The 142,424-nt window shown below is 39.0% G+C and overlaps 12 protein-coding genes, 2 long non-coding RNA genes and 1 pseudogene across 22 annotated transcripts; 4 read left to right on the top strand and 11 right to left on the bottom strand.

Annotated features, from left to right (window-relative positions):
* The first annotated feature begins 4,091 nt into the window (after positions 1-4,091).
* LOC144653095 (uncharacterized) lies at positions 4,092-14,851 on the top strand. Its single transcript, XR_013570666.1, has 9 exons — positions 4,092-4,662; positions 4,855-4,956; positions 8,384-8,467; positions 9,536-9,571; positions 9,748-9,838; positions 10,289-10,420; positions 10,776-10,833; positions 11,526-11,673; positions 12,914-14,851. It is a non-coding gene; the product is annotated as an uncharacterized LOC144653095 (long non-coding RNA).
* Positions 7,043-7,590, bottom strand: LOC144653105 (uncharacterized). 2 transcript variants are annotated; one of them, XR_013570675.1, is made up of 3 exons: positions 7,465-7,590; positions 7,267-7,368; positions 7,043-7,158 (listed from the first exon to the last, which is right to left on the bottom strand). It is a non-coding gene; the product is annotated as an uncharacterized LOC144653105 (long non-coding RNA). The 2 variants fall into 2 exon arrangements; XR_013570674.1 differs by having other exon boundaries at positions 7,267-7,349; positions 7,445-7,557.
* A 6,743-nt stretch (positions 14,852-21,594) lies between the features above and the next one.
* On the top strand, positions 21,595-34,522 carry LOC144653041 (uncharacterized). The gene is made up of 5 exons (XM_078512955.1): positions 21,595-21,849; positions 27,353-27,473; positions 28,938-29,085; positions 30,184-30,322; positions 32,439-34,522. Exons 1-5 carry the CDS (start codon positions 21,679-21,681, stop codon positions 32,532-32,534), a joined length of 675 nt encoding a protein of 224 aa, XP_078369081.1. The 5' UTR covers positions 21,595-21,678; the 3' UTR covers positions 32,535-34,522.
* A 7,367-nt stretch (positions 34,523-41,889) lies between these two features.
* LOC144653040 (uncharacterized) lies at positions 41,890-60,203 on the top strand. 5 transcript variants are annotated; one of them, XM_078512951.1, is made up of 7 exons: positions 41,890-41,934; positions 42,035-42,238; positions 49,666-50,543; positions 55,229-55,430; positions 56,618-56,812; positions 57,278-57,444; positions 57,919-60,203. In XM_078512951.1, exons 2-7 carry the CDS (start codon positions 42,232-42,234, stop codon positions 58,456-58,458), a joined length of 1,989 nt encoding a protein of 662 aa, XP_078369077.1. In that variant the 5' UTR covers positions 41,890-41,934; positions 42,035-42,231; the 3' UTR covers positions 58,459-60,203. The 5 variants fall into 5 exon arrangements, with proteins under 5 accessions (XP_078369077.1, XP_078369078.1, XP_078369079.1 ...); XM_078512952.1 differs by lacking the exon at positions 41,890-41,934 and having other exon boundaries at positions 42,011-42,238; XM_078512953.1 differs by lacking the exons at positions 41,890-41,934; positions 42,035-42,238 and adding an exon at positions 43,608-43,836.
* Positions 60,204-60,902: 699 nt separating this feature from the next.
* LOC144653023 (protein cereblon-like) lies at positions 60,903-71,582 on the bottom strand. Of its 3 annotated transcripts, none has more exons than XR_013570653.1 (13): positions 71,443-71,582; positions 70,053-70,132; positions 69,129-69,269; positions 68,799-68,860; positions 67,872-68,030; positions 67,296-67,473; positions 66,908-66,961; positions 65,820-65,904; positions 64,778-64,893; positions 64,459-64,520; positions 63,864-63,995; positions 62,139-63,131; positions 60,903-61,923 (listed from the first exon to the last, which is right to left on the bottom strand). XR_013570653.1 is itself a non-coding variant. In XM_078512929.1 (12 exons), the coding sequence occupies exons 1-12, from the start codon at positions 71,549-71,551 to the stop codon at positions 62,924-62,926; spliced, it is 1,386 nt and encodes a 461-aa protein (XP_078369055.1). In that variant the 5' UTR covers positions 71,552-71,582; the 3' UTR covers positions 60,903-62,923. The 3 variants fall into 3 exon arrangements, 1 of the variants encoding a protein (XP_078369055.1); XR_013570654.1 differs by having other exon boundaries at positions 60,903-61,851; XM_078512929.1 differs by having other exon boundaries at positions 60,903-63,131.
* On the top strand, positions 71,566-75,511 carry LOC144653034 (dnaJ homolog subfamily B member 9-like). The gene is made up of 3 exons (XM_078512944.1): positions 71,566-72,027; positions 73,340-73,729; positions 74,290-75,511. The coding sequence occupies exons 1-3, from the start codon at positions 71,811-71,813 to the stop codon at positions 74,358-74,360; spliced, it is 678 nt and encodes a 225-aa protein (XP_078369070.1). The 5' UTR covers positions 71,566-71,810; the 3' UTR covers positions 74,361-75,511.
* A 1,403-nt stretch (positions 75,512-76,914) lies between these two features.
* Positions 76,915-84,267, bottom strand: LOC144653015 (WD repeat-containing protein 82-like). 2 transcript variants are annotated; one of them, XM_078512910.1, is made up of 10 exons: positions 84,051-84,267; positions 83,826-83,923; positions 82,944-83,010; positions 82,346-82,445; positions 81,417-81,533; positions 80,638-80,793; positions 79,819-79,888; positions 78,620-78,762; positions 77,920-77,978; positions 76,915-77,888 (listed from the first exon to the last, which is right to left on the bottom strand). In XM_078512910.1, the coding sequence occupies exons 1-9, from the start codon at positions 84,209-84,211 to the stop codon at positions 77,925-77,927; spliced, it is 966 nt and encodes a 321-aa protein (XP_078369036.1). In that variant the 5' UTR covers positions 84,212-84,267; the 3' UTR covers positions 76,915-77,888; positions 77,920-77,924. The 2 variants fall into 2 exon arrangements, with proteins under 2 accessions (XP_078369036.1, XP_078369034.1); XM_078512908.1 differs by having other exon boundaries at positions 76,915-77,978.
* A 1,071-nt stretch (positions 84,268-85,338) lies between these two features.
* LOC144655035 (uncharacterized) lies at positions 85,339-86,037 on the bottom strand. The gene has a single exon (XM_078515255.1). The coding sequence runs from the start codon at positions 86,035-86,037 to the stop codon at positions 85,339-85,341; it is 699 nt and encodes a 232-aa protein (XP_078371381.1).
* LOC144655034 (uncharacterized) lies at positions 86,034-89,834 on the bottom strand. Its single transcript, XM_078515254.1, has 3 exons — positions 88,147-89,834; positions 87,632-88,058; positions 86,034-87,527 (listed from the first exon to the last, which is right to left on the bottom strand). Exons 1-3 carry the CDS (start codon positions 89,832-89,834, stop codon positions 86,034-86,036), a joined length of 3,609 nt encoding a protein of 1,202 aa, XP_078371380.1.
* Positions 89,834-90,466, bottom strand: LOC144655033 (uncharacterized). Its single transcript, XM_078515253.1, has one exon. It carries the CDS (start codon positions 90,464-90,466, stop codon positions 89,834-89,836), a length of 633 nt encoding a protein of 210 aa, XP_078371379.1.
* A 14,398-nt stretch (positions 90,467-104,864) lies between these two features.
* Positions 104,865-106,762, bottom strand: LOC144655167 (uncharacterized). Its single transcript, XM_078515375.1, has 2 exons — positions 105,214-106,762; positions 104,865-105,084 (listed from the first exon to the last, which is right to left on the bottom strand). The coding sequence occupies exon 1, from the start codon at positions 105,866-105,868 to the stop codon at positions 105,386-105,388; it is 483 nt and encodes a 160-aa protein (XP_078371501.1). The 5' UTR covers positions 105,869-106,762; the 3' UTR covers positions 104,865-105,084; positions 105,214-105,385.
* Positions 106,763-108,828: 2,066 nt separating this feature from the next.
* On the bottom strand, positions 108,829-112,488 carry LOC144655032 (uncharacterized; annotated as a pseudogene).
* Positions 112,489-123,322: 10,834 nt separating this feature from the next.
* On the bottom strand, positions 123,323-124,965 carry LOC144655031 (uncharacterized protein KIAA1958-like). The gene is made up of 2 exons (XM_078515251.1): positions 124,439-124,965; positions 123,323-123,958 (listed from the first exon to the last, which is right to left on the bottom strand). The coding sequence occupies exons 1-2, from the start codon at positions 124,963-124,965 to the stop codon at positions 123,919-123,921; spliced, it is 567 nt and encodes a 188-aa protein (XP_078371377.1). The 3' UTR covers positions 123,323-123,918.
* A 4,658-nt stretch (positions 124,966-129,623) lies between these two features.
* On the bottom strand, positions 129,624-132,624 carry LOC144655030 (zinc finger protein 862-like). The gene is made up of 2 exons (XM_078515250.1): positions 132,379-132,624; positions 129,624-130,304 (listed from the first exon to the last, which is right to left on the bottom strand). The coding sequence occupies exons 1-2, from the start codon at positions 132,622-132,624 to the stop codon at positions 129,624-129,626; spliced, it is 927 nt and encodes a 308-aa protein (XP_078371376.1).
* A 111-nt stretch (positions 132,625-132,735) lies between these two features.
* Positions 132,736-133,443, bottom strand: LOC144654519 (zinc finger protein 862-like). Its single transcript, XM_078514671.1, has one exon. It carries the CDS (start codon positions 133,441-133,443, stop codon positions 132,736-132,738), a length of 708 nt encoding a protein of 235 aa, XP_078370797.1.
* Between the last annotated feature and the right edge of the window lie 8,981 nt (positions 133,444-142,424).

Here is a 142,424-nt window from a genome sequence, read left to right as displayed (position 1 = left end):
AAACGGGCCCCTGGTCGGTGTCATTGTCAGTTCCGTCCTTGGGCAAGACTAACTTTACCCATGTGTATAAACGGACACCGGCGAATTATAAAAGCTAACGAATGCTGGGGGTAAATAACAAAGCTTGCCTCCATTTAGGACGGAGTGAAATTACTTTGAGTCACTTAAAATCAGCACCGGCTATTGGTAGCCATTGGGCCTAGAAGCGGGCTATGTTTTCTTTAGCAGCAAAAGCTTCCTTGAGATGTATGTATCTTTTCGCCTTAACTGAAATTTAATGATTAACACACCAAAGAGCGCATTGAGTAGAAAAGTACGTTGATTAATCGTCGCATTCGAAACTTGGGCTACAGAGTACTTGTGCGAACGATGCACATATATATGTTCTGATTGTAAACTATTCTTAGTGAGATTTTCTTTTCTAAGCTAAGGCGCTTGGCGTGTCTGTTATTTTCGTTGATTTCATAAATAAAAAATAAAGACAACGAAATAACGGTCAAACCTTTTAAGCTCCTTTTTCTCTTTTCTCTTTTCTTTGTAAGAACTCCAAGCAATACCCATTTTGAGCAGTTTAATAAGTTATTTTCTCTCTTTGCAAAAATACGTCTGAAGCAAACAAAGTTGCGACTGAAAAACTTTCTTTTATGACATAACAAAGGGAAAGATGCGCGTGCAAAAAACAGCCAATGAGATTTGTTTTAGTTGTGTCTGATGCAAGCGCGCGCGCTACAAGCGCAAAAAAATAACTTCTTGATTATTTAAGGTGGCTGAATACAGTTTTTACGTGGCTCAAAGGCGCGCGCTACGATTTTCTGCTTGACGTCATTATTGCTCGCGCGCGCTAAAATGGCGCTAGCAACTCTAAACAGAAACGAAAAAGAGTTCCATTTGTTTTACCGCGCTTTACCACATTTTTATACAAAAGAAAACTTCAAAATACTTTCAGATACGTCTTGAAACCTGGGACGGAAAACAATACGACAAAAAAGGTGGATAAACAGCCGACAGAGAAGTTTTAATTCTGTCTTTCATTATCGCTCGCGAAGCATGGCGTCATATTAGCGCGCGCTCGCACGCGCAATTTGATTCACTTCGGAGGACGTAAAAGCCAGATTTTGATCCAGATTTTCTCGAAAACCTACCGTACAACCTATTATGAAACTTTCACAATTAAATGTAAGGGGTGAACCACGTCCAAAGCCAAGATTTTGAAAAAATCTGTAAGACAGATTTTGAGCTATTTTAAAAATCGGCAAAATATCACATTTTCCTATTTTGCGAAAAATCTGTCTTACAGATTTTTATATTATTTTGCATGAACGATAAATCAAAGCCAATTTCTTATTTCTGAAATTTTGAGGTAGGGTCGTACGGGTAGATTTTGAGAAAAACGCCGTTTAAACTACTAGTGCCAGTCCCCTCTTAAGCACTCGGCCGTTCATTTAAGCTGTTTATTAGCATTTTTATTTTCTAAATATCGCATTAGATGGTTTTAGGATGTAACAAACAGTGATAAGAGAAAGACAAAACTTTTCTGGAGATTGTACAAGAGAGTTAAAGGTTGGACTGATTTGCCCTCTCAAAACTGTATTAAGCCACCTTAAAACACTCGATGTGGTGGGCTGCCTTAAAGTTTTTAAATGACTTATTGATCAGTTAATTATGAAAATGGTCAAACCGGCTATTCACCAACAGATTGCCTACTGAAAATAATGAATATATGATGTCATATATATGAACTGCGGATAAAGAATAAAATGAAGAGAAGATCCTCGCAGTTATGAACACACTCTTACCCAGCAAATCAACTTGAGAGCTCTGAATATACAAAAAGTTATAAGGCGCTTGCAGGCTACACCATTGTATTGCTTACTTAACTTTTTGTTTGGTAACGTTCGCGTTTCTTGTGTGCCTTTTGAAAGATCCCTGTTGTCCGCGTCCAAGATGTCATTCATGGCCGTTTATCAGTGCGCACAACGCTTTTTTATTTGCAAAAATATCAGTTATATGTGCAGCAAACCTGCCAGCATTATTTAAATGCAACGTAAAAATTTCCATATTAGACGGACTACCATATGAAAATTTTGTTTTGCATTCTGTGCAGTCATCCGGAAAAGTCGAAAAATTCTGTTCCATCGTTCCATTCGCCACTGGAATTTTCCGGATTTTTGGGCGAATGGAACTGGGTACGAAAATGTACCCAGCGCCCCCAGCGCGCCTTCTGAGCGCGGCAAATTTGGTTTTCTGCGCATTACGTCATATGTTTGACACTTGCTGTGTTGAAGCGAGCACGAGGACAAGCAGCTAAAATTCTGTTTGTGTTGTGGAACGATTCTGCCTTCTGTTCATCTCTATTTGCAAGTAAGTTCTCAAATTGTTTTGTTGTGTTGTTTTCTGTTCATTATCCTTTCGCTTTAAGCGGCTTAATACCTCCAGTTCACGACCTGCAAAATGTCGAGCGCGAACGAAGCGAGATGCTTGTAAAGCTAGCGTCATTCAATTCCGACCCTTTAGGTTTTCTTCGTCGAGTCGACTATTCTGTTGTTATATCTGCGGGAGTTCCAATTTTATTTAATTCTTTGCTATTTTAACGTGCAAAGCTCGTTTAGCTGTTACCTCGTGGCATATGCATAACGGTTAATAATTCCAGTACGGGTTTATACCATCTTACGAAGTACTAGTCGACGGAAGAAATTTCGAATTCTAAGTTTTAAAATTGCTAAAGGTCAGAGAAACTACTGTAACTATAAGATGATGTACTTTTTGTATTTACTTGGTCAGGAGAAGTTTATGTTCGTCAGGAAAAAGTTAGGAAATTTATAACTCACAACTGATACTTCGAGTAGAGAAACATCCTTTGCCGAGTCCAATTGCATTTTTTTGTACAATTTTTTTTGTGCTTCAACTAACACCTGATTACAGACAAGCAGCTATTTTAAAAAAAAGATGTAGTGTTTCATTTCTTAAGTTTGAGGAGTCGAGAGATGGGTTTGTAAAATTTTTGAGATGCTTGGTCGGGAATGAGTATTATTATAGAATTGCGAATGATTGAAGCTTTTTGCTTGTATGCAATTTCCTTTGCCCTTCACTTTGCTTTGAATTTGCTCGTAACCAGTAATTGTCAATTCTTGTTCTGTGTGAGAAAATTGTCATTTGACCGTTAACTGTCTGCAATTCCATCTCCTTTAATAGTGAATGAAATAGAGAGCTTCCTTTTATCCTTTGGCTCAAGATTCACACCAGACCACGAACGATGTTATTGTCGTTTAAGCCTTTTTCAAAGATTGGAACAGCTCATATATTTAGCAGGTGAGTGACGGGTAAAATTGAATTCAATTATGATCATGATATGTAAGTACAAGACAGCTAATCATCCACTTCTATCTATTAAATCAAGTGTCCAGATGATCATACAAGCTTTTGTTTGTTACCATTTTTTAAACTGTCATATGAGAATAACTGTAGTACAATATGTGTTGGCTATTTTGATTATTCCTGTTCTCCATGTACCATTTTCTCTGTGGCATGAGTGGATCCACTTTTTCTTTTCTGTTTACATGCGCTTCAATGAGACACATTTGGCTCTCTCAGTTCTGGTAAGTAAAAATGCATATGTTTATTATGGTTCAAACTTTTGTTTGATTTTGCTTTGCTTTGCCTTCTCAGGGATGTTTATACGTACTCATTATTTATAATACTCCAAGTGCATATTATTTTTCTATTGGCTATTTTTATATGATGCTTCTGGGTGTTTGTACATGATAATTTTAAATGCCAATGCTTTTTAGATTTTGGCTTTTTGTACATGATTTGCATTTGGCTCTCACAGTTCTAGTTAGTAAAAATGCATATGTTTATTATGGTTCAAACTTTTGTTTGATTTTGCTTTGCTTTGCCTTCTCCCGGGATGTTTATACGTACTCATTATTTATAATACTCCAAGTACATATTATTTTTCTATTGGCTATTTTTATATGATACTATTGGGTGTTTGTACATGATAATTTTAAATGCCAATGCTTTTTAGATTTTGGCTTTTTGTACATGATTTGCATTTGGCTCTCACAGTTCTAGTTAGTAAAAATGCATATGTTTATTATGGTTCAATCTTTTGTTTGATTTTACTTTGCTTTGCCTTATCCTGGGATGTTTTTACATACTCATTATTTGATACTCCAAGTACATATTATTTTTCTATTGGCTATTTTTATATGATACTATTGGGTGTTTGTACATGATAATTTTAAATGCCAATGCTTTTTTAGATTTTGGGTATTTGTACATGATTAATTTAAGACCAGACCACTAAGGATGCCTTTTTCAAAGCTTGAAACAGCTCGTAAGCAGGTGAGTGACGGGTTAAATTGAATTCAATTATGATCATGATATGTAAGTATAATACAGCTAATCATCCACTTCTATCTATTAAATCAAGTGTCCAGATGATCATACAAGCTTTTGTTTGTTACCATTTTTTTAAAACTGTCATTTGAGAATAACTGTAGTACATTTGTTGGCTATTTTGATTATTCCTGTTCTCTATGTTACCATTTTCTCTGTGAAATGAGTGGATCCACTTGGAGTAGATCCACTTTTTCTTTTCTGTTTACATGCGTTTCAATGAGACACATTTGGCTCTCAAGAATTACAAAGACAGTTCTGGTAAGTAAAAATGCATATGTTTATTATGGTTAAAACTTTTGTTTGATTTTACTTTGCTTCACCAAGGTCTCCTGGGATGTTTTTACATACTCATTATTTGATACTCCAGGTATATTATTTTTCTATTGGCTATTTTTGTATGATACTATTGGGTGTTTGTACATGATAATTTTAAGTGCCAATGCTTTTAAGATTTTGGGTATTTGTACATGATTAATTTAAGACCAGACCACTAAGGATGTTATCGCCATTTAAGCCTTTTTCAAAGTTTGGAACAGATCGGATATTTAGCAGGTGAGTGACAGGTAAAATTGAATTCAATTCACCAATCACTTTCTTCCCACGACAATAATGCACAACTTGTTAAGCATTTGCCATATGCTCACAAATGCCATTTTTATCCTGCTTCTTACGGCAACAACAAACATGTATTGCTTTGTGCTAGGAAATGAAGCAAGAGAGACTTTTTCAGGGCTGTTCATTCAAGGGGGCCAGGGGGGGGGGGGGGGGAAGGGCAGTTGCCCCTGCCAGGAAAACCCAAAAAACTCAGAAAACTGACAAAAAAATCTAAGAAAACTAACTAAAGGGTGTGTGGTGTTTGCCCCCACAGACAAAAAATCCTAGGTCTGGCCCTGTTTTCCAAAAGCCATTTGCTCGCAGATACTGGTAGTTATGTTTTTATATTTTTTGAAAGCCTACTTCTCCGCTCACCTCAAAAAGATGTTTTTATAATTTAGTGTATTTTTATAAATTAACTTAGGTGAATTTGCTAGTCTTTTTATTCTTTTTAATCCTTTTATTGATCTTCTGTTTTTATTATATACAAATTGTAAGTTTTTTAATATAGAAAACTTGTAAAGCGCTTTTGAAAAGTAAAATATTTTTCAAGGCTACATGTACTTTTTACAGCAATGATAAGAAATAGGTCTGCAATGCATTCATGTGAGCGTCACATGTTATTTTACTTATTAGGCTAATATTGAATTATAAAAAAATTAAGAAATTTAATTTCTAGGTTAAAATATTTCCTAATAAATGACAGAAGTGGTGTTAAAGTAACTCCAAACTCTCAATTCCAAGTGCATGCAATTTTACTATTGGGTATTTTTATGTGCATCCTTTTTTTACTGCTTTGATGTTTTTACTTAATAACGATGAGATCTATATCCAATTGCCATGCATGTTTTCCTGGTGTCCTTGTAAACCACTTTTATCAATTGTGATGCACTCGCCAGTGACGTACTTCTCGCAATAATTAACTTTTATGCAATCGCCATGTGTTGACACAATTATGACATGTTCATTTAACTTTCTTCTCACAGTAATAAACAGCTTTAGAAGCAAATACCATGGCCTGGCTCCTGACATTCTTTTTTAAGCTCCTTTTCAAAGCCATATTATGGAAGCAACTTTTACATTACACCCAAACTATATTGACTTCTCAAGAGTACTTGTTAATCCACGCGGCATTCATACTCATACTGGAAGTCAAGGGCTTGCACAAAATGAAAGGATAGACCTTCCTCGTTCTTTTGTCAAGAGTACTTGTCGATTCAACACGATTTGCACAACAAGATCCACTTTACTTGAACTCAAGGGCTAGCACAAAATGAAAATAGAAACCTTCCTCGTTCTTAAAACATTCCATCAAACGGAATCGATTTGATTGAATCGATTTCGACTGATTTGCACAGTCATGACCTGCATCACCTGAAGTCAACTGATCGATTCGAGACGATTTATCTGCCTTGATCTCTACCCGTCATACCGGAATTCAACTTGGCAAAAATGAGGGTTAAAAATGTTAATTCGATTCGATTCCAATATGATTCGAACTGATCAATTCGATTCGATTTTGTGTGCATTGATCTCTACCCGTCATACCGGAATTCAACTTGGCAAAAATGAGGGTTAAAAAGGTTAATTCGATTCGAACTGATCGATTCAATTCGATTTTGTCTGCATTGATCTCTACCCGTCATACCGGAATTCAACTTGGCAAAAATGAGGGTCAAAAATGTTAATTCGATTCGAACCAATCGATTCGATTCTGTCTGCATTGATCTCTTCCCGTCATACCGGAATTCAACTTGGCAAAAATGAGGGTTAAAAATGAAACGCTGTTAATTCGATTCAAACCGATCAATTCGAGACGATTTGTCTGCCTTGATCTCTACCCGTCATACTGGAATTTAACTTGACAAAAAGGAGGGTTAAAAAGGTTGTTAATTCAATTCGAACTGATCGATTCAATTCGATTTTGTCTGCATTGATCTCTACCCGTCATACCGGAATTCAACTTGGCAAAAAGGAGGGTTAAAAAGGTTGTTAATTCGATTCGAACTGATCGATTCGAGACCATTTGTCTGCCTTGATCCTCTACCTGTCATAGCGGAATTCAACTTGACAAAAAGGAGGGTTAAAAATGTTAATTCGATCGAACCGATCGATTTGATTCTGTCTGCATTGATCTCTACCCGTCATACCGGAATTCAACTTGGCAAAAATGAGGATTAAAAATGAAACGCTGTTAATTCGATTCAAACCGATCAATTTGAGACGATTTGTCTGCCTTGATCTCTACCTGTCATACTGGAATTCAACTTGACAAAAAGGAGGGTTAAAAAGGTTGTTAATTCGATTCGAACTGATCGATTCGATTCGATTTTGTCTGCCTTGATCTCTACCTGTCATACCGGAATGCAACTTGGCAAAAATGAGGGTTAAAAATGTTAATTCGATTCAAACCGATCAATTCGATTCTGTCTGCATTGATCTCTACCCGTCATACCGGAATTCAACTTGGCAAAAATGAGGGTTAAAAATTAAACGCTGTTAATTCGATTCAAACCGATCAATTCGAGACGATTTGTCTGCCTTGATCTCTACCCGTCATACTGGGATTCAACTTGACAAAAAGGAGGGTTAAAAAGGTTGTTAATTCGATTCGAACTGATCGATTCACTTCGATTTTGTCTGCCTTGATCTCTACCCGTCATTCCGGAATTCAACTTGACAAAAAGGAGGGTTAAAAAGGTTGTTAATTTGATTGGAACTGATCGATTTGATTCGATTTTGTCTGCCTTGATCTCTACCCGTCATACCGGAATTCAACTTGGCAAAAATGAGGGTTAAAAATGTTAATTTGATTCGAACCGATCGATTCGATTCGATTTTGTCTGCATTGATCTCTTCCCGTCATACCGGAATTCAACTTGGCAAAAATGAGGGTTAAAAATGTTAATTTGATTCGAACCGATCGATTCGATTCGATTTTGTCTGCATTGATCTCTACCCGTCATACCGGAATTCAACTTGGCAAAAATGAGGGTTAAAAATTAAACGCTGTTAATTCAATTCAAACCGATCAATTCAAGACGATTTGTCTGCCTTGATCTCTACCCGTCATACTGGAATTCAACTTGGCAAAAAGTAGGGTTAAAAAGGTTTGTTAATTCGATTCGAACTGATAGATTCGAGACGATTTGTCTGCCTTGATCTTTACCCGGCATACCGGAAGTCAACTTGGCAAAAAGGAGAGTTAAAACGTTGTTAATTCGATTCGAACCGATTATATTGATTTGAGTCAAAATCATCAGAAAATTTCATATCTCCTCGCAACCATGTATCGTCTATATCCTCTATGTATTCAAACTGTCTGTTTTTTATATGACACTCTTCTCCTTGCTGTACTGTTCTTTGTTCTCTTAATATTTTTCAGGTTTTTTTGCCTGGATCACCTGGATGGCAATCTATATATCCATCTGACTGGTGCTATTTCTGGATATATAATTATGTGTAAAAGGTAAGGTATAGCTATACTAGAATATAATTTTCTGGAATAAAATTTGTGACTTTTGTGAGGCTCTGTGATTGTTATAAAGACAACATCTTGCCAAAAATAAAGAGCAATTTTTTATTTGAAGAAGTTAATTGGGAATTTGAGTGAAGAGAAGTTTAAAAAGGTATTTTGAGAGTTAATTATAATTAATGTAGTAAACAAACAAGTTAGTAATCTCGTTCCCACATCTCGCGGGTTAGACGAAGCCGGAAGGCGAGATCTGGCCAAGTAAGAAAATTCAATTTTTTTTATTAGCTCTTTCAAAGCATGGCTGTCACAGCGCTTAAATTTGAACGTGCGATGCGGCCCCAAGGGAATTCAATGTCTGTATTTTATGCAAATTATAGATCATGCACGCAATCATAATATATTCTTGTTGGGACGTTTCGTTGTTTATAGTCGGCCTCAAAAGACAAGAAGATTTCGTTTTAGTTCTTTGTAGCATTAATTATAAAGCTATTTCAAACGAAAAACGATATTTAAAAACAGAGAATCTGCCGTAAGAATATGGTAAAAACTTGTGTATAAGCCGCACTTTTTTGCCAACATTTTGGGCTCAAAATCGTGGGTGCGGCTTATCTACGGCTTATTTATTTACGTTTACGTGACCGGATCAAATTTGCATAAAATCTAGACATGTCTCAAACTTTGCATGTAACCGCCGAATGAACAATTTTTTTAAATCAAACAAATATTTTTACCCGACCTAAGGCCTTCATGATTGCCTTTTACTTAGTAAAATACTCTGCTAGATATTATTCCAGGAAAGACGAGAATGGTAAAGCATTCGTTATTCATATAGTTCAGGATTGGTTATTTATTTGATTGCCATTTTCTTAGAATTGTCTAGGGCATGCGCAATTGACTCGCCTGCCACATTCCTGACAGGCAATTACTTGGTACAAATCGGATTTGAGCAGATCTCGCCTTCGGCTTTGCCCGCGAGATCTGGGAACGAGATTACAGAATAAGATTAAATCTTATTGTGAATGGTACTTTACCTTAATTTAGCATTCTTATTTTTTCTTTCAGAACCTTGAGAGTTGGAGGTGCGGCTTACATGTACATGTATGTACAAGTGCAGCTTATACACATGTCTTTACGGTTATTCAATTTTTTAATGGAACACAAATTAATAATCTGTAATTTTACAATTTAGTGAGCAATCTCTTTTCTAAAAATCCGTAAAATTATATTCCATAATCCTTGAACTCTAACAGGGCCTCTTTTGTGTCTGTTTACAGCTTGAATCATCATTGTAAATTGCACCTTAAAAGAAGAGAAGACCCTGGAAATGAGGAGGGTTTGTTGTATCAAAATGGCAACAATGAAAAAGTAAGTACCGGTATACAATATAATAATTGTACCACATTGAACACTGGCTCTAATTTGCAGTATATTATGCTTTTTGAAGTGTCATTGCGGTGGTTTTGTTTCGGTTTTGATACATGCCCAGTTTGTTAACCTACTTTTCTTGAAAATAACACCAAATTGATTTAGTCACCCTTCTAATAGTTTTGTAAACACAAAATTATTATGTTTTTTTTTTTACAAATCCAGCTGGTAAATGTGCCCAGTAGTTAACGCTTCAAAGACTGCATGTTGTGTGTCCTCCTTGCCATAAGACTAAAGCTTGTGTTATTTTGTTTTATGAATTTTGAAACAGTAGCAATGAATGCAGTCTAATTTTAATCGCCTGAAACAGTCACCTTCAGCAAAGGCACTGGTTCCTAATTATCACAGAGCTACAATAAACTTAAAAGTATATCTTTGATTACTTTTCAGACAAGAGAAGAAGTGTAAATCTATCAAGCATGTTCCTATTCCTGTCCACAAAGAAGGAGTTGACAAACATTCTAGTACTGCCGAGATGCAGATTGCTTGGACAATGCTTTCGAGCTGTAATAGCAGAAAGGTAACCTGAAATTTTGGCAGTTTTCTGTTTCACATTTTTCTTTGAGGAGAAGGGTTAGAGGGCTTAATTTTTACAGTAATTAGGTAAAGGGATTAGTGAACACATGATGCATAATCTCAACAAGACTGCATTGATCAAAACCCTTTCTTCTTTTTAATTTCCTGGAATAAAATTTCTGACTTTGTGTGGCCCTGTTAGGGGATCTGTCAATAATACATAATCCTCTAAGTAAATTTTGGAAATAATTCATATCCCAATTAAAAATAATAACCCTAAAAGTGATGACTGATAATAATCTGTATTGTAATTATGTACATAATAATCCGTGGTCTTTTGTAATAAAGACAACATCTTGGTCAAAAGAGCATCTCTTTCTGAAGAATTTGGGAATTTGAGTGAATAAAAGCTTCAAAAGGTATTTGAGAGTTAATTAATGAAGTAAATGCACAGCATAAGATTAAATCTTATTGTGCATAGCAACCAACTACTTTAACTTAGCATTCTTAATTTTTTTTTCAGAATCAACCTCGAAAGTTGGGGGTGCAGCTTATATACACAGTACAAGTCCTTACGGTAATTTTGTAATGGAACACAAAATAAATAATCCATAATTTTTACATTTAGTGAGCAGTCTCTTCTCTGAATACCCCTAATATTCTATAATCCTGAAACCCTAACAGGGCCTCTTTTGTGTCTGTTTACAGCAGTAAGCTTGAATCATCAGTGTGAATTGCACTTCAAAAGAAGAGAAGACAACATGTCCCCGATACATTCTCTTGCGTGTGTACATGTTTGAATTTTTGCCCTGTCTACATATATCCCCACTACACCCCCTGCTTCATGTCCCTTCAGTGTGAAGAACACATGATTTTGTCGCTGCTACATGTCGCTGTAACATGTCCCTGCGTGTTGTCCACATGTGTGCATGCAGAGACCTTTTAAGACCTTAAATAAGCTTGTGTTATTTTGTTTTATTAATTTTGAAACAGTAGAAATGAATGAAGTTTATAAATCACCTGAAACAGTCACCGTCAGCAAAGACATGCATGGGCTGCTAATTATCACAGAGCTACAAAAAGCTTAAGTACATATTTGATTACTTTTCAGACTTGAGAAGAAGTGTAAATCCATCTGGCATGCATTGATCCTATTCTTGTCCCACAAAGGAGGAGAGCTACAGTGTAGTTGGCAAAACTTTTAGTACTGTCGAGATGCAGATTGCTAGGACATGCTTTTAAACTGTAAGGGCAGAAAGGTAACCTGAAATTTTGGCGGAGTTTTTAATTTTTGCAGTATTGGGTAAAGGGATTAGTGAACACATGATGAAATAAAACTGCATTGATCAAAACCGTTGAAACATCCAAAGTTGTTTACAAAGGAGATTGTTCTTGTGGCATTGATTACATTGGTGAGCCTGTGAGAAACTTAGCCCATCACATTCTTTCACCTGACGTGTTCTTTCCTCAGCACAGACATTCCACAAGCGTAGGTTTGTTGAGAGGCTAATGATCCAACAGTTCTGCCCTAGCTTGAACAGCTTCATATTGCAAACCCAAAAAAATACAGAAGCCTGAAATTTTAGACACAAAAAAATACCTGGCATAAAATTTCCAACCCAAAAAAATACAAGACTTAAATACCTCAGTACTGTTTTTTTCAATTAAGCAGATTTTTTTAATGCACAATGCTAGAAAAAGTTCAAATGAATATTTTTCTGACCCACTGATTGCAACGAAAACCTGAATGAATTAGTTCACTCGGAGACAAACCCAAAAAAATACACATTAAGAGCTAAAAAAATATGATAGGTCTCTTGGCCCAAAAAAAATACCGAGCACATATATTTTCAACCAAAAAAATTTTTCAGACCCTTCCGTCATGTATACTTCGAGTACTCCCCCTGGGGGCGCAGTGGCCTAATGGTTAGCATGCCGGACTCCGGACATTACAGGGTCTTGGGTAGGTGTACAAATGGGTACCGGCGAAATAATGCTGGGGGTACCCTGTGATGGACTAGCATCCCATCCAGGGAACCAGGATAAGCTCCAGCAGCATGTGCCACTGGTTCAAGGCTGCCCTTTATTTCCGGGTGGGGCTTATAAGCAGAATAATAAAGGTTTTCAATGGAGCCATAGCAGCATTGCATGAACTCAATGAAATAAATTTCTGTTAAATGGGAGAGGGGGGCTTATATTACAATGTTGATCATAATACATAATTTTTTATTATCTGGATGTGCATAGTTAAGCTTTTAAAAACTTGTAACCAAATCAAATTCATTTCAATATTTGGGCCGGAGCGATATTAAGAGAGGAGGCTTATATTTTCTGTCTAGACAAAGATGAGCTTTTTTCTACTCTGGTCAGATAATGAGATACTTGTGTCAGAAATCCTAGTGACTTCATTCAAGTAGCGTCAGTACATTTCAACAGTAATTGTTCAAGCTATGGATCTTTTGCTTGCAAATCTTCAGTATTTTTCAACTTTCTTTGCAGGTTTTTTTCCACAGTGTTTAAGTTTAACAAAGTCCTCAGAGGAAGGGCAATGCATAACTCACCAACACTCAATGCAGCAAAGTACAATTTAACATCCAAACTGTATGTTACAAATGACTAACAGTAAAGATCATGAAAGGACATTGATGTAGTCAGTTGGATATGCTGTGTTTAAAGTCCAGACAAGTTTTCTTTTCTACTAACAAACGGTATTGAGAAGATCAAGCAATCAACTTCTGATTTCTCCTTACATTGTTGGTCCGCTGTCCATCAGTCAAGTGATGAGAACAAAGACAATCATCAACTGGAGGATACTGTCTTGATAAACCACCAAATTCTCAGAACAAACATTAAAAGAAATGTATGGGAATTAGTAAGGAGAATTGAAATGAAACGAAAGCATAACTAAACAGCATCTTGATTAGGAACGATCTCAATTGCATTTACTTTCAACACACATTTACATAATACAATGATGAACAAAACAAAACTAGGTTCATCTATGACCGCTTCAGTTGGTTGCCATAATAGATTTGAATCTGGGATGACTTTATGTAATCATGCTTGAAAAGTTAATCTTGCTACCAGCTTCCAAATGACAACAGCTATATTAAAAATAACCAACATAAACAGTAATATAAACTATACACTGATAACAAAATATCATTATTAAATACTTTAAGGAAAGATGAGCAATAAAATTATGTAACATTTCAATGACCACATGCCATACACATTTACATTTGAAAATGTTACAAATGACAATGTGCAGGGTTTAACGTTCATTGAAACATTATGTAGTTAAATTGCTTTTTTAATCTTAATGTATTTATATTAATTCTTTAGTTGTTATAAAATCTTTAGTTGTTATAAATAAATACTTTAAGATAAAGATGAGCAACAGAATTGCATAAAATTTCGATGACCCCATGCCGGCATGCACATTTACATTTGATATTTTACAAATGACAATGTGCAGGGTGTTCATTGAAACCTTATGTAGTTCAATCGCTCCTCTTAACCTTTATGTATTTATTTTAAATCTTTAGCTGTTAAAAATAATTAACTTAATTAACAATAAATATAATTTAAAAATAGAAATAAAAACTTGGAACCTGCTATCAAGGTATTTTTCATGCGTGGTTACATGAAATCATCCCACTTTCAACTCTTACATGGCAACCAATTGAAGAGGTCACAGATTTAACTTGCTTTGCAATTTCTTTTTACATATGTGAAAGTGTGTTAAATTTAAAAGTAAGTGTAGTTGTTCTCGATTGAGGTATTTGTCACTGAGATCTGTACTAGGATGTTTACATAGCCAATAAATATAGTACAGTCAACTTTCGTTATAGCGGACACGCTCAGGGTACCGTTTATTGTCCATTATAGCGAGAGTCTGTAATAATGGGAGTCACTTCGAGTCAAACCTCTTTCGCCGGAAATCTGGATTTTGTCCGTAATAGCGAGTGTCCACAAGGTGAGAGTTGACTGTACCCATGCAGTAACCTTTATTTGAAAAGCTCAGAAACGATAACAGTCAAGTCAGTTATGAATCGAATGGAAATAAATGTAAGTTGTACCTAGCGCTGTCTGAATTGTATTCTAGAAAAAATGTTCTGCAGTCCCTGGTGATTAGTAGGATTGCAAAAAGAGTAACAAGTTACCATCTTGAAAGGATGGAGTTGGAGTGGAAAAGTTAAGGACTCGGGGGGGGGTGGGGGTAGACTTGCTTACAGGTCGAGCTCACAGGGTCTACTACCACCAAACCGGAAACGAGAAGCGAACGACTTTTAGAAAGTCTAAGGGCGGCTAATAATGAACATGAGTCACATACTTTTGCGTAAGGATCAATGACCACTCAATAGGCTAGTTTCGAATTACGCTCCACTGATCACAATTAACAAACAAATAAATAAAGTCGAGGTTGTGAAATGATTTCAATTTCTCTTTTGTTTTATTCTTCTGGACCTCAACTTCACTCCTTTTTCCTTCCCCTCCCCCTCCCCCTCACTGTGTTTTCAGCCTCGCTCCTACTATGCTGGCACGTTTCTTCCTATCCCCAATCCTCTCCTGAGTAGGATCCAAGATGGCGCCCAAACAAATGCATTAGATATGCTCGCTAGTTTGATCAGTTCCATTTCATTATTATTATTAAATATTTTTACTTAATTTCTGAATATTTAAAATTTAATTAAAAGACTACCTAAAATTCGGTTATGCCCCCCTCCCCCCCCCCCCCCCCGCTTATAACCCCTCTGGTTATAGGCCCATCTACCTGGAAACCAAAAAATACATCCGATTATAAGCCCCCCCCCCCAGGGGGGTACTCTGGCTTGTAAATGACAGGGATGATCGAAGGATTTTTTTGGGTTTGAAATTTTCGTTTCTGGGATTTTTTTGGGTTGGAAATTTTGGCAAGTATTTTTTGGGGTTACTTGGTTTAAATAGGGTATTTTTTTGGGTATTAAAAACGAAGTTAAGTGCCTTGGCGTATTTATGGTATGTTAAATAAACAAACACGAGCGTTTAATTTTTTATGATTTTCTTTTTGTTATATTATTGCCCCTTCTGGCAATTTAGGGGTAATTTGACAAGCGATTTTTTGGGGGTTATTTTTGGTTCAGGGATTTTTTTGGGTTATGTTGGAAGACTTGGGGATTTTTTTGGGTCCTAAAATTTGCCTCCATTCGATCATCCCCGTCATTTACAAGCCGGAGTTCCCCCCCCCCCCCCCCCCCGGTTATAAGCCCACCTCTGCTGGATGACAGTACTAAACAGGGCTAGATGTTGCTTTATTATGCGTTTTTAACTTAAAAGCATATTTCGATCAACACTCGCGTGGCTCGTTTCGAAACGATGTTTTTATTCGGCTCATAAGCCCTCCCGGATATAAGTCCCTCCGCTTATAAGCCCACTCAAAACCCCTTAGGAAGTTGTATAAGCCCAGGGCTTATAACCGGAATTTTACGGTATTTTGTTTGTCAGTGTTGGCTCAGTGAATCAGTGGCCCGCGGAGTACGGCAAGGGGCGAGAAGAGGAGTAAAGATATCAGTAAAAGGAAGAAAGTTATTAAGCTTATTTTTTTTCAGAAAACAATTAAAATTTTATCGTATTTTTAAAAAAATATGAAATTTTATGAACAATTATTGATGTATCTTTCGTACATCTACGGTCGGCATGGACGCCTCACGCTTCAGAGACGCTGTTCTCTTACTTGCGACATGGCAGGAAGTCACATACAAAAAAACTCTTAAAAACTCTACGGGACAGCGTCAAATACATAATTTCCCAATATACTGGTGCGGTCACGAGATAAGGAGCAGCGAAAAAAGTATTAGGACTCAACAGGGGTGGGCGAATGATACTTATTCCCTTCCTTCTTCTCAAAACCCTCCCTATAAGGGCTGTGAAATCATAGCATTTTATTATTTTGTCGTGCGACTTATCACTACTAATATTTCTCTAAGAAAAAAATATTTACGAAATTCTTTATTTTGATATCCGGTTCCATTACTGCATGGCTTCAATTTTTTTTACTTCTTTCTCTTAATCACAATTCAATAAAATTTGGCTCCGCCGGACTAAAAAAGAAGGTGAAATGTAGAGATGTAACTCTCGATTTACACAACTTCGTATTGCGACTCAAGTTCCTCCCGGAGGGCAAGGGGGCATCAGTATTCGCACTTCTGTATAGCTGGGGCTCTTGCTCTTCATCTCTCCCCCGAGGTGAAAGCGTGAGTGCGGGTCGGGAGCGCTTTTCACTCACGTCGCTGTAACGACTGGTGACAGTCGGTGGGGGTAAACACCGTTTGAGAGAGCCAGAAAGACTGAGAAGCACGGTGATGATGTTGGTTGCATTTGGTAACACTCGAATGGTCGCTATCACTTGCAGGCGTGGTTGTGAAGGTGTCAAAAAGACTGAAGCGGCGCTCTGCATCGGGTGAGGATTCTGTGAACTACGACGTACATTCTCTCCATCATAATTTTCTTGAAGCATAGTCAAAAGCAGGCAACTCGTTCTACTACTTTTTTTCCTTCACCGTCTTCTCTACTGCGTGTCCGTTCATATGCTATACTAACGTACAAATTTTTTTCCAGGTAATGCACTTCGAAAGAAGGTCGATCCTTCATCATCTTCTTGTCTTCCGCGCTGCTTGGGAGAGTTCTCTACAATCTCTTTCTTTTTTTTCTTTCTTTCGTCTACGTCCTTCACTCTTTTTTCCTTCTTCCTTTTGGCTCTTCCTATCAACATCTTCTTCCTTCCTCTCCTATGAAATAACAATTCTCATCATTTATTTACACATACTATCTCCCTTTATTCCTTCTCATACATTCCCACCTCAAACACAAACACATTCTACCCACACTCAACACTCTCCTTCTCCCACCTCAACACTACACATTCTACCCCACACTCAAGACACTACACATTCTACCCACACTCAGAGACACAACACATTCTCCACTAGACACTACCATTCAGCACTATCTACCTCCACTCAGAGACACTATCACATTTCCCCATACTCAGACACTACCATTCCCACATAATACACTCACATTCCCCCACACTCGACACTACACATTCCCCCACACTCAAGACACTCACATTCCCCCACACTCAGAAACCATTCTCTCCACACTGAGACACCTTCCACCTAACACATCCACTACCCATTCTCTCCACACTAGATTCCTCCTCAGCACCCACACTCAAGCTTCCATCACTCAAGACACTATTTCCACACTCACATACTCACCTCCCACACTCCCTGTATCTCCCACTCACACTTCTCATCTCTTTCCCAACTATAACTACTTGGCACAAAAACCTACACTATCCCCTCTTCCTCCTCAGATACTTACTCTCCACCCCTCCTGTTATATAAATTAAATACCGTCGCGAGCCCCCCACAGCACATGCTTTCCTCCCACACTCGCCGCCGCTGTCGCGCTCCCCCGGCACTAACGCTCGGCTCCGTTTCTCGTTACCGCGGTATTGTGTGCCATCTTTTATTTTTGCGTGAACTTACTCATAGCTTAATAATATTCCTCTTCATTGTTTTCTTAAGGTGCGACCATTTATTACTCTTCGCGGTTCATTCCTGAACCTCCGGGGGGGGGCCAACTCTGGGCCGCCCGGCTCTCTCCCCCGCGTCCTACCCCCTGGCCCGGGCCTCCGGCCCGCCGTCCCCTGGCGGTCCGCGTGCCGTCCCCTCTTCGTGCGGTCTGCGCCTTCGCTGACTCAGTCTCCGCTCCCCGGGCGTTCTCCGCCCACTGCCCTTCGGCCACTCCTTATCTCTGTCACTCCCCACTCTTTCCTCTCTCCCTTTCATTTTCTCCTCTCTCTTTCTTGCGAATTCAAGGTTCATTTTTTAGTGTATGTGAAAGCTTACTGTTTTTTATTTCGTGAACTCTTGCTTTCTGTTTCCTTTCATTTGGCTTTTCATTGTGATTTGAGTCGCTCGTGTATTTGAATTTATAATACTAGTTATGCAACGCCTCGGGTATACTATGGAATACCCCGATATTTCTCGGTGAGCCTTTAGGCGAGTGTGTATGCCAAGAAAATACAAGTGACAATGGGATATTCATAGTATACCACGAGAAAGTGTTGTGTAACTATTTTATACCATGCCATAGAAAATACGCTTACTAAATTTCGTCGAGAATACAGTCGCAGCGCACTATGGGAAGGTTGAGTTGAATACCGTCGAATATACAACGGCTTTCCTGTATTCTGATTGGCTGTATTTTCTATGGCATGGTATAAAAATGTTTTAACTTTTACTTAATGCATTGTTTTTGTCTATTATAATAAAAAGAAATTTACACGGTGGCTTGAAGATATGAATTTTATTTTCTCGTGGTAAAAGCAATAATTTACTCATTCGCTGCGCTAATTCGTAAAATATTGCTTTACTACTCGATAATAGAATTCGTATTTAATATAAAGAATACAGGAGAATACAGGGGGAGCAGGAGAATACATGAGAGTACAGGGGAATACATGAGAATACAGGGGAATACATGAAAATACAGGGGAATGCAGGAGAATACAGTGGAATACATTAGAATACAGGGAAATACATTAGAATACAGGGGAATACAGTGAGAATACAGGAGGAATATAGGGGAAATACAGAGGAATACATAAGAATACAGGGGGAATACAGGAGAATACAGGGGAATACAGGGGAATACAGAGCAATACATGAGAATACAGGGGATTACAGGAGAATATATATATCTTATTACCCATGCGCGAGGGCCGTACTGGGCGAATATTGGCCCGAGGTCTTGACGTACAAAAAAGACCGAGGGTTAATAATCGCCCAGTACGGTCCCGAGCAAGCTTGGTTAATAAGAGATTTATTACACGACTGGAAACTTTGTGTAGTGAGAATTGCTACCCGGTAGATGTCATGAAAAACAATGTGCGGCAAAACTTTTACGCGCGCTATTAAAATGAGTTATAATTATTTCTGTGTTTTTAAACACAAAAAGGTCATTTCATTTTCAAAGCAATAAAAAACTCCGAAAAAATCTTGCGAAAAAAATCTTGCAAAAATCTTGCGCTAAATCGCCCGAAAATTAGCGCGGGATCATCCGGGACAAAACCCGGTCCAATACTTGGAAAATATCGGCCCTCGCGGGACCGGGAATAAAGCAATCTGATTGGCTGATTTAGTTATTGGCCCTCGGACCACCTTAGTCGAGCTCTTAGTCGTGTAATAAACGAGAGTACAGGGGAATACAATATCTGTATACACTATAACTAGTAGTAATCAGCGATTAGGGAAATGCGTTCGAGTAAGGCTTGAAAGGAGGGGTAGTTTTTGGTGTTGACTGAGATTTCCCCTTTTTCTTGTACAATTTTTTGGTGATGGGACAAAAGAGGAAGGTGAAATGTTTGTAAGAATAATTTAACAACATTGATGGCGAATAAACTGTGAACAATAACTTTATTAATTCCAAGAATGAATGACAATTGCTTGTCTTTGAATGTGTGTTATGTGTAACACACAAGTATGAAAGTAACGACACAGTTCAAAGTTCAAACTTAAACTCAGCTGTGGCACTGTTCCTTTAAGGTTACAGACAACATTATTTTATATTTGAAACAGCAACATGTGAATTCCATAGAAAGCACTTTTTACTTGAAACAGCAATATATTGAAGCATAGTTAATATAGGAAAATGGTTAGGAAGCCCGGCAAACATCAAAGGAGCAAACAAAGAGGCCAAGATTTATGTTGGAAGGTCCACGACCCTGCACATCTTTTGTTTTGCGCTCATACACTATGCATGAATTACGTAATCGCAATGTTTTTATTGGTTAGTTGCATGAACACACGTAACCACCTATTGTATTTTCTCAGGTTTTGTGCAGGGTCAACCCCCAAAATAGCGAACAAAAACATACAACAAAGAACTTTGCCAGGCTTCCTAACCACTTCCCTCTATTAACTATGATTGAAGTATGAATTAATATTGCAGAATTAAGGGATACATAAAGTACATACCGTTGAGTTTCCCGACCGCTGGTCAAGGAGAACACAGGCTCTGGGGACGAGATTGGAAATTCCGCGCGTAATACGTTCTGGCCTTATATTTGTTCAAAAGGCTTTTTTGGGTTTATTGGAAGAAATATTGCGTTTAAAAGTTAGTCGGGCTCATATTGAAACCTTTGATGTACATAAGAATAGTATAAACACAACAACTTGAAACAGCAAAACAAGTTCTGTGATCGTCAGATGAACATTAAACATGATAAAAGTCGCAAAAGTCTGAAACATTGAAAAAAGATTGAAATGACATGAAATACAAAACAATCCCAACATCAAGGGGGGCTTTATATTCGGAAGTAGTTATTGTTCTTTGAGATCAAACACTAAATATGAGTTATATAAACCCATAAGCTTAGTTTAGCCCATGGACTTATAGTTAGTTCTACGTTTAGTTTACTTAGTTTAGTGGACGTACTGAATTTTACGGTATTGGTACAGGAAGTTGTAACTCAGTCACATGTGACGTACATGATACTACATAAAGTGAGGAGCAATCGCGATTCCTTTGACATCCTTCATTTGCGTGACCTTTTTTTCAGCCAGCCACGTGATAGCAGAGTCGCTTCGATATTTCCTAGAAAAGACCGGAACGAGGAAGGAGGAAAAAACATCGAAGCGACTCTGCTAGCAGCTTGGCCACGTCAGTGCTATTACAATCTTGCTGCTGTCAAAATTATAGTTTATACATGTTAAGCGTCTAAATGGAAATCTGAACTATAAGTCTCTGGCACAGACATATTTTTATCTTTTAAAAAAAATGGTAATAAGCTAATGATTTGATTTTTAAAAAGAATTAGAGCGCCATTTATGGCTCCTGATGACATGGAGTCAAGCCTTGTGATTTTTTTTTTTTGCTAAAAAAATCACTCAAAATTAGCAGAATAAACTCACAATATGTAGAAGTAGACAGTCCAATTTTAATAGATCTATAAACATGTCTAAATATTGTTCTTTCCTTGGTCAGAAATTGCAAATTGTTTCTGTTTTGTTTCAGAAACAAATGCACTTAAAATTTTCCGCCAAAGTAAACAGGCATTGATTGGCTCCAGCTAATGACGTCACTAAGTGCTTCAATTGCAGTGACATATCGCGCGACAAACTGGTGTCGATTTCACGCATCGCCGACGCTACAAAAACAACAAATTTCTAAACAGTCACGTTTTGTCTGAAGAAGAAAGAAACGGCTGCAGTATGGAAATTTACGAAGCCAAATATGACTACTGCGATAATTGTGGCGAGAGCTTGCTTAGTTTCAGTAAAGGAGATAGATTCTTAATCACCTACAAAGCTGAAGGAGGATGGTGGGCCGCTCAAAGTTTGTCGAGTAACGAAATCGGATACATCCCTGCATCGTTCGTTGAGGTTAGAGATAGATCAGTTTTTGTTGTCTTATTTTATCTATATCGGTACATCTTCTTGAAGTGTTGGTGTGTTTTTCTCAGGAAATTCTGGTTTGTTTGAATTATAAATTAAAGATAAGCTCTTTGTTGTTTTGGCGGACGCCGAAGCACAAACATGGGAAGATTAGTAAAAAATTTACCGTTTAGAAGCATTTTCCTTTTTGCTAAGGTTTCGTTTCCTGTTTCAGGGTAATTATCTCGGTTTGTTTCCTTATGGTCTGGAAATTTCGATTATTATTATACTGTTGACTGTATAGAAAGCATAGAGCTGCACTCACGGTAACATGCAACACAAATACTCAACAAACGGCTCGAGTGTTCGTTACCAGTGGGAACCGAGATTCCCCTCAAAGAAGTGTAAATTGGCGACATCGTGAAATTTCCTTCCGCGTACATGAAAGCAATTAATTTCTCAGCTCTTCTGTGTCCTCGATAATACTTGTTTTCATGTTTTCAGAATTATTAACAGAAGAATTTGGTCGTCGTTCCGCAGTTAATAACATTTCGGTTATATTTCTTATATTGGCTGTAAGAGCGGTAGGCGATCCCGAAATCTTTAAACCAACAAATTATTTGTATTATCCGGTTAAAGCAATTTCGGCGGAATTTTAATTTATCTACCCACCATCAGCTGGTTGAAAAAGTAATTGTAGTGCTTTGTCATATGAGTAGAAATACGCACTGCCAGATTGCTGTAATCGATCGTGGCAGAAGATAAGCTTTGACATAACGTGATGTAAGTCTGGGGGGCTGATTTCGGCGAGCAGTGGGGGTGAAGAAATAGAGTGCGTAATTAGCTAGACTCTTAAAGCTCGATCTTGCGTGCAGCTGTGAGTTGAGGCACTGTTACAAGTTCGTAGAATCTCTACAGGTACAGGTATCGTCCTTACGCTTGTGTTCGATATATTCCTTTTGAGGTCGGGTCAAGTTATTGAGCAATAATTGCTGAAGAGATCTCGATATTTACACAATCATTGTGTGCGTGTTTGTACTTGGAAATATAAACTGGGACAATCACATTTCCATTAACCAAATGAATATTTTTCACACGACTGGACGCATGGGTAGTCTATAGTTTTGTTTCAAGGTTACCAAGGTTGTTTGTTTTTGGTCGATTATAACATTGAGAGTTCGAGAAAATTAGTACTTCACCTATTCAACTATCAAGTGTGCACTGACGTTGTATTATGATTAATTCTGATACTAATTTCAGCGGAAAGAGCTGAATATTGTTTTGATCTCCTTTTTCCCTTTTGTATTGGTCGACCGGTGAGTATCAAAATTCGTAAAAATAACTGAAATATTAGTATGCGAGTAAAGATTACCCCGCGATTCTGAAGAAACAGGATACCTAAGCCGCCATCAAATATTTTTTACGATACCATAATCGACCATTATCGACATTCAAAACCTTCAGCTTTTTATTTTATCTTCCTCCAGATCTGACATAAAGTTACATGAAGCAAGCGGTTCTGAGGTGGCAAAAATATTTTTTAAAATACTTATAAGGTTTCCAGCATATAATTGAATATTTGTCGTCGTTCCTTGTGGTAAAATTTTAAATGAGGCGATACCGCACTTGATCTGGTCATCTGTCTGTGATAAGAAATAATCATTCTTTGCTTTTCTAATTCAAGCGTAGCAGCTGCGATACGCTGAGTTTCGCAGTGGATTTTTCGCGGATTTTTTGTGCGTTTCCGAGCCTATTTCTGTGTTTTCGTCTTGATTCGATTCACACGTGCCTTGTATTTGCACAACAAAGAACATATGACGCGTTACCAAATTAGGAATCACTCCCAGTGCTTCTCGCCCGACTTCCTCCCAACTATGCACATTCTGTGTTGTCGTTGCTCAATCGCCGGTTTTAGCAAGCGACGTTTCTTACAAGGAAGTTCGGCTGTTTGACTTCGTTTCAGCAAGGGCATATTCCACATTTTCGAGGTCAGTAATAAGGGTAGCAGCAGTTACTTTGATTTGTTGTTGAGAGAAATTCGAAGTGCTGTTAGTAATTTGGGAAGAAGAAGGCCGTCAACACATTTGTTTACAGGTGTGTTTTTATGATGGCCTCCTCTTCTCTTGTTCTAAGGAAACTAGCGTCGAAATACCGGCTTTGCCTTTCAGCATTTTCAGTACAGCTCAATAGTATAATTCTGAGTCAAGTTGATAGATTTTATTTACACAAATTGCTCATTTAATCTTGTACTTTTGCTTCGCGAAATGTTGTCAATATAATCAAAGTACAAGGGTGTCGCTCGCGTCATATTCGTGTAAAAGAAATTACGGAAACTTTGTTTTGCTCTTGAAATTTTTAACTTTTATAGTTCTTGTTACATTTTACCACGCCATCTTACTCGGTTAGATTTATCTGGTGAGGACGTCTGTTTGAAAAAGTGTGTGCTTTAATAATAATTCTGCAAATTTTATTTTCACGAAAGGTCGAAGGTGTCATCAATCGCACAGCGAAGGTTTTGCAAAATTTGCAGCGCGGGAATTTCGCTTTCTTGTCAGCCGAAGAGTTGGAATATCATCAATGTATATTTTTTACTGCTCATCTTTTAAAGCCTTTATGTATGATATTGCTAATAGTTTCTTTGTTGTGTAAATGCTCCGTTTGTTGTTTTAAAGCTTAATTTGTGCGGTCGCGGTTTTGAAATTCAAATTTTTGAAAAGTTACATGTGACCTGTAAAAACAATAACATGGCGGTTCGAAAATAAAAGCCTGGTAATATTTCTTTCAACTTTTTTGCGTACAAAATAAGGTGATAGGACAACGATGTGCAGTACGTTCTTGTGTGTAAAGCGATGTCGAAATTGTGAAGCTAAACCCTGAACTTGTCGTGTTTTGGCTGTGTTTGATGAAACAATTACGGTGCTTCTCTTGTAAGACGTGCTTAATTACGTACAAGTTATCACACGGAGATCACAACATGGTTTCTGTAATAGTCATCCAGCTGTCTGCTTTTTCAGCTGTAGCTAACAGTAACCAATCACTTAGGCACAAGGGTGTGTAATTTGCTTTGGAAATCTTTCTTATTTTTAAGTTTTAAAAGGTCGTTTTGCATAATTTAAAAATATTCGAACATTTCAACTTTATAAAAGAATTCAATAAATTATTTGTGTTATGTGAAGAATCTTATTGGAATTGTACACAGTTTCAAAGAGTCACTGAGAAAATGAAATCTTACAAAGAACTTGCAAAAGTCTTTAAGTCTTGTTATCACACAATCAGACAGTTGTTACTGCAGAGTAACTCTAATATTATTTGATTCCTGATGTGTTGTTCACTGCATGACTGTGCAATATTGCTTCCATATGACCATTCAACCATTGGTGTTTTTTATTGCCGCTGAGCTGTAATATGACTTACTAAAATTTATGTGGATGAACCTTAATTATACAAACCTAGATTTTCCTTACTTTTCAATTATCCAAATTATTCTCAGCTTCTGTTGTCCAATTTGTGTTTCAATTTTTTTATTATCCATGCTCTTGATTATCAGACTATTTTCACAAGTCTTCAGGGGTCTAAATAATCAAGATTTGACCATTATTTGATTCCTACATCTTTCAGTTTTGTGGACTGAATCTTAATATTTCATCCATTTCTCAGTCTCATGAAAGTGAATGTTGTAAGTACAGTATATGGTTATAAAGCCTTGCCTTATTACCACAACCTCGTTAAATGGCCAACTTGTTATTACCACTGCTTTTTGACCTGAACAAAAGCTCATTCAAACTGGTTTTGACAAAAAAATTAGATACCATCTTTAGTTAGCTTTATGTGAAGTGCAAGTTAAAAAACGTACTTGTTTGAATTTGATCCTAAAAAATGAAACTATAGTCGAACCTTGTTATTTCGAACCATCAGGGGAAACCGAAAATAGTTCGACAGAACCAATAGTAAATGACTGAAGCGCAATTTCAAGGGAAATGGGTTTTTGTTTGAGATAATGGAGAATTCTAAATAACCGAGTTTGAATTAGTGGGGTCCAACCGTACACTGCTGAAACGAACAAAAAATAACCTTAAATTAACTGTAAAGATAATGATTACAGAGCCTGTAGTGAAAACGGCAAAATGCCTCTGCCCAAACCTAAACTAGCTTGAGAATTCTGGAAGGGGAAAATTGATTTTGGCTAGTGAAATCAAAGCTGTCACTAGCCAATAGGCTAGCCAGCAAAAACGTTTGTCTGGAGCACTGATCACCAATTCAGGGCTGTCACTAAGGGCCGGGGGCCGGGGATTTTCCCCGGCTACAACGACTTTGAGCCCCGGCTACTTTGACTGATACAAAACCAAAACATTGGAAAGTGAAAAATACATCAAATGACAAAATTGTAAATTAAAAAACAAACCAATAGTTTATTAGTGCAAATTATTATTACCGTTTTCTCAGTTATAAGGCGCACTCGGTTATAAGACGCACCCCAAACTTGGCAACTTTGTCATCCTAAGTTTCCAAACTGAAAATGTTCCGAAAACACTCGGTTCTAAGACGCACCATGAGTTTGGAAGTTAAAAAGATGCAGTCATCAATTTAAGGACAGTTCTCCTTACAGAATTTGAATGTTTGAATGTTGCTCATACTCCTTGGTACAATTTTCAGGTAAAGAGGTAACATTTCTTGCTAATATAAGGCGTAAATTAGCTCGAGGTAAACATTTTTCCATCATTTATGCTTCGATCTTGGCTGCTCAATAACCTGGCAAATGTGTAGTTTCCAGTGACCACTGAGTTTGAAGCTTGGTTACCAAGTTCTCAAGCACGCTTCGTACTGCTTCGCGCCCTGTTCGCACTTTGTTTATCGAGTGGTTTTCAACGATTCTCAGGCTTTTTTGGTGTTTCCTTGTCTTCTAAAGTCATTTATCAACTTTCCAAGATGGGGAAGATATGTTTAATATGAGTATGCCTGATTTTCTTTGTCTGTTTCAACATAATGCTGACATGTATACGTAAGCAGTCGTTACCAAAACTTGTCAACTCGGATAATAAACTTTTCGTTGAAACTTTCTGTTTCTTGTTCTGGAGGTGTAAAATAATTTACAGTTCAATGACAAACACTAAGAGTTTTCTTTTTTCTTGTTTTAACTGCAAGTTCCTATAAAATGACGACTATAAGATTTAGTTGGGCGAAAATACTCGGCTATACGACGCACCCCAATTTTGGCAAGAACTTCCCAAGAAAAAACAGATTTTCCTCGTAGAGAAAGAGAAAGTAGTAGGTTACAGTGGTGTAAAAATTGCATAAAAACCAATTCATATTAGGAACAATTTTGTTGTTTCCTAAACCCTACAACCCGCCCCCATCAACAGCCAACACTAGAAAAATCTTGTCTCCCGGCTACATTTTTCGTTTCCCCACCTACTTGAAAAATTAGTGACAGCCCTGACCATTAATCCTTTTCATGTTGACCATAGTATCAAAAGGAGCACTTAATATTAATATTTGCTCCATTTTTTTGCAGCATATAGCGGTTGTTGATCCACTAACCTTAAACAGCATGGATGTGTCATCAAAGGCAGAGAAAATAAAAATGGATGCTTTATGTGAGCTCACAGCAAAGATTCAACAAAATCCTCATCCAGGTAATTAACCACATTCTTGCTTGTTAGGTCTGTTGTAAATCAATTAATTTCTGTGTCTTTGAAGTAATGTTATTTTAAAATCAAAGAGTAAACATGCATAGTTACTTAGGTAGTAAGCCAAAACTTTAAGAAAAGAAAGATTCATGTCTATACTTCAAATAGAGTGTCCCCAATAGGATCCCACCATCTGGGCTAAAATTTTCCCTCAATCCCATAACCCCGGGAAGTTTTTATCAACTAATCCCGATCCCGACCATTTAATTCCTTGCCTTGACGATAAGGGGCCTTTCAGTGAGTGTATATTCCCTCCTAGCACTTGAGGTCTTGAAGTATTTGGTCATCGAAAATAAGCTGTAAGCTAATTATGTCTCTTTCCGGTAACCGAGCAGGTGAAAAACCCGGTAACTTGTGTCTATCATTAACCCTTTAAGTGCCTTTTTGTGCGTTCACGAAGATCACAACATGATTCTCTTTCCATTAGTTCATTATTTTTTTGTAACCAGACTTTCCTGATCTTGGGTTGTTTTACTAGTGACATTTCCCGAATCCCACCTCCTTATATTTCCAATTCACATGTCCCATTCATAAATTCAATTCCAAATCTCGCTCCCTATCCCCTCTAATAAGCCAAATCCTGGATCATGAAAAAGCCTATTGGGAACCCTCCAAATAACTTAATTGCTTCATAATTGCGTGGTACTGAGATATGCCCATTTATGATGACACCGGCATGCTCACGGATATCAACTGGCACTGATCAGATACTATTTGAATCGTTCCCCACACCTTCATCATGTCTTTGTTCAGAAACCCATAAGGGTTGAAACGTGTAACTCCCTATGATTCACATTGTACAAAGCATTTGCACATTCGTTTGCACTAAGTACCATATTTGGAAAATTAGGCGAAAAACATTTAACCAATCAAAATTTATACTATATTTCGGTTAAATTCACAGCGCGCGCTAGCTCGCGCTCGATGGCATAATCTCTTTTTTTTAACAAGCTTGGTTGAATAAAGTTAAATTTGGTTAAATTCTCCTGTTTCATCTTTGACGTAGTCTGGAGAACTTTGCTTCGATATACTGAATGTATTTCTTTTGTTTCTCTAAGAAATTTATGGTGTTTAGGTCGAAATTCAAGCAACTTACCGCAAAACCAAAAATTATGTTGCGTGTGTCACTACGTGTATAAAGCATCCGCCTACAAATATGGTACTTAGCAAAATGAATGTTCAAATGCTGTGCACGCACGTTACACGTTTCATCCTAAAGGTATCATCCTAAAACACAAATTTATTCTTACAGTAGGTTCCCTATCTTCCTAGTTAAGTCCTGATGACAATCAAATACAGTTATTATGTAAGGCGAAATGATTGCACTGTCTGATGAGCCATCACCTATTTGTGAATATTTCGCATCAGTTAAACAGGTAACATACTTAACACTGCACAATTTTTTTTCAGGGAGGAATCATCCAAAATATCCCAAAGAAGATTACTTGGATGATGTAACTCCACCAACAACCCCTGAGTTAAAGAGAACCACTCATCCTCTCTCAACTTCCAAGGAACAAGATGAATTACGGAAAGATCTGAAATTTAGCCAGCAAAGGTAAATAATATAGCGTGGGTTGGAAAGTTGAAATAGACTGTAAATTAAATCAACTCTGAACAGACTTGGTCAGCCATTCAAGACATTTGAAAAGATTGACTGAACTTTTTTACATAACCCTGCAACAATTTCTGCCAGATAGTAAAGGGTTTTTAGGGACCAACATAGGTTAATCAAAGCCTGCTAGTCTATTGCTGAGTGCCAATCAACATCAATTTATAGGTACCCATTTTAACACCTGGGTTGAGACAGGCACTGAGTCAGTGTCTCGTTCGAGAACACAATGCAATGACCCTGGTTCAGCATGGCTTGAACCTGAAAAACTCAGTCCAGAGTCCAGCAATCATAAGGTCACAGTGACTCCCTGTTTGCGTGCTTACACTTGTTTACATGTACACAAAGAAAGTGCAAGCAAGCAAAGTGTAATAAAACTTACATCAATCTTCATCTTTTTCTGCAAAAAGGCAGAGATGAACTTTTCATCTAGACTATTTGCTCTGAAGGTTGCAAGTGATTTAAAAATGCTGATATTTCTTTTTATCCTTTAAAAACAATGTGTAGTTCCATAAATTATCCATACCTCCCCCACAGAAGGGATTTTTCCTATGACCCCCCACCCCCTCTGGAAATTCCAATATTTGAGCTTCATACATTTCCTTAAAATTTTTGGCCTTCGAGACCCCTCCTACCCCCAGGAATTTCCAATCCCTTCTGTGGGGGGAGTATGGACATTTTCTGGAACCACACAATCAGAAAGTGCATTTGTCTATACTGGTCTCAGTGCTGGAAATTACTGTTGGTCATCAGACATTGTCCAATCAAATACATGTATGCCAAAATTTCCAGCAAATTTTGCAATAATTATGTTCAGGCATGATGTTCAAGAACCTATGTGACTATGTCATGGAAAATTTTTAATTATTGATTTAATATTTCTAATATTTCTGCTTAAAATAAAAGTTTGGAAGGACACAAAAATGTCCTTTTAATAAGAAAAATAATTATTATTTCCAGCACTGGGTCTACACCCATGTACTTTTTTTTGTTCCAGTCAAGGTTATATTAATATAATATAATTGATCATGTTTCTTCTTTTAGGGGTATTAATCTTGGCAGACCAGAACTTGTGAAAACATGGGAGAAATTTGAACACAAGAAGTCAGTCAAAGCAGAAAAAGAAAAGGGTAGTGACAGTGAACTAGAATCCAGATTTCGCTCCATTTCTCAGAAACAAGAGGTGAGAATTATTTCTACTTGCTTGGAACTTAATTTCGTGCAATAACATTGATTTTATAAATTTTCTCTTTTGTGTGCAGTCCAGATGAACTGAATTCTCAAATTCAGTCCACAATTTTTTTCAAAGCAGTCTTTTACTATTTAAAGCTTGTTTGGTCCAGATGTGGAAGTAACATATACACTGACCATTTTCATTTTGTTTATTTGTTCACGCTCTGGGCCTGTATAGAACTTGCCATGCTCGACCCATACTGTCGAGACATAGGACTGATATTTTCCTAAGTACGCGGCCCTTGTGCTTGGTTAATTAACAACACTATTTACAAAAGTGGTAGTGGCTAGTGGTGGATATTTACCGAGCCGCGAAGCGACAAGGTACATATTTACCACAAGCCACTGACACTGAGGTGAATAGTTGTTTTAGTTTATACTAAAACAGTGAGATAATATAGCCTAAAAGGATGATTTTTGACTAGTTCATTCCATTCGAAGATTACAATTTTCTCGCGCGTGTTGCTCGGAGGTGAATAGCAAAGGATATTTGAAGTTTGAGTAGCCAATCAGCGTGCGCCAAAAATGCTGGGTCGCCCACTACCTCTCGGAATGAGTTAGTTTATTGGTTCTTAAAACAATAGGCGGGGGGGGGGGGGGGGGGGGGGGGGAAAAAAAACCCCCCCCCCAAAATATATTTTTAAGAAATTTTTTATTTTAAAAAAAAAAAAAAAAAAAAAAAAAAAAAAAAAAAAAAAAAAAAAATTTAATTATATAAAAAACGAAACCCGGGGAGGGCCACAAAAAAAAAAAAAAAAAAAAAAAAAAAAAAAAAAAAACCGCGGAGAGAAGAACTGCGCAGCGCAGTAATAACAGGTGACAACAATGCCCCTAGCCCTGAATAACAATAGAGGTAGTGTTTACAGCGGGCGAATGAAAATAGAGGTTCCAGAGAGGTAGTGTCTTACTGAAAATGCTATCCACTGTTTTAGTATATACTTACTAGTAATAGTTCTCCCTATAAAGCTGCCCCGCCTCTTTATAATTTGTTTTACAGCAATAGTCTAGGATTTGTGGAGTCTTTTTGTCGCCTTTAAAATTAGGCTTCTTTTTTACTGTGCCATGTACGTCAAGACATTGTTTGGTCTGTTTGCTGCGGAATTTCTTGTTGTGTGACACCATTGCGTCCTAAAAATATTCACAAGTTCAAGTCAAATATATTACCTAACGCGCGGAAATAACACTTAACACATTAATCGTGGTGACAACACACAAGATTATTCCCGGGCTTATAACATTCACAATTAACTTACAATAATTTCCAGTTCAAAAAGCCTAAAATTTCCACGAGTAACAAAATATGGCACATTCAAAGATTCGAGAAAACAATTTTTGATCCTTATTCAAACCACTTTTTGGATCAAATAATCTGACAGTTTGTTAGCGAAACGAATAACCCCCGAGAGCAAACCTTAACGCTCGAACCAGCTCTTGGAACACACTTAGCCAAGAACACGAAACCAATTGCTCAAAATCTTTCCACGTATTACTAACAACTGCTTCAAATATCACTTAACACAACCAAAGCAGAGAACAAATCTGTGAACATGCAAAAATCGGAGTAATCAATGTGTGACAGATGCCAAAACAAGCGTCAGTCTTTTTAATACCGTTTTAACCCAAGAAGAGGATTTTCATTTACCTCTTCCCCTGTTATCGTGCCGTCATAATACCCGTAACTCCTTCGGGCATTTTCTGCTTTTACGTCATCATTACCTAGAGACCCCGGCAAAACGTATAAAAGATTCCTCGCGACCTTGTTCGAGCAAATTGAGATTTTTTCTGGTTTACATACCGTATAGTATGACTGTAAGTACATTCTCAAAAAAAAAAAAAAAAAAAAAAAAAAAATTTAAATTCTCTATATATACCCGCAAGCTACAATGAATGCCTCCTCGGGCTTTGGCGAAAGCCCTGCAGGGGCAATAAGATATATATATATTATTATTAGTATTTATTTTTCAGTTCAGTCTGCATTCTCATTTTGATTTTTGGCCCATTGTCATCATTGCCATTTGAAGATAGAGATTTGTTTGTTATACTAATACCCCTGTTCTTTCTTTAAGGATTTGGAGAAACAGAAGGAATTAGAAGACACAAAGCCAGAGTTTATGAGAGTAAGCCTCAAGAAATCCACAAGAGAGGTTCAAGCTACAAGCTGACCATGAAACTTTGTCAGACTATCAGAAGATAATTTTATGTTTAAGAAAAATACAATATGGTTGCCCTGAATGTGTAAGAAAAAGGAAGACATAAGAAGAATTTGTTATTTTTTATAGACCAGTTCAAGTTAAATTATCTTTTCAAAATTTATGAAAATATAACAATATAACCCTTAAGAAAGACGTAAAAAAAAGATGTTTAACTTAACCAAAAAGAGAGCTGTTTTCTTTTCTTGTGCTGAAATTGCAGATTTTTATTAAGGTTTCCGCTAATAAATTTAGGCTAGTAATTATGTACTGCAAAATAGTTTAAGGGGTTGTTTTGGTATCTCATTAATGTGCATGTCGTTAAGACCTTTCTTGACACTGTTCTCGTGACGTTTGTATAAAACTTATGATAAAGAAGAAAACGCGCACATACTTTAAAAAAAAAAACACAGTCTGGTGACAAAACATTTAGTTATCTAATCACAGCATGTGACTTATCGTCATCATCATCATCATCGTCATCATCATCTGTCCTTACTAATATCACTGTCATTTTATAATTGAAAACTAAGTTAGGCTACACGTCTTTCAATATTGTTTTACTCTGCAAGGGCTTCAACCGGGGCCACCCAACGCTATTCCGCCAATCACAATGCGAATCTTCAATAAACTAAAGACGCAGAGATACATGTTAATGTGTCATTAAGGACCTTCAGATCGGAGTACGAGATTGAGTACGAGTAAGACTTTTCGAACCTAGTGTTTATGCTTTCAATAATCATATTTCAAATGATCGTCAACAGGGAGGGTCAGGGAGGAGTGAGGACTCTGGAAAAGTATGGAAAGTCGCACTCTTACTCATAGTCCAATCTCACGGTCCCTATTGTCACCTTGGGAACGGCAAAACTTCGCTGTTCTATTTGGATTCTTGTCTCGGCCATAACCCTTCCTGATTAAGTAAAGAAAGAACACTTCACATACACTGTTAAAAAATCTCAAGGACTATAGTCACCTTGAAAAAAAAATTAAATCAAGGCGTCAAAACTTGTGAACTACACATGTAAAACCAACGAATTGCACAGCACATTGCAACAGTATTTTCAAGGGTCTTTCTTTACTGTCATCCAAGAAAGACCCGAGAAAATTCCTTTTTTTTTGCTAAACTCACCCATAAGTGTTGGGTGGTGCCTAAAGAGATCACAGTATAATAACTACGTACAATCGGAGTGCGAGATTGAGTACCAGGATAAACATGTCCTTTCGTTAAGCCACTGTTTTTGATTGTTATAGTAGTTAACACGTTTATTTTTTTATAGCCATTTTGTAGGATTTTGTTGACCCTGCCGATTGTCATGTTTTTGTAGATTAGTTATAAGTATACTTTTCGGTCTGCTTTGAACAGCATCATACAATGTAGCTCGAAGAGCATTTGCAGTGGTATCGCAACGGTAATCAGAAGCCTTGGAGACCAACAAGAGCTTTTGAATTTTCTCAACTTTTTTTGTGTTTTCTCAATTTGTAGTTGTTTTTTTTTTTAATTCTATTACATTTCATTTTTTTCTTATTATTTTTAGTCATTTCTAACCTTGTTACAACTTATGATAAGTCATTAACTTCTTTAACATTTATTTTTGTATTTCACTCTTTATATAGAAAAATAGTGGTTACATGTCCAAGGTGTTGTAAACTTTCTCATGTTTGCGTGCTGTTGTCATTATTTATAACTTTTAGGCGCTCTTTGTCTTGTGTTAATTTGTCGTTCCTTGGCACGTAACCACTACAGTATTCATAACAGTAACAACATTTCTTGGAGTTATTAAATACAGTGTGTATATTTTGTAACGATGTATTTGACAAATACTGATGCACTATCGAGAGAATGTTGTATAATCACTCTGATAGACAAAAAAGAAAGGAACGAATTTATTACAATACATGTAAAGCAGAGTGTATCCTTTTTGCTAAAATACTTAAACTACCATTAAACAGATTTTATGGTATAGCAGTAGTAAAATAGTTTTATTCAGAGAATAACACCTTCGGACTGACGAACTGATCTGTCCTGTCCTGGTTTTTGAAGAGGGTTCTAAAAGGAGGCGGGGGTACAAATCCATTTCGCAATCACAGCAGCGAAACTCCAGAACAAATCCCAGTTCTAGAATTCAAATTTCAGAGAACTGATCCGACTTCTTGTTAAATGCATATGATTAATGTAAGAACAATACTTCCTAGACTCGGTCTTGAAATAAAATGAAATGTGTAAAAATTGAGTAAAGCAATAACATTTGCCAGCAGTTAACGTGTGTAAATGGACAAATGTAAACAAGACAAGATTTTAACGGGTGAACAGAACTCACGTTCCCGCTCATTCAGTGTATCGTGTACAATGCCCAGTGCCGTAGCATGGGGAGCCCCCGCCACTGCTTGTTTATTAAGTGCTTGGACCGAAAAAACGTATTCAAGAGGATTTTCTGAAAGTTGGGTGATGCAATACGCTAATTTTTTTGTGTCACGTGACAGGAGATAAGTTGTCCAGTGGGTGGGGTGCAAAATAAGGTAATACCAAAATAAAGCCGGTAAAAAGCACTTATACCAAACTTTTATTCCAAAAAAAATCGGTTTATATCACAGCGCGGAGCAGAAACTCACACGATTTGTTTGTTTGAAGCTTGCCTCAAAAAGGTGTGGATGGTCGTCATGGCGACCATTTTTTGAATAAAACCTTTAAAATTAAGTTTGCGGGATTACAAGCATTCGTATACTAATCAATTCTTGATATAGTGCCAACGCCAATTTCCTATTTTCAGCTAGTAAACAGCAATGAAATTTTCAGCCGAGAGGCCCCTTCCCCAGGAAGAACTTCTTCTTGTACTTTTATAAACCTTTTTATTGTAGATTTTTATTCATAACTACAGATGCAAATGCTTTAAGTTAGCCTTAAGTTAGCCTTACAATTGTCATTTTGTACCATTTGTTTGATACCAATAATTTACTAGGAAATTGTTGCATGGGAAAAGATTTTTCGTTCCCCGCCCTCTGCTCCCTGGCGTCTTTCGTTTTGCGCTAGCGTCCAGGTCTCTCGCGATCGGTGAACCGTTCGCTAACAGAAGAAAAATAGGAAAATATAGGGTCTGTGAACAGTCTAAATTACAGCATTTCATTCTAAATTTTGTACGTGCGACTTGATATCACTTCCTGACATAATAGTATTTGTCTACAAACCAGGACAAACAAATATTTCACGAAATTTCATTGATTTTAATAAATTACGGTTTCCATGGAAACCGGTGTTTTTCGGGCTTGGCACTTTATCTGAAAAAACTTCTGTTGGTGACCACTTTCATTGTGCCAAGTTTCATGCTTGTATCAAAAAGTGCGCAATTCGACTAAAATTTCGAGCTAAGCCGCCGGACTAATTTATCCATCAAGGAGCCTTTCCAGATGATTTATAATGGTAATAGGACTGAGTGGAGTCCAATCGGTCTGTAATCATACGAGTGATTAACAAAATCGGACGACCGCGAAGCGGGAGTCCGATTTGTTTAATCACGAGTATGATAACAGACAGATGGACGACACGAGTCCTGTTACAATTAATCAAAATGTAACAAAATCTGAGAAAGAAACTAACCTTGGGTTGAATAGTCTTTATGAAAATTGAAAAACATAACAGTCAACTCAACAAATGCACAACAACAGCGCGCGCAAATCGCGTACTGTCCAATTACACAGGCATGACGCGTAAACTGTCCTATTACACTGTCCAATTACAAGCATGACGCGTACACTGTCCTATTAGTGCTCAAATCGGGCTGCTGATAACCAATCACGTTCGAGAATTTTGTTATAGTTTTGATTAAAACCTTAATTAGTCATAATCGGCGAGGAGGAAGGCTGGTCGGTAATTTCAGTGTCTGTTTTCAATGCAGTTTAAATTGGGCTGTTGGCTAGGCTATATCAGAAATCAATAAGGCACGATTTCTGGTCTTTTGACTCTTGATTTCAATAAGCATTTGGCAGTCCCCTTTTCGGCAAAGGAAGCACACATTTATCTAAGTGACGTACAGGAAATACGTTTACACTGGAGCAAACGTTTTCAGATTCATTAAACGTTTCTCAGATTCATCACTTGATATAGGATATTTGATTCGTAAAAAAAGGCGTTTATACTGATGAATCCAGTGTAAGTCCAGATACAGGAAGACAAAGTGTGAATTATCCATTTGCCATTGACAACAGACCGATGTCGCCCTGCTAAGAATGAACACAAGAAAATTACGATATCTTATTCCACTTATCACTGTATAGATAGTTGAGTGTGCTGAATTCACATGAAACTATTTTGTTCTCAATACTTAGTAGTCGAGCTCGCTACTTCTACCTAATTTCTTGCTGTGGGTAATTGTGACAAGAAGACAACATGCACCTCAAGTAAAAGCATGGATTAGTAAGTGTGCTTGTAGCAAAGCAGCAAACAATCGTTCGTAACTTGTACCGATCCACAATTGCAAATTTTACCTCCTAAAAGGTACGATAGGGGAGTCCCCCTCCCCTCCCCCGGGGATTTAAACTGCTTTCACTTAAAACACGGCCAGGTGATTTTCAACTGAAGTTCCGTTAAAAAATTTATCCACCTGACATGAATAGGGAAAGTGAAAAAAAGACAGATAGGTGACCCTTCTATAAGGCCCTGTTAGGGTAGGAATGCATGTCTCTCGTCTGAATTTCAAAGCTTGTAATGTCACGTTAAACAATTACCCTCATGTCGTCGCTGTCGAAATTTCATCACTTCGTTTCTAGGTACACAGAGCAGAAGTTTCTTGGACATTTTAATTTCGCAGAAGAGACGGTGTTTTGAACTTTTCTACCAATCAAAAACGACGTGTCTCTGGATTAAGTACACAGAGCAGGAGTTTCGCGTACACTTTGAAAGAGCCGCTAACACTAATTTAATTTTTTGGCAGTTAAAAACGACGCGACTTACTTTAGCACACAAGAGCAGGAGTTTCTCGGGCATTTCATTATGGAAGTTATACATGTTTTAATTCTTGACCGATGAAAATTTCTCGACTGACAAAATTAGCTCTCAATTAATAGATCAAAACTTCTCGATCGCTAAAAATATAAAAACCCGCGAGTAAGAACCTAATTTTTCCAGGTTAGCCTAAACAGGTTCTTATATAAATGGTGGTTAACACAAATTTAAGCTATTCAGGTTCTTAATAGGTTCTTACTTTCTGAAGAAAATTTACATTGATGCTAATAAAACTTTTAGTGGTATTCGGCCTATTCCTTGTAAAAAATTGCATACCACATACCGGTAAGTGCTTATGTTAAAATGAAGCACTTATCATTTAGAATATGACATTATATACACTGCATTCCGACAAAGCTAATCGAAAAAAACGTGATCAGTTTTTGGTGCTGAAACAGGCCAATATGTATTTTCTCGATTAAACGCCGGGCCCCGAATAAACGCCGGGTCTCCAAGTTCTATTTGAAAATCAACCCCTTAGACAATTATTGTAGGTTGAATATGCTTAAAAAATAATGTCTAATTATATAGCTGTCAAAAATAATGAATAAAAATCATTTCTCAGAAACATAGGGCTTGAAAAAAATCCTGAATTCAAATAAACGCCGGTCCTATAGGGCCAAGTTTGAAATAAACGCCGGGGGCGTTTAATCGAGAAAATACGGTACCCGTACTTGATCATGGTCTCCTTTCCAGGGGTTTCCATTGATTAAGATCAAAACTTTTCAGGCAAGTAGAAGGCGTGCACAGACTAAAAGATAGAGAGAATAAGAAACCAGAGAAAAACGAAAAGGAAAGGAGCTAGGAAAAAAATCGGAACGGTTCAGCCAAAAAAAAGAAGGAGAAGTCCAAATTTTGGCTTATGCGCATGCGCCGAAGTGAAATGTCGTACATTTTTACATGGGAATTTCATAAAAAACTTAATTTAGGACCGTAGAGCCAAGAAAATCGATTAACAATTAATATTTTAATATGCTGAAATTACTCCAAAAAATCCTTAAAAGGGTTAAAGATCACAAAATTCAGACGCATGTCATAATTTACATAAAACTACCGTGAGAAAAATACATTTTGTGGAAGTCAGGTTAAATAAACTGGTAAAGTTCATCATGAACAAAATGATGCCGCATTATCAAGTCTGGGGATCAAAGCATTACAGATTACAAGTAATCTGGTTGTCAGGCGATACGAACTTTGATAAAGAATTTGGCACCGACTGAATAAACATTTATCCATCAAGGAGCCTTTCTAGATGATTTAAACCTCAATTAGCCATAATCGACGAGGGCGAGGAGAAAGGCTGGTAAGTTTAATGTGTATGTTTTCAATGCAGTTTAAATTGGGCTTTTGACTATGTAGGTTATATCAGAAATCAACGAGGCACGATTTGTAGCCTTTTGACTCTTGATTTCAATAAGCATTTGGCAGTCCCCTTTTCGGCAAAGGAAGCACACTTTATCTAAGTGACGTCAGGAAATACGTTTACACTGGACAAACGTTTTCAGATTCATTAAACGTTTCTCAGATTCATCACTTGATATAGGATATTCGATTCGTAAAAAGGCGTTTATACTGATGAATCCAGTGTAAGTCCAGATACAGGAAGACAAATTGTGAATTATCCATTTGCCATTGACAACAGACCGATGTCGCCCTGCTAAGAATGAACACAAGAAAATTACGATATCTTATTCCACTAATCACTGTATAGATAGTTGAGTGGGCTGAATTCACATGAAACTATTTTGTTCTCAATACTTAGTAGTCGAGCTCGCTACTTCTACCTAATTTCTTGCTGTGGGTAATTGTGACAAGAAGACAACATGCACCTCAAGTAAAAGCATAGATTAGTAAGTGTGCTTGTAGCAAAGCAGCAAACAATCGTTCGTAACTTGTACCGATCCACAATTGCAAATTTTACCCCCTAAAAGGTACGATAGGGGAGTCCCCCCTCCCCTCCCCCGGGGATTTAAACTGCTTTCACTTAAAACACGGCCAGGTGATTATCAACTGGAGTTCCGTTAAAAAAATCAAGTTATCCACCTGACATGAATAGGGAAAGTGAAAAAAAGACAGATAGGTGACCCTTCTATAAGGCCCTGTTAGGGTAGGAATGCATGTCTCTCGTCTGAATTTCAAAGCTTGTAATGTCACGTTTAAGAATGACCCTCATGTCGTCGCTGTCGAAATTTCGTCTTTTCGTTTCTAGGTACACTGAGCAGAAGTTTCTTGGACATTTTAATTTCGCAGAAGAGACGGTGTTTTGAACTTTTCTACCAATCAAAAACGACGTGTCTCTGGATTAAGTACACAGAGCAGGAGTTTCGCGTACACTTTGAAAGAGCCGCTAACACTAATTTAATTTTTTAGCAGTTTAAAAACGACGCGACTAACTTAAGCACACAAGAGCAGGAGTTTCTCGGGCATTTCATTAAGGAAGTTATACATGTTTTAATTCTTGACCGATGAAAATTTCTCGACTGACAAAATTAGCTCTCAATTAACAGATCCAAACTTCTCTATCGCTAAAAATATAAAAACCCGCGAGTAAGAACCTAATTTTTCCAGGTAAGCCTAAACAGGTTCTTATATAAATGGTGATTAACACAAATTTAAGCTATTCAGGTTCTTAATAGGTTCTTATTTTCTAAAGAAAATTTACATTGATGCTAATAAAACTTTTAGTGGTATTCGGCCTATTCCTTGTATACAATTTGCATACCACATACCAGTAAGTGCTTATGTTAAAATGAAGCACTTATCATTTAGAATATGACATTATATACACGTACAGTAATGCTTTGTCCAAACTTATTGCCCAAAAGTAAATTTTTTTTAACCAATTTTAGAAAATTAGAACCTGTTTCCAAATTTGAGGCTAAATAAGTTCTTATAAAAATGGGGTCTATCTTGCAAATTTTAGTCTAACAGGTTCTTAAATGTTAGGTTCTTACTCGCGGGTTTTTACTGTATTTCTTCACCGAATTATATCGACTTCGACGGGCCATTATTGTTGGACTGCTGCCCGCTGTTTCGAGAATTCATCGTCAATTTTTCAAAGGTGGGTTTTCATCTCGCTCGGCTAGAATGTCATCTGGGCTTATTTGCCTTAAACTCGTTCCCCTTAAACACGCTAACCATTCTTCATGATGTATATTTTGGTCGAACCTGAAGACACAGTGTGACGTCACAACTTGATGTCACGTGGTATTTTGGCCGCGCGATTCAAGTGCCACTTTTGAAGGCTAAAATGTGCAAATTTCAAGGCTTGAAATCGACAATTTTTATCGCAGAGTTCTAGTTGCATTTCGAACAGTAAACTTTTCAATTGTGTAGAAAAAAAATTCGCTTCATATGCACTTTAAGAATGAGTACGTTAGTTGGTTGTCAGATAAGAGCAGCGATATTCCAGCTCTTGCTGTCAAAATAGACTATATATGTAATGCAAACCATCACTATGTTAGTTGTTTCCTTTAAACATTTTTTATTAAAGTTATGACGTCTTAATTAGCCACGGCCATAACGAATAAGGATCTATCACCTTGTATCTTTGTAGCGAAATACTAGTGGGTAGGAAAAGCAACGAAAGTTTTTGACTGATCGTATTTATCTACTTTTCGACGCAGTTGCTAGCTTTCTGCCTATTCTGCCTTTTTTCCTTTTCTTTTTTCGGTATTTGTTTGCCATTCGACGATTCCAGGTGAAAATAAAGTGGTCCATTCTGTCCCGTCATGCATGTTGTTTAAAATATTCCCATAAGCGCTCCTGCGTTCGTTGTCCCATTTTCGAATCCATTTTGCGCCCCAGTATTCGATGACGTAGATATGGAAATCTTTAATACCCACATTCTGGTCTGATATGATACTACTCTTTGTTTGCATATGAATGCAAATAAATTGAATTGAGCAGTTAATATACGAACATCCGAAGTTAAAACGGATCATTTTTTTAAAAAAAGGCATAAACTTGATTGGAAGCATTCCGGAAAAGACAGAATTCAGTTCCCAACTTTTCAGTAGGATATGCTCAAATAGCCCTTGTCGTCATCAAATTTTTACTGGCATTTTCCTTTCATCAAAACAAAGCACTTCAATTCGACAACAGATGCGTTTGCTTTCGTTACACGACACATGGGCGACAGAATGCAAAGCCAAAATGATTGTAACGTGTTAAACAAGTATTTTAATAACAGCTATGATTGGTCGAGACGGTGACATGATAAGGCATCATTACAAGTATAGTTTGACGTGTTAACACAAACTTATTTTCAGAAGAAAACAGTTTAGCATACATTTACTACTTGTCACTATTCAGCAGTCGACTCAAACCCGTACAGTAATCAATTATGGTTTTCAATTTCGTTTGGCGAACGGTTTGGTAAGTTTAACCTAAGACAGCAACCTTTTATTGTTTTTTTTTTTGTCTCAGTGTAAATACATTAATTCGCACAACAATCTTTTTATCATCTTTTTTTCAGAGATTCTTAGAAAACGTTACTGCAGCTGTGCCAGTACAGTACTATCTCCATTAAACACAAAAGGATTCTACGCTGGCCCGTAAAAGCTAAGTACACCAACAAAGGACGGTGAATAGCTCAGTAATACGTACAGCAATCTGCGTTCCTATTCCAGCGTATCCACACCATCAAAGCGCAAATAATCCAAGTAGCCAGCGATGGCAGGTGAGCAAGGCTAAGGATACTAAACGCACTTTGCAAATTTGTTGTAATCTAAGAGAAAAACGCATGGTCATCGTCAAACGGATCACTTCTTCTTGGCACTGTTTTTGGTCAAAACGATGTAGATTAGCTGGTATATATATCTAAACACTTAAAATGGACCTTAAGGTGTAAGAGCGCTGTTAAACTGTTAGTACGTTACGAGACAAGTTAACGAAACGTTGCCTGGGTTAACACCCTCTAAAAACCTACAAAATTGCGCAATCGTTGCGGAATGTGTACTGAACCCAATTTTTAACACTAGATAATTTTTCTTGGAAGAAGTGTTGCAAAAAATTTGAAAACAAATTGCACGAAAAATTATCTGGTGTGTCGTGGAAACAAAAAAATGTAACATCTTTTGTACAAGTACTCTGAAACCCGAAAGTTGCTCCACTGGCACTTATTGCTTACCGTCAAAATAAACAATCGAGTAAGGATGAATATTTCGCCAGCATTATATTTATTTGAAAGCAGAAATCCACCTTCCAAAGTTGACTAAAAACATGGTTCGAAGCGATATAAAACGACATCTACAAAGACACAGATTATTATCTCAACCGATCCGTTTCGCATTAATTTGCATAAGATGTCCTTATATGGAAAATGTTTAGTATTTTATGATATTAAAAAAAAAACAAGCATACAAACAAAAAGCAAAACGAATGTCCAAAAACATTTCACGAAGCGCAAATACGTAGTCTCTTCCCTTTATTTTTTTCCTTCTTGAGCCGGTTAAAGAACCATGCAACCAAAAACTTTTCAAAGAAATTGATCCTCGTTTTCCGCGGCTGTATCTCCAATAGTTGTTCAACTGTTGACTCCCATGAAGATCCATAATTGTACTTTACCACAAGTCATTGTTTTAAACCCGCGAAAATTGCCATCGAGACGAGCGAGCAGTTTATTATGATTTGCAATGCTTCAAGCTACCGACACTGTAATTTTATTTCCTGTCATGTTGGCAACACTACTTTACTACTGAAAGCTTTTTTTTTTTAAGGAATAATAAAAGCCATTAAACAGGAGGCAACCTGAACCGGCGCGCCTGCTTTTACAGATTAAAGAAACCATTTATGAGCGCAGCTAATGGCCCAGCGCTAATGGAATTTAAATTTACTTTATTATAAAACGCCATTACAGCACATTACTAAAGCATAAAACATGCTACAAACGCTTTAAGTAGGTACAAATTACAATATTCATAGCACAATTACAGTGTGCTAGCAAACAGCTTAACCGATTAAGAAAACTGGCACTGTTCCGAATAGAATTGTAAATGTGTAAATTTTTCATGACAAATTACTGTATTGATATTACGCGTACGGGTGATTCACTGTGAGAGGGCTACAACCGCTATGAGCCTAACTTAGAAAACAATTGCAACCTAATTGTCGTTCAGTAAATTTTAAAGGAAGGAAAATCCGCGCAGTTTTTGGTGGATAAATGTAAAGTTCAATTTGAAAAACATCTTTGATGCCGCTTTATAATGCTACACAGCGGATCGACTGATGGCTGCTTATTAACTAACATGACATGGTAGATTGCTTACGACTAGCAAGGTAGGTAAGGCTGAATGGTAGTTATTAAACTACGAATCTAAGGTTAGAAAAAGCGAATTATCACCAAATTGGCGTTTTTTGTAAATGAACACGACGAGTTTGAGTAGCAGGACTGAGTACAATAACAGGAAGTCGAATAAGAGTACAAAAAGTGTCTAGATTGAAATGGAAGTTTGTAAACGAAGAAATCTTTCAAAATATTACTTATTGGCCGCAAGTTATCCTGAATTTTGGCTTATTCTCCGTGTAAGAACCCGTAAAATCCATCAGTCACGTAAACCAAAGAACGACCAAGACAACAAAGAACCTCGAAACAAGGTAGACAGTAAAACAATAGCTCCAAAACAAAGAAAAATTTCACAGGTTCTTACACGGAGGTAAACCCTGAATTTCAGCCGTCCTGTCCTCTCTGCACGGTCGCTTACTATTTCTCCGGAATAAGCGACCAGAGATTACTGCTGAAATTCAGGCTTGTTGCAAGTCTGTTGTTATATATTTTTTGGTTGTAGTTTGAAGGCAATGGGGTTGAGCAGCAGGACTAAGCAAAACAGCAATAACAATTGGTTGTATAGTACCACCTACAACTAGACAGAAACTCTAAAACAGCACGAAATAACTCTTGCATTTCAAATTGTAGTAGAATTGATCTACATTTTTGTTAAGAACTCAACACTTTTGAAATATTATTTATTTGTTGTCGTATGTAGAAACAGTTCCGACAGTGAACTAACATATTTTTTGGCAAACGCTCAGAAGAAAACATGTTGTTAAGCTGTCGGTTGAAATCATTATCGAAGCAAGCACGTTATCGGGATTTGCAATACGGCCTCATCTTCCGTGGCAATTATGTTTGTTTGTCATTTTGGCATTAACCGCTTTGTTTTTGTTATAACCGGCTTACTTCCTTTAATTGTGGCGAATCCAACAAGACCTACAATGTAATTAAATTTAATTTAACCAACACATTACTTAAATTGGCATAATGAGCTCACGTCTGAGGGACTGCCATACTGTAGGGGCGCGGACTTTTAAACAGTTTTTATCTCGGTCACGCCGAGGCGTCCTTTCTCATCTATGTTAGGACAAACATAACATTTTTAAAAGTTTGTTCTGATAGCTGGTGATACATGCATTTAACCAAACTCAAAAATATAAAGTAAATTCCATAAAATTGGTTTTGTGGTTTCCATTGTTAATTTAGGGCTCATGGGCTTACAACTGGATTATTCGTATGCAAAGTACCGGGTAGCTTAAAATTTAAAGATTGTACAGAGCTTTTATGCTTTCAGTTAATTTTGCGCATAAACAACCGCAATACCACACCAAATTTGTCCATCTGGCGATTATCTCGAGGACAGTCAAGAAACAACAGATACTAATTGATACTGGTAGGTAGGGACGACATTTGATGTGGCATGTTAACTTTCATTTTTGTTAATATTTCCCCGCTCACTATCTACACTATCTGGTAGCCTTAATATAGAGATGAGCGACCTTTAGATTGGACCACGAGTACGAGAACGAGGTTTCAAACCAAATTCGTGTGCGTCATATAATTACGTAACACACCAATTTTATCCCTTACGTTTATTTATGTGTTAGTCAGCAACTGGAAAGAGTTATATGTTCGGGGAATAAAATTGTCTTGAAATTCCAAAGTCGTACTCGTACTCGATTTCGTACTCGTAGTCAAATCTAAAGGTCGCTATTATTTTAAAGACGAACAGCGCGATCGCGAATTTTCGTTAAATCGTGAAAATTTCTCTCGGTAATCTAATTAGGTGATTTTCTGCGCGATTTATTTTCTTCCTCCAGTTGCATTAGTAACCATGCATGGTTACGTAAACAATCTATCATCATCAAGTGCTCGTACAGTGCAGTTCTCTAGTAATCCTGGAAAAAATCGTTAAAGACGTATATTTTTGCACGAAACATTTGCTAGTTTGCTATAAGCAAAAAAAGAAAAATTAGCAGCCACGCGGTTGAACTATATTTACAATAAACTTCACAGATTTTTGTTCTGTTTCGCTGTACGAGTGGTCCGCCTTTTCTGAGTCTTGGTACTCTATAATAAACTCCGTGAATAATGCATTTGAATCAGGATCCTATACGTAAGAACGGAAGACAACTTACTATAGATCGTCCCCAGCTCGAGCAAAAACGCTCATTTATTTAGGGTGCACTAAAACATTTTATAATCAGCAGTAAAAACAGGGCCAAATTTAATGTCCTCTCTTTACCTCCTCACACGCTCCCTAGAATTCCCTGGAGAATTTGCCCCATATATATACGCCTTATTCGATGGGTTAACATTTAACACGTGCGGATATTTTGCGGCGCAACTCGCAAAATGTGTGTTTATTATCTGCGAATTTCAATTTTCGATATTGGTGATTCAAAACAAATACCATTAATTTGCACGCGACGCTTTTCTTTACGACAGAAAATCGATAATGTCTTAAATCAATAAAATTAGTTGTGTTTTTTCAACCAATTATTTCTCCGATTACAAACAGACAGAAAATGTTGCGAGCTGTTTACATAAAAGGCTAAGCCATGCATTATAAAAATTGCGAATTGAAACAAGTCAGCTACTCCGCAGTTTTTGGACTAGGGGCCATTTCAATGATTACAGCGATTTTTGTAGCCCGTCAGAACATTATAATGATAAATCGTTCATTATAACAACACACGGGATCAATAGAAATTCTAAATTCTGTCGTGGAGGATGGCGGTTTTAAAGCTCTTTACACTGGAACCAATCGCCGTTGAATTGGTAAGTATAGTACTTAATAAGTTCGATCAGAAGAACCTCTCAGTGGGCTTGAATTCAAATCAGAGTTTTATTTTTTCAAGTAATTTTAGGATACGTCTATTAGCATCAGCAAATGAATAATAACTCTTTTCGGAACGGCCTAACCTATTACGGTGAAACAAAGCTGACATTTCAAACGTTACGAATTGAAATGCTGTAAATTTTTAATGAGAAATAACTGTGCGGCCATTTAAGCATGCGGCGGCCCAGATGTTATTCGTTATGAGCAGCCACCGTTATTACACGAACAGTACACGACCCTGCAGACTGTGAGAAACACTTTAAAACAGGTAAAGAAATGAAGGGGGCTTATCTTGCAAACCAAGTATACTGTATGTCAAACCTGAATCGAATTCATAGCAAGCGCGATCAACGGTGCAGATGAACCTGAATTGTACTACAACTAAATGCTCGGCGGTGCTGTAAGTCCGTTCGAAGCCGGCTAAATGGCGATGTCAGAAGGTAAGATGAAGTGGGTTTATATTATCAAATTGGCGAGTTTTTATGGAACACCAAGTCTTGATATATAGCTAGACTAAGCAAAAAGTCTAAAACAGCAATTGGATGTACATTTTGAATTTCGAACTAAAGTAGAAGGATTTTTTTCCTGCTAAAGTGTTTCTTATTCGATTCTTATTCGTTCCCGCACAGATTTGCAACAGTTATTTATCAGGTCTGTTGACCTATTCTCGCACAAACCTTTACTATTAAACATCATGATTATAAATGAGAAAAAGGTGTCGGTTGAAGTTGAAGTAATAAGAAAATTTTCTGGTTTTATAATAAGAATCATCTCTCATTGATCGATTGTCATTTTTGACGATTGTTTGCTTTGTTTTAATTATTACTTTCCTGCATTTGCTCCATGCATTATTGATGCATCATTAGTGCATGTACTTCCAACGGAGGCAGTTTTTTGGCTTTGTCATCGTTCCTGTCAAGTGTATTAAGTTGAGCAGCCTGCAATATAGAATATTTATAATCTAGGACATTTATGCCTAAGATCTGGCCTCAGGTTTTGAAAACAAATCTTTTGTTTGCGTATGCCAATTATTATAATATTTTACTTCCTGCGTAAGACCGCCTTTAGACGCTTTGAAACTGGAAGTTCGACGTATGAGTGGCCTTCGATTATCCCCAATGCAAAACACAGAGGTTTTCTTTTAATACAACCCCTGAGATAATGAGCCACCCTTTTTAATCAACAACCATCATACTCGGAAACAAATTTGAATATCTATTACGACCGCTTGAATTCATGTGCATTTATATCCTGCCGATTTAAGTCTTTCCCGATCATTAGTTAAAAGAAACTCTGCCATATAAACTGCTTGTGTTAGCGAATGATGAGCATGAAAACCTAAAAGCTTCCACATATAAAATTGGTGGAAAGAAAAACACAATTGTCTTCCCAAATTCCAGTCAAAATAGAACTTATTCGGGCGCGTTGATACCCATGTAGGCCCGCAGCTGTTTATACAAAAAAACCTGAGTTATCATTCAAATTGTAAGAATAAGGCAGGTCATTATTAAGAGCCTTTTTTGTTCACTGATGAGCAGTTTTACTAGCTTGTCATAACAAAAAATGATCAGCGAAAAATAATTAAAAAAATGAGTTCGCCACGATTTTTCGAGGATTTAAAAATGTGGGCGAACAAATTTCGTTTGGATTCGGCATAAAAGGATTGAAAAAGAAAATTTCAGTGGCGCTTATTGAAACCTGGGTTCACCGTTCAATTGGCAATATTCGTCTGCCGCGTGGGTTGTATATATTAAACATATACTCGAAAGAAATTCTTGTTATTCATTTTAATTGTAGTAACCACTGCAGTATTGGTAAAGAATTAATTCATAATTGAAGAGAAAAACTGTGGTCAGCTATGCCGCAATACTGAATGAATAATCTGGTCGGGAGTTGTTGTTTTTTTCCATTCCTTTCACTCTAGCACGCCATTTTTAATTTGCGGTCATTCTTGTACTTCTGAGCCTACACCGCGACAGCTTAGTCTACTTTACTTTAAATAACAATTGAGATAGTAAACCGACGAAACACGTATCTGACACTTTCTTCTTGAAATGATAAATTACAAATATTTTAAACAGTGAACCACTGTTCATTGCTTGTTGTTTTATAGATTCCTCGATTATTTTCAGTGTTTATATGTATTTTCCTCCCTTGATTTCAGTAAGATCTACTGTAAGTTCTCATAACAGATAGGAGCGAAAGTATGTTTTCGAGTATGCTTTTTTACAACTATGCAAAAAAGGATCACAGTAAATTCAGTGTTTGCATGTATTTTCCTCTCTTGATTTGTAAGAGTTTTCGAGTTATTTTTTTTCGCAATTATCATGAAAAAGGATCACAGTAAATTCACGTGAGCTCCAGCATTTCTCCTGAAGTGACATTTTGTAGTAAATAAAAACGTTTTTCCTTTATTTTTCTCTGTGGTTGTTAGTCACATCCTTGTGAAGTTGATTGTAATTGTGGTAAATAGAAAAAGTAAACAAATATGACTATGAAATATTAAAAATAACTTCCTCCTTCAGTGGTTTCGCTACTATGTGTTCGCTTTCAATTTATTTCACCATAACCTTTTTATGCTGCGCCGATAAAGTTTACTTGGTATTTTTAAAGCTCAAGAAATTTTACAGAGAGAAAATGATTAAAACCTGTAGAATACAACGAATTGCATGAAAAATGTTTTTCACTAAGTTATTATTACTTATTCTAAGCCCATAGTTGCGGGCAGCTGATCCTTTATAACTCAGTAGGGTTTAACTTGTTCTAATGTAATTGTGGTTATTGACTGTTTGAAATCGAAAAGCCCCACGTTATTGGCTAGTATTTGCGAAAACACGCTGCGTACTGCGTTATTGTGTGTGAAGTCGCGTGAAAAATACCGCTGGCTTAGTTACAGGCAATAAGATTTTTCTGTTAATGTTCATGTGTTTAATGCTGTCCATCTATGTCGGTACTTAACATTCTAACCAATTCCCAATGGATTTCTCCACAGAGCAAACACCAACAGCGACAGATAACATACAATTAAGAAACATCACTTTGACCACAACGGTCATGGACAGTCATCGACGAGCGAACTGCGTCAGTGTTCAGCCTGGAATTTCGTCTCCTAACTCTACAGAAAAGTCCAAGAGTCGCAAGAAAGCGATAACGCGTAAAATATCTGCCAGGCTTGATGCCTTTGATCAGACGATACTATCTTTCAGAGAAAGCGACGAAGCTAAGAAATTTTTCAAGCGGAAAATAAAGATGCTGTCTTCTGCTGCCTGTGCCATGGGACTTCTCTCGGTTGTTCTAGCGCTTGTGGACATAGAACTCACGATCAGGGGAACAGACACGAACGAAAATCTGTCACCAAACGATTTGCGGACGATTTTTAATAATCCGTTTAGACTTGCAGCTGTGGTAGTGAAGTCGACGCTGTCGGTTTTATCGCTTTTGACCTCCGTGACAATTTATCGTATGAACGTGAACGAACTCAGCTATTTGGTTGTGAGGAATATTTACCACGAATCAGAGAAATTCGTCATGACGTCGCTGTTCCCGAGCTGTTTGCTCGAAGTGGCTATCTGTCTGTTTCATGTTCCTCCCCTGTTTGATTACTACGGCATGCCTTATGAACTTCAGCTTTTGGTGTTTTTAAGGTTATATTTGATCGCCAAGTATATGAAAGAACACAACATGTTTGTGGACAATCAAGCTACGGCATTGTTCGCCTCAGTGACTCAAACAGAGATCTCGTCCATCTTCCTGGTGAAGGCCTATTTTTTGAAGTTTCCTTTCAGACTGATATTTACATTTTACTCGCTTAATATTTTCTTGGGAGGATATTTTGTCTACGTTATTGACAGGGCTCACAACACGTATTTGGTGAGTATGATTTTTAAAATCGGTCTGTATATTTAAGCTAAAATCATTAATGCGCTCTGATCTTAACACAAACTTGGAGCTTTACTTAGATGGCCATTTAAGCCGCCTTGAGCGCTTTCATCGGGTGATCTATTCATTACACAGCCAAATGCAGATTTTTGAATCAATAATTAGTTTACTCTTGACGTATTTATTCACCGGTGCAGGCAAGTTCCTCTTATCGTGCTGAAAATGAGGTATTTTTTCTTCGGCAAACGTTTGTTTTGACAAAATAATGGTTTCAATTTCAACTCTTTGACTCCGAAGACCTTTAAAATTACTCTTATTGAAATTGAGCCTTTTTATATGTTTAGCAGAACTAGCTTACTAACTAAAACATTATGGAAGCTTTTTTTCGATCATGAATTGCATGCGCGTCTTACTGCGTAAAGATTCGACACGCATCAACATTTCGTGCATTTGTATAGCGCAAAATGTTTTATCTGAGTAATCATAAAGCATCTACCACAGCTGGGGCAAAAGTGATTAAAAATTGAATAGCTCTTCATCACCCAACCTCTATTGTAATTCTAATAAGTTTTCTTTGTACTACTCCGAGTTACTTTTCTCTTAAACAAAGCGCTTCTGGCAAATTAACCCACCCCACGGTTGATGAACGAGAAAAATTCAATTTCTTGAGCAGCTGACCTACGCTTATCTTTCAGTAACACTCTATTTCCCTATCTCGTCTGATAGCGACCTCGCGCCTGAATACTGACACACACAACAAACTAGTCCAACGTTTATCTTTTTCGTCTGTCTGTCATAACATATTAACAAAAGAAAATTCACTTCGGAAACGATGCGGAAAATCCTGTGCTTGTATCTCGCAATAAAACTCCGTTGACCTGAGTTGAAAAGAGTTTACGCAGAGATATTGAAATTTGTCAACAAACCACACGTAATTTTCCTATCGGAAAATTCCATCGCGAGCCTGTACTCGCGGACAGGAAAAGATACTTGGACCTTTAAATTAAAAAGAATTTAAGGAACGCTTTTCTTCTTCAAAAACAAACCAGCAACGATGACATCATAATATACTCGTTTTTCGCGCTACAAAAATAATTCGTGATCTGCATGTATTTCAGAGCAGACTCAACTGACACTTAGTCGAGATTCTTTTTGGGTGGCTTTTAAGGTGCAAACACTTATTCTTCGTTAACAGCAACAGGACCTTTTTTTCTGGACATTAATTTTTCCTTCTTCTTCGTAATGACGTGCGAACAAACAAGGTCAAACGACTCGATGTCGGTGTTAAGTTCCCGCTCTACCTGACTAAAGTACGAAAAAATTAAAGAAAAAACGTTTTGCACGTCGTCTATCGACGGTATGAGAGCTTAGAAAAAGAAAAAAAAAACATAATAACTAATTTACCCATATTCTAAACTGTGCGAAAAAGGAGTGAAAAGATGCTTCCATTAATGGCCGAATTTACACTTTTTGTGTGTTTTGGTTATGCAACTAGAAGTCGATAATTGGTCTCATAAGCGTGAAAAGAAACTTAATTGGAATACACATGTCGGTGGTAATGCATGGGGAGCTGTAAAGCATTAAAGAAACAATAAAACGGCTCACTCTAAAAGCTTGATTGTTTCGCTAACATTTTATAACAATACCACGCTCCAGGCAATAATAGCTATCGAAATGGCTTCGAGCTATTGTTTTGGTATTCGAGAAATCCACAACTGTCCAATATTAGAAGTTGGTTAGGAAACCCTTCGTAGCTACGCTCATTAATAAGTAAGAAATTCGAAATTATAGTCTTTCGGAAACTAACGTTGCAAAGTAAAGAACTACGACAACTATAAACTCCTTTTCGGAGTGTCGAAAAACAACATGGAATTTGAAAAATGTTCCAGCTAGCAGGATTAAGTGCGTTTCTCAGTTTCAACATCGATCCATCGCCAAACGCAAAAAAGTAATCTTCTAACAATCGGTTAATTATTCTCTGTACATGTTGTATCGCGAAACAGTAGGAAATAACCTCGATCGATAACACACCATTCTGTTAATTTAATGTAATAACATGCAAATTACCTGCACAAAATATACTGTACAAAGATTACAAAACCTTTTATTATTTAAACAACGCGCCGGACATTCGATCTGGCTAAGACGGTTATAATTTTTTGTTCCCAAACGAACCCCTCGCAGTTCCAAATTAGTAAAGATCGTTCTTTTTTTCGTTTTACGAATATCAGAACAGCCTGGGGCCTAGCCTGGGGCCCTGCCTCGTGTGGTGGCACAGAATGAAGCAAATTTTGAGTAATTGTCCAGTAATCTCCCGTTGATTCAGCAGCCATTAAAGCTAACTTAGCACAACAGTCGTGCAGAGAACAACAATTCGGTACCGATTATAACATATATATTTTTTTCGAATTCGATTTTTCCGTTAAGAAATGTGAAACCTGAAAGATCGTGGCACTGCAATGTTCCACCTGGTTTCACCAAAACTGTTAGTTTTACATATAGAATAATAATAACATAAGAATAATGAGTATGTTTGAGCAAATTTCAGTTCACATGATAATGCAGGGTCTTGTATTGAATATTAAACCTTTATTATGCAAAGCAACGGGTCATAATAATTGAGACTGATAACAAAATCAGCCGTTTATTTGCTGTCGGTCTTTTCTTTAGCTTTAATAACGAACACAACTTTTTTTCTGACCTTTTAGCACACGTGTTAGCTCTAATGTGTACACAGCCAGATTTTTCTATATTTTGGTTCCAGCATAAAAATGTTCTTTTCACATGCCAAAAATTTAATAAAAAAAAAAAAAAAAATAAAAAAAAACTAAAACTAAATACAACACGGCAATATTTGGCTTATAATCATTTTCAGCAAACAGATGTTAACATATTTTTACAAGGTGCTTTAAGTTGGTTTTCGTACGGAATAGTATTTTATATGATCTGAAAAGAAACAAAAAACGAAAAATTTACTGTTTTGGTCACCCTATAAACTAATTCACGTGCAAAAAACACCATTTCATGAATTCATTTCAGATACGATCAACCTCCCAGAGGTCGGCACTATAAAGGGTACGTGCTACCGAGGATGTCGTTTCCATTAAGTCCATTAAGGATTTTAATAATATATTTTACTCGTCGACTTACGCTGAGAGACTGAAAAAATAAGTAAAAGTTAGAGAACACTACGGAACGGAATGTAACAACTGAAATAAACTTCTTGAAAAGTCGCTAGGATCCGTCATATAATCAGGATTTGAGACATCAGAACATGTATAGCAGTGAGTACCAGGCAGCTGGTTTTTCCAATGTCGCTTGTTAAACACTTCGCGAACTTTAGTCGGCACTACATAAGTAACAATATCAAAAAGAAGACTTCAAAAGACCCGCCTTCACTTTTTCTAGAAATGAATGTTCTGTTTTGTGCATCGTGTTTTTTTTTTCTACGTCGGGGTTTTAAAAACTTTAAGAACATCTAAGAGGATGCTTTAAAAAAGCAAGTTTATTCGTCCTGTAAACATATTTTAGCCTTCTTTAACCGCACTCGAATTTATTGGCAGAGAATCTTGACGAAAATCGAACTGCTGGGTAGGCGATGCTTTTAAAATGCAAACAGCTTGTTTGAAAATAATCAAGCTAATGTTATGATGTTCCCAATCAGCAGAACATTCATAGCCGACCTTACCGCCAGTTTTTCAGGATCAAACGGCACCGGAGTTAATTTAAAAGCTTCATTTTGAATGAACAAGTATTGCGGCAAAGGAAACAAAGGCCAACTCAATAAAATTACCCATCCTACTGCTTTTCATTTTACCGTAATTAACCGAGAAAAGGGTGGTAAATTAAGAAAACATGCACCTACTTTATTAAAAGTGAGCCTTATAAGTGCAGACCGTACTGCAGTCTTTTATTTTTTTGCACGAAGAGAGTCTCTTTTTTTATCGTAAAATAGTAAGCGTTAACGCGTCCGAATTTCTAGCTATTATACGTTTTCTTGGTTCGAAAGTTATTATTTAAAATCTTTAGGTGCATATTTTTTGAACAACGTTCAAAGTTATTATTTGCGCTACGCAGTTTTTTCCCTGCCAATATGGTTTGATTTCGATTCTCGAAATAGCCTTACAAAGGTTAGCGCCTTTTATGTCGCATCCTCAATGCCCATTTAATAGTAAACGTCGAGTTCGGTTGATTATTCAAACGAACCTTGACGTCATGCTAACACTCGAAATGTCAACTGCTTTAATCTAAAACGGAGGTTGGTTGACCAAATAAGCAGCTAGTAAATAATGTGACAATACAGCAAAATAAAAGATACAAAGTAATACCCTACGTGGCGAACTTTTTTCTCGAAAAAGTTACATCACGAGTCAGGAGATTATGTACACATATATCATATTAACCATGCGAGAGGGTCGAGGGCCGTGATGTTGACAGTACGGATCGAGCGCAGCGATATCCGTATAAAAAAGACTATTTAATTCGTCAATAAGATACTTATTACACGACTTTACAATTAGAAAAGAGCTGTAGAAACTATACCCGGTCCAATACTTGGGAAATATTAGAGGGGCAAAAAAGCATTCTGATTGGTTGATATTAGTTATTGATCCCCTTAGCTGTTTTGGTCGGGTAATAAATGCAATATTTTACCACGTCTTGTAATCTGCCAACAGGACACAGTATGGATGCTTGTTGTCACCATGACAACGCTTGGGTTTGGTGATGTTGTTCCGAAAGCTCTATTGGCCCGAGCCTTCGTTGGGTTTGCGTCAGTGTTGGGAATATTCCTGATGGCACTTTTCATTAGTGTCGTACATGAAGCACTTCAACTCAAACAACAAGAGAAAAGAATTCTAGCAACCATGGAGAACGCAGGTATACTTCCCTAATATGACACTTTGTCTCATATATTTAACCTTTCTTTCGCGAGTTTTATTTATTTGTAAAACTGGTCGACAACAGAGTTGCAAATGCAAACGAAGTAGTAGGTTATGAATACCTTTATATCACCCCAAGAATTGTTCTCATCTGAGGATCGACTTGCAAATATTCTCTTTTAGGTCTTTTTCTTTCCTTTTCTGTTAGAATATTTTGCTGTAAAAACTTTCGTAGCAAATAGGGGTTCGCTGCAGGATTCGCGACTCTAGTGGTCATCTGTGTGCGCATGTTCGGTCCTAAACTACAAGAACGCTAGACTGAGTCGAGAACGACTGAGACACGAGAGCACTCATATGAAGCATTGTATAAATCACGATTAAAAAAACCCGCGTATATTTTCACTCCTTACTTTTGAGTTTACTCGGGTAAATAACTAGAAGAATCGAGGGAATGTCTAAGCTTCATGAAATGCTGTTGTTAAGAGTAAACTGTCTAAACACCAACACTGTTTTATAACTTACCAGTTGATGTGAGAATCGTGTTCAGTAATATCTTGTTTCTTCCAGTCGTTAGAACCTCAGGGCTAGAATACAAGTCATTCAGAGATAAATAAATAAATTTATATATAGCTAACATCATATTACAAATATTACAAAGTTTCAGGCCAATGGGCTGACACTATTTAAAGCTGCAATATATTCAGGTTACGTATTTAGTTGCCGCTAGAAATAATTTTATACCACACTGATTACTGCGAAGCATATGAAGTTCTCACCTGATTACAGAGTGCACAGTGACACGGACTCACATTTAGTTACGGCGACATTCTTCGCTACTTCTTCTAGGGAAATTGTAGAGAATCCGGCTTTCATACCAAATATTTAAATAAACTGGTTTCTTACGGTTTTGAAGAAAAGAATAACAACAGAAGCCAGGAGCTGCAGAAGCTTTATAAAAACACTACGCAGACTCAAATACGCTGACGGAAAACACTCGCAGGCTGTCAGACAACTCGCGCCAACAATTTCCCGCGCTTTTCAATCCAAGCCCGACCAATCACGCGTTGAATACGTGACAGTATATTACTTGTGTGAAGTCAAGAAATTCAAAAGACGCTTAATAGAAATTTGATCAAATAGGTTTATTTGAGAGTAAATTAATCAACTCTTTGACATTCTTTGTAGAACACCTGTCAGAGAAAAAGAACTTGGCTGCTACCTGCATCCAGAGCACGTGGAGATTACATCACTTTATAATGGAGAACGCGGATGCACTGATGTTGGATGACTGGTTAAAATCACAGAAACTAAGATTGCTTCAACACAAACTGTCGGAACGCATTCGACGCTGGAGGATGGTACGGAGAAGCTGGTCACGAGGTACGTGTAGCAGCTTGAGGGCCAAGAAAAACTGATTTCTATTTTCTATTTTCTGTCGTTGAACAAAACCACCCAGCCCAGAGTTTAACCAAGATACCCACAATAATCCCCCAAAAATATAATTGTCGGCCGAATAGGAGCATGGTGCGACTGGTTTTGGTCATTTGGAGGTTTGATGGGTTACCATTTAAACAAACAAACACACCATGAAACAAACTAATGAAATTTATTTTTGAGGAGAAAACAAAACACACTGAAAATGTTGAAATTTTTAAAACACACTGAAAATATTTTCAAGAGTTTTATTTAGGTAAGCGTTGGAAGATTTTTACTTGTAATTTCTATTGTAGTTTTTAAAGGTTTTTAAATTAGTACATGATTGCCTTTTTTATACGAATTTTATTTTATCATGATATTCAGTAATTTTTGTTTATTATTTTTTTGTTACACATATTCTTTTAACAGATGATTACTGGAAGAAGTTCTTTCTAAACGATGACATTGCCATGTTGCTGACTGATGTCTCGAGAAGCGTGGGTAACGTGGAACATTTGCTTCAGAAACAAAATGGCGGACGACGCATCAGCCGGAGCTCATTAAAAAGCCTTGGCTCACCGCCGACTATTTTCGAAGTAAGTGACCCCGTTTGTTTCCTGACATGGCCAATAGAAGTACATCAATTTTACACAGTAAAGGAATGCTTAAGATAAAATTCGCCAGGACTTCGAGTATTAATTGTACAAAATTAAGTACCAAAATTATTTACTGTGTCACTGTTTCAAATATCTTATCGAAGAAATCATTTCTAACAACACCAAACATCGAAAACAATTTTCGAAGTTCCACTGAATCACTGATATATATAGCTCACGTGAGATTTTACCTATAGTTTACATGGTTCTTGTGAACTTTGAAATTCATTCTCTCAGGCTCTGGTAAGTTATTGGTGTTATCACGGTTAATTACTCACATCTTTAAAAAGGGTAGAATGTAAAGATTTAAATTATTCTGGTACTCGATTTTTGTCCAACTAGAATTAATATTTCTCGATTTCCTGATGGATTCCGTCTTAAGCTATTCTCTATTTTTGTTCTCATTGTTCACAGGAACAACCCGCGAAACTAACTGTGGAACCTCCCCAAAAGGATAAAAACAGAAAAGTACAGGCAGGGCTAGTTGACTCATGGCGGCCTTCAAACAATGGGCAAACCCAGAGGCCCACATCTCCTAACTCGCAGGACAGCCAGCCTAACTTGGGCCAACTTCAACATCTCTCACTAACGTACAATCAGGTAGACAAGTACCCAAATAGTCACAGTAATCACTTGCCACATTGCAAATTACACGAGTTGGGTGAGAACAGTCGCGTCGTGTCTCCAACCTTCCGATCAAGGTTAGAAAGTGACCCTATAGACCGAGGTGACATGCCTGTTGACGCTCTGCATGGCAAGGTAGAATCACTGGAGAATGCTTTGGATCAAATTTACCGCAAAATGAAAACTGATCTTAGAGACGTTCGCGACTCGATAAAGGTGTTAAACAGACATTCTTCTGAGTCGTCTTCCAGTACAAGTCCTTTACCACCCACAAGAAATAACATGTATCACTTTCGCTATCCACGAACAAAGGAACACGTCGACGTGTGACCATAAAAAAAGTATGCAGCGACAACTACCAAGTACATGTTTTGAGGATAATAACATTTTTTTACAGAGGTCTCGAAAATGTTCGTATTGCAAGTTACTCTCAGGATTAACCTCAAGATTAAATTTCACTATTTGATTTTTTGTACATGAGATATGAATATTTTACTAGATCTATCGTTTTTTTCTTCAAGAAACTAGAGAAATTAAGCATGACGTTATACGGCTAATGGCAAACACGAGCTTGCCTTTCATTTTGTTACCTTTTTATCGAATTCTTAAATCAATCCCTCATAAAAATAGGAAAAAAAATTCCACATTCACGACAAATACAAAACTACTCATTTCTGCGAACGAACGCCAAACAGCAGACGGCAGAAGTTGAACTTTTGCCGTTCGCGGGAAAAATAAACGTCATGCTTAATCTTCCCACTGTACGTAAGGTTTAATACACATTGTGCAGTATAGTAACCTCGTTTTCAGGTTATTAAAAAACTAGGTTGAGTAAGTCACGTGATGCACAAGAGAGCTGGACTCAAGTGAATTCTCTTTACCGAAATATTCTTCTTTTTTGCAAAGAAAACGAAGCGTGCGTGGATTTTGTCGGGTTTAACATTTCACAAAGTGAAAATTAAGCCGTAGTTTTGGAAAGTCCGCTGATCGGGTTCAATAAGTCAGTGGATGAGTTATAATTTGCCATTCTACTTTCTACTGAACACTCTCCAATTAAAAAATTAAGTTACATTCCTGTTAAGTAAAGGTATCAACAACAGAATCCCTCAGTAACGACTGTGTAAGACAAAGTTTACTAATGAAATACTTATAATAAAATAGGTCCTTAATAAAGGTCATTTTCGCTAAATAAAAACTAAAGCCAGGATTTCATCCATAGCCGAGAGTACGGGCTAGGTTTTCTAAACAACGTCAAAAAATGTTTCGACTAAGAATTCTATTGTAACAAAAGGATTTATATTAGTGAGGTAAGTATTTTATGACGATAAAAATATAATTAATAATTATTACGTTCCATATAACGCTATATCGGTTATAACCATCCAGTGATTAGATTCTAATTTAATCTTAAAATATCAATGGGAAATGTCATGCGGGCTATGACAATTGAACAGGAACTAATCATGGAAGGCATACTGTGAAATTCTCCCAACGGATACTGTATCAAATATATGGAGACCACTAAGGAGAGTTTGCACTCTGATACCATGGATTTTTTAAGTATATGGGAAAGTCAGTTGAAACTCGGTAAATTGGTAACGAATTACTTTATGAGGCTGGGGAGTGGAGAGACGGGACGGGACAACACAACACGGGACGTTTGGTACTTTATTTGATTACCACTGATATTTAGTTTTCTTTGCCTATTTGCCTTTATTTGTTACCCGACCTTACATCAGAAAGGATTTTTATCCCACTCATGAATCGGGTAAAACTTTCAATAAAGCTGCTGTGAAGAAAATAATAATAACAGCATTAAAAACCAGTACACGCCATCTAAGAGAGTAATTTACCCGTGTAACCTCGAACCCCCGATACGAGAGTGTTTAGACCCCCGAGTTCTGTTACCAATTAATACTAGAAATGATGTAATGTTTAAAGTACTTAGAAAGGTGTATGTTATGCATACTGCTATTTTTATGAATATACGTATTGCTATAGAAAAGTATTTTACCGTTGAAATCATTCATGTAGTCTAAGTAAACACATTCTTGTGATAGATAATAAAATTTTGATGATTGGATGACGTGTCGTCGACTTTAAACTAACACGTACTCCCCACCTCTCTCAAAACTGTTCATTTCTTATGCTATCCTGTTGCACACTACACCTCGGAACAGAATGACCAATAAAAAACCGCCACAATTTTCTGACATTTCCCAAAATTCTGACAAACTTTTACCCGGTTTCTTATGATTGCAGTAAATCACACCAGATCATCAGAAAAATCAATCAAAACGCGAAGGGTAAACACGCAAGCAGTGCCAAGGGCTCTATGAAGGCTCGGGAAAACGTTTGTGCTTTTGATTGGATTCAAGAAAATAATATGGCAAAATGTTTTCTGTGATTAGTTAGAGCTGCCAGTTCGACATTTTAAGAAAAGTACAACCGAAATAAACACATCATCACCTGGATAGTAAATCGAAAACCATGCTACAACAAACACTTCTGTTAAACCTCTGATTACATAATGGCTTTGGTTCGCTTGATACAGAACAACACATCCACAAATCCATCACTGCTAATAAGTATTGATCAGTAAAGCTGACTGACCATGTAAATTTACAAAGTACAAACGCGTCTATAGTAGTGAATGTTGCCAGGAATCAAGAAAAAATTCACCCCAAATCGTGATTTAAGTGTATACATCAAAAAGGGAGAGTAACACATAAAACGAACAAAATAAACAAATAAACAAACAAAGAACAAGTAAATAGGAATCGTGATATTTATTTTTGTTATTTTTTATTAGTTACTTACATCATGTAAAATTTGCTTTGCCCTTTTGCAGTCACACAGCACATCTGTAATAATTAACTATAAATCCTTAACATTTTAACTTTGTCTGGTTTTATCTTTGTCTAAACAAAGTGAATCCCAGACGGCTACCCTTTACAGTAAAACACCTTTTGAAATTCACTAATCGTCTGCTTTTCCGAAAGGACTGACGTAACTCACCCATACTTGGTTAGGAACAAATAAATATATATTCTACAAGCAAAAACGACTACAACCATAGACAGAAGTAGTTGGAACGCTTACGCTAAAAAGATAAAAATGCAGATACTTGACGCTCAAACTTTCTCAATGACACATGCAAACATTTTACAAGGTCCCCCTCCCCCTTTCAATGTTGTACCCATTGCGGCTAAGGATTGTCTGTGCAATATGTTCGGGAGCTCAACATTGTGAAGGGGAGGGGGGAGACAAGGAATTATTTTGGTAATCGTGCCAACACTTCTGACGATGGTTGTAGTTCAAAATGGGCTACAGAAGACCGCCGTGCGAGGTTGGAATAGAATTAAGTTCGTGGTTAAAAAAAGTAAAAGTACAGCTTAAAAAGGTTGGCGCTTTACTCAAACTCAGTGTATGAAGCGGCTTGGCGTATTGAAGGTTACCCGCAGCATTTTGACGAGTGGCCCCCAAATTCCCCAAAACTCTCGATCATACCTCTTCCTCCCCGGTGTCAAGTTAACTTTTTTTAATCCTAAATTATTATTGTTATTTAAACAAGGGCATCAATTTTGCTAGCTATATTTTGCCCTTTTCCATTTCTCTTCTTCTACTTGTTGCTTTATACTTATCTTTGTAATTTTGGAATGGAATAAATAAATTACAAAAAAACTCTCGATCTGGAGTAAGCAGGAACCAGGAGGGGGCTACCTATAGTAGCCTATACAGCAAGGCTCCGCCCTTAGGGAGAACCGTAAAAAGCAGGAACCAGGAGGGGGCTACCTATAGTAGCCTATACAGCAACGCTCCGCCCTTAGGGAGAACCGTAAAAAGCAAGAACCAGGAGGGGGCTACCTGTAGTAGCCTATACAGCAAGGCTCCGCCCTTAGGGAGAACCGTAAAAAGCAGGAACCAGGAGGGGGCTACCTGTAGTAGCCTATACAGCAAGGCTCCGCCCTTAGGGAGAACCGTAAAAAGCAGGAACCAGGAGGGGCTACCTGTAGTGGCCTATACAGCAAGGCTCTGCCCTTAGGTAGAACCGTTTACCAGGCTGGAGGTATATAAAAGGGTTGGGATTTCAGATTTGAAGTATGGAAAAGAGAGCAGAGCCTCCCCGTATAAACTATGGTTGAATATCCCCCGGGCATTTAATAGGCCATCGCAATGACCCTATCCTATACGTGTGCAATGATAAAAGAAATGTTACAATGTAACTGTACATGCACTGTAGGCTACCTACTTTTATAACACCATTCAAAAGTATAACTTAGAACCTTGCACTCCGTTACACGTAGTCTGTTAAGTCAATTTTTAAAAGGCTCGCGTACAGCAAGCATAATCCAACAAAAGAATTTGGAGACAAAATACTACATTGTTTAAGTAAAAAAAAATCCAAGCAATTGTCTTTTGTGACCTGACTCCACCTTTCTCTTCTGTTCTGTCAGGAGTTCGAAGATAATTGTGCGATCCAGTATGGGTCAACGCCAAACCTTAGTCCACCATCAGATTGCTCTTTATTTCATTGTGCACATCTTTTCAGATTTTGTCGTTATCTCTGTCCACGAAAACGATTGTGCAATTATACATTGTACTGTTATTACTTAACTCTTCTTAACGAGGCGTATTGAGATTAACAGTTCCAGCACGTAACTGTGCCAGCGAACTCGATATCTCGATTCATTTCACGAGCAGGTTATTTTACTCGCCGGTTACTTTACTCGCAGCTGAGTCCTTCTGGTGTTCAGAGTCCTACATACACTACTTGCAAACCACTGGGTGGACATCACGGTGACGATGAAGTCGATGAAGTAGACGATGTCCTTCTGCGTCTCTCTTCAGTGTCGTCATCCTCATCATAGAGTAAGGTGGGTCTGAGTGATGCCCGTGTGAGACCCCAGAACTTACTTGGTGACAGACCTCTCTTGACCGCAGTAAAACGCCATCCTAGGTGGTCAGAACACTGCGCACACTCCGCTATGGTCCAGGCATACCTTATAACAATGGAAACAAATTGTGTCCATAAGCGGCTCGGAGTACGAACGTATTCTTCCTTATAATGCCAGGTCAACAACACTGTAGTTTAATGAACTATCAATCATTGCTATGGATCAGTTTGGCACTAAAACTTTTGACTTGATTGTCCTTGATTTAAAAAGCAACATATTGTGCGCCTGCAATTCAGACTCAGTATCAGTATATAAATTTTACTGCTAATTTCGCAGATTTGTTAACGACTCAGACTGACTGTCTGACTGACTGAGAGACAGACCGACAAACTGACGTAATGACTTACTAAGAGACTGAACAAATGAACAACTTTCTATCACACCCATGACTGGACACAGCTTCCTTGACGGGAAATATTTGTTGTCGAAGAATGCGAATAGGCAATCTGATACACTTGGGAAACAAGCAATGTTTTCAATAGGCCAATGCTCGGGTTGGGGAACTCGGTTCCTCATATTTGGTTCGTCATATGCGATGCTCGTATATCGCGTAAAATGTTCGTTATATGCAAGGTGCCTGATTGTTTCAAAGCATGTAGATGTTACAGTAAGATCGCTGTAAATTTAACAGAATGCATCATCATCCCAAAGAGCGTCTTAGAACGAGGCTAAATGCTACACAAACCAAGCATTAGGCGATATCTGCGCGATTTTACAGAAAATTGACTACAGGTTAAATCTAGAGACGTGGGCACTACATGTGGTAAAGTCACTTACCCAGGGAACCAACTATTCTCTGCAGTGGGTTTGCCTCTCAGTTTGATGCCCGTAGCTCGATAAAAAGTGAGTGCCTCATGAACCCAGCCATGGGGGTTCACGTACGCACCTAACGGTCCATCAAGTGACATGCTGAAGAGGAATACATTCCACATGGTAATTCTCCTTACAGGTTTCGTTACGTTTGTTTTAAAACGAGTTATGAGAATTTGGAGGTCCCGACTCTGCCACTAGCTTTAATTACTGCATTCATAGTTAAGCACGGATGAGCGTCAATTTTGAATTCAGTTTTATATTTAGCTATTACAGTAACATCCATTACTCGAACCTCCCGTTAATTCAAACCAAAAGTTGTTTCCCTTGGATTTGCCCCACTCAGTCAAACACTGCAATATTTTACCCCCCAATTTCTCGAACCAGTTTTCTTTTTTCTTGGAAGTTCGAAAAATCAAGGTTCTCTCGGTTGGTTTTATCCAATGTTTTAAAATTTGGACAAGGTCAAACTGCAAAATCAAATTGGCAGAGAGAACTCAGGAACGTTTAAACAGACTATATACTGAGAATTAGTTATCCAGCTTAACAGATAACATTTTACCTGAACAAATCGTTTTTATCCACGATCTTCGTGTCACAACTGCGGCAACACAATACAGTGCACTGTAAAGTTAAAAAAGAGAAAAGCTCTGATAAGTGTTACAATAGTGAGAGCCTGTGAGGCTTTGGAAGGACTAGTTTTTAAATATTACAAGAACTGAGTGAGAAAAGAATAAAATTAGAAGACTTGGTATGGAAAGAGAACATAAAAATGGCGAAATCAAGAAAAAATGAATATGCGTAAGAAACGGTGGTACACAAAGTTGAAAGGAAACGTTCTGTACATAAAGCAGGAGGTTTACACTTGTAAAAACTCATACCTTGCGCACGATATCAAGCTCTTTTCGCAATCTCTGAGTTGGACAATTGATGCCTAATATTTGAAGTCTTAGACTGTCATCCAGAGGCATGTTAGCTGCTACCCAAAACGAGAAGTCTAAATAAACGAAAATATTGTAAGTTAGCAGTCACAGAGAGAGTGGCAATTCCTGACTCCATGGATTAATCTCAATCACTAAAAGTCACAATGGGACAATGTCACCCGGAAATGTCACCAGTTTCACTTCAAACACTCAAGCACTGAAAGACATATGGAATCCACGAATAATGGTCCAATTTTGTTAAAAATCACCATGCAAGTGTACTGAAGCGTTAAACAAGAAATATTGTCGTGATGCCATCAGGATGTAGATCTTAACTTGAAAACGGTCAGGCTGATTTTTCAAGTTTTGTGTTTGTGGACTGGTAAAGCACATTTAAGTTCTTATGGCTCCTTTCTTCCTTCAACGACAATTTACTTCATATCTCCATCTTGATGTTCTATAAGTGCATTTCATGTACGAGAAGACCTATTCGCCAATTTGAGCACTTTTTACCGACAGCCTGACCCTTAACTGCAGTGCCGTCTGTACTACATGTAGTTGACTGGTTGGTTTTGACAATTCTTGCGTTAAGTACCCATTAACTATTTTGTGACCAGGAAGTTTTACGGGAAATAGGGCCGAAAAAGGGGAAGGGAAGGGGGGGTGCCAAAAAAAAAAGAAAAAAAAAAAAAAAAAAAAAAAAAAAAAAAAAAAAATGGCCGGGAAAAAAAAAAAAAAAAGCGGGGGCGGAGAAAAAAAAAAAAAAGGGAAAAAAAAAGGGGTTTCTAAAAAGGCGAAAAGAGAGGTCCTCGAGAGTGTCCGTTAAGAGAGCTTCGACTGTATAACAAAATTTATCCTTCAACTCCCGTTTCCATCTTACAAAGCAACACCTCTACGGTCCTCTACCAACAATGTATACCACATGTGTGTTGGTTTCACTAATGTAGGCCCAGTCTCTCACTGCCTGATGTTACTGCACGCGGCTGGGGCACACACAAACCTATTGGTGCTTTAGGGACGTTGTCAATCCGCAGAGTTTCACTCCAACTTTTTAATTCTTTCTTGATCAACTCCATCAGCACATACTGAAAGGTAATTGTCAAGGGAAACATCTGCATAAGGACATTATTTTCGAGTAGATAATTCAGTTTTAAAGCGCATGGTTATCACCTGGCTTTCCCAGGAGTTGTGCTTATTGATAATTTTCCCCTGAGGTCTTAAATGCGTAACAAATTGGCGCAACAAGGACATGGTGATGACGACAACAATGCTGCTGATGTAGCTTGTTCCAGATGTTTGGTTAGTGAGAATTAGCGTGAACATTAGTGAGCGGAAAAGAAGGGCAAGGAATTGGGGTGAGAAGGCAATTTACCTTTGTCTTTTTTTTTTCACTTGCCGTTCTTCACGGGGATCCCCAACTGACCGAACATCTGAAACAGGCTACATCATATACTGATACTTGATGAAAGAATCCTATAAGTTAAAGCTCCGCGTGTTCACCACTCTTACAAATCCCCATTCCCGGTTTTTCAAACCACAGACAAGTCAAAAATAACTTTCAATTTCCTGTTTCATTTCAGGGGTGTACCCTTAAGCTTGGGGTAAGTGATATGTGCATTACTTCAGTGCAGCTAAATAATTCCTCTGTTAGTAAAATTCTAAAATGGATCCTAGATATAATGACAGATATTTCCTCAAATCATTAACTTGGTTAGTCTAAGATGGCATAAACACACATGTAACTGAACCTGGCAAAATATGGGAGGAATAACTTGAATATTGGGGAGGTGCAGTGGCTTAATGGTTAGAATGCAGGAATCCAGATTTAGAGCAGTTCGGGTTTAAGCCTTAGCCTGGGGTCATTACATTATGTTACAATGTTACAGTGTACTCTTTCAGGGCGTCTCTCCACCCAGGTGTATAAATGGGTACCAGTGAATTTAATAACCCTAACCCTCCCCTCGGGGGGAGTTAAAGTATTCCTTGTTGTATCGTGCTATTGAAACAGGGATAAGCTCCAGTGGTATGGGATACATTTGCCCAATGCAGACTGTAAGTTTTTACCTTTACGTATATATCACAACTTACTGGATTGTACATTTCATACACCCATCCTGGCCAGGAACTTAGACTGGTGGGTGCCTAGAGAAATGCCATGAAGGACTTGTTAAGTTATTTACTATCGATTTTATTGTCATAAAGCAATTTTCTTAAAGCAAGTTAAAGTAACTGGTTACGACATTTATGTGCCAGTTCAAGTAAGATGGGCATGGTTAAAAAAGTGTGAGCTTTGATACAAATTGAAGGGCAAAAAGATTCAGAGTTAAAGAATATCAAGGAATTACAAAGTAAAGAAGTCAGGCTTAATATATGCAGAATCTCTAACCCGATCTTTTTTTTTTAATTTTTGAGAAGAATCTGATACAAATCAGAAATCTTCCAGAACTGTTAAGTATTTGTCACTTTAGAAGCTCACCTTCCGGTACTTAGTCTTCCCTAGTCGGTTTTTGCCTGAAGAAACCTGGTATGGTTTTTCAAGGTTGCCACCTGTGGTTGCCTGGCAACCAAACTTATGATAACAGGACCAAAGTGCCCCTTCAGGATGAGAGGGAAGGCTGACTTCTGGTAAAACATGCACTGTCGCCTGTAAGATACTGTAAGAAAATAGAAATGTTAACACTTATACTTTGTAAAATCCAACAGTTCCCTAAAAGTTGGACCAAGAGATAAGTTTAATTTCAATTACTGGTTTTAAAATTGTTTCTTTTTAGTCAGTCGGTATGGTTACAATATGTTTAATAACATATAAATAACATAATTATAACATATTTATAAATAAAATAAATAAATAACATGGCCTGATCACAATGCACACCTGCACTGTACAAGCACCCCCATATTAATTTAAATACAAATGCAATACAATGCAGGATCAGTGGCTTAGATTCTGTAATAATATGTTAAATAGTATGTTAAATAGTCTAAGGAGTTTACAAAGCCCCACAGCAAATAGAAGTTTGCACCAAAAATATGAAGATTTCTCGAAACCCACCCATCGACTTGTCTACGCAATTCTTTTATTCTAAATCTTTGTCTGCCTGTAGCTTTAATTCTCAGTGTCGTAATTCCTGCTTCTGATTCTTCCTTCATGGAGAAGATCTCCGCTGTAGTGCCAATGGCAGCTAATAACTGGCTTTGGTTGTTGCCATATCTGAAAAATAAAACAGATATGTAATATATATATGTGCAAAGTAATTTTGATAGTGTATGGCTATACAAAGTACAGATAAAAAGCTCTCGTAACAGTAACCATTACATCCATTTTCTCTTCCGCCGGAGTCCCTGTTTGTTTTTCCGGTCACAGCTTCCTATTGGTGTGGCCACCTCAGCAGCCTCTCCTGGGGTTCTGGATCATCTCATCAAAACTCTTGGTTGATGGTCAAGCTGCAGCTGTACATTCACACTCTGGTCAACACCATTATAGGCGTGGTAAGCCAACTTGCTTTTCCCTCGGGTGGGCTTTGGGTGCCTTGGGACTTTGGCGAGTTCAGGGCCATGGCTTCCTCCAGCCACGAGCCCTTCCTTCTTTCCTTCCTGAGCCTACTGTCAGGTGGGAGAGTCCCTTCGGCATGGAATGGGGGTTGAGTCATGGCTGGGTTGCGGGGATTTGCCAGCTATGGGAGCTGTATTCTATCTAGAGGCTGGCTGGCCACCGTGGAAGCCCCTGGATATCCCAGGCACCCACCTTCCACTTAGCAAGGCAGCAAAATGTAGGCTAACTTGGTTCGTTGAAGCCTTTTTTGTTTTTAGTAGCATGTTTACATTAATTTTGTGTTCTAGGTGCAGTTGAAGCGGTCCAGCTTTGACTGTACTTACAGTTGTAAAGAACCTACAGAATGTTAAGGCATGCAGGGTGACAAGTAGAACACCCCTAGTTACCTCATGCTACAGAAAATATCATTTACCTAATATCTCTTACCTTGCATTCACTAGGCCAAATGTTCTGTCTTTTTCTATTATGTTTTTCATCATTGCCACTGACTGCAATTTGATTGCAAAACATAGTTACTGAGAATGCACCCAAGAAATTGGCGAAAACATGCTCAACTTTACTTTGCATGAACTCCTTAAAGCTACTAAGAGAATAAATATGTAACTATAGTAATATTCCTGGTTATGACCTGTATATCACGGTCCAGAGACTCTAAAATGGAAGAAATTTTAAATGTCTACTATCAGGAATATAAGATTTTTTGAACTGAACTACTGGTAAGTCTGAGTATAATCATTGTAACACATGTCTAATAACCTGTGGCTGGAACAAGTGAAGAGGAAGTGTTTGTCCAGGGACCAGAACTAAACCAGGTAACATTAACAATGGCAGGGCAATGTGCGTGCCAGGTTCATGATAGGTACGTCCACTGAACTCATCCATTTCCTCACCAAGATACTGCAAAAGACAATAAATTGTGTTCTTCATCTCACTTGTGAAAGTTGACATATGGTAATTACCTAAACATTAACTTTTTAAAGGCCTGTTCATACATGCAAATTTTGATGCAGTTTTTGTCACATTAATTCCAATGCAACTTTTGTCATGCACAAGCTCACGATAAAAATTGTAAGTGTAAACTAGTGGTGATTTGGGCACGATTTGTTGCTGCAATATCAGGGCAGTTTTCAGTATGTTTTGAGACCTCTGTGGTATGATTTGGGCTTTAAGCCCTGATAGTGCCATTTGGCACATGAGGTCATAACTCGGTCAATATTTGTCTGATCAATTTGAATTTTTGCCACCAAAATTCCCTTGGAAAGATCTGCATTTTGAAAACATAAAATTGCTCCCCCTGTTTGTGACTTGACTGACCACCCCTATAACTTTTGAAACTTTTTTTCCTGATACGTATGTGAGATGCAACATAACTGAAACTAACCACAACACTGAGAGCGGCACAATAAGCTATAGTTTAGGGGTATACCTACAATATACGGAGATAAACACATTTTAAAACCTTTTTCTTTTTACGCTTTAAAGCCATTTCATTCAAGGCTATTAATTTTTTATTATTTGTTGACATGTTTTATGACTATTCTGATCAATACCCTTCGATTGGTGTATCATACATGGACATCCATTTAATATTTATTGATAATTTAGGAAAATAGACCAGTCACCTTGGGGCTTAAAGGGTTAAGGAGCTTATTATAATTGGAACTTTGTGGAATTATTCACCTGGTGTCTTGTAGGAAGAGACTGGTCAAAATTCACGATATTGTGACCTTCACTGTCATCACTCTCCTGGACAATTTCAGCTAACAGAAAAAGACAGAAACATTAAGGTGGGAAATCAGTTGTATTTGCAATTCCATTTATGTAACAATAAGGAACTGGATTGGAATATGCTGGACCATTCCAGATTACCTCTTTGGAAGCGTTTTGTCAGGTTTCCCTAACAATCTATTGGTAATCACTTCAACTTCTCAGTTAAGAGCTCTAGATAATGAAAAAATTGCATACCTGCCAACTCTCCAGATTTTCCAGGGAGACTCCAAGTTTTTCATCAAGACTCCCAGTCGGATTTTCAGAGAGTATTCAAACATTCTCTTAAATGATATCCTTACAATGCAAAGATTTCTGGATGTCTCCAGATTTTTGCACTCTGGGGGTTGGCAGGTATGAAACTGTATCTTGCACAACAACATAACAACTGTGACACAACAGAACAAACCTGGATAGGGTTATAACTATAGACGTTTTGATGCAATGTCAACAACTTATTTCAATTTGCCAACCAACAACTCAATTAGAGCATTTACTGCTCCTACAGTCCCACACTCCCAAAGTGGAAGTCCATTCAAGCAGTTATTAAATAATGGCATATTCACTATTGTATTGTGGTTACTTTGACTCTTGTGTAAATCACACTGTGTTTCTTTTCCTGTGATGTATTAAAGCTGGTTCTATCCAAACATATTTTGCCTGTAGTCATTCCCAGGGTCTCTCTCTCCCCGACTCTCTTGCTTTGGGGGACGGGGAGAGAGCAAGAGACCATTTCTCTGGGAACAAGGTTGTGCAACTGTTGAGGTTTTAATTTATCTTAGGTTTAAAAATTTTCAAACCACTTTGATTTTAATTCTTCCTTGTTTCAAATTGATTATCATAATCTGAAGCAAAGGAAAATAAAACTCAAACTGGTTTAAAAAAAATTTAAACCAAAGATAGATTTAAACTGGCCACATAACCCAAAAAATGACAGAGTAAGAAGAAGGTCAATCAAACAAAACAACACTAATAGCAAATATCCCCAATTTCTCACCAAAAACATCAAAAATTGACAAAAAGAAGTGTATAATAGTGTGATAAAAGTACTGTGTTTACATCGCAGAAAGATAAGTTGAAAATTGAAAACGGTAAACTTCTCATATGCTTCATGTGAAAAATATACTTCTTGGCAGATCTTAGTTAATTAAGTTACAGTTTCTCCAATGAATGGAGTACAGATGTCAAAAATCGCATTAAATACAAGCTGCATGCTGGAGATCATGATTCAAATTTACAACCTATTTTAATAACAATTCCTTAATACATCCTTCAAACCATTTCTATTGCATATTAACATTACCTGCAGAATCACTAGTATCTGACCCAGAATCGCCCGCGAGGTAGAGATCCAGTTCACCATCATAACCATTTTGAACGTCTTGATCTTCATCAGAAGACTCGTCTGCCATGTTTGTTTTGGTTGTGAAAAGACAGCAAGGACTTGTGGGAAGACTTTCTGTCACCTTGGCGGAAGTGAACGTCATTCGGATAAACTGACCAATCACAAAACGCTTCGTATGCTGCAGTTCGAAGGAAACGTTCTCTACCAACAGGCCTACACGTTCGCTTGGAAAATATTTTCTGCCAAGCTCCTTCTGGCGTGTTGTGAACGCTGGGACATTGTTCTTTCATCGATTGTTCGATTACCAACCTTCAGATTGACGGACAATGAATTGCGACAATCTTGTTCTACTTGTAACGGCGGCATTCAGCATTCTCGTAATCGATTTGGCACTTGCCAAGGACTATTATAAAATCTTGGGTGTACCAAGAGATGCCAACGACAGACAGATCAAGAAAGCGTTTAGAAAGCTTGCTGTGAAATATCATCCTGATAAAAATAAGGAGAAAGATGCAGAGGCAAAATTTCGCGAAATTGCTGAAGGTACGTAAGCTTAAGGTTATATTGATTCGTCTACATCACTCTTGAAATTTTGTTTCCTCTGGACTCTCTGGAAAGAGAGATAGAAAACAAAAATATTGAGCAAGATTTGCGATTGATTTTACACAAGACTGTTATCGTAAAACCTTATATTCCGTCATTTTTCTTCAACTAAGATGAGTGCTGATGTTTCGTTGTTATGTATCGTAAATTCGCTGAGAATACGAACACAAGTCGGACACTTAAAATCCAGTGTCTTTTGCATATTTTAGTGTTAATTTGGTATCGTTTTCATCAGCCCTTTCATCAATGAATCAAAACTGCTAGCTTCTTCTCTCGGAAATTATGTCTTTTGAAAGGTTGTTCATGCATCGAAAATTTCTAATTTCATTTAATTCCAGAATTGTTTGCATTACAGCGTGCTTGTGGATTGCACAACAATGTCTCGAACATTTTCCATTTTGCTTGTCAATTCAAGTGTGGATTCTTTGCTTTTGAGTCACAATATGCTTAATTGATCATGACATTTGACAACCTTGACAAATCTAATTGGTTTAAAACTGGCAACGAAGCAAGAAATTTCAGCTTTGTACACAATTCACTCTTATTATTTGGATCACTGTTTTCAGAGAAATTGTCAGATTTGTCACTTTAATTTATTGTTCCTTATGTAAGTTTATAAGCTCAAGTATGTGTCCATGTAATGTTTCACACCCTGTACTAACAGAGAATAACAAGTACATGTACATTCTACACAATCTTAAGCCATTAGAACAGTTATCACTCAGTACAACAAATTTGTGATGTGACAAATCAAGTAGTTTTTGTTAATCAAAAACAGGTCCATATCATATTTTTATGATTTTTTTTTTCTGACAAAGCCCTACAAAACCACCCAATAGACAAATAGGTACAGTTTTGGCATAACTTTGGTTTGGCAAACTTGAGGTTGCCATTTTGAGAAAAACAATCACCAGAGTTTTATAATACAAGCCAGACTTTTGACCAGTTGTCCAAGCAATTTACTGTTGTCCAATACAACAGTACTGAGATTTGCTTTAAAACTCAAGTGTTTTAAGATTAATTTGGGACACCAGGACTCCAGAACACAGATATGTTGTAGTTAAATGTTGATGTACCCTGTAATAATTATTGTACACTGTTTTTAAACACTGGGATGTTCTTGGAAGTGAAGCGACCTTAGATTATGTGAAAGTGTCTCTGATTAATGAATTCTTAAGCTGATCGAGTGTTGGGATTTCATGTCTTTACAAAGATTTCAGATATCTTACCATTTTTTTTTTTGCACTTTCAGCATATGAAGTACTATCAGATGAAAAAAAAAGACGTCAGTATGATCAGTTTGGATCTGAAGGAATGAATGATAATGGATTCAACTTCCACCAAGGATTCCAAAGCTTTGATGACATGTTCAAAGATTTTGACTTTGGTTTTGGAAGTGGACATGGACGTGGGAATGGAAATGGTTTTAAGTTTTCATTTGGCGGAGGATTTGATGATTTTTTTGATGATGACGAGGATGAGGATGATGACTTTTTCGGAGGATTCAAATTTGGTGGTTTTGGAGACTCATTCTTTGGTGAGGACAACTTCCACAATAGCAGACATAAAGAGGACTTATACACAAATGATCGGGGAGATAGGATGCACAGAAATGTTAAACATTCAGAGTTTCAGCATACAAGTAAGTACATAAAAAAAAATAATTTTAATGTTTTACTGATTAAAAGAAGGATTTTATACGACAAAACTGGGAAAATAATATTTTGAGCTGAGTACTTCATCCCATTTCTGCTACCAATTTAAAATGTCTATGGTCTTATAATTGTGTTTAGCCATACTGTACTTGTGTTATTGCTAATTTTGATTTGATCAATATTAGTGCGAGGCCCTCACAGAGGATGGCACATGTACAGATTTCTAGAATAATATTCCACTGTGATTACAAAGGAAAAATCTGCAGATTTTATTAATGTTATCTAAATGTTACTGTTAATTTATGATAACTTTTGCAAAGACGATAGCAGAGCAAACATTGAAAGTTGAATTCAAGTCATGTCTTAACGTAATCCATTCACTGTTATGTCCAGATTGAATGTTGCCATCTTTACTAAATATCCCCATGAGCTTGTGATTAACACAACACAATATAACATAACGTTATTTCCTCAAAATTTTTTTACACAATCTTTTCCTTTACATCAATTTGCGCATTCTAAGTTTGTTTATCTTTTAACTTTTCAGGAGGCAGAAGTTGCCGAACTGTCACAAGAAAAGTGGGAAATATGGTTACAACATTTACAGATTGTTCATAGGAGTATTATGATGTATTTACTAATGACTTGGGTTGCCTCAGGGTCTCAGAGGCATGATAGATTTATCATCGTGAATTTTGGATTGTCGAGTGTTATTGCTAGTTGAGATATACTATAGGTAATATGGTGCTGTACGTTATAATTATTAAATGACTTTTCAAAACCTCTGTTGCTTAGTCAAGTCGTATAATCGCCCAAAAGGAAATCTTTCTTAAACTCTGAAAGCTTCTTTAGCGTCTTAATTTAGAGGAGGCTTTATTATACCTCTTGCTTTCAGGAATCATAATAAAATAGTACCTTTAGATAATTAAAAGCAAATTTTATTTCATGTTAACTAATATATAGATTGAGATAGCTTATGTTGAATTATTGAAAGCCATGAATCACAGACGATGTAGCTAACTACATAGGATTATTAATTTTCTATTATTTCAACTGCCAGGGAATATATAACACAAGATAGCATCAGTGGTGAATCTGGGAAGGGGGGGGGAGGGGGAGGGGCAATTCTGTTAAAAAATGTAGGGCAAAAGAACCTGTTTTAGGTGCTGAAAATGCCAAAAACAAGCCTTTTTGTGAGTTTGTCTCATGTCAAAACGACTTGTTACAGTTGCAATACACATAGGTCTGTGTACTTTTCTAGAAACAACAAACTTTGTTTTGATGGGGGTGGGTTGGGTGCTATACATGTACATGTTATGTCCAAAATGGGGTACTGCTGGCAGTTAAAAGCAAATTTCCTTTATTCTAGGATTGAGAGAAAGATAAATATATTTTTGTAAGGAAAAAAGTTCTTGCTTGTATGTGATAATTCTCAACTAACTCTAACACTCAACAAGGGGTGATTCAATTCTATTTGAGAGATTTTAAGCATCATGTTTGTTTATTTAATGAGTGGCAAAAATTTGGTTTTTGTCAAAAAGTGAAAGTGTGAATTTTCTGTTAATTTCTGATAGATTTTAATTTGTGATTTGAGGAGAAAGTATTGAGACTCAGTGGCAAGTAAAAGATGGTGCATAAACTCTCTGTTACTAGACTATTATTATATTAGTGTGTCTGCACAATAGAACATTGTATTTAGCATTTAATTGTAAAGTATTATTGAATTGGTCTGTACATACGTGTACATGGATTAAAAGTTTGGTTTCTTATTTTCTTCTACCTTATTCTTCTATGAATTGAATGTCTGCATGTAAAAAACCCAGAACTTGCCCAACTGCAAGGTGATTTTCAAACAAAATGCCTTTAATGTGGATTTTGAGATTACTTTAAAATGTTGTCCAGAAAAAAAATACCACAATGTCTTAGCTATAGTCCCTTAGCACAGGGATGCAGATGCGGTGGCCTGGCCCCGGTTATTCGAAAGCTGGATAAATCGCTATCCAGCAGATAGGTGATTTTCAAACAAAATGCCTATAATGTGGATTTTGAGATTACTAGAAAATGTTGTCCAGAAATAAATACCACAATGTGTTAACTATAGTCCCTTAGCACAGGGGATGCAGATGCAGTTCCCTAGCCCCGGTTGTTCGAAAGCTGGATAAATTGCTTTCCAGCAGATAGGTGTTAGCAACACATACTATGCTATCCACCGGATGGCAATTTATCCGGTGGATAGGGTTACCCAGCTTTCGAACAACTGGGGCCCGATTGTTAGTGCACTGGACTCTGGATTGAGCAGTCTGGGTTAAGATTTAAGCACTGGCTGGGGTCACTGTTCTGTTCTTGGGAAGACACTTCTCTCACAGCCAGTATCTCTCAACCCATGTGTATAAATGGGTATCAACAAATTTCATACAGGAGGTAACCCTGCAGTGGACTAGCATCCCATCCAGGAAGAAGAAAAATACACTTGGTTAATACTATGGAAACTAGGATAACCCTGGGTCCAAATGCACACTTAACCCGCTACATGTATGTCATCTAACTCGACTGTGTTTTAGGAGTAAAACAGTGCCACATCCACAATTTTCTCCTACTGGTGAACAGTAGCCTGTGAATACTGGTGCCTCCCATGATAACTTCTGGCCACCTTTAGATTTTTGAATGGCAAATGCAGCCAGGAGCGATGAGAGGTAGCTTTATTCATTTGAACTTGGCACTTTTAAAAAACACTTCAGCCTCAATTATTATAACACAAATTAAACTTGGTAAATATGTTTCTAATGGTTTACTAAAACAGTCTTTACGAGCGTGCCAAGTTTTGCTGATGTAAATGGCAGGTCAGCAATGGGAGGAGATGCAATATAAAAGACCAGAAGGCAAACAAGTAAACTACTCCCTGATGACTATAGAACCTTGTCCCCCCAAAGGTTGGGGGGCTGATTAGTCAACTTCTACAACTAAATACCACACCAGTGGCGGATCCAGACCTTTAGCTAAGGGGGGGGGGGTGGGTGGGGGCGCTTGACTATGAATATTGAATTCTGCGAAGAAAATTCCAGCACTTCAAAGAAAATGCGCTATTTCTGAAAAAATAAGGGGGGGGGGGCACTTCAAAGTGGATCTGCCACTGCACACATAATCTGATTGAAGAAAGGGAATAAAAAAACACTTCCAAAGCCATAACTATTTTATTGTGGGTAATTCTATAGCAAAAAAGAAGAAAAGATATACAGATGCAATAAATAGCTTAATAGTTCATTCTATAAGAGCTTTGAAAAGACTGGCATTAACATAACAAATGATCATTAAGATATTTTTATTGAATACTAATTTATTTGAGTAAGGTTTGGCAATTTTCTTTTCTAGTGCATCAGTTTCTCAATTCTGTAAGAAAAGTTTTTAGGGGTTCTTCAGGTGGAAAATACAAGTTGGAACTCTCAATCTTGTACATGCGCAGACTTGACCTTTCTTCTAAAATCTTGTCAAACCTAAACACCACAAAAAACGAGAAATTATGCAGACAAAGTTTTAAGCTGTCAATACAGCTGCATCACACTATGTAGTTTAAGGCAGCTGTATTGAGTTTACAAGTTCGCGCAGGTTTTAGTTGTTTCGATGGTTGCTTGACAACGAAACTAATCATCTTCTAAACCACAAATGGGGAACAGTAAAGATAAAATTTCTGGTATAAAATGAGCCAAGTTGTCGGCCAACCATCAAGACATAAACAGCTGACAAACAATCTGCATATTTTCAATGACAGTTACTGACAAAAAATGTATTTCATTTCTGCTAAGAATTTTTAAATTGTTAAACCATTCACAAGGTTTCACTGGATTTGAAGCATGTTCAATTTGCAGGTTGCTTGACTTCACATCATGCCATGACTGCAATAGTTTTTATTTAAGAAAAGGCAGTTCTGATAAATGTAGTAGGCATTCAAAAACCTTTATTTACACTTAAATGAAGTATCTATTCCAGTCTAAAAGACATTATGACAACTACTGGTAGATATGTTATGTATAACAGTTTTTATAATGTCCTTTCTGTAAAAACCAAGAAAGGAACTGTTTAAACATAGAAATTTATGTATGATATTGTTCAAACTCAGTTAATCTGCATTTTGTGTTGATTTTGTGTTGAATAATATTCAACACAAGTTGTTTCTTGTTTACTTGGTCATGATCTTTTAGTTGCCTCGTCAAGCTCTTCCAAATTAGGTAACCAAAATGCCTGAAAAAATAAATAAATAAAAAAACTATAAGTAATAACAATGGGAGGCGTAGTGGCTTAATGGCTAGTGCTTGACTCCAGGTCGAACGGCCCGGGTTCAAGCCCTGACTGCATTGTGTTCTTGGGCAAGACACTTAACTCTAACAGTGCCTCTCTCCACCAAGGAGTATAAATTGGTACCGGCCAATTTACTGCTGGAGGTAACCCTGCGAAGGACTGGCTTTCCATCCAGGGGAGTAGCAATACTCCTAGTGCTTAATGCTACAGAAACCAGGATAACCTCCGGCTCTATGGGCCACTTGGCTCAGACACAGACTTTACCTAATACATTTACATACCTAATACTTTACCTTTACATGAACATGTGTCTAACAACAAACATACTTTTAGCAAAAAGTTGGATTTTCACAAGGACAAAAAATCGTGGAGTGTGTTTTTCTACACTGAAGAAAAGGGAATAGCATTTTTGTATACTGATTGGCCATAACTCTTAAAAAATTATTTTGCGCCCTGTGCAGGAATGATGTCTGAGCCGTTCAGAAGTTAGTGCTTATTGGAAGGTTCTTGAGCCCTAAATCAAACCATAAGAAAGAGTAAAGACACAAAGCACATGTTCAAGTTGGCCATAAGTTTCAACTTACCATGTTAGTACAAGCGCTAGCCAACATCATGTGCTTAGGATTAAATCCAAGACATTGAATTGGACCAGGATGATTTCCCTCTAAAACAGTCAGCTTCTGACCACTGTCTGACCCCCACACATGGACACGCCCATCTTGAGAGCCTGTGTAATTACAACACAAAAGGAAAGTTCACACCCTGAGTCTTTTTCATTCTTACCGTAAATCTGCCTTACACAAAACACAAATATTTGTTGTTGCAGGGTTTTTTTGTTAATGGTTCACTATGTATTCACTTTGTAGTACAGTATTGGGCAAGTGAGAATAAAAGGTTACTTGCAGCAAGAAAATCTACTTGTCCTGGACGACACTTTTTTTCAAGCCCTGGAGAAGCTACAGTGCTCGACACTAACGTTTTTGGATACTAGGCAATTGGCTAGTAGGTACAAATAATCACTAGCTCACAAGGACAAGTTATTAGCCCCACCCCCCCCCCCCCCCTTTAAAAAAAAATAAAAACAGCCAAGTTTGAATCAGCTAATCTCTTAGCACTATATTTGTTTGAGTCCACACAAGTACATCTTTCCTTCACTGAGACGCAGCAACGATGCTATCATCCAACTCGGTTAAGAATTTCTTGACCGTGGATCACACTTATTTTTCTCTTCATGCTGTGTGTGGTCCTCTGGTGAACAATGTAAATCTGGCTCACGATTATCGGCCCTTGAAGGCGGTTTTCTTGTAGGTAAAGTGTTACAAAAGCTTGGAATCATGCTTGCGCGGTCGCTTGCGCGAAAACCCCAAGATGGCCGACTTATAAATATGGCTCTCTCCCAGGTCCCTTTTGGGTGTCATGGAAACAAAGACAGAGGGTCTTTTCCAAGATGGCGTCAGGTTTGCGAGTTGATCGTACGATAAAAATCCGTATGCGATGTGGGTCGCAAGCGCTCTGGTTTAAATTACTCAAGCTATGGAAACTAGATCCTGATGAAGGTTTCTGGGAGAAAAACTTCCCAAGTTATAGAGTTGTAGTTGATTTATTTTTCCACAAATCTTACTAGTCTATGGGCTAGTAGGAAAGTACTTTTACTAGCCAAGCATGAAATTCCTGGGCTAGTGTACTAACGTTGGTGTCGAGCACTGAGCTAGAGATACTCACCAACTGACGACTAATATGAAACTTAACCACTGTAATGTAAAAAAAATATGAAATGGTTTACCTGAGATGATATACTGAGCATCAGGGGAGAAACAAACCTCAACTGGTGTAGATCTTGTTACATTATGACCCTGACAACATGGATGAAAAGATATCTAAGGTACAGGCTGAATGTAGTTCTGAATGCTATGATTCCCTAGTATAACGTGATGTCAGTTCTCTTTTTCACTTAACCAGACTGTCAATCTTCCAGACTTGTGTAAGTCCTTATTATCAAGGTTATGGTAGAATATCTGAGAAAAAGACTCAAAATGCCATAGATATATGACATTTTGAGTTTTCATATAACTATTGTTTGTATCAAATGAGAAAAGGATAATGGACAAGATGAGATGAGATAACTTGATACTTCTGTTTATGCTGTTCAAGCCCATGAACCCAACCAAGTAAACAGAGCAAAATACGTGTAGGCCAGCTTGTTTCACATGCTATTAAAATCCTGATGTCAATGACAATCAAGTTAGCACTGACAACTGGGGCAGTTGTCCATGGTTACAATGCAGTTGATTTACCCTCTCAAGTGACTATGTCGTGAGACAAAGGATCATACTACAAACAAAGCTTTAACAACAAATCTTTGTCCCCCTCCTTCATGCTTTATTCAATAGATAACTGTCAGTAGCATTTGGTAAGTATTGGATTGGTAACTAATTTACTGATTGGGTAATTGTGATGATGCTGGATAGTTACCACTAACGGGGTTGTGATGGATACTTCTATGTTGTGCCGGATTGTACGCGTCAGTACAAGGTGCATCTTTCAATATCATCTATACTTGTATTGTTGAGTTATTGTTGACTACAGTACACATTATACTTACAGTGAATGTATGTAGCTGTGTTCCTTGAAATGCATCAATTAAATGAATGACTCCTCCATTTGTGGCCAACAAGATCATTTTACCATCTGAACTAAACTTCATACCTGTCCACTCAATATTTGGATCATTTTGAATGTGGAAAGTCGAAAATGGGCCCTGCAAGAAAAATATCAGTATAATCTCAGTCTTAAAATAATGAATTATCCTAAAAAAGGGATTAAAGGATTGTTGTACATATATCGTGACATTTCCTAATAAATGCTTTTTCCTGGAATTTGTAAGTACCGGTAAATTGGCAAACAATTTACCATGACACATGTATTTGTTGTAGGTCATGATGATTTGCAGGTTAAACTTGTTTCAGCTTAAACTGAAGGTAACACTCTCACAATCACCTAACACAAATTAGACTAATTAATTCTTTTTACGGAATCAAATTTGTGCTATGTCATTGTAAGAATGTTACAGATTAACCTAGGTTGGAAACAAGTTTATTATTTAAAACAGAAAAGCAATTTGACCTACAACATATACATGTATGTGTAGAAGAAAAACCCCACTTACTAAAGAAGAACACACAAACACAACTCCATCTGTATTGTACCCCATCAAGATTGAACAGGGAGTAAAAGAAGGAGAGCAAAGATGTCTAAATCAATGAGTACTGATCCCAATAACACAACACAGTTTTCTTTCCTCCACTTTCAAAAAAACACCTTTTAACTTATATTCCAGAGTATATTATTAAATAAATACAGTTTTACTAAATATATAACTACCTTGTCAAATGATCTCAAATCATATAGTTTCACCATTTCGGAGTCCACACCAGCGGCAAATATAAGACCCTCGGGATCAAAAGCTGCCACAGGTCTCCCATTCACATGCATCAATCCCTTGATAAAACAATAAAAAAAAATCAATATTAATATTTTTAAGAAATTTAAAAGATAGCAGAGATTAGGAACATAGCACTTTGGGAACCAGACACTTTACTTTCATAGTCTCGTGGTGCCTTTCTCCACCCAGGTGTATAAATACTGTAGGTACCAGCGACATAATGCTGGGGGGTACCCTGCGATGGACTAGCATTCCATTTAGGGGGGAGTAGAAATATTCCTAGCTGCTTAATTAATAAGACTAAATTTAGATAAACATTTGACAATAAAAATAACACTGTTGAACCGTTATTTTACTTGTCACTTAAAAATGATGACATTGAAACGTTGTGTATTTTTGTTGCTTGTTTTTATTGTCAAATGCTTAATTAATGCTGTGGAAACCGGGATAAGCTCCGGCAGTGTGGGCCACATGGCTTGTGGCTTCCCCCCTTATCCCCCCTGTGACAAGGATCATAGTTTGTCATTTGGTCCCCAAGAAAAAAAAAACCCTGACTTAAGTTATTTAATAAGACTTCTAAATATACATGCTTAAAAATTTAAGTAACTAAAAGCCTTTAACTTTCACCATTTTGTTACATCTTTGGGTTGGTTGAGGTCTGCCTACACATGTAAATTTATGCCTGCAGGCAAATCTTAATTTTTTAGGTAACTTTGTAAAGAAACACTGATTTTGTTGACTGTAACTGTTCTGCTTGGGTATGCATGAAGACACATGTGTCATCTTCATAAGAAAGTTTGGCAAGGGAATTTCTGCTATTTTTCAGTGTTAGTAGTCATATTTTTTTCTAGAGCAACTACATCAGTACCTGACAATTCGGAGATCTCAAGTCCCATAACCTTAAAGTCCTGTCCAACGAACCTGATACAAAAGTGTCATCCATAGGTGACATGTGAAGAGTCAGCACTCTATAAGAAAAAATGAAAGCTTTCACATAAACAAATGTGTAACAAAATGCATATATAAAAAAATAATCATACATCGTTAGGGTCCTTTTCCATATATTTTACTATTACTGGGGCAAAGAATATTCACTTGATGTTTTATCTGTACATAAATCATATAGTATCATATTCTATATAATCATAGTAGGTTTCACTTTATGTACTATATGCTGGACACAGGAAAATGTACACTGCTTACCCATGGAACTGATAAATTTAAGTGTATGTTTTTCCATGTACATGTAAGGTCACACATGGTCTTACATGAAGTGGACAGTTACTGCTAGATTTACTGCTATCACTTAAACTCTTTTACAGTCAACTAAAAATTAACTTTACACACACCATATCAAATGTTTCTGATCTCCTGACTTGTTTTGGGAGACTCAACTAGTCTGGATATTTGTAATTTGACTGAATAAAAATTAATAAGAATGAAAACATCTAAATTCATTTCCTCACCTCTTTGTATGACCAGTAAAATATCTGAGATATTTGTTGTCATGGAGAGAGAGATAACGAACGGTGTCTGTTACAAAGAGATGAAAGCTGCTTTAGGTTCCAAATAAATTATGATTTAAAACAGGTTTTCTACAAAATGAGATTTAATAATATTGAAGCTGCCTATCATATGACCTACCATACTTACTTGAATTAGCACCGCTCTCGAATAAGCGCTGCATTTGGGACAAAAAAGTTAATTAGCTCCCCCCCCCACCCAAATACGGCGCTCATTTATGGAATTCTAAATTAATTAAAAACAGCACTACAAAGCAACTTGAAAACAAACTTGGACATTTCTTTTCATCAAAAGTGATGTTTTGCAGCTAAAAGTGATTGTTTACTCATTTCCCATTAGTTTTTCTATTTAACATTTTTACAATAAGTAGTTCTGTAAAAGTTGTGAAGCCCGTGAACTTTGCCAGGACAGCTAGCGTCACTTCTCTCTTCAGCAAGAGACATATACTGACAATCAAAAGACGCTGTTTTCAAGTACCGTAAGTAAAAGATTAAGGGCGTCCAAATTTTAAATAAGCACCACCCTCGAAAAAGCACCGCACTTAAGTCGCGGAAAATTTAATAAGCGTCGCTGGGCTTATTCGAGTAAATACGGTATCCTCCATTTTATTACATTTACCTCGTTATTCCTGTATTTTAATGTCTTTTTGTAAACTGAAGGTGAACTGAACCTTAATATTGAGGGTATTGATTGCTCCAAAAGATAATTTCTTTGCTTGACATACACTGTATCATAATCTTGTTTTCTAATACACTGGACTTGACACTAACACCTTAGGGCAAACTGAAAACAATTATTTTTTCCTCCTACATTTTACGGCTTACCATCAATCTTTGTGGAAGTGTGAATCACTGTGTTTGTTGCATGTGTGTACTGGATTTGAGCGACCCCATATTTCTTGCTGTAAAGAGTTCTTTTCGGTCTGCAAAACGACAAAGAGTTAGAAAGATCAGCAACATCATTTTCGATAAGTCGGATATCTCTATTGATAAATTTAGAAACCAAACAGCAAAGTAAAAATCATCTTTAGAACAGTATTCAACTCTTACTTTCCCTCGAGGCAATCATAAATTACAATCGAATCATCGTCACTGCTTGTAATAAGAGTCTCTCCGTTTGGTGAAAAGTCTATATGATTAATCCGATCACTATTTTCTCGAAAAACTTTCGCCACTCGAAAGCTTCGAATAGTATTGTCCACTAGTTTCATGCTGTCAGAGAAAAAACGCCGCCATTTGCAAAGTGGATTAGTCCCAGTCTCTTTTCGTGATTACATGAAGTACATGACGACTGATCCCACGAGGCATCACACGTGATGAAATCTGAGTCTGACAGGTCCATTTCCTTGCTCGTAGCCTGCGTAGCTGGCGGTATTGTTGGTGAGGTCTTCGTTCCTTTGAGTAACAAAATGTGGCTGTGGAATTCTTTTGCATATTTGCAAGACTGCCAGATAGGTGAGTAGATATTTGTTTGACAAGGTAAAGCATAGCGTTGATTGTTGTCATTGTATTGTTCGCTCGGAATGTTTTGCATTCCATCACACCATCACACCGAACGGACTCGCTGTGGTGCGATCTTCTGCAGCAAAGACTGGTTTCCCTGTTCGATTTAGGCTCCATTTACCTCGTTTAAACTGATATTTCTTTTATCTATTACCTAAAGCAAAAGTATTTTATAGCTTTATTCACTGAAGTTCAATGTTCTTGACCTGTAATGGTCGTGTTTTGCTTTATTTTATGCATGTGAACATTTGGCGGGAAAATGCAGTGCAGTTGAATATCCTTCTGTGCTTCAAGTTCGTTTGGTTACTTTTTGCTGTGTTTATTTTCAATACCTATTTATAAAGCCGCGGTTTCTGCCAGATTATTTTAGAATACTGTTGTTTGAACTCCATATTTATTCTTCGAGCACATGTTTCTACAACCCCTAGAGGGGGGTACAACAATTCGTGCAATGTCACATCCGGGCTACAAAACAATACAAAACGACTTATCTAGAACGTTCGGCTTGTCACGCAATGTCACGTCCGATCTCTAGTACAAAACGGCTAGTCTAGAAAGTTAAGCTTTCAACATCCTCCACCTCGCAACTTGCGGTAGCATGTTGCGACTTAATCAGTCCTTAAAGCAACTTAGTCAGTCCTAATAGCGACTTAGTCAGTCCTTATAGCGACTTGGACGAACAATCTCTCTCCCTCTCCGAGTCCTCTGTGGAAGGGTGACTTCAGGTTCAGCTTCTTCATCAACATCCTCCATCGTCTCGGCCTCGCTGTCTAAAATCCCATTATCTCTTTCAGTACTCTCTGGTGAGCTTGTAATGGGCGGGAGATTGTCAGATTCAGCACAGAGCTCCAATTTGTACAGTTTGCGAATTGGTCGGTTTAGCAATCCCGACTTCACCTGGACAGTCGCAGCACGGCACCTTCCATCTCTGCCAACAATCAGCTGCCGGACAACCCCCATCTTCCAATTTAGACGCTTTTCTCTGCTTTTCTCTGTCATCAGCTACAAGGACAACTTCTCCTTCTTTTAAAGGATTTGGCAATGTCTTCCAAACTTCCCCCTGTGAACCCAGCACTTGATGTAGGTATTCTTTCTTCCAGATGTCATTCATGTAGGAAAGCCACTTTTTTCTCCGTTGAAATTCATCTGAGATGTTCAGTTCTCTTTCTTCTTCTTTGAAGTCTTCTCGCGGTGGCAACAGGAACTGTTCAGGACACAAAGGGATAGGAACACCACCACCAGGATCGCTCGACTCCCACAAGTAAGTGATAGGCCGGCGGTTGATGACTTTCTCCACCTCGGTTAGAGCGGTTACTAATTCCTCCCTGGAAAGCACATCATGGCCCAACGAACGACGTAGCAGGCCTTTAACAATGCCCACTAACCTCTCCCAGGCTCCTCCCCACCAAGGTCCGCGTTCCACCACAAATTGCCACTTCATGTCAAGATTCTTCTCTTTAACCCACTTAGCTGCCGCCACAAAGTTTGATCCATGATCACTTATGCACAACTGAGGGACACCTCTTCTGTTCATAAATCTCTGTGCAGTGCCTGAGTCAACGCTTCTACAGACAACGACGTCACAAGTTCCAAATGAATGGCTCTAACTGACATGCAGGTAAATACTACGAACCAGACCTTGGTGTTATCCTTCAGGTATAACGGTCCTCCTAGATCCATGCCAGTAGTTTCAAAGGGACGCTTGCAAGTTACACGACACCTAGGTAGAGGAGGTGTCTGTTCAGATGCAGGAGCCGCCAAGAACCTGCTACATTTCCTGCATTTCCGTATCACAGATGAGACTGATTTCTTAGAGCGCAGGATCCAAAGTCCTTGGCGTCTCAGTTCTGAAATAACTGTCGCAGTACCAGCATGTTGCATTTGTTCGTGAACATGAAGCACCAATTGGTTGACAACACCACACTTCTTAACTAGCACTGGATGGAGTTCCTCAAAGGTCGCTTCCACTTGTTGCAATCGGCCCCCCATCCTGATTAATCCTCCTTCCAAGAACGGGTGTAAGGACTGCAGACTAGACTGGCGGTAAACTGGTTGGCCATTTTCCAGTGACTCTAACTCCCTCCAGAAAAACTTTCTTTGCACTTGTTTCAGGATGACCATTTTGGCATATTGCAACTCTTCTGAGGTCAGCATAGTTTGGGTGTTTTTAGGAGACTTGCGCCAATGTAGCATCCAGGCAACACTTCTCAAAGTGCGAAGGTACTTGCTCGTTCGGGTTGGGTCAACAATTTCCTCCACATATTTGGGTTCTTGATTGTCAGCTACGGCCATCATCAGCAATGCAGTATCTGTGTCATTCTTTGGATGCTTCGGCCATTCTGCCTCAGGTCGTTTCAACCATTCCGGGCCGCTCCACCAAATCTTCGCGCCAGACAACTGAGCTACCGTCATACCCCGAGCAGGTAAGTCCGCAGGGTTTTCATCTGTTGGAACCCACGACCACACTCCACCAACAGCAGTAATCTCTTCCACGCGGTTAGCTACAAACACTCCACCCACGCGCGGTCCTTGACTTATCCACGAGAGAGCAACACTGGAATCTGTCCAAAGGAATTCATCATCAATCTTAAGGACACCGCTGTACTCCAGTCTCAGTGAATTCAGAAGTCGAGCTCCTAGTAAGGCACCAAGAAGTTCTAGGCGAGGTATCGTGTCTCCGTTCGGTGGGGCAAGTCTACATTTCGAAGCAACAAGATTCACTGTTACGTCTCCATTTGTGTCTGCAACACGAATGTAGGCTGCCGCAGCATAGGCTCTGGAGGAGGCATCACAGAAAACATGAAGTGACAGTTTTGTGTACTTGCACTGAGAGGGAGTTATTCCCAACCATCGGTTTACTCTCAGATGGTTTCCTCCTGAGAACCCTTTCAATACCTCTTCGATACGCCTTCGCAAATCCGGGTCAACTTCCTCATCCCATCCAAGTTTCTCTTTCCAACAGTCTTGGACAATAATCTTCAATGGAGTGACAGCAGGGCTCACTTGCCCACATGGGTCGTAAATCTTAGACAGGCAGGACAACACTTCTCGCTTTGTAAGTTTCTTGGTACCATATCTTCCAGATCAACAAGTGGAAGAAGTTCATCAGATTTTAAGTCCCAACTAACCCCAAGTACTTTGTGGAGTTGCTGCACTTGGCTGTCTGAAAACTCATGGAGCAGATTTTCATCGTTGGATCGAAATTTCCGCAGGTTAAAGCCACCATCTTTAAAGATACGCACTGCTTCATGCCAGAACTCCCTTGCTTTCTCAGTGTTCTCCATTGAGTTCACCGGATCATCCATGTAAAGGTTGCGAAGAAGTTGGGAAGCCATTTCTGATTCACCGATGAAACCCTCTAAATGCTGTTTTAGGACTACTTGCAGCAGAAATGGTGAGGATTTGGCACCAAAGAAAACCTTCTTGTATCTGTACACCTCGATCTCCCCTTGCAGGTTGAGCCACAAGAAGCAACAAACATTTCGGTCTTCCTCACGAAGCGACAGCTGGAGAAATGCCTTTTCAAGATCACCAACAACACCAACTTTGCCAACTCTGAAAACGGAGAAGTATGCCCCACAACAGCGGTAAAAGGTTTGGTCCTTTCTCAAGGGCATCGTTAAGAGAAAGGCCTCCTTCAGACTTAGCTGAGGCATCATGTACAATACGCAGTTTAGTTGTCTCTCGATCAGGCTTAACAACTCCTCGATGTGGAAGATAGGACTGAGGAATGCAGGCTTCTGGTAGCAGCTCAATGTGACCCTCTTCGAGGAGTGTTTTTAACTGAGTGTCATATGCTGTGTACTCTTCAGGCATCAACTTTCTCACCATGCGGCGAAGCCTTGTTTCACAAAGGGCCTTGTTAAGTGCTAAATGCTTTCGGGCTTGAGGTTTCCAAGGCCACGACACAACATACTTCCCAGATTCATCGCGTTGGATAGCATTCTTTACCTCCTGCTCAAGGTCTCGTTCCAACACCTCCTCCTGTGCAACACCAAGGTGGTCCAAAGTCCAAAAGTTCTGAAGTTGTTCATGAACAGAGGCTCGAAATGCATGGACATGAGCTCTGGCAGCCACACCCGCAAATGGAATGGATCCACTTCCACCATGAAGGACCCACCCAAAAATTGTTGGTGTTCCTTTGAGGCCGTTCCTCAATTTAACTGTCATACCTTGGACAATGGTGTCATAGCAATCTTCGCCAAACACAATACCAATGCTATCTGTACCAGGGCCAGCAAGATCAGCAAGGACTGGACAACCACCAACAACCTCTTGAAGGGCTCGATAGGACTCAGGCTCCACCCTCTCAAAGACACCAGATAACTCATCCATCACTACAGCTTGGAAGGTAAAGGTATTTGGAAGATTTACTCCTCTTGCAGTCACCTCAACAACATCGAATTCGCCTTCCAGCACATCTCCAAGTGTCTCAATCCGCAAATGACGTTTGCCCACAACTCTCTTTGGTACATTTGCAGCCAAAAATGAAGACATCATTGTAAAAGTGGCCCCAGTGTCACACAGTGCTCTTACAGCCACATCCCCAATAACAACACACACAGTTCTCATCATCATGCCAGCAGTTTTGATGTCAGCATTCTTAGCGGAAGACATTACAGCAGCGTTTGTAGGTTGAGACGACGGTGGCAAATGACTCTGGTTAGCTGGTGTATAAGGAGGGGCAGCAGGATTCCAACTTGGGTGGTTTGGTGGGTTACTGGTACTTGGAGTGGGGTTTTGAACTTCTGGAATTTTCACTCCACCAGTCTTGCATAGCTGAGGGATATGGGATCCTCTCCCACACGGGCATGGTTTTCGAAACCCACATGCGGCCATCCGGTGTCCACGTCGAGCACAACGAAAGCAAGCCCTTATTTCTTTCACTTTCTTAAAGCGATCATCAACCGACATAGGTACAGAGCACTGTTTAGGACTATGTGGACCCTTGCAAAAGGTACAGGTTACAGATTTAGCCATTAAACCAGATGCAGTTGGCAACAAAGTTTTTTCTTTTTCGATAGACTGGTGCTGTTCTACCTCAACAGGCTGGTCAGCACTCTCTCGGATTTCCAGTTCCTGTTCCAAAAATTTCAGCAGCTTCGAAAATGTCACATCTTCCTTTGATAAGCCAGCTTTTTCTCGGGCCCACACCAATCTCCAATCCTTGGGAAGTTTTGATTCGATCAAAGGCATCAAAAGGGATCCATATTGTTCAGTAGTAACTCCTTGTACTTCAAGCGCTCGCACAGTTGCACAAAGCTCATCCAATGCATCTCTCATAGCTTTATTGGATTGTTTAAGTGGTTTCATGTCTGCTAGTTTAGTCATTAGGCGATTTTTTGCACTTCATCCTTGCCATAGCGTGATGTCAGGCGTTGTACAGCAACTTCATAGTTTGCCTCTTCAGTTTTGATGTTTGCAATGTATCCTGCGGCTTCGTCAGATAGCAGGGACTTTAAGTAAACAAACTTCTGCACGGTAGGTATTTCAACGTTGTCATGTATTGCTACTCTGAAAATGTCCCAAAATTCTGGCCAGTCCAACACATCGCCCGAGAATTTCCTAAGGTCAGTCTTTGGCAACTTAATTTTAGGCGTACTTGACGTATGTTTTGGTGATGGAGCAATGGGTTCAAGCTTCGCACTTTCATTTTGCTTTTGGCTGTTCTTTAACCATAATTTTACATCATGAATTCGTTCTCTTACCATATCGAACCATGGTCCTTGAGCTTCCACTTCATCTCCTACTTGAGTATCATCGTCCAAGAGCTTCTCGATTTCCATCTGCAGATCCTCGGCTTTCTGCAATCTCGCAACAATCGAATCGAGTTTTTCCTCCACTCGAGTAACTTCAGGCAAGTCGGACTCAATCATGTTTCTAACAGCGTCAAAATCCCTTTTCATCCAGCCTCTCAACCCAGTGCGGGCTCTCCTCAGCTGATCAATTTGTTTCGTCTTCATTTCGATCGGCGTTGGCGACAGACGAAAGTAAACAACACTCGAGGCTAGCGATTAAACACGTCGCGGGTAACCATGTTTGAACTCCGTATTTATTCTTCGAGCACATGTTTCTACAACCCCTAGAGGGGGGTACAACAATTCGTGCAATGTCACATCCGGGCTACAAAACAATACAAAACGACTTATCTAGAACGTTCGGCTTGTCACGCAATGTCACGTCCGATCTCTAGTACAAAACGGCTAGTCTAGAAAGTTAAGCTTTCAACAACTGTTGTGGAATTTAGCTGTAATTCATGGTTGTATAAATTTGTTAAAATGTGGCAAGTTTGAGGCGTCCAGTGCTAGAAATATTTTTCTTACTTAAAAGGACATGTGTCCTTCCAAACTTCTATTTTGAACGGACATATTAGAAAATTGGTCGGACATCAATTCGCATTTTAAATCAAACACATTAAATTTTCTGAGACACAGTCACGAAAGTTTGATAAGTATTTAACTGGAGAGTTCCAGTGGCGTGCTTGGTGGTTTTCTTTGCACACTGTTACTGCCTTTTCATGTTCTCGGACCTTTCTCATTGTGGCCTAACACCTCTTTTATGATCTTTGACTTGGCTTCAGTAACTTTACTGGCTGTAGTCACTGGATTTGGCGGCCAAGCCTGCCGATCTTGCAACCAATTAGGTCCATCTTCAAGTCCACACTCGTTGATCTTGTGATCCTTGATTTTCTTCATGTGTTTTGCCACAAACTGTCAGTACTCGCCGTTACCCTGAATGCAATGGAGCTGTCAAGCCAGCAATGGACTGTTATCTATTGAGTAAGCTGTCATGTTTTCTACAACCAACTTGAGGCTTGGATTGGTCAATCGCTGTTAAGCCAGCCGTGCTTTTGCAGCCACCAGCCACAGGCCTCCTTATTGATGAACTTTCCGTGTAGCGTTGTGGAAGAAACTAGACCAAGGGGATCATAACTTCAAGCTAACTTCCCCAGAATTTCTCTCTTGGTCGGCTCTGCTCTCTCTTGAGGAAAAGTAATAGCCAGGGTGTTAACGACCTTATCCTATTTGAGGCCAAGGAGTATACTTCCTTCTCCAGAAACATTGGCACTTGATATGTAATGCAATACACAACAATAGCTCTACAAGTCCTTAGGGGTCGCTCCACTGTTCACATACTGCAGAACGGGAAGACAGCTGGATGCATTGGCTTGAGTTAAACTTTGCCGTAATGATGTTGAGCCACACTAAAATGATAAAAACAAAAAAATTAAGATACAAAAGTCAAGAAATATACATACACAATAAAAGATTTATTACTTAATTATTAAAAATTACTAACTAAAAAATGAAACGCCTTGATAATTTAGATTTTAAAATACCATTAGAGTATGTTTACTGAACCAACTATTAACTGTTTACTGAATCCACTACATACCGGTAGGTTGGAAAGAAATTCCATTGCCCAAATGGTCTGTACATAATGGCGAACAAGGGGTGGGATGAGGTTCAGTGCAGTCATCAAGGACGTTATTAAGGTGGCTCGATAGTTTGGAAATGGTCATTTTTCTGGTAAGCAAGGCCGATTTTACTCCTTTACTCCTTTGCTTCATCTGACAGTCAATTCCTGTTACATACTTATCTCTTTCTTTCCTTACAAATTACATGAAATGGAACAAACCATCTTTGTTTTGCTGTTGTTTGACAACTTCCAGCTCTGCAATAACATAAATAGATGAAATAACATCAGAATCTTTCACACACTTTCCAACTCCCTAACACACCCTCAAATCAGTTATTGTAATCATTATCTCTAAAACCAACTATCAATAATTTTACAATCGTCAAAGATTTAAGATAAGCTGCAAATAATACAACAGTTGTATATTGTATTCAAATTTAAAAATTTCAATGAGACTTACTCGTAAGGTGAGGTTTAATTGGAATTCTGAGTCATTTGTCAGGAGCTAGTCCCGTAAGATGGAGCACAGGAACCTGAGTGTTTAGTCTATAAATCCTGTAAGTGGACACATTCGCACTAATTTAGGGAGGGCTGATGATATAATTATGCCCAATATTGAGTATTTTTAGGGTGTGAAAGCTGGAGGAAAGCTAGAGGTCATAAGCCCTAGTACCTGGGCCTCATCCCTAATTCTTGGGGAGGCAGAAGGTAGCAAATTCTCACAGGCTCTTTTCAATTTAAGAGCCCTTTATGGAGTCAGTGACACCTGCATCAAGATAAAATTAAAAAGAGGGATGAAAGAGTGAAATTAGACTGCATACCAATAAAGTGGAGCCTAAAATGACAATGTGTCAACACTTTTGTCACTTATTATAGATTGGTTCATATTCGCTTACCTGAGTGGTGCTAAGTTGCATAGTAATGTCACTGGCCATTTCCGGTCTGCTGTTTGGCCAGTTGGTTTCTTTCAGTGAGGTTGAAATGGAGCTGACATCTTAAACGTTTGGTTGCCCGAGGGCATTTTGCCTAAGAAGGCTTCCAGTGTTCATCACTAGTCGCAGTATGGGATTTAATGTAGGGTCGCTTATGTGGGAAGTTGGACAGGCTTGCTGTGCTGCATATCTTGTTAGAGGGGTAAATGTGATTGTTGTAAACGGATAAATTATCGAGAACAGAAGTAAACACTGAGTAAACGCAACTCAATTCTCTTTAATCTGAACATCCGAATCACACGTGTAACTGCACATGCGCAGTCCTAACAATCTGAACAATACCTATTATATAACATCTCCCCCTTTAAATGAAACAGTTTCTTTTCTATAACATAACAGTTAACCAATGTCAGCACTTTACAGTACCGCCTGGAATCATATGCACATTGGCACGCGTGAAGCTCGAGGACAGAACGCGTGTATTGCACGCGGGAGGAACGAGACGAAACCGCGCGGTTCACGAACGAAACCCGCGCGGTTCACGAATGAAAACCGAGGTCAGAAATTCATTTCGGTCAAATGGACGAAACGCCGACACAAAAGGATCTGTCGGCTATTGTTGTTTTATTGTTTTCGTTTCAATGGATTTTTTCTCACATTTACAACTTGCTTACACCGTATTCAGCAACGAAATGCAAATTTCTTTCAAACAGTTTTTATGGGATTACCGGTAAATTTTGTTGAACTTCAAGATCTTCACGGGTTCGTATTGAATGTTCCGTGCGTGCTAGCATGAGAAGCTTTTGAGTCGAAACTTGTCGCTTCACGAAAGAATTAATTTTATCAAAAATGCAAAACGTGAATGAAAAAATCGCAATTAATGAGGCCTGTAAAAGCACTTCTCTCGATTTATTCATCCGAAAATGAAGGAAGCGAAAATCTTTTTGCAGCCGCGCCAAGGATTTCTTATCTTCAAATGATCTGACAGATCGACGCCCGTGTGTAAATAGAGGTCGCAATGTCTAGTTATGAAAACGAACGTATTTGAAGTCTGTTACTTAACAAGGCGAGCGTTTATTAAGATCGAATAAAAGTTTCACAGAAGATTAAGAAATCAATGACATTTATTTGCGGGGAATGTGTTCTCTTTCGAGCGACAAATGCCAACAATTGTCGGCTTCCCCACCAAAAGTTCATTTGCCGTTCAACTAGATTTTTGCCAATAAGAATTAATTCACGCCGATCAGAATAGCTATTTTCGGTCAGTTCTAAATTTGACGTTGGGTTCGTAATTTTCGGCTCGATGGTAGTCAGAAACAACTACAAAGAACATGAATCCTGTCTTGCCTTTCCAGACATTCGGTATGCTGGTAAACAACTCGATGAATAAACTTGTCATTTCGCAGCTCTTCGGCAATTGACAAATTGTGTTTTCTGCAACAACTTCCCGATAGTTCTTCCTTCGATCTCTAACCCATCTACATCTTGTAATTACCTGACCGTTTCAGAAATTTTCCTTCCCTTCTTTAACAAAATTTTTCGCGCGCGACCAAGCTGAGCAAAGTTGATCGATTTCTGAGAAGTGTCAAGCAACGCCACGTGAATGAACGAGCGCTTGCGTTGCACGTTTAGATTTTGTATTTTTTAAAATCTCATATCTTGTGCCGATAATTTTCCTTCTTAGGGTTTGATCTTTTTTTATTTTTGATTGTAAAACGGGCAAACCGCGTGCACTACCCGCGCGTCCACCTCGGGAAACCCGCGGCTGATGTGCATATGATTCCAGGCGGTACTGTAACTCATAGTCTCTCAAGTGACTTGGCAGTCCACGATTTACTCTAACAGGGTAACGTCTTTCTAAACAAGGGGGAGTAGCAACCTTATCTGAGTAACTTGGTTTCTCTAACATAGAACTTGTATCAGGAATTCCTGACAGCAAAATAGGAGGAACTACAGTAACATTGTCATTGTCTGTAACAGAACAGGAAGCTCCAGGTAAAGGACTTTCACAACGTTCGCTAGTACTGGTCAACTGTGACTCATCCGCTGTGGCTGTATGAGAGCCTGAGGGAAGCGGGACAACTTCATCAGAAACATCCACTGGGGAAGCCAATTGAAGTGGCATAGAGTAGTCATCAATTGATGAGGGGCTGTTTGAGTGGTCATCACTAACAGCTCGGCTCAGAAGTTGGTCCACATGTCGTTTCCACAATTTGCCTGACACTTCAACCATATAGTGTCGAGAACCTAGTACCTCAGTGATGACCCCAGGCATCCACTTTTCTCCCTTCCCATAGTTTCTGGCCAATACTGGATCACCTGCATGAAACTGGCGTAGACCTCTGTGTGCGGTGGGACTAACCATCGTACTGTACTGTCGAGCTTCAACATGCTTTTCAACTGAAGGAATCAGTAAATCGAGGCGAGTACGCAATCTCCTGCCCATAAGCATTAAAGAGGGAGGTTCGCCTGTAGTGGAATGGGGTGTGTTTCGATAAACAAGTAAGTACTTAGCAATTTGAGCAGACACATCAGTGTGAGTAAGCTGGGCTTGTTTGATTGCTGATTTCAAAATCTGGACAACACATTCAGCCTGACCATTGGTGGATGGTTTGTACGCTGCTGAAGTACGATGTACAATTCCATTGTTGACACAAAACTTTTCAAATTCTCTCGAAGTGAACTGGGAACCATTGTCAGAAACAAGAATTTCGGGCAATCCGTGCCTGCTGAATATGTCACGCAATGCAGTGATAGTTGTTCCAGCAGTAATATTTGTCATTTTGACCACCTCTGGGAATTTGCTGTATGCATCAACAACAACCATATACATATGTCCAGAGATCGGTCCTGCAAAGTCCACATGAATGCGAGACCAAGCCCGTGTTGGAAAAATCCATGGATGAATTTGAGCAGTAGGAGGTGCAGATCTCATTGTTTGACAAGTACTGCATGAAGAAACAGTTCTTTCAATGTGGGCATCAATATTGGGCCACCATACATATGACCTTGATAGTGCTTTCATTCTGGAAATTCCTGGATGTGTTTCATGAAGTTCATGCAATACTTTCTCTTGAAGGGAAGGTGGTACAACAACCCGAGTACCCCACAACACACAGCCTTGTTGGGTTGTCAGTTCATCTCGTTTATTCTTGAACGGTACTAATGTCGGATCTACTACACTTGGCCATCCACTGATGACATAACTGTACACTTTGGATAAGACGGGGTCAACCTGGGTTTCTCTTTTGATCATCTGACTGGTCACATTGGTTACAACTTCAGGTTCTAAGAAGAAGCACTCGACATTTTCACATTTGGGTGACCATGTTTGTGGCAAAGGAAGACGTGACATGCTGTCTGCATCAGCATGCGCTGTAGTGCTGCGGTACTCAATTTTGTAATTGTACGATGCCAGGATGAGGGCCCATCTTTGAAGTCGAGCTGCAGCATGAGCAGGAACTGGCTGCTGTGGTCCAAAGAGGGTGAGCAGAGGGCGATGATCTGTTAAAATTGTGAAGGAGCGACCATACAAGTACTGACGAAATCGCTTTTATTAATCCAAAAATGATGCTGAATGCCTCCTTTTCTAACTGGGAGTAGTTTTGTTGGGCTTGTGTCAGGGTACAAGAGGCGAAGGCAACAGGCCGAAATTGTCCATCTATCTGATGAGACAGAACTGCTCCAGCACCATACGATGAAGCATCACATGACAGAAAAAGGGGAAGTGTTTCATCATAATGTACCAACGTTTTTGAGCTAAGAATCAGCTGCTTAGCGGCAACAAATGCATCTTCTTCAACTTTAGACCATTTCCAGGGTGTATTCTTCTTTAATAGGCTGTGTAAGGGTGCCAGGACTGTGGAGTGATGTGGCATGAATCGTGAATAGAACATTATAAGTCCCAGAAAGGACTTAAGGCAGCAACATCTTTAGGTCTTGGGGCGTCACGAATGGCTGTAAGTTTGTCTTCAGTGGGATGTAAGCCCTCACCATCTATCTTGTGACCAAGATAAACCACTGACGCCTGGAGGAATTTGCACTTTGCCTTGTTCAGTCGGAAGCCAGCCTTAAGAAGTCGATCCAAAACCAAAGAAAGAGTGTGGAGATGGTCTTCTTGATCTGTTCCTGCCACCAGAATGTCATCAAGTCGACTCACTGCCTTCGGAATGTCAGACAGTAAGTTGTCCATAATTCTCTGAAAAATGGCTGGACCTGAATGTATACCATTTGGCAACCTCTTAAATGCAAATAGTCCAATGTGAGTATTGACAGTGAGATAAGGCTGTGATTCCTTTGCAATGGGTATCTGGTGGTAAGCTTGTTTCATATCCAAGACACTAAACACGGTGCATCCCCTCAAGGCTGAATGCATGTCCTCAATCTGAGGCATAGGATAAGTTTCTACATTAGCACATGTATTGTATGTTACACTAAAATCTCCGCATACACGCACTTCGTCACTCTCTTTCTTTCCAACCACCACGATAAGGGCTGCACTGGCAGCAGAAGTAACTCTTTCAATAACTCCATCCTTTTCCATTTTAAGCAATGTGCTCTCCACTTTTGACTGCAGGGCGTAAGGAACTGGTCTAGCTTTGTGGAATTTAGCCTCTTTACTTTCATTTAATACAACAGGCGTGCCCGTGTAGCATCCAAGTTGGGTCTGAAATAATTCACTGTATTGTTCAAGGACAGAGTCCAAAGTCTGGTTACCTGTCGAACCTGGCACTGATGAAGTGGGTGAGGGTAAGGGGCCAATGTGATTCAACCCTGGCAGGTTTTTCCAATCTAAATTGACATCCATGAGCCAATTCCGACCAAACAAAGCACATGATCCTTCTCGTACAATAAGCAAGGGCAATGAGTACTGTGATCCCGAATACTCAACATTCACAGATGCTTCCCCTAAGGGATGCACAGTTTCACCTGTGTAGGTTGACAAAACCACATTGGTTGGTTTCAGAGTAACATCAGGACAAACTTCTTTTATGAAACTAAGTGGTGCAAGAGACAAAGCACACCCAGTGTCTAACTGCATTAAACAATCATTGTTCTCAATCTTCAATGGCACAGAAATTTCAGACTTGGACATAGCATTAACATCATACACAACATACAACTCTTCTTCTTCAGGGACCTGTTCTTCGGGAAACTCTTCTTCGACACACATGGCATTCACTCCACTTTTCTGACAAACGCGAGCAATATGTCCAGTTCCATTGCAGTTGTGACACACAGCATTTCTGAATCTGCATTTAGACCTTGTATGGTCAGAATTACCACATGAGAAACAAGTGTAGGAGGTAGACCGTCGAGGCGATTTAGGAAATGACCCTTGACGACCAGCTGGTGGTAAGACTGGAGGTGTACTTGAACTTCGGCGCGAAGGAAGGGCAGGTGGGTCCTTGGTGACTGCATGTACTGGTTGAGACAATTGCTGCTGCACTTGCATGGATTCTTTAGCTGCTATCTCATCAGCAATTGCCACTTGCATCGCTTGTTGGAAGGTGCGATCTTCACTTAAAAGCTTTTTACGAGTGGCCGGATTGCGAATCCCACAAACAAACTGGTCGCGAAGCGAACGATTTAAGAACGCACCAAAATTACAACTGGAAGCAAGATGTCGTAAACGAGCACTGTACACGGAAACAGTTTCATTCTCTTCTTGAAAACAACGGTGAAATTGGTACGATTCTGCAACTTCTAATCGTTTAGGTTTGAAATGTCGCTTAAGTAATTCACATAACTGCTCGAATGTCTTGTCCTTTGGATTTGCTGGACTGCATAAATCTCGAAGTGTCCCGTATGTCTTCTTGCCGATAACTGAAATCATCACTGCAACCTTCTTCTTGTTCGCGGCTGCTTTATCAGCTGTGGAGGCATCGGGAGGGTAATGGCCAATACTATTCGCAACGAAATACTGATCAAGTCTTTCCTGATAAGCCGTAAAAGTCTCCGTAGAAGTATCGAACTCCCCAATGGAACCAACTAGCGGGGAAGCCATAATGGCGGCCGAACAAAAAGCAAGAAGGCAAGCAACCACGTGCACGGACAACAGAAACGCACAGAAGAACTTTGTAATTTTCAAAATCGCCATGAAGACAGCAACACATCACTGGAGGATCCCATCCTCGTCGCCAGATGTTGTAAACGGATAAATTATCGAGAACAGAAGTAAACACTGAGTAGACGCAACTCAATTCTCTTTAATCTGAACATCCGAATCACACGTGTAACTGCACATGCGCAGTCCTAACAATCTGAACAATACCTATTATATAACAGTGATAAAGCTGAACTTGCAGTTCACCAAACAACAGGGTGATTTTGGGCACATGTGAAGCACACAACATGGCATAATCTTTGTGCAGATTAGCTCAAATAACATTATGTCTACGTTGTGATAATTCAAAGCTTATGTGCCCAAGAAGTGTAAATGTGTCAGAATTCATTTTTATCATAGTTTGGAGATCTCGGCATGAGCCTCTAATTATGCGGGAATATTACCAACTTTGATAAGTGTGGCTTGCAAGCTTGGTTACCTAAGTTCCTTTCCCTGGAAAAGGAAAATATTCAGTGAGCCATTACCACCCATTAAAGCTGAGGATTTATGTGGATGCCCTTCTGTACTTTGAGAATATGATGTGGACGTCTTAGGCCTCCCAGTGTGCCACAAGTGGATGCAAGTCAATAGGTGACACCTCTTGGACTGATTATCCTGCTGTCCACGTGTGAAACATTGTTAAGAAAATAAGTAGGACGTTTGGTTCAAAGCAGAGAAAACAAAACCAAACACACTTAAGGGTCTCTCCTTCCCAGGTGGGAAAGTTCTTAATCTTGTTTATCCCCCTCTCCACAAGAATCTTTAAACCAGCAAATTGTTGCATGCATATCACATATTCTGCAGACATTTGCAGTTTTTGCAAAGGAGAGGTAGAATGTTCAGTTTTACATCAGGTTGCAAAATGTTGTGTATTTGGAACCCTTATACACCATAACACTGTCTCCATTCTTCAAATTTTGTGATAAAAACCCACATCCACATCTAGTACAATTTCCCAATCTGAAATGCCATCAGTGTAAAGCTGACTAATTAGTTAGTTAATTACACCATTTGGGGCAATACCCACCGGTCCTTTCAGCGTTAATGATTCTTATAGGAACTGAATGATTCTGAGTTAAGCAGCAAACTGCTGGGAATTTCATTGCCAGTATATGGTAACCTTTGAAGTCAGAATTGTTTTTTTAAAAAATAGCAGCCAGGCATAGTTGCCATGACAACTGCCATTGATGGCTAAATGCTAATCTAGTCAAATTGCAAATTCTTGTGATTAATCCATGGCATAAAACTCCACAATAGACTACACCACGCCATAGATGTATTGTAAGTCTTGTCCGCTTTGCTACCGTTTTTTTTTAAGTTTACTGTTTTTTTTGTTTTATTCTCTCTGAATTGTAATTTGTGTAAATGAAGTGTCACGTAACCTTTGTGTGAGCAATTAAAAAAAATGTTGGCTAAATATTTTTACAATACAATACAATGTTTAATTTTGTCATTACACTTAGCTTAGTTTCAATGCGTCCCACAAATGACTAGCAAAATCTGCAGGAATGCACCAGTTAGTTTACAGGTAAGCCACAATGAAAATAACATAAAATAAACAAGTAAATAAATAAAATTCTTCAAGCTTAAAATATATGCAACGAATAAATGAAAAAACCTAGTAAGTATATAAATTACAAGTAAATAAATAAAATGAGCGGAAAGGTTTACAAATGTTAAGATTTCTTGATTAAAATTTGTTTAAAAAAGTAAGCTAAATGTTATAAAATATATACAATTATTTACAAATGACTACTAATATTTACAACATACAGTGCCTTTCTAAAGGTTTTATAGCAAAGAGAAGATCTGAGGGAGTCTGAAAGGTTGTTCCATAAATTTAAGGGGAAGTATCGCCAAGATTTGAGCCCATGCTTGGTAGTATCCTCTAAAGGATACTAACCACTTGAGAGAATGCTACTGACCCTCCTTGAAATGCCTTCAACAGATGGGACAGGACTGGCAGGACATCTTTCAAAATAAAAAGCACTCCAAGGAACTTCCCCTCCTTTAGCTTGTTAAACAGGCCATGAGCTGTAGCACAGCCATCCTCATCCAAAGCTTTAAGTGTATGAAGGACAGCCTCATATTCTTGATACAGGACAGCTACAGACTTGTCAAAACTCAACCACCTTGTGGAACAAGCCTTCTTCATCCGTTTTACCAGTAGCTGTTTACTCTTCTTCTGTTGCTTCAGTCTTGTCATCTCTTCATGCCTTAAGCTATTGCACAGTTTGGAAGTAATAGCTGTGTACTACTTTGTTTGTACCAAAGAACTGACCTATTAGGTCTTCGCATTCTTTAGCACTCAAAAGAAATTTAAATGAATGAGAGGGTTGTGAGGTCATTGATGTAGCTTGAGTGGATGAGCTTGCTGTGGAACTACAGGGCATCTGATAAGGGGTGGAAACTGGTACATCATCAGCCACACCTGTTTGGCTTTCTTCCAACTGGGTGGTAGAAGAATCTGCAGTCGTCTGCAATTGTTTTTCATTACCTAAGACCAGATTATGTACATTTTCATTTAATTTTGGGTGTAATGGAGTCTTTGGTGTTTGGCAAAGGTGAAATTAGGCTCGGTGAAGCAGTTTGCCCCTGCTTTGACCTCATGCTTTAGGGTTACACCATACAACCTATTTTGTCATGAAAGACAGTTTTTCATAAACAGATCCCAGTCTGACTTCGGTTCCATGTTCTGGCATCCTTTAATTTATCAATAAAGTACTTGATTCTCGTCTGGCATTTTTCTTTTGTCTCCTTTGTTCTGAAATTCATCTCCATCTCTACAACAAATATCTCTTGCCAGACCTTCCTTGAATTTCGTTATCACAAACTGCAATGACTTCTTTACCAGGTTGTTTCTCCTGCTCACTCTACAGTAAATAAGTGTACAGATTGTTGTAAGATAATTGTTTAGATTACAAACTGTTTTAAGTAATGCACATTTAAATTAAGCAAGTACACAACTCGATAGTCACTCAATGAAGCTCAACTGGAATTCTAAAAGGGAAGGGGATCAAATGAAAAACCCTTCACCATGCAATGCAACATGGATATTTTCTGGAGCAAAACAATAAACAAAATAAGTTTTGAAAGACCAACTTAAATTTAAGGTTCATTCAAAAACAGATCACGATCCATTTCTAACTTGTGTTATTTCTCCTGTGTCATACGCTTCAATCTTAATCTCATTCCCCCACCCTACAAAGGGAAAACATTAAATTCGTACACGACCCTCATCCCACTATCTCTTGCTCGCTGTCCAAAAGTACTTATTTCTATCCACTCCTTTCTTCCCTCTCACAGTCCCGTTAACTGGGCAGCTCTTATGGTAATAAAGGATTTATGACTTCCCACATCAAATAAGACCCATACCCAGGAACTCTTATTTCCAGAAATAATTGCCTGGGCTGATTGCAATGTAACCCACATGAAGGGCGGGACTGGTGTGGCTGGCTTGATTGACGTTTTGTGAGACATCACTATCACCATTGTGGGTGCCTGGTACGAAGTGTGACCCTAATAACAAATGGAAATGTGATGACCTGGTTTCTTACAATTGTTACATAAACTTCAGACGTACAATAACGGAATAATGCCCCTTACTAACACAAATAAAGCATCTACCGTACTTATGTAACAAATCCATTCATCCCTCTACAGATTTAACATTCTCACAATTCTCATGGGCATGTTTGCCCTTACAATAAGCACTAAAATTGTTCGTTTTGGCTAACAGGGCGCTGACTGATGAGGGTCTGCCCCTAAATCTTCCTTGATCTCCGTTGCGATTGTTACTCCTTTTAGTCTTCTCGTTTCTGAAACTGTTCTTCTCTCAGTTCAAGTTCACATAACAATTCCAGAGCATGCCATTCCCTGACAATTTGATACCTCAATTAGTTCTTGTTTGTTGAATAAAATTTACGTTGTGAATGAGCCAAAATCTTTGTTGAACAGTTCAGACAGGAAACAAATACTGCAGGTGTACTGCGCTTTAAAGAACTTTCCCGAAGAGAGTGGTTTTTGATTTGATTCGTTTATTACTTTTTGTTCAAAGTGACTATCAAGCGTGTTAAATGCAGACATGACTTTTTTGAGAAAAACGAAAGTATCATGTTACGTTCGTTTTCAAAAAAAAACAAAGGAATCATGTTACAAAAGTGAAAAAACAACAGTATCATATTACAGTGTTTGGCAAAAAGCCAAAAGCATACTGTAACAAACAAAAGTATCAGGTTACGGTTGCTTAAAAGCTAGCAACAAAAAAACCGCTTTAAACAGAATAAGATCGTGCCGTTTTGTGACATTTTGATAATTAAATTAATTCTAACTTGCTTTTAAATTAAATGATGAAAATTTACGTATTGAATAAAACAGTTCTGATGTATCAAAGTGCATGTAAAAAATATTTTGTTTGCAAGCAAATTTTGTGCAAAAAAGTGACCCCGTGGGCCGCCATACACAAATAGCTCAAGCCATGACAAACCATCCCAACAGGACAATCACCCAGTCTCACCCCAAGCCACCCCATAAATTGAAAAAATAACTCTTGCACGCTTAGCGTACCTATGTTTTAAGCAGGTTTTAGAACCGACATAAGCATACAAACATAAGCACATAAGATCAAAACATCATTGTGTTCTAAGTCAGCAGACGTATAAAGTCACAATCCTTTGAGATTCATAATCCTTTGAGAGTCATAATCTTTTGAAAGACAATCCATGGAAAGTAACAGTCCTTTAAAAGTGAACACAGTTTTATACAAAGTCCGGGTTTCTAGGTAGCTTGATTCAATGTCCAGAACGTGTTCTTGTCAGTGGTGGTGTTGAAACAGCTGGTTTGCCTCCGATGATTTCCTCTTTGGCCTTCTTTGGTGTCTCTTTTTCACTACCAATGACAGGTGGTAATTTTCCTAAAGTACATGGAGTGTCTGCCAGAGGTTTCTCTGAAGGTGTTGGCAGAACAAGCGGTGTTTAATTCTCGTCTGACCAGTTTACTGTACACGTTATAGGGATCTGTGCAACGGTAGCATAACACGGCTTGATGTCATGCTTATTTTGTCTGATCATTCTTTTGGTCTTGTCATTGATGATCCAGTATGAATCTGGCGAGGTATCTTTTGACTCAATATACCCAGGTTTCCATTCATCAGAATCATCATCAGTGAGCCAGATGGGTTGATTCAGCAGGTAGATGTAATTGTCCTGCTTTATAGGCTTCAGTTTATTCAGATGTGCTGAGCGCTTTTTACTAAGTTGAGACTTTTGCTGATCACTCAGCAGAGCTGGAGTCATAGCCATGCTGAGACGGGTGTTGAATCGCTTACTGTAGAATAGCTCGGCAGGTGATGGCAAAGTGTCACTCACTGAAGTATCAAGTTATGTTGTCAGGGCTTTCGTGATATCAATGTCGCTTGTACTCTTCTTCAGAATCTGTTTGACAGTAGCGATTGCTTGTTCTGCGCGACCATTACTTTGATGATGGTATGGGCTGGATGTTACATGCCCAATGTTGAGCTGATCTCAAAAACCTGGAAAGTCGTCAGATTTAAAGCATGGCCCATTGTCGGAAATAATTTTCTCCGCCAGGCCAAACTTCCTGAAGACATTGTTCAGCACTGCAGTGGCAGCTTTAGATGTCTCATCCACTCGTATGTCATAGGTGAGAAAACCAGAGTAGTAATCAACTATGACCAGTGCATGCTGGCCTTGGAAATGCACCAAATCCATTCCAACGATTTCCATTTGGACGAGTGGCTGAGAGCTGCCATTCTGGAGGTCTGGGCTTCTGGTCTCAGAACTTGACATAGCACGTGAAGCATATGCGACTGGTTGGTTCTGTTGCAACAAACAAGCTCCTAAGCCACTTTTACTGGCATCAACTTGTGTCATAGAATCTTAGAACCGGAGCACTACTCAATGCCAGTAAAGGATAAACTCTGCGTTCACTCGAAGGTTTATTCAAAACATACAGCCAGCTCAGGCGAGCACATGGAACAGACAAAGCTTAGGCGCATGCGCGCCAACAGAAACCGCTGTGTATAATAAATGACATAGTGGCGTGGTTGCCTCTTGACTGTCTTTCTGTGGCCTATTGGCCAAGCACAGAAGTAAACTGAAAAAAACTAACACATGCACAACGGGTGCAGTCTCTTGTCCCTAAGACTTGTCCTTCTAAATAAAACAAACATAACGCACAATGGGTGCAGTCTCTTATCCCTTATACTTGTCCTTCTAAATAAAATGAGCATAACTAACATAACGCACAATGGGTGCAGTCTCTTGTCCCTAAGACTTGTCCTTCTAAATAAAACAAGCATAACTAACATAACGCACAACGGGTGCAGTCTCTTATCCCTTAGACTTGTCCTTCTAAATAAAACGAGTAGAATAACTGTACGGTAAAGGGACACAGTCAGTGTTACTCTAATACCCAGTCAGGGTTGTGCCAAAATGGCGCACGGCGTGGCGGCTATACCTTCTCGGGGAAGTGACAACAGCAGGTTCAGGTGGCTGTGGAAGTGCAGCAGAAGGAACTGGAGACGAGTCTGGAATGCAGGGTGCGGGGACAATGGCTGTAGGAACTGGAGGAAGTTCCTGGACAGGTATAACATCATGCACAGGTTCTGGAATCGTGGGTTTGTCGTAGGCTGGAGGCGCAGTAACCACTTGAGAAGGTGTGGGAACAGTGGAGTGTGTTGTTGGTGGCAAGACAGGGACATTGTCCTCATCAGAGTCTGAGGGAGAGGGCTTGTCAAGGCCACGGATGGGACCCGGTGGTGCCTGAGCGAAAACTGTGGGTGCCACAGGATAACATTCGGACACAGGCACAGTGTATACTTTGCTGCGAAACTGGGAGGTGGTGAACCTCCGGAGCTCACATGAAAGGTCTCGACTGACGCTGACCATGAGGTATTTCTCACGAGCTTTTAGTTTGTCTTTGTCACCCTTCAAGAAGACAACACTTCTTTACTGGTCAGACTTCCAGAACTCAAAGAACCCGGCCTGACCAATCGATGAAACCGATAATCGATGCCAATTAATCGATTGATATTGGAAATCAATGACCAATCGATGACGGAAAATTTTGTGACTTTTAATTTCATCGACTGTCATTGATTTTCATCGATTGTCATCGACTTTCATCAATCGTTTTTTATTTGGTTTGATTCAATGTGGGTGTTATTACATCAACTCAGTGCTTTTAAAACAATCAATACCTCATTTTTTCATTTTCAGGATATACTGTTATGTCTGTTATGCATCAAAAACAACGTTATTAAGAAATGGGGCAAGGTTTACACTAGCTTATAGATTACTTGAGAAATACAACAGCAAAAGTTCTGTTATGTGCAGGTACAATATGACGTGAGCTAAACAAGCCAAAAGAAAGGAAAGCCTAAAAGGAAAACCAAGTGAAGGAGCAAATACCACAGTATTATCTCTAAAAAGACCACAGTCTATCTCTCTTCGCATCTGTAGTATGTTCATTGCCTGGTCTATTTGTCGAGTACTACGGCTTCGGTGGCTCTGTTGTTGTTGCTGTTGATGTTAGCTTCACAATAGTCACAAATGGAATCCATGTCAGCTGATGATTAGTTGTTTTAGGATTGCGAAAATCTATTTCCGGATATCCTGGAGTTGATCTGGGGATGCCCAAGGACGCCGCAAGAACATGGTTGGTTGTTGTAACAAAGGTGAAGGTGTAACCACTTTTGTAGGGTTGTCAGGTGGCAATGCACTTCCATGATTTGCTCCAGTCCCTTGCAACATAACAGTACCAGGGAGTGGTGGAGGCATTATGGGTAAATTCAAATAAATTATCCTCAAAATCAAGTATTTAATTAGGCAGATCTTGTGGACCATTACCTACATTTTAAACCTTTTCTAACACTGCTGCTTCTGCAGCAAGGTGTGCAGCCTTGTAATTGACTTCCTGAGTCTTTCTTTTTTCTTCAGCCATGAATTATATAGCCTTTGAGCTTCATCTTGGACAAGTTCAACTTTCCTTTTAACCTCCAGTTGTTTTTCGAACTCCTATCTTCTTCATTGTTCCTCCAAGGCAAGTTGCTTTGCTTTATTCTGCTGAAGTAATTTTGCTTGAATTTCAGCTGCTTGGGAAACATTTATTTTTGCTTCCTTAAGAAATGACTGCAAATTGTTTGCATATGCACGTATAATCGCTTTTCGCCCATACTGTTCGATGGTGAACTTTTATTTCTTCAACGTGTTTGTCATCCTTCTTTTTGATTCCATACCATTAATTCCAAACTCTTTGCCACACCAAATTCCCAATTCTTTGACTCACTCATTTGAATCTGGTTTTCAAGGACCAGAAAATGTTGCAGCTTCTTCATTAGTCCCCATCGAACTCACATAACGGCAACAAATTTAGTTTTTAATCCACTGTAGCTGGTGCATCTGCTGATTTCTGTCATAAGGCTGCCACTTGATCTTTAAGAAAAGCGATGTCAGACTCAAGCTGATGGCATTTTGCCTGTTAGGCTGTGTTTGCTTCTAATAGTTTTGAGTTTTTCTTGTGAAGTTAGACATTTTCGTCTTGAAAGTTTTTCATTAGAAGCAAGGTCTGTGAATTGTTTGTTTTGTAGTTTCAATACATTTTCTTGTTGGACCAGTTTGTCCTTTAATTGTTGAATATCACCATCACTAATCAACTAGTTCTGAGCAAATTCTGCTTTTTGCTAGCCCAGGGTATTTCGAAGAGAGGAAATTTGTTTGAGACGAGTTGTTGTGAGAGTGGGTGAGATAAGCTCACTGTGTTATGCTCGGTTGTATCGATTAATGAATGAGGACACGCCGGTGGCCATGTTGACTATTTTATTCTCAAGCAATTACACGAGCACGAGTTCATCCAGGAACTCGAGATCAGATGACGTAAATGCGAGTAACGCAACAGTAACGTAACATCCCCCTCTCTCCGAATAAAAAAATCAATACAAAGAACGTCTCTGGAGGAGGCGGGCAAAGTGGGCTTTGGTGATCTCAACAATGGTGGTGGATTGAGTGTTGACCAGTGGATCCAATTCATAGAAATCGCTGAAATGGTCCACTGTGACCAAGTACTGCTTATGCTCAAATTCGAATATATCTTGTGAGACAAATTGCCAAGGTAGTGTGGGGGTAGGATGTGAGAGCATAGGCTCAGTGGTGGCTTGCTTTCCATACTGGGCACAAGTAGGGCACATCTGGCAAAATGTTTCTATGTCTTTGGACATGTTTGGCCAAAAAACTGCTTCTCTAGCAAAAAGAAGGCAGTATTCGGCTCCTCTGTGGGACTGATGGATTTTTTTGGAATTCTAACCTGGGACTTTCTGGCTACTTTTGCAAAACCACGTACTGAAATAGGTTTGGCACAGGAAACAAGCTTCAACACTTTACTCCATTCGGGGAAAATTTCCGTTTTTCCATTTTTGTAAGGTTCTTGCAGTTGGGAAAAAATGTTCATTCCAATTAATCCAGGGGTTATCTTCTTACGTTGCCTGGCCTCTTCACTCGCTTACTCTTAACAACTAAAATTCCTCTTTGTGGGATCATGACTCCCAAGGCTTCAACGTCCAGTTCTACGTTTCCGACATATGGAATCTCTAGTCCATTCGCTGCTGTTAATCTTAACCAATTGCCGGTAGGTAAAAGTGGTTTTCCTTGAGGGCGAAAGTGTTCATTGAAAACCTCTTCTGTGATTGTGGATACTTCAGATCCTGAGTCCAAGAGGCAAGGTATGTCTACTCCACCCAGTCGTAGTGAGGTCAGTGGGCACTCTCCAACTGCTTTCTCATACATTCCTGACCTATCCATATTTGAGCCACTGTTGTCCCCTGCTGTCACTTGGCTCTTTGTGGCAGAGGGAGTTAATTTGACGACTTGTCAGGAAGCTGTCTACCTTGTGGTGGTCCTCTCCTGACAAAACGGTCATCATTCACCTTTCAGTTTCTGGCAACGTGTCCCTTCTTGTTGCAATTGAAACAAACAATATCAGGGCGCCGTCCTCTCCATTCCTTGGGCAGGATATCGGTCCTTGGCTGCTTGATATCTCTAATTGAACTCGTCACTTCTAGTATGGACTTCTGCTGCTTGAGCAGGACCTCCAATACCTTATCCATGGGGGTGGCGGTGGAGCTAGCACTACACTGAGAACTCTCATCTGGGATGTCGGCAGCTACTTCCTGTGATGATTGGGGCCTGGGCAGGGTACGCTGCGGTCTTTCCTCCTCTTCTGACCAGCGCAATGCTTCCTCCCTCAAATCTAAGAATGCGGGTTGACGCTCTCTGATGAACTTCTTCGGTTCCTTCCTAAGAAGGGGGTCCCTCACATTGTCTGCAAATTGGTCCCATAAAGTCTTCTCTGGGTCGGGGACTGCCTTTGGATCTGCTTTAGTGGTGCGCTTGAGTAGTTCATTCAAGCTGTACGAGTACCCTCGAAGTGTTCCGTTTTGTTTCTGCTTGCGCTCATAGAACATCTTCAGGAGTTGGGAGCTGGACCCTTTCTCTCCGAATGCTTGTGCCAGAACATCTAGAAGAAAGTCTGGGTTGCTTCGCTCCTTCTTGCTGTACATTCGTACCTCTTCTTTAGCTGGCCCGTCCAGGTGAGACATTATGAAGTCCACTTTCTCGGGTGAGGTCATTTCTCTTGCCTCGAAGGTTGTCCTGAGTTCTTCTATAAAGTCTTCAAATGGTTGGTCGCCTTCTGTCTTTTTCCCAGTAAAGTTCTTAATCTTCTTGTCCTGTGTTGATGGTGGCTTCGGGCGGCCTTCGGTTTATCATCCTGCTTCAGCTTAGCCATCTTGTGCATAGCAGTGACGGCCATCCTTGGCGCTCCAAATGTAAGAACAGTTTTAACATTAGTGTCTGGTTCACGGCCTGTTTTTCAAAATTGCGCCAAAGAAACCTGTGGACATGCTGATCGACTGGAGGGATGGCATCCATGTGATACAATTTCCTAATATCACCACAAACAGCAACTGCATTCTCTCTAAATCGTAACATGACACCAAACAAGTTAAGCAGATTGGGTTCCTTGAACCAATAGTCATTAAGGATGTGGCCTTTAAATGACGCAGAGTTGTTGAACACAATTCTGATTGGTGTACTTTTCTTTCCTGGACGCAGAACAGCATGGTGGGCGACATAGTGAACAGGTCCTCTCCGCACCCTTTTTTCTTGCTCAGACAGCTTTCTTAAAAATTTCATTTCTTCCAGATTTCAGATTTTCATTATTTCACACTATTTACAACAATTAAACAATATTAACACTATTTACAGAAAATGCATTAATTAAAATAAGGAAAATATACAGTACATACAAAACCAAAATGAAATGTGCTCAGTATCATTAATCGGCATGTAAACTTCATTTGCTTACGGGCTGCCGGCATTTAACGGATGGTCATTCTGGATGCTTATCAATGGAAGTAATGTACATGCAGTAAAATGAAGAAAAAAATTGTTTCTCTTTCTTCCATACCATTTGCACTCTACACAGATACAATATTATTCTGTGAACAAGGAATATGATAATAACAACATAGTAATAAATAGTAAAGTAAAAGTGTTTTTAATTCCCCCTTTTTGGTCCCAATGCAAAAACAGTAAACAGTGTTTGGCCAAAAGAATAAGTTTATTGAACAATAGCAATAACAAGCTACAAAGATAACAAGCTAAAATCAGGATAAAACTAATTCAAAGGGCGCTAACTACTACGATGCTATAAAACGATATATAGTATCAACAACAAAAGGTAGGGCAGGAGGGAAAAGTAACCACTAAACATACAAGATAATTGACAATCGTGCTTACAAAATTAACATGCTGTAACTGAAGAATGAAACAATATAAGAAAACAAACTGACTTATATGTTGCAATATAATCTCAATCTCTGATAAAGGGCAGTAATATGTACCTATTTAAAATGAAGTGTTTAAAGTGCTTAAAAATTTTGTCATGCTTTTCTTATTTTTAACATTTGTGATTATACACTGTATATCACAAATATGGATATATAAATATCAAGAAAATCCACTTGCCTTTTGACAAGCGGCCGAAAAAATATTTTACTTGAATAGTCAAGATGCACATTAGTGGCTGTACAGGGAGTCAAACGTGAAGTAGAAAAACGTGTGTTTATTTTACCATATAACGTGACTGTCTTTACACAGCCTCTATCTTCTACTGAAACTATTTTGCCCAACAACATATTAGGGTGTAGTGGGCTTGTTTTCTCAACTTTGTCGATTTTCACAGCTACCATATCTCAGATATTTTGAATTTGGGTTGTTTGTTCTGTTGTTTTCTTTTGGTCTGATATATCATACCAGTGTTGTATTTTGTTTGGTTTTCAATTATTTTTTGCCTTTTCCTTTGTGGCTCCTCATCATTTTCAGTGGCTTCTGGGTCATTTTCTTCTTCTGAATGGTTTTGTGTGCTTTCTTTTGTGCTTGGAGTCATTGTCTCCTGCTGAGGTTTGATTCCATGCACAGCTTTGTAAGGTGAGAGCTTTATTGCTCTATGGTGTGAAATGATCCATGTGTACGAGCCCTGTCTTGTGTAGTTGCACCATTTTCCGGAGCAACTGTGGGCAATTTTAAAGGGACTGGTGACCAAATCGACGCAAAGCGGGTTGGTGATGAAGGGACTGCGTGTTGCCCCGAGATGACACTCTGTATCTAAGAAGGATTCGATGATCTGTGGAGAGGACAGTGCGGATCCGTGCTTCTGTTGAGATGAAACTGGGAGGGTGGGTGCAACATAGCCGACCAACCAAACTTGAAAAAATCACAGGGTTAGGGGTCAGAGTGCCGAGGACACTGCCTTGTGGCACACCCCGCTTGATCTCTTTCCAAATTGAAAATGTATCACCTATCTTGACACGTTGTGTTCTACTGGTTAAGTAATCATCTAAGAGCTTACAACTAGTGTCGAAAGCCTTTGACAAGTCCATGGACACTACAGCTACAATTTCCTTGTTGTCACTACCTTGTTTCCAGTCTTCAGTTAGCCGGATCAGCGCTGTCTCACAACTGTAGTTACGTATGTAGGAAGATATGAAATCAGACAATATTTCTTTGAAAAAAATCCTCTAGCTGAACCGAGAGTAATTTCTCAGACGTTATTGATAGCTGGTAAGACAGTCACAGGCCGATAATTTGTTTTGCATAGTTCGTCTTCCTTTTTGAAGAGAGGCGTGACTTGTCCCATTTTCCAGCATGCAGGATACCTGCATTGACTGATTGATTGATTCATGATTGTTGTAAGTGGTCCAGCTATTGCGGAGGCCGATTCTTTTTTGAGGCTCAGTAGCTTGCCTTTCTTCTTCGATTTTGCACATGGTTTCTTCCTCTGCCCTTGCCTTAGCTAACTCCTTTTGCATTACGAGCTTCTTATACTCCGCTTCCCTTTCTAGAAAGTCCATTTCTACTTGAAGACAGGCTGCCTTGGCTGCTGCCTTTGCTCTTCTAGATCTTACTGAAGAGGAGGAAGAATGCTTGGATAATTTTGATGAAACCAGAGACATTTTATCCCTCGTTTGTCTTTCCATACTAAGCAAGGCTTCATTAATTCTTATGCAACATTGGTTGAGGTCACACTTAGACTTTTCCTGTGGTTAAGGGCTTTTACTAAAGTAAAAAAAAAGTAAAGAAAAGTTAACTATGGTAAACTGTTCTTGTTGACGTTTACATTTCCCAGATGGCTTCTTGTCCAAATGTTGTCAATCAAACTGCAATTTAATGACTAAAACAAATATGCTCAGACATTCCACTTTCACTTGCGCGATTATACTTTCATCTGAAAAAATCTTCTGTGCATGTCACCTGCAGTGAGCCATGGATTCAGAACATGTGGTCCTTATGATTATTGCTCTTCTATTAATCGCCGCTAGGCATGAAAAGCGAAAAAAGGAAATTGAGCTAAGCAAATACATATGGAAGCTCAAAGGGGAGGACAATTTTTTTTTGAAGTTCCGGGGCAAACAAAAAAAAAAAAAAAAAAAAAATAAAAAAAAAAAAAAAAAAATATTTAAAATTTAATTAAAATTTAAAAAAAAAAAAAAAAAATTAAAAATAAAAAAAAAAAACACCGCGCGCGTTTTATGAGTCAATAAGTCATGAGTCAATCTTAATTAGAGTTATACATTTGAAAATAGTGCTACCCTTACTAACAAATTAAAGCTAACCGCAAGGAATCCAGAGTGGAACTAACTGCAAACAAACCAGAGTAGAACTAACCGTAAGCAATGTGAAGTGCTTGTAAGCTTACTTGTATAAAGCTAAACCATGGTTCAATAGAAAATATCCTACTTTGTGTAAAAATCAGCTTGGCTCATTTGACGCATAAAACAGGGGACCTCTCTTTTGTATCTCCTCTGCGGCTTTGTTTTCTGCGGCTTTAGCTTGTAATTTACCCAGTCTGTGGATTGTGTTACTCCTGCTTGTAGCTTGTTTTTTCACTCAATGGGGACTTTGCAGGGTGTGTGAACCATTGGTGGCACCAAAGGATTCAGCATGATGTGATACATGTTATCTTCAAAACATCCAACTGTTCCGTTAAAGCATTTGGGGGACACTCTTCAAGTGGTACATGGCCTTTGGTGTAATTTGGGTTTCTTTTGTTAGTCTCTTGTGTTTGATCCAAGGCTTTGGAACTGCCAGTTGAATTATCTTGGTCTGGTTACGTTGTTTTGAGCGTGCAATGTAGTAAGACAAGTTTAAATGCAGGATATGCATTTAAGACGAGAATAGCTGGCCCGGTGGTGTCCGTGAGGTAGGAAACGCAGTTAAATTTCTTTTCTTTGTACTTGCAAGGAATGTTTACAGTGCCAAGCTGCTTGATTATGGAGCCACCATATGCTGAGAGAATGGCTTCATTACTCTTTTCCAAAGCTTTTGGTTTGAGGTTTCCATAATCATCAAATTTCTCTGCAGAAATAATGCGAAAAAGTCGGACGAACAACTCATTGCACTGGGTGACTGTTTCCACCTTGCACTGAAATTCAATTTTTCGCTTTCTTTCAGGCTGATTTATCTCGAGTTTTGCAAAGGCATCTTCGTGTGTTTGCTCATGGGTTCTTGCAATCTCGATAGCGGCCGCAAGGGACAGTGTTTCATCTTGAGTAATTCCCCAACAGCCCCTCAAAGACAGACAACACACGCAATTTGTGATTTGGCACAGAGAGAAGTTTATTACAAAAGTAACACTAACATCAGAACGATAAACGAGGCGAATAATAAACCTCTCTGCCACCCTCATCAAAAAAACCTAGGGTGGGTGGGAGGGAAAGCAATCTAGTAGCGCGCGTCACTAACGTACGTAAAACAAAAGTGAAACAAAAGAAAAGTGAACCCGAATTAGACGGGGAGAAGCCGTTGCGCAATTAATCCCTTTGAGCACGTGCATGCCCAAAGGGGGGCAAATTCCCCAACAGCCCCTCCAAGACAGACAACACACGCAATTTGTGATTTGGCAAGAGAGAAGTTTATTACAAAAGTAACACTAACAGTCAGAACGATAAACGAGGCAAATAATAAACCTCTCGCCACCAAACGAACCCGGCCAAAAACAAATTCGGTGGTATTACTGACTAATAGACTGAACGGCAGAACGAAGCTGATGAGCAAAACAATTACTGAACGCTAAACTCTAAAAAACCTTATAGGCGTAACTAGTCCGTCTCCGATATTGAATAAGTTCGCCGGGAACACCATGGTTAAAAGCCCAAGAGGCGGCACCCCTACGAAAGGAATGACCCCGAAAGGTGGCAGCATCGGCGATTCCAGCAGCTGCTAATAAACGACGAAATTCAGATACGAGCCGATATTTTGTGAGAGGGGTACTACCACGTGAGCTAGGCAAAAGAAACAAGGCACAATGTGGATCAGCGGGACTAAGTTAACCATGCGGTGATATGCAGAGACTGGACATAATGGAGAGTCTGGAATACGTAACAGGGGAATGTGAAGTTTACGTTCCCCAAATTAATCGTCTTAGTACAATGAAAATACAATGAGTCCAAGATTATTGGACACAACGTCACAACGGGTTAGATGACGTCTAGGATCAAAACTTTACACGAAGAAGGTACAATATTAGCTAAACGAGCCATGAGAAAAAAGGCAAATAAAAATGCGCAAAACAGCGTGCATGACTGAGCGTCATGGTGCAAATCTAACAGCCTAGAAAACAACAAAAATCTGGCGTGACCGGCGGGGCCCTGCGGGGCGTGTGGAGAGCTACCGCGATACCCCGCATGTAAACAGAAGAAAATCTTTATGTAAGGAATTCCAACCTAAAAACAAATTAAACAACTTTACACCGACAGTATCACCGAAGGCGGGGTAAGGTACGACTTTTAAAACTGGACGTAAAGACAAATCGTGTCTAACTCGCGGGCGCCGGTGTAAGCTGAAAAACACAAAAAAAATAAGCCTTAAATTGTCTTTACGTAAAAATTCTCTGCAGAACGGAGAGTGTTCTTGAGGTCTTTCCTTAAAGCAGCCAGGGCAGATCTCTCTGGAGGAGCAAACAAAGAAAACACTCCACGTTAGTAAGGGCTGTCAAGAGAAAACACAGATGCTGGCACTGGCACTTCAACAAGATTGTCACGCTTGGCACGCAAAAGGAATTGTTCTTGCAAAGGATTGGCATGCCATCGCGAGGTACATCCGCATCGCTGTTTAAAAAGCCGGGTAGGTGGACGGCACCAGTTCAACTCAAAGCGAGCAGCCAAATACAGATTCTCTCAACAAGCATTAATAAGGGGTTTCGACACTCCCGAGTTCAACGCTGTGACCCAACAACATTATCCAACTCCGAAGGCCACGCCATGTTGACCCCCACGGGGAAACTCAAAATGATGTCGGATCCTGTGATATACAGTCTGGTGGGCATGAATGACGGGCACAAATCCCCACAACCCGTTAGGCAAGCGTCAGTGAACTTCTCCTGCGGGACAGTGGGCGGTACTAATCCCACTTTCCTGTGACACATTTCTGTCTTTTGTGTGGTAACTAAAGACCGTAATAAGCGTAGAATGCGAGCGATAAAGACTCTGACGCACATTTTGACAAAATTTCAACTAGGGACTGAAGAGCCGACTTGAGGCCGCGGTAACAATTTCTGTAACGGTCAGGCGTCAGTCCAAGTGTCTATTATTGCAGAAGGCGAGCGCCTTTTCAACGGATTCCGTAAGCCAACGACTGTAATGTTCCCTTCCTCATTCGGCGATCTTCGTAGTACCCCCTCGCTGGCGAGACGGCAGTTCCTGACAGGCCATAGCGGCGGACCGAAACCATAAAACTGTATATTCCTCGGTGTGTCGTCGACGGAACACGCGCTACGGGTCTCTACAACACCACCAAGAAAACCACTGCATCTACATAGCGTCAATTGTCGATCTCAGTCGGGGATCGCCAAGAAATCCGCGGATTCCGTCGTTAACGGAATGGCCACAGCCAACTTAAATCGACGATAACACCCGTTCACTCGTCGCGTTGGGAACAGATTCAGGAGAAGCGACAAAGGCATCAGTAATGATCAATCGCGGACCCGCAACCGTCTCGGTGAGATAGTCGACGGCAGCAGAGCGGTTCGTCGCTCGGGCCAACAAACTCATCGCTTTGTCGGTGTCGCCGCCTCACGGCGCGAGGAACGGGAGTCGTCGCGCGTCCGTGGCGTCAGTCGGAGTGTGTGTCTTGCCTGGACCTTGTCATCACTATACTGGGCGCGGATTAGGTCGGTATCTCGGTTGTTTCTTGGCGGTGGTCCCACGCGGGTTCCCTGTGATCTCGCTTCGCGGCGCGGTCGGGCGACTCTGGTCGCGCTTCCCTCCTTCGCTGGCTTGCCCCTGGTGAGCCAGGACGAGGATTTCACTCTGCTTACGAAGCTTTGACAGGCGATTTCTCGGTGGGTGGCATACACGTGCGACTTCCTCATGGTCCCCCATGCTCGCTCAGCGTGAGTGAGCCTGCGCTCTGTGACAAGAAACAAGTGCTTGTGGCTCTGGCGGCTGTGGTCGGTGCTTTGAGCTGCCCCACCTCGCCCGGTCTTCGTACCTCGGGCGCGGGTAAGGCAAGGAAACTCTGTGGCCAAAGCTGTGGGTACAAAACTGAACTGGTAGGTTTAGCCTCACGGCATTTAACCGAGGTTGACGCTGACGGTAAGCGAACATCTGATGGGAGAACGTCATCTCCATCTGTTCCTTTCCTCGGATGTCATGGTCCCGACGGTTGACCTTGAAGCCAGAGCGGTCATAGCTCTCAGCTCGGGCAGTGTTACATTACTGGTGGCGGCATTAGTCGTGGCTGTGGTCGTGGCTGCATGATTTGTTGTTGAAGAAGAAGGGGGCGGATCCCTTGAGGCGGGACGTGGACCAACTTGCGTAATCTTGCGTCTCTTGGCGAAGTGCGCGTTGGTCTGTACGGGTCTACCAATGACTTCATAAGGGCTTCATTGGACTCCGTATCACCCTTAGCCGCGTTAACCTCCGGTTGTTCGGGCGATTCCAGGGGCTGTCATGGTCGTCCTCTACATAATCAGGACCAAGGCAATTTTTCCCGGAGGACCTTCGTGGGTTGATTTTGAAACCTTGCATCCAGGACATTTGCTGGACCTAGTGGTCTTAGCAGTTTTTCCCATATTTTAAACAAATAGCAATGAACTAAAGTTGAAGTAAAAGCAATCTAGTGCGCGCGTCACTAACGTACGTAAAACAAAAGTGAAACACGAGAAAAGTGAACCCGATATTAGAGGGGGAGAAGCCGTTGCGCAATTAATCCCTTTGAGCACGTGCATGCCCAAAGGGGGGCAAATGAGCGATTTTTGAAAGTTGGGATTTTGTTGACCCCCAGATAGGTTGATCCAATACTCTGTCTTTGACTTCTGTGTTGTTGTGGAAGTGAGATTTTGCTGCCAGGTTTTTAATTCTTGAGATGAAATCATTGCCTGGCTCGTCCCATTCTTGTCACATCCGTTGTAATGTGTATCTGTGAATATAATGACTCGACTTCGGCTCTAATTGATTTGCAAATTTTTTGAAAATAATGCCAGGCTTTTTCCTGTTGTCTTTTTTTTTCGAATGTCCAGCTGTTGTACATATCAAGCCCTTTTTCTCCTTACCAGAGTAGAATGTAGCTAAATTTCTCTCATCATCTGTTTCTTTGTGAACGCTTTTGAACATAAGCTGACATTTCTGTTTGAATTTTCCGAATGCAGTTACTGGGTCAGGGGCGTCCCAGTTCATCTGTGGCGACGTGAAGGACACTGATGCTGCCATTTTTTGCTTCTTCTAGGGATTAACCAAATCTCATCATTGCCACCATGTAAAGCTTAAACAATGACCTTTAGTTCCACTCAACAGACATGTCGGTTTGCTGCTCGCATAATAATTTACTTACATAATATGCTAATGATTAATTTACGTGTGTAATTTGCTAATTGAACTCAGAAGAAACATTGCAATATGTTACAGTACTTATATGGCTTGTAAATTTAGTTTATTTGGAAGACGAAGAGCCACTCTGTGGAAGCTCTTCCAATAAAGCCGTTATTATTATTATTATTATTATTATTATTATTATTATTATTATTATTATTTATTTCACTTACAAGGAAGAACTCAGAATTAAACACAACAATGTTTAATCAACATGGCCGCTCGTGAAAGCACGAGGTCCCAGCATGCATTGCAAAGAGTGTCCCTTTCTAGTACAATCAAGTGAACTGATTAACAAAGACACAGGTAATTACATGTCTGCAACACTGTTCTTTTCTTAAGTCTTGAACTGTAACAGTTTGACTATCAAATGTGCATAGCACAGTCTCTGAAAGGCATAAACGTAATAGCAGTCTCTTAAACTACTCTAATAGAGTCCAACATAAGTCTAGATATCCAATCGATCAGGTGGCTTAACAATTCTCCCTGAACATGTTTGCAATGGAGCTGTTGGACTGCGATCAGGCTGCATTGGAGCTTCAGTTATGGTATCCGGGAGCTGTTTCACTGCGGGCAGGCTGCATAGGAGCTTTGACTAAAGTCGAACTATAGTACGTAGGGGCTGAGATGGACCAGTCTTTTCTTCTGTCTCCTGAAAGGCATGGTAATTGGCAGTACCAGTGGAAGTGGCTTGCTTGTCTGCCTTTGAGGGAGACTGAAACTCTGCTTTGACAAGAGCAGATCTGTTTCGTCGTATTGTGCCCTTCTCTGTTTGTATGAAAAAGGAGCAAGGATGCTGAGTGCACCCCTGTATCTTCCCTAGGCAGTTTTGGTCTCTGAACCATACTGAATCAGCAACTGTCACAGCTAAAAGTTCCTTTGCTCGGTGTCGTTGGTTAAAGCTTTTCCTTTTGGTTGGATCTGTAGGTCTCTTGTTCACAACTTCTTCACGTTCTCTCCTCAAATCTCTGGGTGTCAATGTCTTTTCGAGCACAGTGAGCTGAGTCTGGAGTCTCCATCCCATAAGCAATTCGCTTGGTGAGAGACCAGTTTGCAGGGGAGTAGATCAGTAGGTGAGGAGTGCGAGATAGGGGTCATCATTCTTCTTAAACAGTCCTTTCACAGTTCTTACAGCCCATTCAACCTCTCCATTGGCTCGAGGATATCTGGGAGAGCTAGTCGTGTGTACAAACCCATAACTGGCCACAAACTCTTGGAAGGATACTGCACTAAAACAGGGCCCATTGTCGAAAATCACAATATCTGGGATGCCATGGCTTGCAAATAGCTCCTTGAAAGCAGCAATGCGGTTTGTGTTGTGAGGCACTTGATTTCAACCCATCTGGAATAGTAATTATCAGTGATTAGGTATGTTTGTCCCCCATACTCAAACAAATCCATGCGAATTCTCTCCCAAGGGCGACTGGGACAAATGGTGTGATGAAGGTGGTCAACAACTTTGACTCTTCATCCAGAGGAATTTGCCAGAAACCACTATTAGCATCTAATTAGGTGAATACTTTACTTTCGCCCAGCATCGCAAGGCTCTCATCAACAGAAGCCATGGGATGAGTTCCGCGCTGTACTGCTTTTTTCAGTGGTGTCAGGTCTGTGGTTCCCGTGGATGAGATCCTTGTTTTGTTTTCGTGCCTCCGCCTGACGACTTATCTGCACTGCTGTTTCGAGGGTTAAATCTTCTATGGCTTCAAATCGATCTGATAATGAGTCATCAAGATCGCCTACAACAATTGGATCTCGGATTAAGCCATCTTTTAGTGCGCCATACTCACAGTCCGCGGCAAGCCTGTATAGTTCTTGAATGAATGAATGTGTCCACTGACTCGCCTGCCAACTGGTGTCGCTTGTTAAAGAGGGCTTGTTGTACAATCAAATTGCAGCGAACATCAAAATAGCTGTTGAGGGCGGTACGAACTTCGTTATACGTAGCTTTGGTTTCATCTAGGCAGAGGGTGGCTAGAATGTCGTCTGCACGATATCCCAATGCGTACAGTAAGGTACTCACATGTTCGTATTCGGGCTTATTTTTGAGGCCAGAGGCTATCTGTAACATTCGAAACGTCGGCTCCACGGAATCCAACATTTGGCTTGTTTTGGGTCGTTCACGCCATCAAATCGTGTGGGAAATGAAAGTTGACTCGGTTGTTGTGGATGAGTTTGGTTTTGTCCTGCTGCCGGAAGCGATTCTTGATATGTTCCTTCTTCTAAATCAGTTATTTTCAGGGTCTACAACCACTGTCACCATGTAGTATCCGTAGGAAGAACTCAGAACTAATCACAACACATGTTTAATCAACATGGCCGCTCGTGAAAGCACGAGGTCCCAGCATGCATTGCAAAGAGCATGCATAACGATTACAAATATGGGCATAACCGAACAACAATAACTTCCTTAATCTGTCTGGAAGCTGAAAAAACAACTTTGTCTGTGGCTCGAGAAGCAGGATCTAAATTCTTGACTGTCGTTCTAAGTTTTACTTTAAGGCAGTTAATCTCTTTTCTAAAATTGATCTTTGTGATCATTTTTCACTATTATGTTTTGATAAAAAACCACATGAAAAAGCGGATTTACACGGGCTTAAGGTGCAAATCTTTCTTGTGTGTCCAAGTTTTAAATGTAAGTTTCCGCACACACATAAGTGTCCCCTATTCTCCTCTGATGCTCGTTTAATTTTGTTATTGATCTTCACTACTTGGCGTTTTGCTTGGACTTCATTTCTCAGCTCGTTTATGGCTTTTTTTTTGCTTTTTAGCATACCGTTGTAAACACTGGAGAGTTGTTTTTACCACTTTTATCACCACTTATGTTCTGCCCAGGCAAAATCAGTGATCGTCATGCATGTGTTCGTGTTAGCTTGCGCTCCTCTGTTCCCATGGTCTCATCCTTTTTTTGTTCTCTAGTAGCTGGATCAGCGGCTAGCAAATCCTATTCAAAAACTCTTATTCTGATGCTCTTAACGCTTTTGCCTAATAGTCCTTCCATTTGTAAGTTGAAATACTTTCTAGACATGTCTGCCTCTTCATCAGTTTCATTTTTTTTTTACTGTGACTCATAACAAATTTATCTTTCGAAGATGGGGCACCTCACTCACAAAGCGTTCTACAAACTCAATGTATTCGAGCTGCGTCAATTCTTCCTACACAAAAAACACTGGACAGGTGTTATTTGTTTTGAAGAATAGAATAAATATTCAATCTGAATTTTGACCGCCATAATGAAAATCCAAAAGAGGAAAACTTCTTCTCTCTACTAACTCTGCTCTTCTCTATCAATAGTCGCTGTACCAGTGACAATGCACTTTTTCCTAGACATAACATTGTGATTCCTACCTCTGTCAACCTCTGTCATTTTGCCCGACGCAATCAATCAACCCTGACAATGAATATGACAACTGAAATCATTAAATGCTCAACCTGAATCCAGTGTAAATCAAAGTCAAGGGAACTGGCTAATCATGCAACAGTACCACTTTCAGTTTTCATAGTAGTCCATTTATTACATTTTTGTTGACAGTCAGTGAACGTCCTTCAAAAAGGGTCACAACCATCAATAACATACCTGCCCAGTTTCTTTTATTTGCAATAGAGAGAAAAATGTACATTTGCAATGTTTTTTTTTTCATTGTTATGCCAGAAAATATCTAAATTGGTATATGTAATTGGACTAGATGCTGTCCAATTTGGAGATAATTGGATGAGAAAAATTCCGAGGACAGCCAAAATTGGACGAGGCCGAGTCCAATTTGGCTGTTCGAGGAATTTTTCGAGTCCAATTATCTCCAAATTGGACAAGCGATAATTATATAGCAATAATCCTTAAACAAGTGAACCTGGCAAATCTTTGACCCCCAAAAAGAAAAAAAAATACAACATTTCTTTCCATTTAATTTATTTTTTTTATTTTTATCTGCAGCATCATGTGTGACCCTAATTAAATTAGAACAAACAGGAAAATATGAAAATATTTCCTTGAGAAATGTTGATCATGCTTATTTAAACATAGAATTCAAAAATTGACTGCTAAAAAAAAAAAGGATTCATTTGGATCAAGAATGATATTAAATTTTCAAATGTACTATTTGACACAAAATCAAATGGAGTCTATAAAATATTCAACAACAAGTTCAAGGCTGTACATATTCAATATATTTTAAGGCAGTTTTTACTGTAGAAATTTAAAAACAAATAATATTAAACCTGACAACATTGAAATATGATCACACTGCAAAAGTTTGGCAGAAACAAGGCAATGTTGTAAAAACCTTTATAAAATAAGGTGTTTAAAATAGCAAATTTCATGCTGAACTTAATCCACATAATTAAAGTCACAACTTTCTGATCTGCTGAAGATTAATCCTCATCAGAATCTGATAGCACTCTCAGCCTCTTCCAGGGCTTTCTGGGACTTGGTGACACACTGGGGGGCAGGGTAGATGGCCCAGGCATACCAGGGGCCTCAAATTCACCGTAGAAATTAACAGTTCCAGTGAAGTTGTTGTTCACAACAGTATTATGCGACTGAAGGGGAGGCTTGTTATTGGGCTCGTCATTAGGCTTCTTTCCTGCATTGATTCTCGTCGTCCCCTACATACGAATTGAGGCTGGCAATACTGCGGTGCCCAGTTACATCAATTATCTGGTCTCGGGGAACACCAGCACTTTTAAGCTTCTGTACGCACGTCTTGCGGCTTGAGTGGTTGGTGAATTTTTTCCCTGTGGAAGCTGACAAGCTAGACCTCTTCGCCATGGATCTCATGATTTCCCCAATCTTGTGTTCCCCCATTCGCTGTCGGCTGAACCACACTTCCCCCTTTGGCTTGAATATGGTGGTGAGGTAAAATGCTAATCTCGTACCCAGATGTCTACTTACCACAGTAGTACACATCTGGTAAAGTCAGTTCAGTTCGCCAATCTGATTGGTTGATGAACAGTCAGCATTTGCGTGCGGATGATGAAAAATTTGTTTCGCACGCGCGCACCACACGTTAGCTAGTAAAAAAATATTTGGATTCAAAGACTTTTCCAAAAATGCGTTCGTGTTTTGAACGTCACTAATGCAAATAAGCTACAGATACAGTTTAAAGTTCAAGCTTGTTTGTACAAAATGTTTAAAAATGACGATATTCGTGGGTAAAAAGATGGGTGAAAAACTTTGCAAATCTGACACGTACTTGACGCGTACAGCTAGCTTGTACGCGTCAAAGACAGCACGCGCTTTTCCCCGCCGTTGAAGGCTGGGTTGAGTGTTTTAATTTATCAGCAAAACATGAGTGGTGGATTTCTTTCTTCCCCACCTGTATCTCAAGATTGTGTTACTTGTCTTTTCTTGTATAGGGTAGTAGTTCATGACCTATTTATAACGGCCAAGTGAGTTTTTCATACTTAATTGCCGAGCATGCGTAGTCGCATGGTGTGTCAGATTTCTGACACATTTGACGCGAGCAAAATCCAACTTTACCAGATGTTCCCTCCGAGGGTTGAGAAGATCTGGGTACAAGATTAGTAAAATCCACCATTGGTTTTCATGTCAGGAGGTCGTCTGTGTTTGAATAAAAATACTTAATTATGATCTACTGCGTAGACAAGTTAGAATTCTGGCATTTCAAAAGTTTCAAATATTTACACAGAGGAAACAAATGGAAAAAAATATTTGACGAGGTATTTTTAAAATTACATAATTTTTCTCCCAGACTTATCAATACAACAAATTTTAATTAAAAAATCCTAATAAGAAAATAACAGCAGGAAAAATATTCCATTTAATAAAAAGAGAGGTATATGCTTCTGATTAAGGCCAATTAATTTTGATAAAGGACATTGTAAACATTGGACCATGCAGGTAGTGTTTCGATCGAATCGCAGTGTGGCAACTAGGGTTTTTTGTTTTCACAAGAATACAAAGGACTTTTGTCATAGTTATGCTTCGCTGGAATTATTATTTATCTCTGTCGCTATGCAGTAATTTTTCATAACCGAAATTATATATCCCTTAATTTATTTAATTAACACCAACAATTACCTTTTAATCATCTCCTCGAACAACATGACCGGACATTTTTCATCCCCTGTTGCGAACATTTTGGGATGGACGGCCCTCTGCTTGACCCTCAGGCCTCCTTGTCTTGTTTTTGTCGGACCCTCACTAAATTTGACGTACCTTACGGTGTTGTCTGGACTTGTAATTATTTGAAAGTCCTCGATTTGCATCGAGTAGTGTTCTTGTCGTCCGTGCAGCCCAAAGTGCTCCGTCAAATTCTTGAAGTTCACGTTAAATAACGCTTGTGCAGAGTGTCTTCCAAGCTCCCCAGCCTGCCATAGAAACTCTTCATCCTCTTTGCTCAGGGTGTTTGCTGCATTTTTCTTTCTACCGAACCCATTATCCCGAAGTTGCTTAGCTTTAGCGTTGAGTTGCTGTCTCGACTTGGCGAATTTTCGGTCGCGAAGGATGCTGTAAATCCCGCCGCTGTTCTTTAGGTGCCGGTCCAAGGAGCCTTGCATAACAGCAAGGCTATCAGGCTCGTATTCTTCTCCGCTTTTTCTCGGCATAAAACTGGCAGAGGACGTCGTCAAGCTTTCTCAATTCGCTTCGCTCCGCACGCCACAGGTCAAACACTTTAACCCAATTGTTGGTGCTTTTTTTAGTGTTCATGTTTTGGTTATTCTCCCTCATCTCGTCCAATTCCGTAGGTCCAATCTCTGGAAACCTAGAAGGCAGAGAAGGCTCCATTCCAAAGTTTGGGAGTCCAAAAAGGTCGATAGAAAAGTCGGGAAAGTCAGCCATTATCAAAACAAACAACACCGGGGTTTCCTCGGTCGGGGACGTGACTTTTGATGGTAGTGATAATAGCCGCATGCTGATTGGCCAGTACTCTGTTCCCTTTTTTTTTCGTGACATTTGATTGGTTTTTGGGAAGTATCCAATTTTTTTTTAAATTGGACAGTTTTCTCAAAACTGAGCAAAACCCTTCAGCAGAAAGTGTCCAATTTATTTTAAATTTGAACAGCTGTAAAAAATTAACAAAAAATCTATCTGTTGGCAATATAGGATTTACTGACAGCTATATAATTATATAAAAAAGTTCACTTCCCCGAAATTTGGAAAACCACTGAACTCAGACAAAATCGGGTGGGTCCAGATATTTCCTGAACTCTTAACGTTAATGTGCACAGATATTATCACTGTGACAAATGGTCTACCTTGGACCTGTGAACTTTAGACTTTTCCTGGCAAAGGTCTGGTAGTAGTCAGTCAACATAGTAGAAGCACACTTGTTATTTTTATTTTTATTTTTATGAAAACTAACAGACCAAATCAACTTTGCTTGAAGGTTAACCCAGGTCTTAAAATGTCGTGAATTTTTAAAATTAGGCACTGAGCCTTCAAGCTTCTTTCCAGTTGCACAAGGTTTGGATGTTCAAAATATGTTCAATGGTCTGATTTGGCTTATTTGTAGTAACAACTCAAACATAATTTCACTTAAAACGTGATTTTTAGAAACAGGATAATAAGCGTTGACTTTGTTTTTTGGAACAAAGGACATCAAGTAAACAAATGATGTTTTTGCGCATTCCATTTGCAAGTGGCGCTGGACTAGATGACTCCCTGTAGTCTTAAATAAAGGGGATGCTTATTAAAATGTTAACTTCAAAAAGAAACACATCAGGCAGAAAACAAGCTTGACAGTTAAAAAATTGTGTACATTTTTCCCAACGCAAAGATGGAAAAATATCAATCTTGAGATACCTAAAAAACTGAAACAACTTTACATCAAGTTTATGACACAGCAGTAAATAAATGTAACCAATAGATGATACAGCTCGACGGCAAAATGGTAAATCCCTCTAGAGATTCAGCATCCTAGGCTTTGATGACCAGTCAATTCATGACTTTGTCTTTACAAAACCATTACGATCTTGTGCTTCTGACCACATTTGCTCTCCAAAGCTTCAGGACTTAGGATGTGTGTTATACGCTAGCAGTTTGTAAATGTTTATTAGAATTGAAATTCTTTTAACCTGTTCCATTCGCTCTTTACGGAACGTAGTTTCAATTTGGCTGCGCTTAAGCAATCCCACACAAATGATTAGTTCATCCTTGCTACCCAGTGGACAATGTCAATGAAACCTTAGAACTCACAGACAACGCACTGACTTCTTGTCCAGCTGTACTACAGAAGATGGAATGTCAGAAAGGTTACCACTACATATCTTGCAAAAACTACTGTCAAAGAACTCTCTTTACGTTGCTTTCGCTTAGATGTGTGTCCCAGTAGCCCGTCCCCCCTGTTCATTCTGCCCTCCCACCAAATGACCCCCATGACTGTCAATGAACCTAGAACTCACAACAACGCACTCCTTCCAGCTGTACTACAGAAGATGGAATGTCAGAAAGGTTACCACTACATATCTTGCAAAAACTACTGTCAAAGAACTCTCTTTACGTTGCTTTCGCTATACGAGCCACCAGTTTGTTTTCTCCCTGTTTCCAAAAGCTTCTTTGAGCAGGATTCCCCTGCTTCCTTACTTGCACTGGTAAATAATATTTTGTGCCTGATGCAGTGGAATCCACGCTAAAAATGCAATGGCAGGTAAAATTTCTTGGGTGCAGAAAGCCAGAAACAGAATAGGAGACAATTGTAGGTTCTGGAATGACAAAGCAAAAGAGTTAATTATGCTGAACAGGATGAAGAGTTGGTAAAATCTCTTTCACAGGAATTTCAAGGAATCAAGTAGAACATTGTACTTAAGGAAAAATGAAAAAAAGAATGCTCTAACAGAGCTGAAACTGGCTCAGAATTGCCGAGAAGGTATTAGCATTCGATAAAAACGAAACCAAGTTTGCCAAAGCAATTATTAATGACGTCTGGTAAATGCCTTTCACGGCTGAAGTGTTTTGACGATCATTAGAACGCTATCCCACGCGAACTGTAAGTTTAAAACGTTTTTAAAAACAGGTAATCCAGCGTGAGTGAAAAACACCTACTTACAGCAAGAGACTAACACTCTCAAAGCTATTGGCGCTTTCAGTAAGTTCGAAATTCTATATAGCAAAGAGGCTTCCACCACAATTACAAGCTAGTTGGTGGAACAATGCAGATCGAATCCCTAACACAGAACCAAAAGATGCCTGTGTTGATGATATTGTGGTCAGCGGTCGCATCTTCCTGTGTATCTTCTATGTCATAAATGCCCATGTCATCATGTACTGTTAGCAGGCATCGAGTCGTTCAAGCGCCTGGTGAACTGACCGTAAATGGGTCTACCTCCTGATTCACTGATTGTGGAATGTTTACATCTGTATCATAATTATCCTCGTCCTGGGAATTCTAAGAAGGAGTGGGCTCTCAAAGGCACAAATGTTCACCACAATATAACAAGCTAAAGCTAGGCTTTCTTGGCATCAGCAGTGGCAATATCAGAATTTGGAGCATATTTTAGTTGGGTTATCGTCATCTAAACTTTTCATGCCAAGGAGTTCAATGGCTGCAGCGATCACTTGGGTTTCGACCTTCTACTGAAAGAACCTACGACAGTCATTTGCTGCAGCTGTTACGTCGCCCTTTGCATTCCTTCAGCTGATCACGTTTCTGTCGCTATAAAAAGTACACTTGTCAGCTGCAGAGGCACCACTGGACAGTTTCTGAAAAGCAACCTGTATAAAAGAAGAGTAATACAAATTATAACTGGCAAACAAACTGCACTTGAAATCTAGAGGTCTAGGTTGTAATCCCTTACTGCCACAAGATTGAGTTAATGTTATGGCGTGAAAAAAAAAAAATGACACACGACTGTGTTGTGGGCAATAGTGGGCGGGGAATGTACTGTCAAGGCTTGGATATACCCACCGACTGGATTAAAACCCACTGGATGGGGGGCCTCGGCACACGGCGCCATGCTGAGGGCAAGGAAGACATTCTTGCTGGAATAATTACGTGGCACCAAGTTAACCCAGTCAGATTAACAAATGTCCCCTCCCTGACGGGCTCCAGCACAGGGCTGAAGGGGTGCCACGGGCAGCAACTTCCCGCCCACAATTTTATTTAAAAGTAATTTAAGTGCATTATTAACCAGAGTGAACAATAATTAACTTAGGGCTTAGTAGGACCTCATAACAGAGAGATACGACCCATAATGATAGAATTACTGATAAGTGCTTATTGTAACAAGTTAAGAGGGTGAGTGGGAGACATAACGCTTGAAGCGAAGTACAAACTTGCAAAACTCAGAGAAGGGTGAAAAAGATTACTCACATGGCATGTTACACTTGAATAGCACTAACCAAATAAGGAAAGGAATGTGCAGTTGAGGTCGCAGAGATGAATGCGACCTCATCTGCTCAACTACCAATGAAGGACTGAAGGTCATGCAGACCACAAGATCTTTTGGGGGACCAGGAGTCAAGCATTAACAAGGCTGCTGCCTAAGGAAATTTTAAGGGAGCCCTTCAGGCTCCTAAAACTGATAGTTAGGAGCCCAAGTCAAATTTCTAGGAGCCCAGAATAAATTAGACCTTGGTAAAGTGGAGTGTTTACACGCAATCTCTCAAACCATGTTAAGGGATGCACCATTAGAAAAAAGCGAAGGGGTGAGGGGTACTTTTTCCCAAAATAATTGCTGCAAGCAATTAGGGAAACTTGTCTTTAAAAATGCTGCATATATGTGTTTGTGCCAAGAACAAATTGCACAATGTAAGAAAAAATTCCTGCACTACCCTATGAGACCAACAATTCATTTACAAGGAAAATAGCTGGTTAATTTCAACTTAGACCTATTTATTTATCTTTCACATTCGTAGTACTGACAGTGTTTACAACTATGACTGAATGAAATTAAATTGTGTTACAGTCCTTTTAATTCAAACTAAATGGCAATTTTGCAGAAAGACATAAAAGGAACAAATTCATTTTTTGTAGTTTAAGTCACTACTCTTTTAAAGTTTCAATCTAAATCTTCTATAAACATATTTGTATCAATAGAAACCATAATATTCCATATTTGTTTGTAATCATACTAACATCAAAAACATATTCATATCTGGTGTCAAAGACTTAATGCAGTTATTGTTCTTTTCTCTCACAGAAATTATCAAGCTGTAAGGGAGTTTGAGTATTCTCCCATTTAAAATTAACAGTCACACTGACATCACAGTTTTAGCACTGCAAGGTTCAGTCTTTGGCCTTCACGCTCTTAAGAGAACTCCAGGTTTAAGCCTCTGGATGCTTCTCAATCCAGTCTTCACGTCGTGTTCTGACACTGTGTTCCCGCCAGTGCTTGACAGCCTTGGCTAGGTGCCCAGATTGAACAAAGGCTTGGACTCTCTCTGACTTGTTCAAGCTGTGATATTTGATTGAAATGCGTAAGTTGTTTTCCAGTGTCTTAGCTGCCAGGCTGGAGCGCTGAATGGTCTTGGTGCGATTCATGGAGCTGAAACCTCGTTCACAAGCTGCAGTAGACAAAGGCCAGGTCAACACAATTTCAGCAATTAATAAAAAGTTCGGAAAATCATCTTTATGTTTTTTGAACAGAACAGAGTAGATGTCATTAGTTGTCTTGTGCTGCATAACACTGACAAGACTCTTTACTCCATGCCACTCATTGTTTACTAACTCTTCGTTAAAACCAGCTTTTTTCAACGGCTCTCGGTATCTGTCAGAGATAACAGAGAGCTGGTCATCACCATAAGATGCTAACTCTTCGGGATCTCCAGGCCAGGTATCTGGATCAAACACTGAAGACGCCTTGATCACAGGATCGTTGAATAGGTACTGAAATCGCTCAGATGTGCTTTGACAAACTTCATCTACAACACTCAATTTGACCTTTTGAAACTGCGAAAGATCACTGTCGTCTCTTGTAAGTGCAATATCCCTGAACATCTTTTTATTTTTTATTCATTCATTCACAAAAACAATAACACTTATTACACGAAAAGAAACTACGAAAAATATTACTTACATTTACAACATACAAGAAAGAAAAATTAATGTCTTGCCAGAAGAAAGCAGAAATTTAATTGAAGTGAAAACTTGGTGGTGTCTGGTCTCAGACCCAGATTTATGGCGGCGTGTTTTGGATAGTCTATCGTTATTAGGTTAACCTGTTTAAGTTTTTCAGTCAAAGTTTCCCAAAAGGCTGCTACTATTGTACAGTTCCAGAACAGGTGGATCAGGTTTTCGGGATGGTTGGTACAAAAAGAGCAGTTTGGGTCCTGCTATATATCAATTTTTGTTAGGAAAAGGTTCGTTGGTAAAATACGATGAAGAAATCTGAATTGGAAGTTTACGAGTTTTGTGCTTTTTGTGCAACTAGCTGCCAGACAATAGGCACTAGTCCAGTCAGCAGAACATCTTTCATCAGATTTAATACTGTCGTTCCATTTCTCTTGGCATCTTAAAGGTGCGGTTCTTTTGGAAGAGAGGAGCTTCTGGTATACAACTCTGTTCGCTTTATCGTTCTTAATAAAAGTCTCGGAGAAGGTATCTGTGCTACAAGATTCTTTGCCAAGACAGTTAGAATTGTAATGGTGCCGAAGGGCAGAAATAAGGCCTAGATACTTTATAGGTTGTATTCGTATATTGTAAGTGCTGATAAGATCTGCAAGAGGGAGAAAACTGCGCGAGTCCGTCATTAACTGGCCTACCTTAGTAATTCCATGCAGGAAAAGATGTTTGTAGAAAACCGGTCTGTTTTCGATTCTAATTAGTGAATTATGCCATATGTGTTGTTCCAGAAATTGCTGCTCGGTTTTGATTTTGTCATCAAAGTTAGCCTCTGACGATGTTTCTAAAATTTCTTGTAGAAAAGGGTCTTGGACCGATATCGACTTTGAAATGTCACGTTTATGTAAGTTGCATCTGAAGACTAGTTTGCCGCCATACTTCCCAAGTTCAAGTTCCAAAAATTCTTTCCATTTTCCGCGGTTAGAGTCGTCAAGATATTTTTTAATCCAAACAGTCTTGAGCGATTTGGTAAAAGAAACAATGTCAACCATTCTTAAACCTCCGTTTTTATAGTCGTTTATCATGACACTTCGCTTAATCTTATCACCCTTGTTGTCCCAAAGGAAGCTGTAGAAGAGATCGTTTACTTCTTTGATAATTTTATGATTTGTCGCCAAAGGGGCTAGAATGTACGTAAGTTGAGATGCTGCTAGACTTTTGATTACTTGGATTTTGCCGAGTAACGTTAGCCGGCGATATTTCCAATTGCTTAAAATGTTTCTAATTTTGTCCGTTTTTTTCCTATAATTTATGTTTAATGTGATGCTAGGATCAGTAGAAAGCCAGACGCCGAGGGCCTTAACTTTCTTTTCTGGCCATTTAAAGAGGAAAAAGTTTTTCCTTATTTCCCACCATTGATCCAATCCATAGAGCTTCGGTCTTTTTGCTGTTAAGTCTGAGACCAGACATACTTCCAAAAGTTTCGATCGTCCTAAGTGTGGCGGATAATGACTCCCTAGTGCCGTTAAGAATGAAGGTTGTGTCGTCTGCGTACTGGCTTATTTTGATTTCTGAGTTGTTTACATGTATTCCTTTTATGCTCTTGTTCGATCTGATTGCTTTAGCTAAGATTTCAGCAGATAAAATAAATAGATAGAAAGAGGGCAACCTTGCCTAACGCCCCTTTGTATTCGGAAAAAACAGCTCCCCCAGCCATTGTTTAAGACACAGCTTTCGATGTTGTTGTAAAATGTTTGGAACCAGCTTATCAGAGAAGGGCCAAACCCAAAATACTGGAGCGTGCGCTCAATAAAAGACCATTCAAGCGAGTCGAAGGCCTTTTCAAAATCTATAAAAAGCAATAGCCCTGGGATATTTTTTTGAGAAGTATGGTTAATGATGTTATCTATCAATCTTATGTTTTCTCCAATAAATCGACCCTTTAGGAAACCCGTCTGGTCGTTGTTGATAAGTTTTTGGATAACCGATTTTATTCGATTTGCAATAGCTTATCACCTACTTCTTTCAGAAAGGCCTTGCCCTTTGGACCATCGGACAACTTCATGTCAAGGCACTGCATTTCAAACTTCAGAAATTCGGCCTGAAACACCTTACTTAAATGCGCAGCTACCTCTGCAATGTCCCATACAAAACTTGTGAAGAGCAACCCTTTGAATGATGTCAAGAACTTGACTGAAAATGCTGCTCGTCCCTGCCTACCACTAGAACCAATGCGCATCTCTTTTGTGTTTTGGCAGTGCATCATGAGAGTTCTGTATCCACGAAACAGTACTTGGAGTGCCGTCTGGAGATACGGCAACCACCTAGCTCCAAAAACATTTGTTGGTTTAAAGATCTGGTCATCAAGTACTTCTGCTTACTCCTTTAATTCCCTCAAGGCCTTGGCACTGAAGTGATATTCCTGGTATAAACTGCGAAGGGTATCGCGGACTTTCACAAACTCTGGGAATTTCTCTAAGCACTTGACAACTGCTAATTCAAGTTTGTGCGCTCCACACCAAAAACCCAAAAATGCTGTATTTTCTTGTCTCAACAACCCCACAACGCCATTTTTCTCACCTGTCATTGCGGCACCGCCATCAGTTCCTAAACCTGTGGTTTTCTCTTTCCACGTGACTGGATCGATTTTGGTAACTCTTTGAAAACAAGAATCCACCGCCTCTAAGTAACCTCTTCCAGTTCCAGCCTTAGGTTCTTCAATTCCAAGGTACACAGTTGCTGGTGTTCCAAGTGACTTGTCTAAATAGCGCACATACATAATTGCTTCCTCAATGACACCATGATCTGTACTTCCATCAATCATTAAGGAGAAAAAATGACAATCCTTTAAGTTTTCTGCGAGATCATCTTTCATGACAGAGCTTATATGGTCAATAAAGTCAGTACATGCAGATCGGCTCAAGTACGTTTCACCTAGCTCTACTCCATTTAATTTTTGGAGCATGCAGAGACTTTCATAGTCATCTAATGGCCGTTCTAAAGCTGATATGTAAAAGGCTGTTTTGAATTTTTTCTCTAACTTTTCGTCTTCTTTGTCGTAGAGCTGTTTACAGCACTTATACATTCCAGTGCTTTTTGGGTCCTTAATCGCTTTTTATTTCATAGGTACTGAGATTTACTCATGGAAATCGTAGCGAGTAAAAATCGTACTGATTCAGAGCTTAGCCAATCAAAAACGCGAACGATAGAATTTCACTAGTGAAAAAACATCGTTCGTCCAATCAGCAACGCGAACGATAAAATTTCACTAGTGATGAATGAACGTACAGGGTTGCACGACACACAACAACAGCCATTGCACACAAATCGCGGGCTTTGAAAAATTACAACAGAAGAAAGATTTGCTTCCAACTTGTATTCTATTGATGAGTTCAGTCCAATTAACGTCAAGAAAGCAATAATCGTTTTTTACAAAACTCAACAAGATGTATACACTACTCGAGACGACTTGGGAAGGCGAGGAAAATCGAAGATAACTCCTGTTGAACTCAATAATTATTCTTTCCTCTTTGAATTTAAAATCTCAAGCTAAAGAGCGATAAAGACGGCAATGAATACGAGCTTTCTTTGCTTCAAAGATTACTAGAATACTGGTAAGTAGGCTATGGAATTTTTTAACAGTATATTCATTGAAGGGGAAAACTGTTTGCCATTTAAAATCTAGTCAACAAATGTATCGCGAGTCGCACTCTGCCATGCAAGATGGAAATGACTCGGGCATTCAGTGAATTCTTCCTAGCAGTTAGTGACCTCTGCCATTGTTAATAGACACTTGACTTTAAGAATGTGAAATTCTAATTTCAAGCCTATATTTTTTAAGACAATTTAGAATTTAAAATACCTTTGACCATTTATTAGCTTTGAATCACTTTTCGCCTCAACGCCGTTTTGTGTACTTTCGCTCGTTTGTAATCATGGCACGAAAAAATCTCAGTACCAATAAAATAAACAAATTACACCATGGAAAATGCTTTGTACGATTTTTATTCACTCACTGAGTTGTATCAGAAAACTCACTCGTTCGCTACGCTCACTCGTTCGTTTTCTGATACTACTCAACTCGTGAATAAAAATCGTACGCGCCCATTTTCCATGGAGTAATCTCTATTTCCGCAGCAATACATTTTTTGTGGTTCAGACTTGCCTCATGCTTCTTGAGGGCTTCAAGTTTATAATTGGTTGTCCCAGTACTCTTTGAAAATTCACTTTCATTTGATGCAATCGAAGGATGCTTTGAGCATACACCACAATACATGGATGTTACTGCTGACCCCGCTGGTTGTGCATTGGGATAAGGAGCATCAATAATGAGTGGCTGTCCCGTATCTTTTTTTAACATGTTGATACGTACCCAAGGATGAGCCTGAATCCATTTCCACAGAAACGACCTGGTACGTTTTATCTCGTACTTCTTACGCTTGTCCATTTGAATTTCATTAGAATCATTGTCACTTTTCCTCTCCTTTTTCATCTTCTCCTCTTCTTCAATCTTCTTTTCCTTTTCAGTCCATTTTTCATACTTAAGTCTCATTTCATTCTTCATCTCCCTTTTCTCCTCTTTTCATCCTTTGTCTTCATTTCATTCTGCATCAATCTTCTTTTTATTCTTCATCTCCCTTCCCTCCTCAATCACTGCTTCATCTTCTACCTTCCTCTCATCCTCCGTCTTCTTTTCTTTCTTCGCCTTCAATCCATCCTGCGGAAACTCCAGCTCACCTTCCATCTTCTTTTCATCCTCCATTTCTTTTTCCTTTTTCATCTTCTTCGTTCTATCATCCTCCACTTTCATTGGCTTACTTTTTGTGTGTGCTTGCTTCTTTTTTTTTCCTCAAGACAAAACGACCTTTTAAGGGGGGGGGGGGTGCCTTTCTGGTAGACCCGTCTGAAACTTTTTGGAAGGTTTCATCTTCGGCATTCTCTTGAAAAAGAGGAACGAAGTAGTTTGGGACATAGATAGCATTTGGGCGGTTGTCCAGTCCGCCTTCCCTTGACCAAAGAATGTAAAAACATTCGTTTTTCAGACACCGTTTTCTGCCTTGCCACGTGGTTTGACCAGGCCATGTAAGAGAGGGCGGATACCTTCAGCACAATTTGGGTATATTGTAAAGATCGGCCTGCAAATAACTGTCGCAAGTGCCATAATGTGAATTAAAGCGGACCACTGGCCTAACTGGCATCCCCCAATCGCATCGCTCTTCACAGCAGACACACGACTGCAGCTGCGCTCCCACTCTGCAATTCCTGGTTCTTTAAGGGCAAGTGTAAAAATTGTTACCTCTCCAAAGGGGCAACCAGATTGTTGAGCCTCCCTAAATCTTGGATGGCTTGCGTAGTAAGCAGCATTTTCAAATAACTCAATAACCGTTAGAATGCGAAGAATAATGGAGTATTTTGTTGTACCCACAAGGGAGAGAGAAACAGCATGAAACAGGCAGTTGCCGTCCCCAATAGCTTTACGAGCAATCACGTTAACTGGAACATCAGATGGAATCAAAGACTGTGCAAGTATGTCTTGCTCCAGTTCTCTGTACCTCCGGAAAGACTTATTTAGTTTCAGTTGTTGAGAGTACTTGGCCTTTAAATCGCAACAAAAATCTGGGGTGTTGGGTTTAGGGTTAATTAAAGCTTCTTTCAACGCTTTTAAGTCGTTAATCTGAAAAAAAAATAAAGCCAACTTTTTTTTTAATCTCCACCCCGCTTCTAGCCTATCTATATAATTATAAGACTTTATAAGATTAATCAATTTAACTTATATTTCCCATTTCGATTCCGTTCTAGCTCAATTTCACCCTACTTCCACTAGTTTTAATTATTGTACTGACCGTTTCATAACTTGATTTTATGGATCGAAGCTAGACCACCGGTAGTACGCAATGCAGCGTTTCCAACAATTTCCACACATATTTCGTTTCGTGCAATTTTTGACCTCCAAATGAAGACTAGTTTTAGTTCAAACATGGACTAATAAATGATAGATAAGTCGCCAATGCAATTACTAAATCTAAGTATACATTATGATCGAAAAACTCATTCCTTATCAACATCTTACCGATTACAAGCTTACGGTCTATTGTCAGAAGGCTCTACAGCTACGGTTACGGTTTTTGGGTTCTATAAATAATAATTTTCTTGAAAGGGTTTCAAATCGTTATCAAGATTTTATGTTCAGAAACTTTGTTAATTCGGCGAAAGCGAAAAACGAGATAGAACCTCCACATACCTTTTGACAATTTTCGCGGGAAAGGGGTGCATATTCACGTGCAATAGAGTAAAACGGCACAACATTGTTCACTCTAGCTTTCTTTATTTTTTAATTAAAAGATATCACTGACATTAAACGACACGAAACATCATACCACACTCGACTGTTGAAATTCTCTCGAAAATTGACGATCTTCATCGCATATCAAGCTCGTAGGATAGCGTAGGGTCATATCCAAATCGTCGTTCTTTCGGTTTCCAGAAATATAAGCTATCAAATCGGCTAAACAGGCAGAAAAACGAAAGCAAAAAAACCTGCCCCATCTGAGTGCACGAAGGAATGTCAACAGAGACAACAAACAGCCCATAATTTTGCTATTCCATATTTGGGGATCGCATCTTGTACCCAGTCTCCAACTGCTAATAAGACTCCAAAATGGCTTTCCAAGAGCTCGTAAACCTTCGGAGTTGAACAACATTATGCTGTGAATTAACCGCTTTTACATTTACGCAAAATACATAAAAAGTTTCACTACTTAGAGTCTGTCTAATGGAAACCGAATTTATATGAATGTAAGAGCTTCAACGCCGTAATAATGATAGGTTTTAGGCTCCCGTGCGGGCTCCTTGTACAGAAATTTGGTCGCCAACGCAAGTAACCTAGGCGCCCCTGGCGACCGGGCGCCCGTTAGGCAGCAGCCTTGGTTTGATCTAAATTGTGCTTAAGTTTCTTTGCCGATCAAAAGTCAATATCTGTGCGAGGTGCATAGGAAACTTCTTAAATAGCCTTTGGTATCAACCAGCTACATTTTACTCGAGTACATGATAAATAAATAAAAACTTTATTTAAGCGTCAATGTTTTAGCACTGTTGTGCTAACTGTGGACACTATAAATAAGTAAAAAAACATATATTGAATTCGGGACGACCGAAGACAAATCCATCAAGTGGCAGGGAGGTGGATTTGAACCCAGGACCTCCCGGTAACAAGCTATAGCCTTTCGTTAACACGACTCCATGCTTCAATATTAGTCTAGTGGGTTAGCAAAATTATCGTTACACGCCGGACAAAAGAACCAAATTTGGCACACTAATTAATTTAGTTAATTTTTATCTATAAAAACACAAAAATTACAAATTTGATAAAACATTTCTCTCAAAATGCCGTTTTCATGGCCACATGCAAGTCCCTGACACAACAACCTGTCATATCAAATTATTTCTAAATATATTTTAGATAAAGTTGCAAAGCTTGGCAGTGTTTGGTTAAATGTTGAAAAAGTTATAAACGTTCAAAGTCGGCGCGGGCATTTTTCGCCCCCTGGTCTGGATAGTGTTAAGATTCCTTTTTTGTGATACTTTTATCAAATTGACGGAAAACGCCCACTCCAGCTACACTTTGAGGAACAGTTTGATTTTAAGTGGCTGTTTGAATGCTATTCCTGCCTCCTCCGGAATTGCCCCTATGAAAAAGTTATAAACTCGGCGCGGGCTTTTTCGCCCCCTGGTCTGGTGTGTTATTCCTTTTTTGTGATACTTTTATCAAATTGACGGAAAACGCCCACTCCAGCTACACTTTGAGGAACAGTTTGATTTTAAGTGGCTGTTTGAATGCTATTCCTGCCTCCTCCGGAATTGCCACGCACTGACTTGCAAATTATTTTCTTTCCACTTCCACCTTCAGGTTTTTAGTGAAAAATTTATTAGGCTCTGTACACACAGCCAAACCCCCAACCTGGTATGCAGCTCTTTGAATATTGTTAGCAAAGCATCATGAAAAACAAATTACTTCCTGTTAAAAAATAGTTTTTTTAAAGATGTAATTGTAATCCGGTTTTCTACTTACTTATAATTATGTACTGTCAATCTCTCTTTAGTTTCTGAGTATACTGGATAACAGCTAACTGTAACGAACTTGCTTTGTTTTAAGTAAGGAAAGGCTTCACAAAAAGGCAAATTTGTATCGCAGCCCAACAAAAAGACGTGAAATGCATGATCGGAATTGACTTTGATTGCTCCATACCTAAATTTCTACAGAATCGTAATTGACTTCTCAGAAAATGTGTACCAAATGTGTTCCAAACGCCACCGATATGCCAGATTACTCGCGGAGACTTCCCTTGTATATTAAAGAATTGGCCAACCAGTGCAACAGCGCCAAGACCAATTCCGTGTCCACTGTTCAAATGTCAATTTTGCTCTGCCCATTTTCAAGAGGGTCAAACAAATAAACCATTTCTCTGATATCCACTTCTTTATACAAGTTTATAAGTAAAGTCCATCATCAATTTGTCGCTACCCTTTGCAACTACCGAAGTACTTTTTGTGCCATCCCCTTTCTTTTGAGTGTTCTCATTCTACATGAGTCCCATCTTTTGAAAGAAAGTTTGTTTTTGGTATCGCGAAGAAGGCATTCCAGTTCTTTCCTATAACATTTACTTGAGCACCAGGCCTATATTTCTCCTTTGTTGTGCCATTCCTCGCTCACTTATTTCATTATTAAAGGTAGAAAATAACACAAAAAACTGAGCTTTGAGGGAAAGTCAGTTGGTTTTAAAGCTTATCTTCAGGAAAGAAAATACGTTGGTCACTGTTTTACGCAGAAATGAGAACCCATTCAGCTGCGTTTTATGAGGGCCTCCATGGTGGGTCCATGTCTTCTTCTTCCCAACAAAATTTACCTTGTATTCCCTCTTCCTCCTTAAAAGAATTTATTCGATTTTGGGTGATAGCTTTTCAGTCAATCCTCTGTAAGCTTAAACCAAAAAGTCTTTCCGACCTGGGTCAACTCTTCTTGCCTGGTAACCCTTTTTGCAACTCAGGTTGATACAAGGGTTGACAATTTCATGAAAAATATTCGCTAACACTGGGTTGGCATTTTAATACGTGTAACCATGTTTGTTGGTTTTCCTCTTTCATTATAAGATTATAAGCCACCACAGCTCAGTGAGACCAGGCTGTGCACAAAAAGGGCATTCTGTAACTTTATAGTTAGCCATGTTTAGACGGGTCTTCGAGACGGGTGCAACTTGATTTAACGACGACGAAACGGTTAACTTGAAATTACAAAACATCAACAACACGAGTTCAAAGCGATTGCAAAGGTCATTGCGTGACACGCTGATCACGTGCTCAATATGTTCAGTTTTGGCGCGAACAACCCGTTTCCAGTTTTTGGTAACTTAAACTCCCGAAAAATCAAACCTTTCTCGATTTCCCTCGAAGGTCATCGGGATTTAACTGTAAGATTGTTACACCAATGGTCACAAAGTTGTTACATTAGTGGTTACAAATTTATTATATTAGTGGTTAGCATTTTATTACATTAGTGGTTGATATTTATGTATTACATTAGTTGTTAGTATTACATTAGTGGTTAATTGTTACATTAGTGGGTGATACAGCCCTTGTGTTGAAATATCACCACGTAGATTAAAGCCTTTTTTCACTCCAGATCCAGTAAAACCGGCCAGTTTGAGACTTGAGATCTACATTTTGTGTCTTTTGGGAAGTCCGCCATCACGTTGATTCATCCCAATTTTCACTTCACTTCAGATCCAGCAAAACCGGCCAGTTTGAGACTTGACCATTACAGTTTTTTGTCATTTTGGTCATCCGCCATTACGTGGATTCATCCTAATTTTCACTCCAGGTCGAAACGAACATGATAACAAAGTGGTACACCAGAAACTAAAAATGACGACAATGGGCCCTTGTGTTGAAATACGACCACGTAGATTAAAGCCTATTTTCACTCGAGATCCAGCAAAACTTGCCAAATTGAGACTTGAAATTCTACAGTTTAGGGCTCTTTGGAAGTCCGACATCACGTGGATTCATCCTAATTTTCACTCCTAGTCTTAAAGAACCGAATAAGAAAGTGTTACGTGAGCCACTGAAAATGACGATTTTGGGCCATTGTGTTGAAATACTACCACGTAGATTTAAGCTTATGTTCACTCCAGATCAACCAAAACCGGACAAATTGAGACATCATGTGGATTCATCCTAATTTTTTTCTCCAGGTCGAAAAGAATTAAATAAGAAAGTCGTGAGCCACTTAAAATGACGTTTTTGGGCCCATATGTTAAAATACCACCACGTAGATTAAAGCTGATTTTCACTTCAGATCCAGGAAAACCTCCCAGTTTGAGACTTGACTTGTCAGTACAGTTTGGGTCGTTTTGGAAATCCGCCATCACGTGGATTTATCCTAGATTTTACTCGAGGTCAAAAAGAGTTATTTAAATGACAATTTGGGGCCCTTGCTTTGAAATACCACCACGTAGATTAAAGCTTATTTTTACTCCAGATCCAGCAAAACCAGCCAAATTGAAACTTGAAATCTACAGTTTAGGTCTTTTTCAGGGCGTCAGAGGGCGGTGAAACGGGGGCACAAGCATTCTGCTACAGTCTTGATGCGGAGAAGGACTGGTACTAGTCCGCTTTTCCGCTCTTGACTCGCTGTTTGGCTAAGGAAAATGGCGACTGACAGCTAAAGGCAAGTTCATATTTATTGCTTTATATCATAAAATCGTTATAACGCATAAACAAATTAATATCTGGTACTGTTCTAAGGGATACACAGACAATATCTAGCCCATTGCTTATATTAAATCTTTTCGTGTCTGTGTTTTTCTCTAGAAATATAAATGTAGTGTCGAGCACAGGCTGTTGAGCAATCGAGTGCGAATGTTTTATGTTAGCATGCCAGTCAAAAGAAAATGATAATACACCCCTGAAATACCTATTGAAATACCTATCGTTTAAATTGTGTATGCAAAATTGTAAAATGATCTTTTGTGATTCTTTACGTATTTTAGTATGCATCGAGTATGGACGTTGGTATAAAGCTTGCCAACAACATCAAGGGATTTCGGTTACTGGATAAAGCGATTTTGGAATAGAAATATGTATCAATATTTTACATACGGATCTCTGAGGTGATCGATCGTAATAAAAAAGGGTCAGAATGCAAACTTCCGAGTTGACATCCCAGAACTTTAGCATGATCGAGTAAATAGGTTACAACTTTTCACAGGACCCTGTGAAAAGCGCCCTTTTCACAGGTTTACAAAATTTGCTGTTTGTGTCAACCTGTGAAAAGCATGTTTTCCATACGTAGATAGAAGCGAAATTAATTTGCTTGTTGACCGTTCAATGAGGATTAAATGTTTTCCGCAATGATTGCACTCTCAATATTACAGTCGCTGTCCGCTCTCCGCGACAACTCGTTTCGGAAGACAAATTCTCCCTCCTCCACATGTTCAAGCCTCGCATTTTCACCGTCCATTTCCTCAGATGTTTAATTTCTGTTAATGATTTATCGTGAAATTCATCTGTAAAGTCTATGGGCATGTAATTTTATATCGAAATCGGAGTCCGCCATATTGGTCAGGGAAAGGGAAAACCCTCAAAAATCTATAACTGGTAAACAGGGCCCTGCATCAAGGCTTTTCCGCTCGAACCCGGTCGTTTCGGCGCCCTCCTCTCCTAACGCCCTTGGCTTGTTGAAGTCCGCCATCAAGTGGACTCATCCTAATTTTTGCTCCATGTCCAAAAGAATCTAACCCAAGATTGTGTAAATGACATTTTGGCTAATAAGTAGAAAACGCTTTTAAGTTCTGCCATTATAAAACGCCTTGAGTTTTTTGTACTCTTCGAGTTCTTTACCACCAACTACACCTGTACTCAGTTGCTACAAGGAACTCAGCATCCAAGTAAGACATAATAACATAGCAAGAGATTTCTATGCAGCCCTTTAGATAACATGAATTCCATAAGTAACACACCACCCAAGTATGACATGATAATCTAGCATGAGGTTAATATGCTGCACTCAGA

The sequence above is a fragment of the Oculina patagonica genome, chromosome 5 (genome assembly GCF_052425735.1).
Source record: "Oculina patagonica isolate OP01 chromosome 5, crgOcupat, whole genome shotgun sequence".
NCBI lineage: Eukaryota > Metazoa > Cnidaria > Anthozoa > Scleractinia > Oculinidae > Oculina > Oculina patagonica.
Note: the sequence above shows the minus strand (reverse complement) of the source record. Positions and strands in the feature narration are given on the sequence as shown.

Bases quoted from the DNA above. Each gene is read 5' to 3' on its own strand.
- LOC144655035 (XM_078515255.1), bottom strand. From the start codon at position 86,037: ATGAACAGAAGAGGTGTCCCTCAGTTGTGCATAAGTGATCATGGATCA.
- LOC144653040 (XM_078512950.1), top strand. The intron at 55,431-56,617 runs GTATACTTCCCT...CATTCTTTGTAG, and splicing joins AGCAACCATGGAGAACGCAG to AACACCTGTCAGAGAAAAAG. The intron at 56,813-57,277 runs GTACGTGTAGCA...TTCTTTTAACAG, and splicing joins ACGGAGAAGCTGGTCACGAG to ATGATTACTGGAAGAAGTTC.
- LOC144655033 (XM_078515253.1), bottom strand. From the start codon at position 90,466: ATGAAGACGAAACAAATTGATCAGCTGAGGAGAGCCCGCACTGGGTTG.
- LOC144655167 (XM_078515375.1), bottom strand. From the start codon at position 105,868: ATGGTCAGCGTCAGTCGAGACCTTTCATGTGAGCTCCGGAGGTTCACC.
- LOC144653015 (XM_078512908.1), bottom strand. From the start codon at position 84,211: ATGAAACTAGTGGACAATACTATTCGAAGCTTTCGAGTGGCGAAAGTT. The intron at 83,924-84,050 runs GTAAGAGTTGAA...GTCGTTTTGCAG, and splicing joins TATGATTGCCTCGAGGGAAA to ACCGAAAAGAACTCTTTACA. The intron at 83,011-83,825 runs GTAAGCCGTAAA...TCTTTGTAACAG, and splicing joins CACTTCCACAAAGATTGATG to ACACCGTTCGTTATCTCTCT.
- LOC144655031 (XM_078515251.1), bottom strand. From the start codon at position 124,965: ATGCCGAGAAAAAGCGGAGAAGAATACGAGCCTGATAGCCTTGCTGTT. The intron at 123,959-124,438 runs GTAATTGTTGGT...ATTCAAACACAG, and splicing joins TTCGAGGAGATGATTAAAAG to ACGACCTCCTGACATGAAAA.
- LOC144655030 (XM_078515250.1), bottom strand. From the start codon at position 132,624: ATGATGCACTGCCAAAACACAAAAGAGATGCGCATTGGTTCTAGTGGT. The intron at 130,305-132,378 runs GTAGGTGATAAG...GAATGAATAAAA, and splicing joins GCAAGGCCTTTCTGAAAGAA to AATAAAAAGATGTTCAGGGA.
- LOC144655034 (XM_078515254.1), bottom strand. From the start codon at position 89,834: ATGACTAAACTAGCAGACATGAAACCACTTAAACAATCCAATAAAGCT. The intron at 88,059-88,146 runs GTCTGAAGGAGG...CTCCGTTTTCAG, and splicing joins GTACATGATGCCTCAGCTAA to AGTTGGCAAAGTTGGTGTTG. The intron at 87,528-87,631 runs GTTAGTTGGGAC...TGCCTGTCTAAG, and splicing joins AACTCCACAAAGTACTTGGG to ATTTACGACCCATGTGGGCA.
- LOC144654519 (XM_078514671.1), bottom strand. From the start codon at position 133,443: ATGTATAAGTGCTGTAAACAGCTCTACGACAAAGAAGACGAAAAGTTA.
- LOC144653034 (XM_078512944.1), top strand. From the start codon at position 71,811: ATGAATTGCGACAATCTTGTTCTACTTGTAACGGCGGCATTCAGCATT. The intron at 72,028-73,339 runs GTACGTAAGCTT...TTGCACTTTCAG, and splicing joins ATTTCGCGAAATTGCTGAAG to CATATGAAGTACTATCAGAT. The intron at 73,730-74,289 runs GTAAGTACATAA...TTAACTTTTCAG, and splicing joins TTCAGAGTTTCAGCATACAA to GAGGCAGAAGTTGCCGAACT.
- LOC144653041 (XM_078512955.1), top strand. From the start codon at position 21,679: ATGGAAATTTACGAAGCCAAATATGACTACTGCGATAATTGTGGCGAG. The intron at 29,086-30,183 runs GTAAATAATATA...TTCTTCTTTTAG, and splicing joins CTGAAATTTAGCCAGCAAAG to GGGTATTAATCTTGGCAGAC. The intron at 30,323-32,438 runs GTGAGAATTATT...TCTTTCTTTAAG, and splicing joins CCATTTCTCAGAAACAAGAG to GATTTGGAGAAACAGAAGGA.
- LOC144653023 (XM_078512929.1), bottom strand. From the start codon at position 71,551: ATGGCAGACGAGTCTTCTGATGAAGATCAAGACGTTCAAAATGGTTAT. The intron at 68,861-69,128 runs GTTATTAGACAT...ATCAAATTGCAG, and splicing joins TTCACTTGTTCCAGCCACAG to TCAGTGGCAATGATGAAAAA. The intron at 63,996-64,458 runs GTAAAATGTTAT...ATTCCTCTTCAG, and splicing joins GATAAAAACGATTTGTTCAG to CATGTCACTTGATGGACCGT.